Source organism: Monodelphis domestica, chromosome 3 (assembly GCF_027887165.1).
Source record: "Monodelphis domestica isolate mMonDom1 chromosome 3, mMonDom1.pri, whole genome shotgun sequence".
Classification (NCBI taxonomy): Eukaryota; Metazoa; Chordata; class Mammalia; order Didelphimorphia; family Didelphidae; genus Monodelphis; species Monodelphis domestica.
Genome location: NC_077229.1, coordinates 329,511,772 through 329,655,950, shown reverse-complemented (window position 1 = coordinate 329,655,950; position 144,179 = coordinate 329,511,772).

The following is a 144,179-nucleotide window of genomic DNA, read 5'->3' as shown; positions in this document are numbered from 1 at the left end:
GATATTCTGAGGCGACTTTTTATCATTTCTACTTTGTGTCTGTGCTACATTAAAGTCTCAAGATACATTTTTTCCAAGTTCTATGAAATCAAATTTAAGAGGCACAAAGGCATTATGTCAGTGGGTTTCTTTGACAGCCAGCACATTTTGATTGTCCACTGAAGAATGCCCACGCTGCTGAACAATCAGCTTCAGGTCTTCCAGCTGTGTATTCAAATAAAGGGAAGAGACAGACAAGAGAACAGAGCATGCACTGAAGACAATGCACAATGAAGTCAACTAATCCAAGGCCTGCTTGTTAACTTAAAATATGGCATTTACCCTTATTGCTGTCTGTTACTGTTCCATTAGTTCATGCAACTTATGTACAAACCAAAAACTTGTACAAATGTACATCAGAAATACTTCTCATAACTTGCGTTATCATGACCAGAAGTATTAACACCTTTAGACACCCAAATTCTTATTTTTTAGCATTTTGGTGCTTAAAATAAATTCTCTGGAGATGTTATAATATATAAACATCTCTTTCTCTCATTTGAATACATTTCCTCCTATGTGTTTTTCATTGAAAAATGTATATATTCAGGCTTTTTTAAATGATTTTTTTGCATTTTCAATTTCCATCACTCATTTCTGAATGTTTTTAAATATGTTTTTCAAATCCCTTTCTTTTGTGCAACTACTCTCTGTGGCAATCTCTTGTCTGCAAAGGTCATTTACTATCAGGTTTACTGTATACGCCTAATTTTATATTGTGTAATAAATCTTCAACAACCCCTATATGTGACAAGTCTGAAGGTTCAATCAGAGGTTGGATGTATCAATGTTTAATGCATCTCTCAATAAAAAATTAGCACGTGTCTTCAACGAAAATAAATGTTCTTGTTTTATGTGGTCTATTTTACAAGACTATTAAAATGATTTTTTATTATAGTTTTAGTATTCAGATAGGTATCTTAACAGTTAACCATTAGATTTAACAAAGTAATATAAACTATAAGCTATGATCATATTTCCTTTGAAAGGGGCTCAAATTCTTAAAATGCATAGAGCACACAAAACACACACACAAAAAACCAGTAATCAACTCAGGGTTATACTTTAAAGAGTCGCTGTAGCTTTATTTGTCTGAAATGATAACATTCACAGCATTTTTTAAAAGAAAACTTCCTTAGAAATACATTCTTTTGTTTTAGCTTTGTTTTTAAGGAGAACATTTCTCCCAAATATTTTACTCAAACTGGAAACAATGACATTGATGAAAATTGTAGAATTATTTGTCAAATCCCCAATTCCTTCATAACTTACACAATGTCTCAGCTCAGATCTTATAACGTTCATTTCTACTTTCTCTGATTGAATTGTGTCTTTCCAGCTTGAAAGCCTAAGACAAAAATTGAATTAAAGGATGTCATTCTACTTGTTCCGGCATGTTTAATAAAAGTGACTCTTTGTAGTTGATGCAAATATTTTGGAAATAAAACTCAAAAAAGTATCATTAAATGTTTTAATGGGCAGTAAGTCCAAATATTCTTTTAAATTAATTTTTAACCTCCATCTAAGGTATTTCAAGGCAAGATATTGTCAGATAGATGCTGAAAATGTACTAAATTGATACATTTGAAATCAAGACAAAAAGGAGAGCATATTAAAATGGACATAATTTTTAGATTGTGTATGGTCATTTAAAGGGAAAATGTAAGCTGGTCTCCTGATAAAATCAGATGGCTCTCATATTCAGCCATTTAAGCCAATGAAATTCCTAATGGTTTTACTTGTGCTGTGGTGAATTTACTATAAATCCCAGTAGTGTGACAGATTCAATCAGTCCATTTGTAGGAATGACAGGTCATATTTGCAGCAGAATGATCCAGCACCAAATATTTCAAAAATCACTAAAGATATTAAAAGTGACAAAGAATGCAAAGAGCAAGAAAATAGCGGCCAGCTTGTGGATTACAATTCCAGCAATAAAAGAAGTCATATAGATAACCACAAAATTACCTTTAAGTTGCTGCTAAGAAACAAACTGCTGTCAAAATTATAAATTAAGAAGAGTTTGTACTTTAATGAGATTCTACTAACTTTGACAACAGCCGCTTCAGGGAAACTCTTTTGTACTCACAGTCTGCATCATAATTTCTATTGGGTAGCAGTGTAGGATGTAGGGAAGAGCCTTCACTCACTGGACTAGGAGAAACCAGAATACCTGGCTTTTAACCACAGCATCTCTATGAACTTGAAAGAGTCGTCTCATTTCTTTATGCATAAAATGGGAATAATCGCATATGTTCTCCTTAGCTTACAGGAACTTTGGTGGTGGGAATCAAATGAAATAATGAGTTTGTAAACACTTGGAAAACATGAAGACATAGGACACATTTAAAATATGAATTTCTTTTCTTGGCTTTGAAAACTCTTTACAATTAAGCTCCAATTTATTTTTTAAAAATATTATAAATTACTCATAGGTACTTTCACTTATAACTAACCTGATTTATTTATTGTCCCTAACCTAGAATATCATTTATTCAGACTAACATATTGAGCTCCACTGCCACATTAGCAAGTATATAGTGAACATTTCCGTGCAGCTAGGTGGTTCAGTGGCTAGAGCTCTGTCAGTGTGTGGCTTTAACATAAATTGTATACCTTATTGACATGTCTGGACATGTCATCCACATGGACCCACAGCGAATACCAAGACAGGTATTCTATGGTGAACTGTCAGCTGGACTCAGGAAACAAGGTCGACCAAAGAAAAGATTCAAGGATCAGCTAAAGTCCAACTTGAAGTGGGCTGGCATTACACCAAAGCAACTAGAACTTGCTGCCTCTGACAGAAGCAGCTGGCAAACCCACATTAACCATGCCACCACCACCTTTGAAGATGAGCGACGTCGACGTCTTGCCGCTACACGTGAACACCGACACCAGGCCACAACCGCACCTCCCGTAACAACTGGCGTCCCAGGCCCCATGTGCCACAGACTCTGCGCCTCAGCCTTTGGACTCCAAAGCCACATGAGGGTACATCAATAGATGATAATGCACAAAGACAATCGTCATTCTCGGTTACTGAGAGACTACCATTATGTATACCTTATTCCACTCGAAAACCTATTTGGTCAGTATCAGTCCCACCCTTTGATTGGGAACACATGTATACTATGGGAGGACACCATGGATCTCCTGGCTCCCTGGCTCTGGGAAGAGTTTGATTTCTAGTCTCATGTAACTGCTGGAGTCTTGAAGACTGATCTCTCACACAGACTAAGGTCAACTAGATCCAACAAGAGATACACAGATGGAGGGACTCATCAACTGGTTAGAAAGGAGACTGAGGGGGCAGAGGTATCTTTTTGGGTGGGAGGGGGCTAGAGACTCTTGATAGCATAGCTGTTTTTGGCTAGCAATTGAAGGAAGCTTGGCAAACTGAAATTAATTAGGTTCAGCTAGGTAATCACATGATTTTTCTCTCTCACTTTTACTAATAAATAATTTTAAATTATTATACAGTTTTCAGAGAATTTTACCCATAACATCAGGAAGATCTGAGTTAAAATCTGGCCTTAAATATTTACTAGCAACATGATCCTGGGCAAATCATTAATTTTGTTTGTCTCAGTTTATGTAAAATGAGAAGGAGAAGGAAATGGCAAACCACTTCAGTATCTTTACCAAAAAAAAAAAAAATCTCCAAATAGGGTCACAATTGTTGATTTAAGAGCAACAAGTGTACATAGGCTGAATATTTTATCAAAATCTTCAAGTCAACTTATCTCTAACAGAATTTTCACATCTTTTACCAAAACCTCACATATTTCTTGAATTCTATAATTGTTGAGGGCACCACCATCCTTCCAATCATTTAGATTCAGCACCTAGAAGCCATCCACGTCCCCTCATACCCAACCCAAATATTGCCAGTTGCCAGATCTTGCTGTTTCTATCTACACATCATCTTATCTCCACTCACACAGAAAACACTAAAATTCAAGCTGTCATAATTTCTGACTTGAACTATTGGTCAAACATGCTACAGCTTCAAATGTCTCCCCATTTCAATTTGCACTCCCTCCAAATAGCTGCCAATGTGATTTTTCTGAAGCAGAAGAATGATCTTGTTAACCTTATGCAAATAATAACAGTGGTTTCCCATTATTATTAGGATCAAATGCAAACTTTTTGTTGGGCTCTTAAATTTCATCATAATCTGATGTCTTTTTCTCTTTCTATGCTTCTATTGCTATTATTCCCTCTGTACATCTAAGGTTGTGCCATACTGATGTACTTGCTTTTTCTCACACTTTTCTCTGTATTTTTCCATTTGCTATCCTCCATGGGCAGATTATTCTTCCTCCTCATCTCTATTTTAAATTATTTGATTTCCTCAAGACTCACTTTAGGTGTTACCATCTGTGGGAGGATTTCCCAGTTCCTTCCCCCTGTCCTCAACTCAGCTGCTTTCCCTCTGTATTTACCCTCTATCTACTTTACATTACATATAGTATGTACATTTATATATGCATGTCTCATTTAAAACTCAATATATCTAAACAACATTCATTATCTGGCCCCCCAAAATTCCTACTTCTCAACTTCTCTATTACTTTCAAGGGTGTTTATTGGGCATGAAGGGAAGACTAGTGATTCTGATATAAGGGCTTGCCAGGTCCTTTTTCAGGGCTACTTTCCTTTGTTAACTTGTTCTCCACCTCTCACCTGTGACTTGAAGAAGCTATAGCATGTGAAATGGCCATAACTAAGTAAAATTGTCCTGTTAAACAGGCTAAACCATGTTGAAAGCAACTTACAGACTTCAAACCCATTGGCGAATTAGAAAGATGTCTACCACTAGCATATGAAGACTTCCCATAATCAACTGAGCAAATGAGAACAATTTGTTTTAACCTCCATCAAGAAGGTGAACCTGATGCTGTGGAATGCTTTAGAGCTTAGTTCCACATTGAAGACCCTAAGGTCATCTGTGGTATCTTGAGCCATCATAAGTCATTTGGACCCTCATAACTTTGGAAAAGAGAATGATGACTTTATACAACTCTGCCTTGCTTAAGTCCAATTTATTTGTGAATCAAAAGACATCACCCATCCTATTTTACCATTTTACATTTTACTATATTACTATCGGGGTGTATAGGGTGCTCAGGGAGGGGTACTATCTCTGGTATAGAGGGCTTGTCGTGCCCTCTTAGGGCAGCTCTCCAGCCTCTGACCCTCACCTGACACCCAGCTCTTACTTGTGGCTCCCAGTAGCTGCTAGCACACGGCAGGCAGCGGCCACACCCCGGGGCAGCGGCTTCGACAGGCCAGCTAAACCTTGTGAGGGTAGCCATCGGGGCGTCAACCCCTGGTGAACCAGGGCTTTGCTCACCCAGCATGTGAAGACTGCTTCGGCCAAGTTCAACAGCTGAAAGGGCGATGCAGCAAAGGGCTATGGAGTGCTTAGGGCGTGTTGGAGCACAAAAGACAATACGGCCATCCAGTGCAGCTGAGGAAGTCTCCAGGTGTAACGCCCTTTTGTGCCACTGAACCCAGGCTTCCAACGCCAAGAGAGTGGGACTGTCTCTGTGCATCGACTTTTTCACTTAAATCTTCTTCACGCACAAGTGTTTTTGTGCACACTAATCTACATCACAGATGAAAGTGCACAAAGACAATTGTCATCCTCGGTTACCGAGAGACTACTACTATCTTACTATCTCATTATTTGATTTTTTATTCCTACTTCACAGATGATTATGCACTCAATGAAGCCTCTAAGATAGAGATTAAATATCATATGAATTGATTCTATGCCTCTTGTCCTAATTTTGGCCTCACAATTAACACCAAAAGAATGGAAGTTCACCCATCACCACCATGCCATCCCTAAGTCTAACCATCAATTACTGCAAAAGGAAAAAATGTGAATGTTATAGATGAGATCATTTACCTTCGCAGTAAATTTTTTCAGAGAAACATACATAGATGATGAAGCTGATTCACACATTACCAAAGCTAGCTCATATTTTGTGTGGCTCCTAAAGAATGAGTGGAAGAGAAAAAGTATTAGGTTATCTACCAAACTAAAGGTCCACAACATCATTGTGCTTACTTCATTATTGTATGCCTGTGGAAGCTGATATTTGTCTACCAGTGCCATCCCAGAAAATTGAATAGCTTCCATATGAATTGTCTTAGGAAAATAATGAAGATCACCTGACAAGACACTGAGATCCTTTCTTTTTTCTTTGTTGTTTTCTTTTGTTTTTTCTAAGGTTGATATAATTTTTCATAATCATTTCCTGACATTTCAAATCCATGTTGTCTCATTTCCTTTCTCCTTTCTCCCCATTCTCGAGACAGCAGGTAATATGATATAAGTTATGCATATGTTATCAGACAATGCATATTTTTATGGTCCTCATGTAGTAAAAGAAGACATATATCAATTATACAAGAAAAATTAAAGAATATACAGTAGAAAATGGTATGCTTCTGAACTCCAAAAGTTTTCTGTGTTTGTGTTAGTGGGTAGTTTTTCTTGTCATGAGTCTTGAAGTTATCTTGGATCCCTGCATTGTGAGTTATTCAGTTATTCTGCTCACTTCACTACTCATCACTTTATATGTCTTTCCAAGCTTTTTTTAAGTTCATCCTATTTGTTATTCCTTATGGCATAATAGTATTCCATTAAAATAAGATGCTACCACTTGTTCAAGCCATTCCCCAGTTGATGGACATCCCTCTAGTTTCCAATTCTTTGCCATTGCATAAAGAACTGCTATAAATATCTTTGTACAAGTAGATTCATTTTCCTCTATCTTTGATCATTTTTAGATACAGACCTAGTAATGGTATTGCTGGGTCAAAAGTTATTCCTATTTTTATGGCCCTTTAGGTATGGTTCCAAATTGATCTTCAGAACAGTTGGATCAATTCAAAGCTCCATCAAAGGTAAGTGTGTCCTGGTTTTCCCACATTCCATCCAACATTTACCATTTTCCTTTTTTATTATGTTAGCCATTTTTAGGTATGAGGTGGTACCCTAGAGTTATTTTAATTTGCATTTCCCTTGTAAATAGTGATTTGGAGCATTTTTATATGATAAATGATAGTTTTAATTTCTTCATCTGAGAACTATCTGCTCATATCTATTGATGCTCAATATAATGACTTGTATCCATAAAAATTTGATTTGGATATATACATATCAAATTTACATACATATATATAAGAAATGAGGCCTTTTGTCAGAAGAATTTTCTATGAAAATATTTTCCCAGTTTTGGGTTTATCTTACAATCTTGGTGGAATTGGTTTTCCTTATGCAAAAACTTTTAAGTTTAAAGAAGTCAAAGTTGTCTACTTTATATCTTGTAATGTCCTCCATGTCTTGTTTAATTATAAATTCTTCCCTTATCCATAGATAGGTCAGGTACATTATTTTCTGTTGCCCTAATTTTTATGGTAAGCTCTGTTATTTCTAAACCATGTATCCATTTGACTTTATCTCCTTGAGCAGTGTGTGATGTTGATCTATTCCTACTTTCTATCACACTATTTACCAATTTTTCAGGCACTTTTGTTGAAGAGTGGGTTCTTCTTCCAAGAATTTAGATCTTTGACTTTGTCAAACACTAAATTAGTATGGTCATTTACTATATTGAATGTTGAGTATTTATTCTATTTCATTGATCCACTATATTTTTCAGCTAGTTCCAGATTGTGTAGTTAGTTGCTGCTTTATAATATAGTTTGAGATCCAATACAAGTAGGTCTCCTTTCATTTTTGTCATTAATTCCCTTGATATTCTTGGCCTTTTGTTCTTCCAAAATAAAATTTGTTATTATTTTTATAGATGTATGAAATAAACTAAACGTTCAAGCATTCAAGCTTGACTGCAGAGAGCACAACTCTAATACACTGGTTACATTGTGTCAATATCTAAAAGACTTTTATAGAAAACTTAAACAAGGCAAGTGTTTACATGGAGATCAGAAGGAGTGAGAGAAGAATATTCTCAAGGTCAGGTCTCTATGAAGAAGTTTGGTATTAACTATGAGACATTAGAAACACTGGCACAGGACCATCCAATATGGTGTGTCTGCATCAAAGAAAGCATCATATTTTGTGAGCAAGGCAGAATTGCAGTAGTTCAAAAGAAATATGAGTCATAGGGGCTATTTGTGCCTGACCTGGGGTAGTGCTTTCCAAGCTCATAACTGGTTTGAGCAGTCACAGTAGGACACACTGTACATTGACCTTCTTGTATTGATATTATTTTGGTTTTGATAAAGTACAAAGGACAACAAGCACCATTACTGTTAATGACATCACCATCCTCCCAGTTACTTGGTTCCATAACGGCTATATTATCCTCAAATTTTCACTCCTACTAAATGTTCAGTCCCTTGACAAATCTTATTGTTTCTACCTTCACAACCTGTCTTCTACATGTCACCTTCTCTTCATTCACAAAATCCAAATATCATTGATCTTTTTATTACTTCATGGCTTGTTCTTTTGCATAGTTTTTTTTTTAATCCAATTTTCTTGTTATGTGACTTACCAACTTCTTTTTCATACTCCATTCAATTGCCATGTTAGTTTTTTTTTTCCTAAACATAGATGGGACTGTGTAAGCTGGCACTCCCTATCAGAAACCTACTTCTATACATTTATTGACAACTGTTTTCCCAGGAATATTGATGCCTAACAAGTAAGAATATCAAGAATAAAACAAAATACACTAAAAAATTAACCAATATTTATTTCTCTTGAGATATAAAATTTTTTCTGTGAATTCAGTTAACTTCAGAAGACTTTTTAAGGATTAATTCAGTTTTATAAATGATACAAATATTGTTTCAAATAGTGTTATTTTTTATTTCAATACTCCCCATTTTAAGTTTATTTAACATATTATTTTAATTAGTAGAAATTATAAGACATTAGTGTCATATAATTTCATTGTTTTTTCTATATATTTGGAGTAGGAGTCTTCAGTTAAGCATCTAGAGAAGTACTGTTATCTGAATTCATCAAATACATATAAAAGGACTATTGCTACACATAGTTTCTTGTCCCCCTCACCCATTAAATAAACTAGAAAGTCAGGACTGAAACAAACATTTGGGGACTCAAGAATTGATTGCCTCTGACCCCAGTTCACTTCATGCTTCACTTCGAAGTGGTGATCCACACCTCTTTAGTTCTTTTTGGAATTTTGACCCATTACAGCCTTCTTATGATTTGATACCTTTAGTTTGCCCAAATCAATTAGTTTATGGACTACTGTTATTTGGTGTCATATATCAGTTCATGACAATTAGTTTTCCCCCCTATTCATTGTAGAATTCCAAGCAGTTTTAGGCTTTTGAAGTTACATTTATAAGGGACCTTAGAAGTCATTGATTCTGCCCCCTCAATTTATATATGATGAAACCAAGGTCCCAAAAGATTAAGTCTCTTGGTAATATTATAGAGGCAGCACATGGCAAAGCTGGGATTGAAAACCATTTCTACTGTACCATGTATCATGCTGTGACTTAACTAAGACTCAACCCATCAGTAAAACTTACTACTTGAGTTTCTTTACAATAATACTTCTCCATTTGCCCTAAAATGAAAATTCCTTTCAGATATTTGAAATAATAATTTCTGCTAACTTTCAAAGTATTCATATTTGGCCCTTTCCAACTTAAATTTTCTGCATTCTTAGTCATTACTATTCAGATTCCAGTAGATAGAATGAATATAATTTATTTGCTTAAGATTTTCTTTTGAAAATTTCTTTACTTTGATGCTATAATGTTGGAAACTTTCTACATAATTATCTAGAATCGCAAAAACAATTTAACAAATGGCTTGCCTTCCATAGAATAAGGTTATTGTTAAATTTTGTGTCAGAAAACCTGAAAGAATATTTTTTTCAAAATATTTCTTTTGATTGCTTGAGCCCAATGAAATGAGCCTATTTACACATTATCAATCACTTTTTACCACTAATTTTACAAATCTTCAGACAAGGTCCATTGACTTTGATAAGTCACTTTTGTTGTTATCATTTTCCTAATTAAATGTTATTTTTTATATGTTGATACAATTTTAAAAATCTTTTTGACATATTTCAATTAATTTTGTCTCCCTTCTTTCCTCTCCTTGCCATTCTCTGAGACAGGAGATAATATAATGTAGGTGGTACATGTGTTATGCAGTATATATTTCCATTTTTATTATATTTTAAACACATTTAATTTTTTAATTATATATAGAAAAAAAGTTTGACAATTATTTTTGACAGTTTTTGTGATTCGGATTCTCTCCCTCTCTCCCTCTCCAAAGTGGTTAATGGTCTTATATCTTATACTTTTCCTTAATGCAATATGTTTTTACATATTCCCTATGATTGAAGACATATATCACATAAATATATTTTTTAAACTCATAAAGAAAATAAAGTGAAGAATGGTGTACCTTGATCTATAGTCAGATTCTAGATTCTCTAGCTGTGGGTGTTATCTTTTTTTTAATAATGAGTCAGTAGGAATTATCTTAGAAACTTGTTTTATTGACCATAATTTACTCCTTCACAGTTGATGATTATACAGTATTTCTGTTAATATATATGCAGTTCTGTTTCTACTCACTTCATTTTCTGCCAGTTCATATAAGTCTTTTCAATTTTTTTTCTGAACTCAACTTCCTCATCTTTTCTTATGGTGCAAAACTTTCCATTACAACCATATACAGCAGCTAGTTCTGCCATTCCCCAAATGATAGTCATCCTCTCAGTTTTCAAATCTTTGCTACTACAAAAAAGATCTGCTAAAAATATTTTTGTGCAAGTAGGTTCCTTTCCCCATACTTGATCTCTGTAGGATATATACCAGTATTGCTATTGCTCAGTCAAAAGGAATACATAATTTTATGGCCCTTTGTGTGTGGTTCCATATAGTTCCAGAATATTAATCAATTCACAGTTCCACCAAGAGTCCATTAGTGTCCCAATTTTTTCAAATCCCTTCCAACATTTAACATTTTATTTTTTGATTATGTTAGCCACTCTGATAGGTATCAGGTGTGATCTCAGTTGTTTTAATATGCATTTCTTTAATGCTTAATAAGTTGGAGCATTTCTTCATATGACTATAGGTAGTTTTAATTTCCTCATCTAAAAACAGGCTGTTCATATTCTTTGGTCATTTATCAATTGGAAAATGCTTTGTATTCTTATAAATTTGGCTCAGTTCTCTATGTATTTGAGAAATTAAGTTTTTGTCAGAGATAACTTGTTATACATTTTTTTTGAATTTGTTATTTCCCTTCCAATTTTGGTTACATTGATTTTTCTTCCTCTATTTTTTCCAAATAATAAATATAGCACTGGAGTTAATTGTTTTTCAAATGTTTGATAGAATTCACTTGCTAATCCATCTGGTCCTGAAATCCATTTTTAAGGTATTCTATGATGATTTGTTCAATTTCTTTTTCTGTAATAATGTTATGTATTTTATTTTGTCTTTTCATAATTTGGACAGCTGATGCTTTTGTAAATCTTTATCTATTTCACTTATATTGTCAGATTAATTTACATATAATTGGCAAGACAACTTCCAGTAATTGCTTTGATTTCTCCATCATGTATTGTGATTTTACCTTTTTCATATTTGAAATCAAATTAACCCATAATTTAATTTATTTGTTTCATAAAACCAGTTCCTTGTCTTATTATCAATTCAATGGTCTTACTTTCAATTTTATTTATATATCTTTTGATTTCCAAGATTTCCAATTTGCTTTTAATGGAGGAAAAAAAGAGAAATCCCATTCAAAATAATCTTAGACAAAATAAAATACCTAGGAATCTATCTCCCGAGACAAACACAGGAACTATATGAACACAACTACAAAACACTCTCCACACAACAAAAACTAGACTTGAGCAATTAGAAAAACATTAACTGCTCATGGGTAGGATGAGCCAATATAATAAAAAAGAACATCCTACCAAAACTTATTTATCTATTTAGTGCCATACCCATTGAACTTCCAAAAACTTTCTTTGCTGATTTAGAAAAAAAAAAACATAACAAAGTTCATTTGGAAGAACAAAGGATCAAGGATATCCAGGGAAATAATGAAAAAAAAAAAACAAAGGAAGGGGGTCTTGCAGGCCCAGATCTCAAACTATATTACAAAGCAGCAGTCATCAAAACAATTTGGTACTGGCTAAGAGACAGAAAGGAAGATCAGTGGAATATACTTGGGCAAGTGACCCAGCAAGACAGTATATGATAACCCCAAAAATCCCAACTTTTGGGACAAAAATCCACTATTCAATAAAAACTGCTGGGAAAATTGGAAGGCAGTGTGGGGGAGATTAGTTTTGGTTCAATACCTCACACACTACACCAAAATAAATTCAAAATGGGTGAATGACTTGAACATAAAGAAGGAAACCATAAGTAAATTAGGCAAACACAGAATAGTATACATGTCAGACCTTTGGGAAGGGAAAGGTTTTAAAACCAAGCAAGACTTAGAAAGAGTCACAAAATGTAAAATAAATAATTTTGACTACATCAAATTAAAAAGTTTTTGTACAAACAAAACCAATGTAACTAAAATCAGAAGGGAAGCAACAAATTGGGAAACAATCTTCATAAAAACCGCTGACAAAAGTTTAATCACTCAAATTTACAAAGAGCTAAATCAACTGTACAAAAAATCAAGCCATTCTCCAATTGATAAATGGGCAAGGGACATGAATAGGCAGTTTTCAGATAAAGAAATCAAAACTATTAATAAGCCTATGAAAAAGTGTTCTAAATCTCTTATAATCAGAGAGATGCAAATCAAAACAACTCTGAGGTATCACCTCACACCTAGCAGATTGGCTAACATGATAGCAAAGGAAAGTAGTGAATGTTGGAGGGGATGTGGCAAATTAGGGACATTAATTCATTGCTGGTGGGGTTGTAAATTGATCCAACTGTTATGGAGGGCAATTTGGAACTATGTCCAAAGGGCGACAAAAGACTGTCTGCCCTTTGATCCAGCCATAGCACTGCTGGGTTTGTACCCCAAAGAGATAATAAGGAAAAAGACTTGTACAAGAATATTCCTAGTTGCACTCTTTGTGGTGGCCAAAAAATGGAAAATGAGGGGATGCCCTTCAATTGGAGAATGGCTAAACAAATTGTGGTATATGTTCGTGATGGAATACTATTGTGCTAAAATGAATAATAAAGTAGAGAAATTCCATGGAGACTGGATCAACCTCCAGGAAGTGATGCAGAGTGAAAGGAGCAGAACCAGAAAACATTATACACAGAGACTGATACACTGTGGTACAATCGAACGTAATGGACTTCTCCATTAGTGTCAATGCAATGTCCCTGAACAATCTGCAGGGATCTAGGAGAAAAATCCCTATCTACAAGCAGAGGACAAACTGTGGGAGTAAAAACACCCGAGGAAAAGCAACTGCTTGACTACAGGGGTTAAGGGGACATGTCTGAGAAGAGACTCTAAATGAACACTCTAATGCAAATACCAATAACATGGAAATGGGTTCGAATCAAGAACACATGTGATACCCAGTGGAATTATGCATCGGCTATGGGTATAATATTTATTGGGAAAGGAAATAGGATGATTGGAAAAATGGGGATAAAGGGAGGTTTGTATGAGGTATGGAGGAGTTAAGGGGAGAGAAGGAATATTGCTTGGTGAGTCAAGGGAGGGAGATGCCCCCTGATGAGAGGAAATAGCAGGGGTCCAATGAGGTCTGTTTGTCTTTGAATGACTGAAACTGAAGTTCAGCTCCCTCTATGACCAGAAAAGATAGTCCACTTATCTGACTTCGAATTCAAAATATAACGTTTAATAACTAGTTGGGATTGGAGTTTTTTCTCAGCTTCAGACCTAAGGCCAGGCCCCAGAGGCTGGCAGAGAGTTTGTCCCACTCCCGTCTACTCTCGTTGTTCTAATTCAGAATCTTAGCAGTACACAGAAAGCAACAAGGTCTGGCCTTCAGAGATGAATGGGCCTGAATCTTCGGGCTGAACCAAGAAGAGCATGCCACTCAAGACAGACTGAACAAGCTCCTCTCTCCTCCAACACCAGGCAGCAAGTCCCTACATGGCAGGCAGTAAGTGCTAGTCACAAGACCCAACTGCCACTCCCAGTTGTCCCCTTCCCCCACAAACTGTCAGTCTTTTTTCCTTTGGTCACATATTTATATTATAGTTAGCAATTTAGTAAATCTAGTCTAAGGAATTCTTAGCAGGAAAGTTTGGATAAGGGTAGTTTTAGGGTTTTACAATAAATTTCAGTATAATAAATGTTGAACAAAACTATTACAAGAAATTTGAATCTTAGTGCTAATACTCTAAGTTAACTAAAACTAATATATTATTTATAGAAATTATTTACATATAATACAATATATACATTGTTCCACATCATGATGTCAGTCAAATACAAATATCTATTGATCTTTCTATTTGCCTTAGACCTTATGAAACTAACTATATACATATTTATATTTTGCATAAATATAATTTCAGACACTTGTTTATCTAAACAAGGTCTCTCAATATGTCAGTAATTTTTCTGTTTTGTGTCTAATAGTGTTGTGTTGAATTAATACTTATCAAGTTTCTTCAGATTTCCACTTCTCATGTTGACTGATGGATCTCTTCTTTCTTCCATGTTATGTAGTGATGCATGCTATTTTCCTAATATGTGAAATTACTTTTGTTTTATTATTTCAACACACTCATTATTACACATAAGTCCCATTTTCAATCTGTCCTCTTCTTATATAAACAAATTTACAAAGTTCAAAGTCTTAGCTATCCATATCAGCTTTTCCTCTTTATTTCTTGTCTCTAGCATCTTTTCTTGATGCTTTTCCTCTGGGCTGGTTTAAAATCTTTTCCTCTGGGATGCTTTTCCTCCAGGTTGCTTTTCCTCTGGGATGCTTTTCCTTTGGGTTGCTTTTCCTCTGGGATGTTTTCCTTTGGGTTGCTTTTCCTCTGGTTTGCTTTTCCTCTGGGCTAGAAAGTTGTCTCAAACATTATGTTTCACTATTATTTCTTTGTGGTGTGCTTTTTATGTTAATAAGTTTTTGTTTTCATTCCTCAGCCCTATCTGTTGTCTTATTATCTTCGATGTCTGTTACAGTGGTGTTGAACTTTTTCTGGTTTCAAGTGGGAACAGTGAAACCATGAGTCTTTCCCTGCAACTTTTATAGCTGTTGGGATAGTAAGCAATACTTCATGTGGTCCAGTCCATTTTATGTCTGTAGCCAATTTTCTATTGAATTTTTTAAGTATACTATGTCTCCTGGTTTGATGTTGTTCAAATTGTAATCCAGGGGTACCTTTTGTTGTATCAAGCCCATTTCATGCAATTCTGCTATTCTTGTCTGTAAAGCTTGTATATAGTTTGTTTAATTACAATCTAGTTTATGAGAAGTTCTGCATCAGAGAAAGGAAGATGTGATAGGAGCATTACATTGTTTGCTTCTTCTTCCTTTTGTTTTGGATCAGATATATGATTTTCTTGTACTGCAAATTTAGTGTCTCTAGCCACTTTAACCACTTCCACATACTTTTCACAAAGTTCTTCGCAATTCTTGACTCCAAATGCTGCCAGCATTTCTTCTAATGTGATTCTGTAGTTTATTTCCTTAACTAACTCTTCTGACTGGATTGTTTGTTCTTGATTTGCACTGCTAATGAAATCATCTGTTTCGCTCTTTTGTAAAGCTTTGTGATCTTGATTGTAAGGTTTGATATATTCATAAGGTTCTTGGTCTTCTTTATTTTCTGAATCAAACATTATTGAATATAGTGATTCTGTGTGATTCATGTCTTGCATTGACTCTTGCTTGGTGATTTCTATATTCCCCAAGTCTTTTGCAAGCTCTTTAACTTGGACATAACTTGTGATTTGTCTGTCTTCAGGAGATGTTTTTAAAACAGATTTAGTTGCTCCTGTATCAATAAGAGCTGGGTAGATCTCATTACCCACTTTTATCATGACCCTTGGTTCTGTGTTCTCATTTTGTTGGCACACTTGGACCATAGGTGCCTCTATTTCTATTTTGTTCAAATCCCAGTTTTGTTCTTCATCTACAGACTTTTCTTGTTGCTTTGAACATTCATTTTGTAATTCATCATCAGTTTACAATAGAATTGCATTATCATGGAGACTTAAGGATGGCAAAACAATGTTTGTGTTTGCTTTTTCTTGGGCATTTCCTATTGGTTGGAATTCTTCAGCATAAGGATTTAAAGTTGACTTTTCCATTATATCATTGGTATTTTCTTCTGTAATAGCATCTCTGCTTTCCCCATGCCATTGTCTCCAGGAGGCCTGCTAATTTGAATGTTTTCTGTTATTGCATTTTCCTCCCCATTAGAACCTTCTATTGTTAGCTCATATGCTTCAATTATTTCATTTACAGTTTGTGCATTATAAACTGTTGCCAGTTCTGTTTCTTCCTCTTTCTTTGTAGCTTGTTCCACTGTTCCAAAATTTTTCTCTTTAATTTCTGTTACATCATTATCTAATTGGATTTCTTCTTCTATCTGTTCTTTAGTTTTATTTTGTGCTTTTGGAACCTCAAGTTCTATTTGCATGCAGTCTCCTTCCTTTTCATTTTCCCCTTTTCCTTTCCCATTTTTCCTTTTTGATGTTACCCCCTGTACCTGGTTTCATAACTGACTTTGTTTGGCAGCACCTGAGACAACTGCGAATAACGTGGTTTCACTCCTTGTTGGATGTACCTCTACATGGTTTCTAAATTTGGTGCCTGCAATGATTTCTTGCAATTACAATCACAACATTTTGCATTTGTTTGTGTATTATTGCTGCTATACTTTACATTGCTTTTCCAAGACCTCTGTTTCTTATTAGCTTGGAATAATTGTGCCTTTAAATAACAGTCTCGAAACATGTGACCCATTTTTCCACAGAGGAAACATCTGGGTAAATTTCTCCTTTGATTTCTTTGTGTGTAATTTCTTGTGGGTTTGTATGATTTCAGAGTGGCTAGATTTTTTATTTCTTCAATTTCTTTATATTTACTTGTGTTATTTGCCTCCTTGAGCTTGGCTTTAAGCTCTTTTATTATTTCATCCTTTTCCTCTAGCATTTCTTTATGACCTGAAAATATGTAGGTTGCAGTTTTTCTTAAATCTTTCAGACTTAGTGTTTCCCAATCTGGGCACTGAAGTTTAAAATATGATCTAATAGGTGTATTATTGCTTTTCACAAATTGTCTCCTTATGTGTTGGAGATTTTGTTCAGTTAAATTTTCAAATCCAAGCACATCCTCTGCTACTTCTATCACTCTATCAAGAAACTTTGATGGATGTTCCCCACTTTCCTGTCTCAATTTCTCAAATTTTCCCCAAATATCTGGTCTTTTTGAAAAACTTTTCATTGCCTCTAATAAATCTTCTCTGGCCTTTCTTAGGTAACGCAGATTTTCATTATTAGATAACTCTTAAGTCTGTTCCTTCTTTTGGCCATGATGTTAAATTTGGATTGCTTCTTGTTTCATCAGTGAATTGTTGTTTTTCCCTTTTTGAAAATAATTCTGAGAGAAGAATTTCAGTGTCCTGGAAATCTGGATCATAAAGCCTAATTGCTCTTTTAAATTCTTTTAAACATCTCATCAGTTGTGAAAACCAGGAAGGCATCTGTCTTTTCAGACTTTCAAGGTCAGCTGTTGTAAATGGTTTATGTGTTTTAATATTAATTATGCCGCTATCTGGTTGTAGGCTTGTTTGATCTCTTAGTGGCAATATTGGTATTCCACCTTCAGAACCATCTGCATTTTCTTGCTGAACTACATTGTTATTTTTAGGTATGTCTTGTTGTTTGTTAATATCTTTGCAACATTGTTTCTCTTCAGTCAGTTGCTTCATCATTTCCTTTATTTGCATCATCTCCTCTTTTATGGCTAAAATCGTCATAGCCATTTCATTATCTTTTGCATTTTTTCCAAAAATTAGATGCACACCCTTTTTTAGGGCATAGTATAATTTGGTTACGAAGAATAATGCTCCGGCATATGTGGGAATGAATGAAATCAAGCGATACATACTTATATTCAGCCATTGCAATGTTTCATAGATGATAAGCAGAAAATAAATATAATCCGGAATTGTGACAAAAAGTAAATTGTAAAACATATACAAGAAATATCCAATCCAGGCTAGATAACCCATGGCAAGTAATAGTTTCTTTGCCGTCTTGTATCTTGAAAAGCCTTCTGTAACAGAAAAAATATTTTTTAAGTCTGGCCCTTTAAGAGTTGCCTCCTCCCTTCAGGAGGAGTGGTTTCTTTTGGGCGTGGTATCACTAGGCAGAGTAGTTGCACTCAGCACTGCTATCAAAATGGTTACTTTTCACAGTCACACAGGCTTTTAAAATGTATGCAGGGCCAACTTCTCTGACAACTCCAACTGACTTCTTTTTCCCAAATTCTTGACAAAATAGGTTGGAAAACCTACCTGGCTCACCAAAAACTGTAATATTTCTTGGGAAAGGAAATAGGATGATTGGAAAAATGGGGATAAATGGAGGTTTGTATGAGGTATGGAGGAGTTAAGGGGAGAGAGGGAATATTGCTTGGTGATACAACGAAGGGAGATGCCCCCTGGTGAGAGGAAATAGCAGGGGTCCAATGAGGTCTGTTTGTCTTTGAATGACTGAAACTGAAGTTCAGCTCCCTCTATGGCCAGAAAAGATATTCCACTTATCTGACTGCGAATTCAAAATATAACATTTAATAACTAGTTGGGATTGGAGTTTTTCTCAGCTTCAGACCTAAGGCCAGGCCCCAGAGGCTGGCGGAGAGTTTGTCCCACTCCTGTCTACTCTCGTTGTTCTAATTCAGAATCTTAGCAGTATACAGAAAGCAACAAGGTCTGACCTTCAGAGATGAATGGGCCTGAATCTTCGGGCTGAACCAAGAAGAGCATGCCACTCAAGACAGGCTGAACAAGCTCCTCTCTCCTCCAACACCAGGCAGCAAGTCCCTACATGGCAGGCATTAAGTGCTAGTCACAAGACCCAACTACCACACCTGGAAGGAAGAAAATACTAGTCACAAGACCCAACTGCCACTCCCAGTTGGTCCCTTCCCCCACAAACTGTCAGTCTTATTTCCTTTACACATGGGAGAGGTGGGGGGAGGGAGGAAAAGAAAATGATCTTTGTCTCCAACAAATAATATTTTGAAATGACCAAATAAAATATTGTTTAAAAATTTTTTTTAAAAAGAGGGCATGGAAGCTCAGGCTCCAACCTCTCCTCTACAGACTGCTCTGAGATGCCTTGCTAAGCTCCAAGGGTTAAGGTTGACAGAAAAGTCCAAACCCACAGATCCAGCATACAATGAGAGAAGCAAGAATGTAGGCAACTTTGGGGAGGAAAGAAGGGGCAAATATGAGCAAACAATAGAAAAAATAAAAAAGAATTTACGATTGACAGCATCTATCCAGGTAATGAACAAAGAACAAATGTAACAGAGGAGGATCAAAGAACACCAAGCCAAAACAAAGAAACTCCAGTGAATTGGACACAGGCTTTGGAAGAACTCAAAATACAATCCAAAACACAACTAAGAGAGGCTGAATACAACTGGGAAAAGAACTTAAAAGCAAGATAAGTCATCTGGAAACAGACATTGAAGTAACATGAGAAAATAGTGTCTTGAAAAAATCATCTTGAAAATGAGACAAAGGAGATGAAAGATCAGAAGGAGAAGGATGACCAAAAAGCGAAGGAAGAAATTAAGACATTAAAAACCAGAATACAACAATTAGAAAGAAGTGACTTCAAAAGGTAGCAGGAAACTATAAAACAAAATCAAAAGAACAAAAAAAATTGAGGAAAATATTAAACATCTCATTCACAAAACAGAAGATTTAGAAAATTGGTCCAGGAGAGACAACATAAGAATCATTGGTCTACATAGGAAAGAAGGGACATTCCTAAAAATAATAAACAGTATATATCTAAAGCCATCAGCAAATATATTAACAAATTAGGGAGTGTAGAGTTAAACGAATTGGACATGCAAATTAAAAAACTAGAAAGTGAATAAATTAAAAATTCTCAGATAAAGACTAAATTAGAGATCCTAAAAATCAATGGAGAAATTGATAAAATTAAAAGTCAAAAAACTATTGATTTAATAAATAAGACTCAAAGCCAGTACTTTGAAAAAAACAAATAAAATGGACAAAGTACTGATCAATCTAATAAAAAAGGAAAGAAAACCAAATTGGCAGTATCCAAGATGAAAACAGAGACCTCACTTCTAATGAAGAGGAAATTGAGGCAATCATTAAAAACTATTATGCCCAATTAGATGCAATAAATATGGCAATCTAGGTGATATGGATGAATATTTACAAAAATATGAATTGCCTAAACTAACAGAGGAAGAAATAGAATGCCTTAACAACCCAATATCAGAGAAAGAAACTGAAAGAGCCATCAAAGTACTTCCTTTGAAGTACTTTGTACCTAAGAAAAGTACCTAAGTACCTGAAGTACCTAAGAAAAAATCCACAGAGAAACAGATGGATTCACAAATGAATTCTATCAAACATTCAAAGAACAAGTAATCCCAGTTCTATACAAACTATTTGACAGAATAAGCAAAAAAGGAGTTCTACCAAATTCCTTTTATGACACAAATATGGTACTGATTTCAAAGCCAGGCAGGTCAAAAAGAGAGAAAGAAAACTACATACCATCCCTTAATGAACATAGATGTAATATCCTAAAGAGAATACTAGCAAAAAGACTCCTGCAAGTGATCACAAGGGTTATTCACTATGTCCAGGTAGGATTCATACCAGGAAGGCAAGGATGGTTCAATATTAGGAAAACCATCCACATAATTGACCATATTAACAAGAAAACCGACGAAAATCACATATCTCAATAGATGCAGAAATAAATTACAACACTCGTTCCTATTGAAAACACTAGCAAGCATAGGAATAGAATGGCCTTTCCTAAAAATAATAAACAGTATATATCTAAAACCATCAGCAAACATCATCTGCAATGGGGACAAACTATAAGCCTTCCCAATAAGATCAGGAGTGAAACATTGATACTCATTATCACCTCTATTATTTAACATTGTACTAGAAACACTAGCCATAGCAACTAAAGAAGCAAAAGAAATTGAAGGCATTAAAATGGGCAATGAGGACACCGAGCTATCACTCTTTGCAGATGATATAATGATCTACTTAAAGAATTCTAGAGAATCAACCAAAACACTAGTAGAAACAATCAATAACTTTAGCAATGTTGCAGGATACAAAATAAACCCACATAAGTCATCAGCATTTCTATATATTTCCAACACATCTCAGCAAGAAGAATTAGAAAGGGAAATTAAACTTAAAATCACCCTAGACAATATAAAATACTTAGGCATCTATCTGCCAAGACAAACCACCAAAAATAAATTTACCTATTTAGTGGCATACCCATCACACTACCAAAAAAACTTTTTTTACTCAATTAGAAAAAATATGTTAAAGTAAGAGTTAACACAAAAAGTACATTACTATAAAGGCATTCACTTAGAGAACATATATGGTCAAGATGACACACATATCTAATGTTTTGGAGTCCTGATATCCCTTTTTCTCACGATGTCATGTCACTCTCTCCCTCTCTCTGCAGCATTTCTGCTGGGCATATTTCTATACTCTGTTGCCAATACAGCTTCTTGTATCAGATAAGCAGTTCCACTATGAAGATACTATGGTCAGTGGTGGAAGGAGAAGAGAAGGAAACTTCCTTTTTTTCTTTTTCATAAAACAAGGTGAGATTCCCTTTCAAATACCAGGTTCTTCTTTCATCATCGCCTTCCTTCTCATCTGACAGAGGTCATAGTCTTCAGATTTGTCTCCTACCACAACTGATAGCCTAGAGGAAGTGCATTACTTTTTGAAGGTCATTAATTCTATCAAATGTGAATCAAGATTTTTTGACATGTTTTAAAGGGGAAACCAAATACAAATTTGTTTATACCTTAATAATATAGCACCTCATTTTTCTGTTATCAACTTTAAAAAAAAAACATTTTGGAATTTAATGACATAGGAGTGAAGGATAATGTTTTCACCAGGGAGAGTCTAGCATATCCTTACCTCCAACATGCATATAAAATGAAGGGATTGGATTATGAGGGCTTTTGAGGTTCTTCTAACTCTAAATTTTATAGTCATGAAACTAGAAGGGAAGGGTATTATTCAACTTTATTTTGCCTTGCTTTATTCTTGCTACTCTCCATATGAAGTATTATACTCATTTTTTGTTGATACATTTTAGAAGGAAACTGACAAATTATGAATTATTCAAAGTGGAGGAAACTATTATGGTAGAAATATGTTGAAGATCCTGGTGATATCTAGAGACTGGAGGACTTTGTTGGAGGATAGAATCAGTCCTCTAACAGTCGATGTCTCTTGTATAGAAAAGAATTAGACTGCTGTATGATGCAAAGTACAAAGTTGGAAGTTAAATGGAAGTAGAGATGATTATAATGCCATCACTCATGATAACTACCTGATTTTGAATAGATATGTTCTAAAATTTCCATGGATTTTATGATGGTACTGTCTAAACTAAGATGGTATTTTTAAAGGGAAGAACATTAACCAGTTCTCAGAATCCTCTACCCAACTGCTCCCCATCCTATAAAAAGGTATACCCTAAATATTTGTAATGTTTGCTAAAACTTTCACATATCAGGATTGATTACATTAAATATTTCTAGGTCCTCTGGAATAGGTCATTCAGGAAGGTCTCAGCAGTGAACAGAAACTGGTCATGACAGGTCATTGGGACATCAAAAGAATATGATCAAAAGAAATAGGTAAAGATTAAGGTAGACAAATGGTCTTTCAATGGGGATATCTACAAAAATATAGTGATTTTAATCACTAACTGAGTTAGCACCTGTCATGGATATTATAGATTGGATTCACTAATTGGTTAGACTAGAAAATGTCTTTTTATTATTTATTTGTTTATTATATTAAAATTCCAAGGTATATCCTACCCTCCCTCTTCTCCTTATATTAGAGAAAGTATCTTTTAATAAAAAGGTATATATCTGTATAAAACTATGTCTTGCTATGTATGTTACTCTTATATTACTTTTTCCCCCTCTGGAGATGAACATACACAAGTCTTTATTCAAATAATATTGTTATTGCTCTATATAGTATTTTCTTAGTTCTGTTCATTTCACTTTCATGTAGCTCTTTCCATATTTTTAATTAATGTGTTCATGGTTTCTTATGGAACATTAGTGTTTTATCAAAATTATATGCCCCGCATTGTTCACCCATTCCCCAACTGATGAGCATCCCATAAGTTTCAAATTCTTTGCCACCACAGAGAGATACTATAAATATCTTAGAATATATATGTTATTTTTCCTTTCTAATGACCACCTTAGAAAGTAAATCTAAGAGTGGTGTTGCTGGGTCAAAAGTTATACACAATTTTATAATTCTTTGGGCATAATTCCAGATTGCTCTCCAAAATAGTTAGATAACTTCACATTTTCAGCAACAGGGTATTAGTATTCCTGTTTTTCCACATCCCCTCCAAAATTTTTTATTTTTCCCTTTTATAATTTTAGCCAATCTAATAGGTATGAAATGAGATGGTGTCTTAGATTTTTGATTTGCATTTCTCTTATTCAATAATGATCTAGAGCACTTATATAGTTATATATAGCTTTGATTTCTTTCTCTAAAAACTGTCTGCTAATATCTTTTGACCAGTTGTCATTTGGAGAATGATTCCTATTCTTATAACAAAATTTTCCATATATTTTTGGTATGAGACCTTTATCTGAGAGACTCTATATGAAAAATTTCCCCCAATGTTCTGCTTTTCTTCTAATTCTGGTTACATGAGTTTTATTTGAACAAACCCTTTTTAATTTGTGTATTCAAAACTATCCATTTTATATCCCAAAATGCTTTCATCTCTTGTTTATTCACAAATTCTTCTCTGATCCATAACTCTGATAAATAATATGTTCCTTGTTGTATTTTGCTTATGATATTGCTCTTTGTATCTAGACTAAATAACCTCTTAAGCCTCTTGATAGCTCTAAGATTTTATAATTTTGAGCTCCTCAAGTCACTGTGGGACATTCAGGTAATAGATGAAAAAAAATCTAGGAAGACATAGATTACAATGAGAATCTTATTAGCAAATGACAAGGAGCTTGCCATGGGACCTAAAGTACTGCAGTTCCTAGAAAGTCTGACAATATCCAGTCAGGGCTTCCATTCTTAGTGAAACTAGGAAACCAGGCAGGACAGATATTCTTAGGCGCAGGAAAATGAGGCAGGTCCCATTATTGCAACCAGCATAAAATACATAAATTTAGTGATAGTGAATAAAGAAAGAGTTAATTTGCTAGAATTAGGGTACAAAAGATCGTAGCATTACTACCAGCAAAGCTAACTATAGGAAACAGCAACTAAGCTATGTATGTATCAATGGATTTTTATATCTCTCTTACCCAGGGCCTCAACCAAGAAATAGAACCAGTTCAGAGACGCAGTGAAGGAAACATCAAAAGCAGTCCTAGGCCCCAAACAACGTAACTACCAGGACTGGTTCAACGAGAACAACACTGCTATTGAAGACCAATTGAGCAAAAAGAACAAAGCCTTTATGGAATGGCAAAATAACCCAAACTCTGCTCCTAAAAAGGACAGATTCAAGTCTCTCCAAGCCACGGCGCAGTGTGAGATCAGGAAGATGCAAGACCAATGGTGGGAAAAAAAGGCAGAAGAAATCCAGCGTTTTGCTGATGTGAAAAACTACAATTTTTCAATGTGCTTAAGACTGTCTATGGGCCATTAAAACCCACCACCACTCCCTTGCTATCCTCTGACATTGACACTCTCATAAAAGATAAAAAAGCATCAGCAACAGGTGGAAAGAACACTTCAGTCAGCTTCTCAACCAACCCTCTTCAGTTGAAATAAGCGCCCTTGATCAGATCCCCCAAAACCGCACCACTGAACAACTTGACGTCCTTCCTCCAGTAGAAGAAGTCCAAAATGCCATTCAACAAATGAGTGCAGGCAAGGCACCCGGTAAAGACAGGATCCCAACCGAGGTGTACAAGGCCTTAAATGGAAAGGTGCTCCAGGCATTCCACATAGTACTGACCAGCATATGTGAAGAGGAAGACATGCCCCCAGAACTCAGAGATGCCTCCATCGTAGCCCTGTACAAGAACAAAGGCTCACGAGCAGCCTGTGACAACTACAGAGGCATCTGTGACATGGAAACCACATTAAAAAACTTATATATATATTAATTTAAGGTCGCCAAGGAATTCAGCTATGTAATTCCTAAATGAAAACTCAAGTCAGCAGTCAACCTTTTATGGAGTTTTTAATTACTAACAGGAGGAAGAAAGGTATTAGAGGGAGGGGGGGGGGAGAGAAAGGGGAGAGAAGGGAATAAGGCTTAAATGCCCCCTCTGCTTAAGTTGGGCCAAAGGCCCAAGGCCTTGGATCGCTGAGGCAAAGAAAAGAGATCAGTCCCTATCACTCACGTAACCAAAATGGAGAAACAGTCTCAGGTCCTCCACTCCAAGCACCCAGGCTCCAACAACCTCCTTTCCTCCACACAGGAAGTCCCCAGACTCCTCAGCTGTCCCCTACCTCACTTCCTGTGTCTCCCCTGTGCCAATGGTGGCTCTAGCTTAATCCAGGACTGCCCAGAGGTCTGTCCCCTTTGCACATGTCTGTTGAAGGTCATATTCTCAAATAATTAAATCTTGAGCTTTGCTGCAGCCCTTCCTAAATCCTGTTACCCTGGGTAGAGTGAAGACTGTAGTTTCCAAAACCTGATTCTGTCATTCCAAGTATCTCCATTGTTATTGATCAGGAAATAGCCAAATCCCATCCTCTAAAGAATGGTTTGAACAGGGTTGAGTAGTTTTGAAATTCACAATCCCCCCCCCCCGAGGCCCAAGGAAGGCTAACCTCTCCAATGGGTCTTGTAAACATACTAGCTATGAAATCACAATAGTTAGAGATAAGGAGAAAATAGGAGAGATAGAGAGAGACAGCAAAACCAATGTTTTGCTGGGCACGTTGACAAAAGCCAATTAGGGGGCAGTCCCCTTTGGCAGAAGAGTGTACATTCAAAATAAATTCAATCAACCTTCAGTTCAAACAACCACACCCTAAGGTTCATTCTTGATCTTGATGTAATGTAGGTTTTCTGGCATCTTTCTGCAACAGTTCATTCTCTGGATTTAGGAGTTAGCAAGCTTCTTCCTTGAAGATGTTTCTCAAACAAAAAAAAAAAACAACTTTTCAAAATCTTGGAATTTTGTTAAAATACAATCCCCCCTGAAGTGGGTGTTAAAAAAAATCCAGTTCAGCTCAGGATGCATTGTTGAATTATGGGGGTATATGAGTCAGTTATTAAAAGAATTCAAAAACAATAAAAACAAAACAAACAAAAAACAAAAATATATAAAGGGAAAATATGGAAGAAAGTTAAACTTTTGGGAGAAATGGAAGAAAAAAAATTCAAAATCAGAATCAAAATACCAAAATCTATGTATAAAATGTTGAGTAAAATAAGAATAACTTCATAATGGGCCCTTGTTAAGGTCCAATTTATAGTAATTTCTATCCCACAAGTCTGTAGGACAGAATGCAGTAATATTTCACTTACCCATTTGCAGCCAAGAATACAGGAAGTTGTCATATTATGAGAAGGAAAGGAACTAGAATTTTATTTTAATAGGGAAGAGTCATTCCCTGGTCTGACTTTTTTTCATTCTCAAGGATATAGGGAGCCAGCATGATAGTCAAATTTTTGTACTTGTACAAGTACTTCATAAAGAGTGTAGATACAAGCAAGTCCTACGACTTAATGTATGTCAAGAGTCACAACCTCAAGTCCGCATTAGTATTTCCTGTGTGCTCTTTTGGCACTATTCAGGTAAAGTCTGTGCTCCTTGTTTTTATCCCATTTCCTGGAATCAGACACAAACATTAATCATAGTCCCATAATATTTTATCAATAAATGGCAGGTTCCCACAGTCTAAAGCTGTTTGGGTGTGTATATTTAAACTTATATTACTGCAGAGAGAGAGAAAAAAATTAATTGTATGTACCTTTTGTACAAGAAATGAAGAAAGGGGAAAAATTCAAATTTTCAAAAGAAAAGCAATAATAAAAAATAAGGGAAAGAGAAAAAAATCAGGAATTCAATGTGTTTTTGAAAAAAAAGCATCCACTTGTCAATGGATTATTATCTTCAATGCATGTGATAGGATACAGTCAATCAGTCTCAGCAGAAAATTCTCTCTTTACATGTGAGCAATGAATACAAGAGTCCTTCTCTCCAACCTTTATAGATGTTGGAGTAGTTAACACTATTTGGAATGGTCCTTCCCACGAAGGCTGAGTTGCTCCAGTATGCTGGAAATTTTTAATATACACCTTGTCTCCTGGGTTCAGGTCGTGAAGTGAAAAGTCTAGTGGTCCGGCTTGTACTGCAGCTCCAGATTCATGGAGTTCATGGAGTTTATGCTGAAATTCCTGTATATAGGAAGCAATAGTAGTATCTCCCCCTAATACTGATGTATATGCCGGGGAGAAAGGCTTAGCCTGTATAGGTGGATGTCCAAAAAGCATCTCAAATGGTGAAATATGTAAGTCTCCTCTAGGCCTGCTTCTAAGGTAAAATAGGGCCAGAGGGAGAATTTCAGGCCATTTTAAATGGGTCTCAGTGCATAATTTGCCAATCATAGTTTTAAGTTCTTTATTCATCCTTTCAACTTGGCCTGAGCTCTGGGGATGATATGGAACATGTAATTTGGGAGTTATCCCCAAGCAAGAATATATTTGGTTTAAGACAGAATCAGTAAAATGACTTCCTCTATCTGAATCAATACGTGATGGCAGGCAAAAACGAGGAATAATTTATTTTAAAAGCACCTTAGCAACAAAAGCCTCCATGGCTCGGGTCGCAGGAAATGCTTCCGGCCATCTGGTCAGTTGATCTACTATGACTAGACAAAATTTATAATGTCCGGCCTTTGGCATTGTTATGAAATCTATCTGTAGGTGCTCAAAAGGTGTGTAAGCCAGAGGAAGCCCACCGAAAGCTTTGCCACAAAAGGCGTGTTGGTTATATGCCTGGCAGGTAGAGCAGGCTGAACACACTTTAGAGGCTATGGTAGTTATACTGGGGGCTATCAATACTCTCTTAACAGAGTCCATGATGCCCTGGGTAGCAAAGTGACCATTTTTATGAACAGATTGGCAAATTTGATGATAGAAACTTCTAGGGAGCAGGGGTTTCCCTTCAGACGATACCCACACTCCATTAATCTGTTTTGCTTTAAATTTTTGTTTCCGTTTTTCCACTTCCATTTCATTATAGGAAAGTGATAAATTTAAATCATCAGTGGTTGTTAATGTTAAAATTAATCCAGGTCCTTCTATGGCTGCTAGCTTTGCAGTGGCATATGTTCAGTCATTCCCTCTAGAGACAGGGTCAGAGCCACCTGTATGGGCAGAGCCATTGCTAGGGCTTCAGGCAGTTTGAGAGCAGAAAGAACTTCATTAATAATTTCTGCATTAGCTATGGATTTTCCAGCTGAGGTTAAAAATCCTCTCTGGAGCCATAGCATCCCGACTGAGTGACAAATGCCAAAAGCATATATAGAATCTGTATAAATTGTTGCCTTTTTCCCCTTGGCAATTATACAGGCATGTTTCAGAGCTATGAGTTCTGCTCCTTGAGCACTAATATTAGAGGGCAGCAAAGCTGACCACTCAGTGGCAAATTCTGTGACTATAGCAGCTCCAGTGTAGTGTATAGCCATCTCTCATAAAGGAAGAACCATCAGTAAATAAGACCAGATCTGAGTTGTTTAAGGGAGTGTCCAAGAGATCATCTCGAGGCTTTTCTGCCATGGACACTAGTGTTTCACAACTATGTAATGGTTCTCCAGAAGTTGGTAAATCTGGAAGCAAGGTGGCAAGGTTAAGAGTTGAACAGCTCTTCAAGGTAATGTTTTCATTGTTTAACAAGGTTATTTCATACCTTGTAATTCGCTGATCAGAAAATGCCTGTGTTCTATGTCTTAACAACAATGCTTCTACCTCATGTGGGCACATAATTAATTGTCAATGGGTATCCCAATACTAGATCAACAGTTTTTGTCACTAGTAAGGCTGTAGCAGCTACTCCTTTAAGACATGGTGGTGCTCCTGATGCTACTGGGTCCAGTTGGGCAGAATAATAGGCAATTGGGCGCTGAGATGGTCCCAAAGTCTGAGTTAAAACACCTGAAGCTACCCCTCTTCGCTCATGTACATAGAAAGTAAATGGCTTCTTGCAATCTGGGATGCCTAGTGCAGGGGCAGATAGGATAGCCTTTTTTAGATCTGATAGAGCTGACAGGTGTTCTGGTTCTAATTTGAGGGGTTCAGGGACCAAATCCCTTGTTAGTGCTATGAGGGGTTTAGTAATTTCCCCATAGCAAGGAATCCATTGTCTACAAAACCCTGTTGCTCCCAAAATTGCTCTTAACTCTTTCTTAGTGGTAAGAGCACTAAGGCAGGATGGGCGTGTTGCATTCAGATTTACAAGGGATTATTATTCCCTGTGCAATTAATAAATTAATTACTGGGGTAATTCCCTCAATTGCCTTTTTTGAGAGGGGATACTGAGGAATGGAAGGAGGTGGGCTAGATTTAGTTTTTATCTGCACAGGAACAGCTGACTTAAGTAAGCCTACATCAGAAGAAGATGTGGCCCAAAGAGACTCTGCTATATCTTCAGGTATTGCAAAGGTGGGATGCTCTTTTTTCTCCTGACTCTCTGAGAGAATTACAGGGAGTAAATTTAAAGATTCCTCTGGTACTTCCAATGATAAAGAACCATCTGGGGAGCAGGTTATTGTGGCTCTGAGTTTTCATAGAAGGTCCCTCCCCAGCAAATTTAAAGGGGAGTCAGGCATCAAAAGGAAGGAATGTTGTACCTCTAGGAGTCCTACAGACACCATTCTAGGAGGAAGTCTTTTAACTCTTTGGGTTATTCCTGATACTCCCATTACATTCTCTGAGCCAACAGAATAACATTTTAAATCAGGTGTTCTCTTTAATACAGACCAGGAAGCTCCAGATCCCATCCTCTAAAGAATGGTTTGAACAGGGTTGAGTAGTTTTGAAATTCACACATCTCACTACTCTCCACTGCTGGAAAGATCTTCGCCCGTGTTATACTCAACAGACTCCTGTCATCTGTTTCAGAGCAGAACCTGCCTGAATCACAATGTGGCAGAAAAGATCGCAACACCATCGACATGGTCTTCATGGTGAGGCAAATGCAGGAAAAATGCCTTGAGCAGAACCTGAGTCTCTACATTGTCTTCATAGACCTGATAAAGATGTTCGACACAGTGAACAAGGATGCATTGTGGGTGATCCTCAGCAAGCTCAGTTGCCCAGCAAAATCTGTCAAACTGATCCAGCTCTTTCATGTTGATGTGACAGGGGAAGTTCTATCTGGTGGGGAGACTTCCAATCACTTCAACATCTCCAATGGCATGAAACAAGGCTGTGTCCTCGCTCCGGTACTATTCAACCTATTTTTCACCCAAATACTACGACATGCTGTGATGGATCTAGACCTGGGTGTCTACATCAAATACCGACTGAATGGCTCACTATTCGACCTTTGCCGTCTGACTGCAAAAACAAAGACAACAGAGAGACTCATCCTGGAAGCTCTCTTTGCAGATGACTGTGCTCTCATGGCCCACCAAGCAAATCATCTTCAAACCATTGTGGACAGGTTCTCCACCGCAACAAAACTGTTTGGCCTGACTATCAGCCTCAGCAAAACAGAGGTGCTGTTCCAACCTGCACCAGGGAGGCCAACGAACCAGCCGTGCATTACAATCGACAGTACGCAGCTTTCCATTAACACTTTCAAGTACCTGGGCAGCACCATCGCCAATGACGGGTCCCTAGACCACGAGATGAGATTAATGCCAAAATAAGGCCAGCCAGGCACTCGGGCGGCTGCGCTGCAAAGTCCTCCAACACAGCAGTGTAAGCACTGCAACAAAGCTCAAAGTGTATAACTCAGTGGTCCTCAGCTCGCTCCTGTATGGTTGTGAGACATGGACACTGTACCGGAAGCACATGAAACAGCTGCAGCAATTCCACCAACGCTCCCTCCGGTCAATCATGAGGATCTGATGGCAGGACCGAATCACCAACCAGGAAGTCCTCGACAGAGCCAACTCCACCAGCATCGAAGTCCTGGTCCTCCAAACCCAGCTACGATGGTCTAGCCACATCATCCGCATGGACCCACAGTGAATACCAAGACAGGCATTCTATGGTGAACTGTCAGCTGGACTCAGGAAACAAGGCCAACCAAAGAAAAGATTCAAGGATCAGCTAAAGTCCAACTTGAAGTGGGCTGGCATGACACCAAAGCAGCTAGAACTCGCTGCCTCTGACAGAAGCAACTGGCGAGCCTGCATTAACCATGCCGCCACCACCTTTGAAGATGAGTGACATTGACGTCTTGCTGCTGCTTGTGAATGCCAACACCAGGCCACAACCGCACCTCCCGTAACAACTGGCATCCCATGCCCCGTGTGCCACAAACTGTGCGCCTCAGCCTTTGAACTCCAAAGCCACATGAGGGTACATCAATAGATGATAATGCACAAAGACAATAGTCATTCTCGGTCACCGAGAGACTACCACTACAACCCAGGGCCTGAATTGATATCAAACACTGGAGACATGTAGGTAAGTTATAGGGATGTATGAGGAGCAAAAGGAATCAGGTACATTTCTCATTCTTCCAGACTCCCAACTCAATTCTGTCTTATGGGTTCTTTTGCTGTTAGTTCCCTGGTTTGCTAACCTTGAAGTTCACACATTTTCCTAGCCTGACATTCTGCTAGGCAGAAATGGCTTTTGTAATTTAATCTGCTTCTTGAGAAATATTTCTCTTTTAAATAATATAACACATTTAAATAGGGCATAGCATCCCAGAAGGCAGTTCTTAATTCACTATGATTTCCTAAAAGAAAAATATAAATATTAGGAAAAAGTGAACAAGAGATCACTGTTTATAAGCAGATGATTATTTGGATTGCACTAAATGACTTTCTTAGCCTTGCCCTAATCAGTGGCAAGCAGATGGATACTTCATTAAGGGGCAATGGGAAAGAGCAAGATTCAGCTGAGAGAACTCTACTCGTCACAACATTCGAATTTTACAATAGTTTGTTTATTTTTTTCTAATTTAGAGGAGTTATTTAGTTAACTTCTTTTACATTTTGCTTCCTATCAAAATGGAGGAAAGAATGTGGATAAAGGGAAATACATTGGTAAATATGATGTTTCAGGCCTGATTTTTTATGGATATGCATCTCTTTTCCTATTATTCAACATCATTTATTTTAATCCTTGTAATCCTATCAGCATTAGGTTTACTTTTTACCATAATACATCTCTGAGTGCTCCTTTCACAAATGCAAATTGCAACCTCCTTGTCCTTCTTTACTATGCTTGATTCTTGCCCATGTATATCTAACCATTACTGAAGGTTTTCCTTATCATTAATATTGTCCTCATTTTTCTAATGGCTGTTGCGATCGTTTTTATGAAATTCAGTTAGAAATTATCTGAAGACAAGTTTTTATCTTCCTAGTATACCCTATAATCATGTTGTTGAACCTATGCCATGCCAGTGGGAGCATGGAGAGAGGCTGCTCCTTTCCCTCTCACTGATCCTGAGGACATGATCTGCCCCTCTGCCCAGTAGCCCAGTGGGGTCTCTTCCTCCCTCCCCTGTCTGGGGTAAGACTGGGGTGGGGGACCTCACATGTGGTGTGAGAGTTTCAGTTTCAGCACCTGGTCTCTAAAAGGTTCACCATCACTGTCCTATAAGTAATTCTCTGTGAGTAACTGCAAAAATGCTTGTTCCTTTATTAATTAAATAAGAGTATTAGGATGTTGGTTCATTATTCATGGGTTGACTTAAAATGGTTTCTCTACAATTCCAGTATCAGATGTTACAATTTGTATGATGTGTATACATTTCATTCTCATCCAACATGATTTAAAATTGTTCCTGTTAAGTCTCTAATATTTTGAGAGATTTTCAAGGCATGTAACTGAGAAATTAAATATGATATAAACTCTATTAAAAAGGTGTTCTTTAGTGTTTATGAACCAGGCTTTTATCCAGCTATATTTGAACAAGAACTCTACCTGTTCATGATGCTCTGGTTTCAGAAGAAAATATTTTCTGAATTCTTGGGAATATTTTGAGTTTTGTATCTGTAAAATGTAAATCTGTCATTTCTAAGTTTAAGTTTATGAAAGGTAATGACCTTATGATGTATAATTCCAACCAATCCTTTGTCTCTCTATGTATACAGAAGATAGAAAATATAACTCTCATTATTATTAATAGGATCATAACAATATTACATAAATGATAATAATAATAGGAATAAGAATAAGAATGATATGTTTCTACTTATATTTCATATTTTAAGTCTGTGATTTTTATTAATTTTTGAAATCCATTCACTGATATTTATGGTAACTATTGAATGTTAGTAGATTGTCCTTAATAGTTCCTTTGGCAAATCATTATTATGTGGTCAGTTTTCTGATCATGAATCCATCTGAACTTAACTTCATTGGTAAAAATGTGACATTGTAAACTTAATCATGAGACACATATAGAAAGTCTTCGAGTTTAGTAGGACCTCCCAGAGCCTGTGTTTCTCTGAAACTGCCTTTAAGAAACCAGATTCACTTTCATTATGAAATAAAGAATTTGTGATTATCTCAGTGAAATAAAGGCACATCAGCTAAGTGATACACATAGATAGAGCACTGGAATTAGGGAATTCTGAGTTCAATCCTGCCTCAAGTACCTACTAACTATATGATCTTGGAAGAGTTATTGCACCTCTCTTAGCCTCCGTTTCCTCATTTGTAAAAAAGGAGATTATAATAATAATAATACCTACATTCCAGGATTTTTGTTGGGGATAGAAACAATGAAATGATACTTGAAAAGTATTTTTGAACTCTAATGTGCTTTAAAAATTATAGCTATCATTCTTATCAGATATTGATGGCAACAACAATGGTGATGATGATGATAACTGCCTCAAATCTCAATTAATCCTCCATAACATTGGAAAACAGAAATCTACAATGGGGAGTAAAGGAATTCCATGCAGGGTAATGCACAGAAGTAACATTATATCCCTGGAGAACTCCTAGTAGATAGGAAGATCTTAGCAAAAAATCGAAAATTCTGGCCAATTGGGCTTCAGAAATACAAATGACTAGTTTTTCAATCCATCCAACATGATGAAGTTGCCACCTATGAAAAAGAAAAAGTTAGGATGACATAGTGTTGCAGCTGACTGTACATAAAAATGTTGCAATGATCTACTTTATATGGAGGACAACAGAATAAATGTAGTGTGCAGACGGTGCTGAACATTAAAAGCAAACCATGGATATGAATGAAATAGAATAAAAACAAGAATCCAGTGGTGTGAGAATTACTTGGGACAAGATATAATTTTGACGTGATTACATCTCATGACAGCAGTGGCCATGTATGTGTTTCTCTACTGACACTGGACTGTTTCAGAACATCTGACCTTGACCAGATGGAAATATATTGAAACTGATTTCCCAAATTTAGTCATGCATCATTCCCTACAGGTGATTATTGGATATTGTGCCATACATATGTGTTTCATTCTTCTCCTTTCTGTTTTTTTAAAAGAATAGTATTCCAAGGAAATGAGGACAAATTACAGCTCATAAAAAAAAACACTTCAATAACTATTAGACATATTACACTATCTATTGGTGTGATGATAACCAGAATTTTAAGAATCATCAAGGCCTACAATTAAACAGTATTAGTTGCACCAAAAAACAAAGGAAAACATGGCTGGAAGTGAAAAGGAGATAAACATGATTCTGTGGTGTCATAACTTACTGATTTAGTCCCCAGGAAAATCCTATACATTATAATTAAAGCAAGTCTTAGAAAAAGGGACTTTTCCTTAAAAATACAGAAACTATGTATTCTGATTACTAATTTCCTGATCAATAATTAAAGAATACATGTACAAAACTTGTGAATTTAGTGTCAAATGATGAATAACAAATGACTACAGCAAGAAGGGAATAATTGCAAAGATATCAAAATTTGTGAGTAGAAGCATATATTCATTGAACAAAATCGATTTTAAGTATTTAAAGGAAAGTCAGAGAAATAGACAGCAATATTATAATAATTAGGGATCTCAATAAGTCCAATTCTGATCTAGAAAAATCCAACAAAAATAAAAATAAGAAATAAGTTAATGAATAGAATAGCATAAATAATAATACAATAAACATTATAATAAACAAAAAAGGCATTTAATTGAAGGCGTGTGGTCTACTTAGTAAACCCTAGGGGAAAAAGTAATAAATTAATTGAGAAAATAGCTCTACTAAAGTAAGATAATATCAAATTGTTCCACCACACTGTTCAACCTGTGTCTACAATAACCAACAAAATACACTAGGGAGAGAGAAAAGAAATTCCATTGAAAATATCTATAGAATGTATTATAAGTTTACCTACCATGACACAGATAGTAATTAAGCTAATACAAATAATTCTTTACAGAATTAAAGGAAGCTTGAAATAATTATAGATAGATGATGCTACTGTAATAATTTAATCAATTTAATAATTTTATTAATTTAATTATTTTATAAGTTTAGTGTCATGCTAATCAACTTTAGACCCTTCGTAGTTTAGATAAAATAGTAGCAAAATTTTTTTGAAGAATCATAAGGTAAATACTATAAAGAGAAATAAATTTAGGGGGCAGTTGGATAGCTCAGTGGATTGAGAGCCAGGCCTAGAGACAAGATGGTCCTAGGTTCATATCTGGCTTCAGACACTTCCTAACTCTGTGACCCTGAGCAAGTCACTTAACTCCCATTGCCTAGCCCTTATCACTCTTCTGCCCTGGAACCAATACACAGTATTGATTCTAAGATGGAAGGTAAGGGTTTAAAAAAAAAGAAATAATTTTAGAAATAGGAAGAAAGAAAATCTAACTACCAATATTATAAAGAAGTTATCATTAACCAATTAGATAAAAAAAAACAAACAGCATTCACTTTTCTACAGAATCTGAGACTACTTATCACCTTCACTTTCTGCATGATATCTTTTCTCTGTATTTTCATGACCCTGTTCTCATGCTTCTCTTCCTGTTTGATCACTCCTCAGACTCTTTTGCTATCTATATGTTTATTTCTATAAAGACTGTTAAATATGGATATCTTCAAAGGGTTTGGCTTGTAACCTTCTATCTTTTCTATATATATATCTTATCAGTTTCCATGTATTTGTTTACCATTATCTTTGCAGATAAAAATCAAATTCATATATCAATCTCTAGTGTCTCTTCCAGTCTTTAGTCCTTTATCATCTATTGCCTAATTGGTACTTTGAACAAGATTTCTTATTGACAATTCAAACTAAATATATGCAAAAGAAGAACTAATTATTTTTCCTTAAAATCATCACTTTTCCCAACTTTCCTATTACTGTCAAGGTCATCATCATCCTAGTTGCCAAGATTTGAAATGTTGGCATCATATTTCCCCAAATATTCAATAGTTTCAGAAATCTCCAAGACATTAACAAATTTTGCTATTTTTATTTCTCGAGCACATATCATATGTCTGTCTTTGTCTATTCACTCAAGCCTAACCCTAATCCTTCACCACCTTTGGTCTGGACTATTATAGTAGTGTAGACCTAAATGCTCTCCCTCTGTCTCAAGTCTCTCCCCCACTCCAAACTATTCTCCACACAACTACTAAAGGAGATTCCAGGCCAAACCCTTTGGAGATGTCAAAAGTGATTTTCCTAAATCACAGACCTGCCCATAACTATTAAAAAATTCCAATGACTTTCTATTACCTTTAGTATTAAATAGAGATACCTTAGTTTGACTTAAAAAAAAAGTCTTTCTAACTTTACCCCATCTTACATTTCTAGTTTTCTTACATACACACACACTTAAAGGTCAAACCATCCTGGCCTTCTTTCTCTTCCTCATACACAATGCTCTCTGTCCCATCTCTGTGATTCTCCTCCTGACTAAACTATACATTTTTCTCACTTCTGCCTTTTAGAATTTCTGTTTCTTTTTATATTCAATTCTAATGCCACCTTCTGCAGACAACCTTTCTAATCATTTCCTCAATTATTATTGCCTTCTGCTATAAGATTACTTTTCTTATACTTCATATTTATATAGTATATGAAGTTTTAAAGACTTACTAGCTAGCTAAAGTGGCCCTGGGCTTAATTTCTAACTGCCCGAGTTTCCTTAACTATAAAATGATGATAATAATAGCACATGCCAACTTAGCAGGTGGTTTTAAGACCAAGTGAGATAATATTTGTAAAATGCTTAGTAAAGTGTCTGGCATTTAAGAAGTGGCCATTATGCCATTCACTCCTTCACCTTGCATATGTCTATTTGTCTACATCTTGTCTTCCCAATTAGAATGTCAGCTTCTTGAGGACAGTGACTGATTTTGCTTTTTCTTCATATAATTTAAGTTCAGTAGAGAATCTGGCATATCATAGGTTTTTGATAAATATTTGTTGACTGATTGATGTATTGCTCTTAATCTATCTCCTCTGTCAGATATAACCAGCTTATCGCTATTTTAAGTCATATTTGTCTTCATTATTGTCTCTGATAGACATCTTCTCATGTCTGTTGTTGGTTATCTAACACCTTTTCTTTTAAGTTATTTATAATTTTGATTCTTCTTAAATAGTGATCTTCTAAGAATAAAATTAGATTTGGAATCAACTGACTAGGGATCAAGTTCCACCTCTGTTATTACCTTTGCTAAATCTGAGCCTCAGTGTCTACAGAAGTAAAATGAAGGGTTTTCACTACTATGTTCTATTTCACCTTTAAATCTACATCCCTGTAATTTGTAGCTATATCATATTACCACAATGAGATTGTCAAAATGAGTTTTAGTAGGACTGAGTGGTTTGTGCTCTTGGAGAACAATAAAGATTTCCTTTAATGTTAGCCAGCCTAATATGCTTCTCACATTCATTTTGGACCCCAGCTCATTGTCCATCCTTAATGCCTGTCCAATATATAAAACCAATGGACTAATTCAATGGATTGTGTGTTATAATCCTCATATCATGTATTTATTAACAAGGTCATAAAATATGTGAAATGCCCACATAGTCGGGCTTTTTGTTATTTCTATTGATTTCTACTTTCAAATAATACATCTATATCTTCTAATTTGATATAATCAACGGCTTCTTCATTTTCTGTTTGGTAAATTCCCATTTTTCTTGCCACCACTTACTTACTAGCATTAATTTCAACCTCAGCTAATAGCTTTCTTCTGCAGTGGCCAGCCTCCAATATGTGGCATTTTGTACAATTTATTTAGCTGTCATTTCAAGGCATTTGGTGATAGATCACTCATGTATTTCTTACCCATATATTGTCATATTTAGTTATTTTCTAACTGGATGAGTTAAAAATGGGAGTATTTTGCTTTCTTATTCATTTTTTGTTTTCATTTAACACATTCTGGGAAATCCCATTCTAGTGGGTTGGCTGGCCTTATTTCAACCTCAGTATAATACTCTAAATACTATGTCACAATGTCCTTGGTTATTCATCTGGATTCTTATGATGTTTACTCATCATGTAGTGCCATTTTCCCAAATGTAAGAGTCCCCTATCCCAAACCCATATTCACTCAGCAAGAGCAACAAAAAGTGAACAACTTCATTATTGTCTCATATCTATCTTTCATCGTACTAATAATGAACTCTATGAAATGGATAATATTTTCATTGGATAAAGCAGCTACACTGCTTAACCAGATCACATTCCATCTTTTATTTTTTTACAAAATAGGGCACAAGATTAGATTTTGAAATAATTATGATTAACATTTTTATTTCTATTCATCAAATGCTAATTTTTCTTGGTGCTCATTGTAAAGGTTTGAGAGAGATTTTCTGGGCCATCAAAACAAGCAAAAAACACATGTGAGTAGAAGAAAAATCTCATGAGTTCTATCTAATTATTATAGTTCTTTTCAAAATCTCTTCTTTCGTATTCTTCCATACTCTTTAAATGAAATGTTTATTGAAGGATTGATGCTGAAAGGTTTCTCTGATCACAAAATTTTTAGAGAGGATTGAAAGAAGACGCTCCTTGATTCTGAGATAGGGAAACCATTATGAACATAAACGGAAGTACAGAAGCATGAACAAAACCTTACTAGAGGAAGGAAAGATGAGAATGATAAGATACAAGACCAGAGCTTGAAAACAGATGATGTAGACAAGTTTTATAGGTGGCATTCTGTAAAGATAAGCATAAGTCCTGAATTAACAATAAATACAAATGAATTAAACATTTTACATGAATCTAGTAAAAGGGATACTGTGAATAATTACAATTGGTTATGTTGGTATTTCAATTTCAGTCTTCATGATCAATAACAGTTCCATAAACTTGATTAATATCTACTAGCTTACTGTTTGAGCCTTAGATATTTAGACACAAATTCAAAGAATATGGGGAATAAACAGTATCAATTAATTATCTGAATACAACAATAAAAGTAAATATCAATAAGGTCATCAATAAGTACCAATAAGTCTTTTGACTGTAATACAGTCCTGAAAATGTAAAATGTACTTAAAGAAGCAAGATAGGTAAAAGGTAGAGCAGAGTAGCAGCATTTTATGTGTGGATGTGTATGTGTGTGTGCATATAATTTAATGTGGAAATCCAGGAAGTATAAGAAAACATAGTGAAAAATATTTAGAGAAAGTCAATGGAGGGTGAAATAAATCTACTAAACAAGAGCACTGAACTAGAAGACAGGTTTTGAAGAGTTAGGCTGAAGATTTTAGGTCTTTAATTTAAAAACAACTTGATGAAAAGAAAATTATCAACACAGCTTTTCAATAAATTATGCAGAAAATTTCCCCTAAAATATTGAAAGCAGATAAGTCATATAATTTTGGAAAGAGAAATGGATGAGCCTACAGAAGTCACTGAATCTAATGTACTCAATTTTTATAGAATGAAAGTGAGGCCCTGTGTAAAAATGGAGTCTTGAATCCAGGACTTCAATCCCCAGAAGTCCTTGCTCCACTCCCCCAGAATGTCTTGTAACCGCACCTGGGCCGAGAGCGAGATGGGGTATTTAACCTGGTTGTAAAAAGGCTATGCCCCCTTTTCTCCTACTTCCACTTAAGAGCAGACGCAGCTCTCCATCTAGCAGGCAAGATGTGAGTGGTCGTGAATAGGCTCTTTGGGCCTAGACATGTGCCTCTCTTACTTGTATTTTCTTTATATTTTAATCTTCAATAAACCTCTATAAATATAATACTCCTTGCAGAGAGAAACTAATTTCTACCTGCCCTCAGTTCCCCAAAATTTTAATCTTTACAATTTGGAGACCACTGTGGGAAAATGAAATATCTCAATCTTCTGATACTTTTCTCTACTTTAGTTCAGCCTTTAATAGCTACTGCCTAGAATTTTTTTAAGCAAGTTTCTCTGGTAAAGGTTTTTTTACCCTTGCAAAGTTGCTCCTTGTTCCAGCCATTAGATAGCCCACCCCAGCTGCCCACTCCGGCTCCCGGCCCTGCTGCTTGTCTGTGTTCCTGTCCCAGCCATGCCCACCCTGTGTTCTCTCTCACTCACCTGGCCCACCTGATTCAACCTAGATTGCAATCACCTGGTGACCTGCCTGCCCAACAAACTCTAGCCTTGGAGAAGATCCACTCATCACTCAAGACTCATTTCTACCAGCTGTGGGCGGATTGGGCTCCCTGTGGGCAGATCAGAGTGTAGGAGGTGAGAGACTAGAGGGAAAGAAGAAAGTTTTTTATTCAAGCAGGAACTTAAAAGCATGGCTATTTTACAAGGATATCTTTTAATTGCATTGATCCTTTTATTGACTTCACCTGCATGTCAGAGAAAATATCCAGCTCTGTACAACCTTTTAGCTAACTTTGGGGAGGCAGCTGGGTGTCTCAGTGGACTGAGAGCCAGGCCCAGAGACGGGAGGTCTCTGATTGAAATCTGGCCTGAGACACTTTGTGGCCATGTGGCCCTGAGCAGATCGCTTAGACCTCATTGCTTACCCCTTATCAATTTGCCTTTGGACAATAGACATTTAAATGGATAACTAAAAACAACAACACCAAAAAAAAAAAAACCATAGAGACTAGAGGTTATATAATTTTAAGGCATTTCAGACTCCAATGGTTTATAAAAATTCTCTGTATTCTATTGCATTTTACTGTTTGCTTTGTTTAAGGTTTAACTTTGTGATTTTAAATTCATATATTACTGCATTCAATAACAAATATCATTGTAATTAAGCCCATTATGAAAAAACAGCCTTTCTATTTTTGCCTTTGAAAATTGTCACATAAAGGATAGATGGACTTCATCAGAACTGGTTACAATTGCTATAACAACCTTTGGAAAATTTAATGTGCTAAATATCTCAAATTATTTGAAGGGTTTTTTAAACATAATTTTTGGAATTTTTTTTTTACAATCTCTGGTCATTTTTGCCTGCCCCTACCACAAGGTAAGGCCCATTCTAGTAGCTGAAGTGAAATATAATTTTAACCCCCCCAACCTTCCAACATTTCTAAATATGTGAATGGAAGTTGGGGCAGTTAATCTCAGGGCATTTGTACCCCTAAAAAGCCTCCAAAAAAGGAGAACCTCTCATTTACACTTTTCAGCTCACTACTTTACTTCCACCAGAATGAGATTTCTTGATTATGTTCTAAACCCAAAATGAGTTTTACTTTGTTTAAAAATATATTTATTCACCAAGGTTGAAAGATTGCTACGTTTGTAGAAATTGTGACAAATATCCATCAATTCATAGGCTTTTAAATGCCATACAGCAACTAGTGTAAAAATGATTGTGTATTTGTTTGCTATTGTAATTAATTGGGCTATTGAGAATTTTGGAGATATTGATAACTACATATTTGTACTACTGTTCTTTAAAAATAAAAAATGTTACCTTGTTCAATTCATTTGTTCATACATACAGTGGACCATGGCCAGATATGAAGAGGAAATGGATCTCATTTTTGTTGACAAAGCCTTTCATTCTATATTTTCTTAGCTGACACAAAGTGTCAATGATTATAAGCTATATTTTTGAATTTTTTAAGCTCTTTTATTATATTTTTCTTGCATGTGCAATATACTTTTTCAGTTTTTTTCTCTCCTTTTTATATTTGAAGCACATGTCACCAGCATTAAGATTTTCTTTAACTTTTTGACTTTTCAGTACTATAAGTTTAAAATACATTTGTCAATGCATGCCCAAAAAGCTAGAGACTATAAAAATGATGCCACTAATTATTTAAAAAATTATGGGACTTTGCTTAATGATTCTGTCTGATTCTAGGACAAGATATAAACAAAAGAACCATTGCACAGTGACAAAGAAGCACAAAGCTAAACTGCATAATGCCAATTGAGCATAAGGTCAAAGAGACCAACCAATCCTGGTGGGATTGATGTAATTTTGAGCCTAGACAAAGAGGACTTGAACATGTTTCGGATTCGAGGTTGAGGCTGTTTAACATGTGTTAAGCAGGTCCTCCTTGTTCCACATTCTACCAAGTATCTCAACCTTAGCTCCTATAATCTAGTCCCTTTTTTCTGTCTTGCATAGTGTGGTACCTTTCTGTAGTCCTGGCTACTGACTGGGTAAATGCACCATTGCTTAGATCATTTTTATTGGGCCCTGATTCAAGGACCTATTATAGATTTATTTTCCTTTACTTGTAATTTTTACACATAAGACTTTGATAGTCTATATTTTCATCCAGAGCTTTTTCTTTTTTATTTGGATTTTCTGATATCTTTTTAATTTCTCTTGCCAATTGATTCATATACCGCATACCTCAGCCATGCATCCCTAAGTGATCCTGTGTTTTTTTAATCACCGTCTTAATGGGGGGGGGATGTAAAAAATATCATTATTTTAAATTGCAAAGTTTAAATTCCTTTTGAGAAGAATTTTAGGTAAAGAAAGATGCTACTTCCCTGAATCCAGAAACTGAACTGTTGGAGAAGACACCATGAAGAAGCTTCCAGATCACAACCTTCACAAAAATGAACTTTGGGTATGGTTGATTGAACATTTATTTGCATGTGTACTTTCATGCCAAAGGGGCTGCCCCCTAACTGGCTTTTTGTCAATGAATCCAGCAATTATTGGTTTTGTTTTGTTTTTTTTTCTCTTATCCTCAAATTATTGTAATCTTTAAATTGATTATGGTTTTATGATCCTTTGGGGAAGTCCTTCTTCCCAGAGGATCAAACAGAGTAATATAAAATGGAGACTTGAAGCAGGACTTCAATCCTCAGAAGTCCTTGCTCCACTTCCCCAGAATGCCTCGTAACCTCACCTGGGCTGAGAGAGAGATGGGATATTTAACCTGGTTATAAAAAGGCTCTGCCCCCTTTTTTCCTACTTCCACTTGAGAGCAGACGCAGCTCTCAACCTAGCAGGCAAGATGTGAGTGGTCGTGAATAGGCTCTTTGGGCCTAGACACATGCCTCTTTTACTTGTATTTTCTTTATATTTTAAGCTTCAATAAACCTCTGAAATATAATACTCCTTGCAGAGAGAAACTAATTTCTACCTGCCCTCAGTTCCCCAAAATTTTAATCTTTACACCTGAAAGCTTCCCAGATTCATTTGCCCAAGGGCAATTTACAAGTGGTTGAGACAAGATTTGAACTGAAGTTCTCCTAATTCCAAATTCAGCATCATATCCAACCTATTATGCTGCCTTCCAGATGATGAAGCACAAATTGAGAATCTAAATAATATCAACAGATAGACTAAATTTAACTTATTCAGAAAAAATTGTGGTCAGATATCAGAAAAATAATAGTAAATAAATTTTGCAGTCAGCAAGGGGGAAAAAAATCCTTCAACATTCTAGTAGAATCAACTGGGATACTATGGTTTATACTATAAGACATCAAAGAAAAAATTGGAGTATCTTGATCCAGTCAATAAAAGAAATTATTATTGCCATATATACTGAAAAGCTAAATTTAAATATATAAAAATACTTAACCTTCAATAAAAAGAGAAAAAATTAGAATCTTTTGTCAAAAGAGCATTGAATTGAGAAGATGATTTAATGTATGAATTGACCAAGCAGAATAAAACTAAATACTTTTAAGGAGTAATGGAACTCTAACAAATTAAATATTTATTTTCTTGTAACTGGGTCTAGACAAGAACAAGATCATGGAGTGGGCTCTGTTTTGCTTTTTTATTAAAATTTCAAATGTCTGAGGGCTAAGACAAAGAAGAATACCATTGGATAAAAGATCTAAGGAGGAAATAGCATAACAAGAAAAACTATAAGAAAAGTTTGATTAAAAAGCTAATTAATCCTAGAGAAAAATCTCATCACTTGATAAATAAATTAATATTAAGAATAGCAAACTAATGAATTGAAACAAAAAAATAAAGCAGAAGCAAGATAACTGCATACAATATCTTTACTCATTTAATTAAGTAAAAAATCTCAAAATTGAAACTGAATTTTAAATAAATATCATGTTCAATTGAAGTAATCTCTGAGAAGCAGGATCATGAGAGTAAAATGGCACCTGTACTGGCATGGTTAATGAACAAGTTGTTTAGAATGCAATGGTGATAGATATCACAAAAACACACTCTTGCCATTAAGTTGTTCACTTTTTCAATTTTAGTGAGTAAGCACAAAAGAAGACAATTATTAAGCTGAACAAGAATTAATAAGTGTATCCTCTTAATATATTTTGCCAGACTGGCATTTACCAAACAATTTTATTTCTTCTATGGTTGTCCTTTACCTTAAATTCCTACATTAATGGATTTTCCTTCTAATTTTTCAATTTAATTTCTCCTTGACATTTTCTGATCTGAAACAGATTTCCTCCTAATTACACTGATTCTTGTTTAACCAGGCCCCAAGTTCCTGAATATCCACCTTGCCCAAATCCCTTGCTTCCAAAATCTCCTATAGTGCTACTAAATTAATATATGAATGTACTAAATATACTCAAAGTACTACAAATGATGTCTGAAGGATCAGAGCCAGTTGGTTTGAAAAAAATAAAAAGCAATATTTAGAAGTCAATTTAATTTAAAAAATTCAAATTTCTTAAAAATTGGGTTCACATCATTTCATAATGGTTGGTCACTGCTATTCTATTATATTCTAGTGCTAATTTTATTATGGCCCCCTGATAGTATTAAATATAAAAACTATCATATTTCATTTCTTGTTCCATATTTTCACTTCAAAGTTCTCTCCTTTTCCTTAAAATCTAGTAAAAAACAATTATGCCTTCAGGGTTGTGACTCAAAGGACCAATAAAAATGGTATTAATATTTTGTATCACATGTCAATTAATATGGAATTCAGGCAGGAGCTTGCTAGTGAATGTTTAACAAGCAGCTCAGTGTAAAAAAAATCTACACATAACACACTTTCAAGTTTAATCTATATTATTAACCTTTTCTCTATCACTTCCTTGGGTAGAGACAAGTAAGAAAAAAACTAAAGCCTTGATATGTGGCATTTACTAATTTCCAGTGTGCAAATGCTCACAGTAAAAATTTAACAATTGGCTCACATGAGCTTGGCTCCAGTACACTCCTAATTTTACCCAGATCATATTAGAAAGTTGGTCTTACAATATAATTATGCAGCATTGTGTATTCATGTCACTCACAGAAAGGTATTCCCTATAATAGGTTATTAAACCAAAACTGGTGCATAGAAATGTGCTTGGAAAATCTGAAAGTATGAGAATTCACCCCTGCCTTTAAGAACCTCATAACATCAAAGGGGAAAGAAGGCTTAATTTACATGAAACTTCTGGAGAGAACTCTAAGGCATTGTTAAATTTATGTGGTTCAAATGAATATATTAAATTGGTGGTTGCCAGGGATTTAATTTCTAAATCCCAAAATGAATTACTAAAGTAAATGGAATTTATGGTAGTTTATTTTACAATTGAGGGAAGATATTAATGAAGAGAGAAAAGGGGAGAGAGAGAAAGAGAGAGAGAGAGAGAGAGAGAGAGAGAGAGAGAGAGAGAGAGAGAGAGAGAGAGAGAGAGAGAGAGAGAGAGAGAGAGAGAGAGAGAGAGAGAGAGAGAGAGAGAGAGAGAGAGAGAGAGAGAGAGAGAGAGAGAGAGAGAGAGAGAGAATGGCTCTGGCTTCCTTCCTCTGGCCCAAATAGAATTTCTAAAGCACCAGTCAGGGGAAAGGAGTCTCAAGTTGATGGGCCTTTTTCGGAGGTTCAAACCTCCAGAAAGGGCAAGGAAAGAAGTTAGCCTTTACACTCACCATGGTGACCATCTAAAAGGAAATCAGTCTGAGGTCTTCTACACAAGCTCCTCCAGGGGTTCAGTTCTACAGCCAAGTGTCTTCACTCAAAGTCTGTTTTCCAGTCTCTCCTCAAGTGTCTGTCTTCCCTCCAGATCTGAGTGACTGTTCTTCACTCCAAGCCTGAGTGACTGTCCTCCAGTCCAACTCTGAGTGACTGAATGATCTTCAGTGTCTCCGTTTCCACTATTTAAAGACCTTCTTCACTTCTGGGTAAGCATGGTAGAAGTCTAGATGAGGGACTCTTTCTCTCCTCAGCACTCACTGATATAGACTACCTCAAAAGGCCAAAAAAAAAAACCCAACAAATTAATAAGAATGATATAGGATGCAGCATTGAAGGTATGTGGGATTTGGGCATCTCCACATGATAAGGGTGAAAAAGCTCCCCCTAAATGTGATCTGATCTACCCTACCCCACCCCACCTACAGAGCCAGAATCAGAGCTAGCATGTGCCAGAATCAGTGAGTGAGCAAGAGGCACGTATAGAGTGGGCAAGGGGCACCTCTAGGTCCTTAGGAGCTGAGTAAGACCACCAAAGACCTACCCCTGAGGGTAGCTATACCTGAAACCCCAGTGGGTTGGGGAGCACAAGCCTTGGGAGCTCTCAGGAAGGTGGCGCAGAGAAGGGCAGCTAAAAGTGTAGGCTGTGGGGATTTGAGAGCTTGCTTCAGGCAAAATCCTTGCTCCTTAAATCCATACACAGAGAGACTGCCCATCTCACTCAGATTTCTAAATAAAAAGGGAAGGAGCAACAAATACCCTCCAAGAAAAACAAAAGAAGGCATTTACCCTCAAAAATTTTTGCAGAGAAAAAACCCAGGTTACAGAGGAAATAGAGGAGGAAATTCAAACAAAGCCAAAACCTTCCCAAAAATGGAAATTGTCCACAAGCTCTTGAAGAATTTAAATTTGAGCTTATCAAAAAGATGGAAACCTCCTGGAAAGAAAAGTGGGAAATAGTTCAAAGAGAAAATAACAGTTTAAAGGACAAGAACTCCCAATTGGAAAAAACAGCTGGAAGTCACCAAAAGCAGGATAGACCAAACCAAAATGGAAATACAAAAGGTTATAGCAGAAAATCAAAAGATTAAAGCAGATAACCAAAGGATTATAAGAGAAAACCAGGCCTTAAGGACCAGAATTGGGCAACTAGAAACCAATGATCTTGCAAAACAGCAAGAATTAATAAAGCTAAGTCAAAAAACTGACGAAATAGCAGAAAACATATTCACTGACAAGATGACAGATCAGGAAAACAGTTCATGACGAGACAACTTGAGAATCATTAGTCTACCTTAAAAGCCATAAATAAACAGAAATCTTGACATCATACTATAAGGAATCATCTAAGAAAACTGCCCTGATGTTCTTGAACAAGGGGATCAAATGGACATTGAAAGAGTTCATAAAACAGCCTCTACATTAAATCCTCAAAAGACAACTCCCAGGAATGTAATTGCCAAATTCCAGAGCTTTCAAACTAAGGAGAAAATTCTACAAGAAGACAAAAAGAGACAATTCAGATACCAAGGAGCACCACTCAGGATCACACAAAACCTGGCAGCTTCCACACTAAAGGACCGCAAGGCCTGGAACATGATATTCAGAAAGGCATGTGAATTGGGTCTTCAACCAAGAATCACCTATCCATCAAAACTATGTACTTCCAGAAGAAAGTATGGGAATTCAATAAAATAGAAGATTTCCAAGTATTTGTAGAGAAAAGACCAGAATTAAATGGAAAGTCTGATATCAAAACACAAAGATCAAGAGGAACATGAAATGGTAAATAAGAAAGAGAGGGGAAAGGGGAAAATAGTTTTTTTTTTCTATTCAAACTCTCTTTTATAAGGGCTGCGATTAGATCAAATTATATATATTAATATATGGGGAAAATGTTATTTGTAACTCTCAAAAATAATATTCATTATTATAGTAATTAGAAGAACCATTAATAGGAAGAGATTGGGACATTAAGGGCTATAAGATGATATACAAAAAAAGAAAAAGGAAGGGGGGAATTGAAGATGGCACCAAGAGATACTTGAAGAAATAAAATAAATAGGATAATGTTTATTACACAAAGATATACACATAGTAAGGGGAGGGGAAAAATACTACAATAAGGAGAGAAAGAGAGTGCTAATAGGTAATAATTAAACCTTACTCTAACTTAAATCAATTCTTAGAGAGAAGAGCCTCCAGATCCATTGGGGTCTTGAATTCTATCTTATCCTACAGGGTAAGTGAGAAAAGAAAACTAAGGGGGTTAGGGGTGATGGAGTACAAAAAGGGAGGGAAAGAGAGTGAGGGAGGAACTTAACAGACCCACCAAAAAAAGAAGGGAACAAAAAGGGAGGGACCAGAAAGGGAAGTATATTAAGGGAAGGCATTAGGGGGATTGATTAAAAGTAAACCACTGGTTTAAAAGGATATAGCAAAAGAAGAAAGGGGAGAACTAGGAGAGAATATCAAAATGCTGGGGAATTCACAAGTGAAGATCATAACTTTGAAAGTGAATGGGATGAGCTCACCCATAAAACGAAAACAAATAGGAGAGTGGATTAGAATCCAAAATCTTACCATATGTTGTCTACAAGAAACACATCTGAGGAGGGTAGATACACACCAGGTTAGAATTAAAGGTTTGGGCAAAACTTATTGGGCCTCAAATGATAGAAAGAAGACAGGAGTTCTAATCACAATATTTGAAAAAGCCAAAGTAAAAAAAGATCTGATTAAAAGGGATAGGGAAATTAGATACATCCTGATAAAAGAGAGTATAGACAATGAGGAAATATCACTAATCAACATGTATGCACCAAATGGTATAGCATCCAAATTTCTAAAGGAGAAACTAGTGGAATTGAAGGAGGAAAGAGATAGTAAAATTATACTAGTGGGAGACCTGAACCTACCACTATAAAATTTAGATAAATCAAATAAAAATATAAATAAGAAAGAGGTAAGAGAAGTGAATGAACTCTTAGAACAATTAGAGTTAATATATATATATATTAATATATATATATATGGATAAAAATAAATAGGGACAAAAAGGTATATATCTTCTTTTCAGCAGCACATAGTACATTCAAAAAGATTGACCATGTACTAGGTCATAAAAACATAGCAAACAAATGCAGAAAAGCAGAAATAATAAATGCCAACTTTTCAGATCATAACTCAATAGAAAAAGGGTACATGGAGAGCCAAATAAAAAATTAATTGGAAATTAAATAATATGATTCTCTAAAACTGGTTAGAGAACAAATCATAGAAACAATAATTTCATTAAAGAAAATTACAATGATGAGATATCCTATCAAAATCTATGGGATGCAGCCAAAGAAGTACTCAGGGGAAAATTTATATCCTTGAGTTCAGATATTAACAAATTAGTGAGGCCATAGGTCAATGAATGGGACATTCCAGTCAAAAAACTTGAAAGCAAACAAATTAAAAATCTCCAGAAGAAAAATAAATTTGAGATCCTAAAAATTAAGAGAGAAATTAATAAAATCAAATGTAAAAGAACTATTGAACTAATAAATAAGTCTAGAAGCTGGTATTTTGAAAAAAATAGAAAAAGTACTAGTCAATCTAATTAAAAAAGGAAAGAAGAAAACCAAATTAACAGTATCATAGATGAAATGGGAGACCTCACCTCCAATGCAGAGGAAATTAAGGCAATCATTAAAAATTATTTTGCCCAATTACATGGCAATATATGCCAATCTAGGTAATATGGATAAATATTTATAAAAATATCAATTGTCTATATTAAGAGAAGAAGAAACAGAATTCTTAAATGATCCCATATGAGAAAAAGAAATTGAACAAGTCATTAAAAAACTCCCTAAGAAAAAATCCCCACAGCCTGATGAATTCACAAGTGAATTCTATAACATTCAAAGAAGAGGTAATCCCCATACTATACAAAGTATTTGGCAGAATAAGCAAAGAGGGAATTCTACCAACTTCCTTTTATGACACAATTATGGTACTGATTCCAAAGCCAAGCAGGTCAAAAATGGAGAAAGAAAACTACAGAACAATATTCTTAATGAACACAGATGTAAAAATCTTAAATAGGATGATTGCAAAAAGACTCCAGCAAGTCATCATGAGGGTTATTCACTATGATCATGTGGGATTTATACCAGTAATGCAAGGATGGTTCAATATTAGGAAATCCATCCACATAATTGACCATATCAACAAGCAAACCAACAAAAATCACATGATTATCTCAATAGATGCAGGAAAAGCCTTCGACAAAATACAACACACATTCCTATTGAAAACACCAGAAAGTATAGGAGTAGAAGGTTCTTTCCTAAAAGTAATAAACAATATTTATCTAAAACCATCAGCCAACATCATCTGCAATAGGGATAAACTATACTCATTCCCAATAAGATCAGGAGTGAAACAAGGATGCCCATTATCACTGCTCTTATTTAACATTGTACTAGAAACACTAGCAGTAGCAATTAGAGAAGAAAAAGAAATTGAAGGTATTAAAATTGGCAATGAAGAGATCAACCTATCACTCTTTGAGGATGATATGATGGTCTACTTAAAGAATCCTAGAGAATCAACTAAAAAGCCAGTGAAAATAATCAACAACTTTAGCAAAGTTGCAGGATACAAAATCAACCCACATAAGGTATCAGCATTTCTATAAATCTCCAACACATCTCAGCAGCAAGAATTAGAAAGAGAAATTCCATTTAAAATCATCCTATATAATATAAAATACTTAGGAATCTATCTGCCGAGACAAACACAGGAACTATATGAACACAACCACAAAACACTTTCCACAAAATAAAAAATAGATCTAAACAATTGGAGAAACATTAGACAAGGTAAAATAATAAAAATGAAAATCCTACCCAAACTTATTTACTATTTAGTGCCATACCCATTGAACAACCAAAAAACTTTTTTACTTAATTAGAAAAAAATCATAACAAGGTTAATTTGGAAGAACAAAAGATCAAGGATATCCAGGGAAATAATGGGAAAAAATGCAAAGAAAGGTGGCCTTGCAGTCCCAGATCTCAAACTATATTATAAAGCAGTTGTCATGAAAACAATATGGTACTGACTAAGAGACAGAATGGAGGATCAGTGGAATAGACTTGGGGTAAGTGACCTCAACAAGACAGTCTATGGCAAGCCCAAAGATCCCCAGCTTTTGGGACCAAAATGCATTATTTGATAAAAAAAAAAAAACTTCTGGGAAAATTGGAAGACTGTAAGGGAGAGATTAGGTTTGGATCAACACCTCATACCTTACACCAAGATAAACTCAGAATGGGTGAATGACATGAACATAAAGAAGGAAACTATAAGTAAATTAGGTGAACACAGAATAGTATACATGTCAGAACTTTGGGAAAGGAAAGATTTTAAAACCAAGCAAGACTTAGAAAGAGTCACAAAAAGTAAAATAAATAATTTTAATTACATCAAATTAAAAAGGTTTTGGACAAATAAAACCAATGTAACCAAAATTAGAAGGGATATAACAAACTGGGAAACAATCTTCATTACAAAAACCTCTGACAAAGGTCTAATTACTCAGATTTACAAAGAGCTAAATAAATCATACAAAAAAATCAAGTCATTCTCCAATTGATAAATGGGCAAGGGACATGAATAGGCAGTTTTCAGGTAAAGAAATCAAAATTATTAATAAGCACATGAAAAAGTGTTCTAAATCTCTTATAATCAGATAGATGCAAATAAAAACAACTTTGAGGTACCACTTCACACATAGCAGATTGGCTAACATGACAGCAATGGAAAGTAATGAATTTTGTAGGGGATGTGGCAAATTTGGTACATTAATTGATTGCTGGTGGAGTTGTGAATTGATCCAACGATTCTGGAGGTCAATTTGGAACTATGCTCAAAAGGGCACTAAAAGACTGTCTGCCCTTTGATTCAGCTATCACACTGCTGAATTTGTACCACAACAAGATAATAAGGAAAAAGACCTGTACAAGAATATTCCTAGTTGCACTCTTTGTGGTGGCACAAAATTGGAAAATAAGAGGATTCCCTTCAATTGGGGAATGGCTGAACAAATTGTGGTATATGTTGGTGATGGAATACTATTGTGCTCAAAGGAATAATAAAGTGGAAGAATTCCATGGAGACTGGAACAACCTCCAGGAAGTGATGAAGAGTGAGAGGAGCAGAACCAGGAGAATATTGTACACAAAGACTGATAAACTGTGGTACAATCAAATGTAATGGACTTCTCCATTAGTGGCAATGCACACGAACAACCTGGAGGGATCTATGAGAAAGAACACTATCCACATTCAGAGGAACAACTGTGGGAGTAAAAACCCAAAGAAAAACACCTGCCTGATTACATGGGTAGAGCGGATATGGCTGAGGAGGTAGACTCTAAATGAACATCCTAATGCAAACACCAAAAACATGGAAATGGGTTCTGATTAAGGACACACGTAATACCCAGTAGAATTGCATGTTGGCTATGGGAGGGGTGGGGGAAGGGAGGGAAGAATAGAATATGATTTTTTGTAACCAAGGAATAATGTTTGAAATTGACCATATTAAAAAAAAACTTAAAAAAATAAAATAAAATAAATACCTTTTACGCTTGTGTCACCTTCCCTGAATTTTACATCTACCAATCACAGCAGATGCTCCTCTCCAGGACTGACCACTCTTTCACACATAGATCACAGACCTCCCACTTAATGTTTGAAATGGGTGTTCATACCTTTTGTGGTTAGTTCACACCTTTTGTAGTTAGTTCATATCTTTTTTGTGGTTGGTTCATATATTTTTGTGGTTAAAATAGGTAGATCTACTTTAAGTACTGGGTTTATACTTTGGGGATTAAAATCTAAAATACACAGGGAATTACAATGTACCTTCATTGTTACAATCAGGGGAGAGCCAAATCCAATCTTCACAGCATTATGTAGTCAAGTATTAGATAATATGAATAGAATCTAGGATTTTTAGAAGTTCAGAGTTACAGAAGGCTCTCTAGCAAAAATAGAACTTTTGAGATGTTAAAAATGTTCATTTCTGATGAAGCACTAAGGAATAATAAAGTGAAGCAGTGATGGTTCTGTCATGATTAATATTGTTGATGAAGAGGACTGTGATTTGAATGACAATGATGGGAATGACTGATTTGGATCACTAAATGGGAAGGAGCATAATGGTGGTGGCTTTAATGGGGAAGACCACAAAGATCATTACTTTGAGCCATTGTTGTTGTTTTCACAAATTTAGGGAATTAAACTTCTTAATTTACAAAAAAAAATCATTTGAAGTATAGGATAGGCCAAATTTGGACGGGCAGAAAGAAGGATATTATAGCAGGAAGTAATGGGTTTTCATGAAATCTTAGATATCTAAATCACAAAATTAACTGACATAACACAAAAATTCAAATTCAACCAATCTTCTTTGAATACCTACACCATTTTTTCAGTTTTCTATTTCTTATTATGAGCATAAAAGAGACAAATGTCAAATTTAAAATATATATTTAATGTATTATTACTTGAAATATATATAAAGTTATGAATGTTAAATATATACTATTTATTATTATTTAAAAGTATATATGTGCATTTATTATATTTATATATTTAAATGTAATATAAAAATACTTGATATGTATTTTAATTTTGAGTTTTGTTTTTATAACCTCATAATAAGGAGTACAAAATTGGGCACATGGTAGGGGTTCAAAGATCTTTTGAATTTGAATTCTGGATATTGTGGTTTTACATATCTATATATGAAACACAGTCATTATCCTAAGTTTGGCCATTGAGATATCAATATAAACAATAGGCCCAATGGTCCATGCATCTATATTTCAGTAAACTTACATCAATTCTCTTAACTTAGTCCTAATTCTATCCCTTTGCATTTTCACTCTTGCTAATCAACTTCAGCAACTACTGACCTATCAAATGGTAAGGAATAGGTTTTAATGGCTGAATTCCTCATGAAACTAAGCAATCAATCAGGGAATAACTACAAAACAAGATTTAAAGTTGAAAGAGGTCTTAGAAGTAATCTAGTATACCTCATACTTCTATTTTGCAGATGAGGAAACCAGTACTTCAAGAGACATAGATTGGCCTTGGTCACCAAACTAATATTTTATATATAAAAGAAATAACAGAAACTCAGGTTGTTTGACTACAAATCCAAAGCTCTTTTCACCTCATTACATATCCTTGTGTACAAGAACAGTTATTAAATCATAGCTGAATTCTCCACTTTTATATAAAGAGCATGTTGGCTTTAAGCTTAGTACAAACACTTTGAGGTATCCTAGTGGCCCCTAAATTGTTCCTCCTCATTTCACTTTCAAACCACATCAGGGAGTTTGTGTGGGGAAAAAATGTCTAACCTCTGTACTATTATTATATAATTATTTCTATCTTTATTTTTAAATCAACTTATTTTTCTAGTTCTTTGCCACCACCAAAAAAGCTGCTATAAATATTTTCAAATAATGCTCTCCAAAATGGTTGGAGATCATTCTGGAGGGCAATTTGGAACTATTCCCAAAGGTCACTAAAAGACTGCCCTTTGATCCAGTCATAGAACTACTGGGTTTGTACCCCCAAAGGGATAATAAGGAAAAAGACAAGTACAAAAATATTCATAGCTGCACTCTTTGTGGTGGCAAAAAAATTGGAAAATGAGGGGATGTCCTTCAATTGAGGAATGGCTGAACAAATTGTGATATATATTGGTGATGGAATATTATTGTGCTCAAAGGAATAATAAAGCGGAGGAATTCCATGGGGACTGGAACAACCTCCAGGAGTTGATGCAGAGTGAGAGGAGCAGAACCAGAAAAACTTTGTATACAGAGACTGATACACTGTGGTACAATCGAATGTAATGGACTTCTCCATTAGTGGCAATGCAGTGATCCTGAATAACTTGGAGGAATCTAAGAGAAAAACCACTTTCCACATTCAACAGAAACAATGTGGGAGTAAAATCACTGAAGAAAAACAACTGCTTGAATACATGGATCGAAGGGATATGGTTGGGCATGTAGACTCTAAATGAACATCCTAGTGCAAACATCAACAACATAGAAATAGGTTCTGATCAAGGGCACAAGTAATACCAAATGAAATTGCCCATCAGCTGCATGAAGGGTGGGTAAAGGGGAGGGAGGGAAATAAAGTGAGTATTGTAACCAAAAAAAATAAAATAAAATAAACAAAAACAAAACAAAAAATGGTTGGATCTGTTTACAGTTCCACCAACAATCTATTATTGTCTCTATTTTCCCACATACACTCTAAAATTTATCATTTTCCCTTTTATCATTTTAGTCTATCTGATAGGTGTGAGATGTTATCTCAGAGTTGTCTTGACTTGCATTCATCTAATCAACAATTATTTAGATCATTTTTTCATACAGATGTATATAGCTTTGATTTGTTCATCTAAAAACTTATTCATATCTTTTGACCATTAATCAATTGGGAAATGGCTCATATTCTTATATATTTAATAAAGTTATTTGTATATATTTCGATATGAGACTTCAATCTGGAAACTATGGAATTTTTCCTTAACTTATTGATTTCCTTCTAATCTTGACTACATTAATTTTCTTTGTACAAAATATTTACAATTTAATGTATCAAAAATTATTCATTTTACATTTCACAATTCTTTCTATTGCTACTTCATTCATATTTTTCTCATACCCACAAATCTGATGGCCAATATATTCCCTGTTCTTCTACTTTGTTTATAATATCTCTCTTTATAACTAGATCATGCTTAAATTCTGATCTTATTTTGGTAAATTGTGTAATATATTGATGAGGGAGAGTGTGTATGTATTTCTGTCAAGCTGCTTTCCATTTTTCCCATTAAATTTTACCAAATATTAAATTATTATTCTTAAATTGAATTTTTACCTTTCTCACACAAGGTTACTATAATTTTTATGACTTCATTGTATGTCTATTTTGTTCTAATTATCAAGTTTTCTCTTTCTTTTTCTTATTTCTTTTCTCAGCAAATTCTATTCATTCTATTTCTTTGCCAGTACCAGATAGTTTTAATAATTACTACTTTATAATATAGTTTTAAATCTGGCACTGTTGGACTTCCTTACTTATTTTTTCCCATTATTTCCTTTTATATTCTTAACCTTTTTTTTCCAAATGAATTACATTTTTTTCAAGTTAAATAAAAATATTGGGAGATGCCTATCACTTGGGGAATAATTGAACAATTTGTGGTATATGATTGCAATGAAATACTATTATGCTATAAGACATAACCAACAAGATGATCACAAAAACAAAACAAAAAAAAAACAAAAAAAACAAACAAACCTGGAAACATTTACATGAAGAAAGGCAAAGTGCAGTGACCAGGACCAAGAAAACACTGTATACAGTAACAAAAATAGTGTATAATGGTCAACTGTGAATGACTTAACTGTTTTCAAAAAGACAAGGATCCAACACAACTCCAAAGCACTCATAACAAAAAAGGTCATCCACTGCCAAGAAACAGATGGAGTTTGAATGAAAATTGAAACATACACTTCTTCCCTTCATTTTCTTCATGAATTCTTCTCTAGTATGAACAAAATTTCTTGTTTCACAAAATGATGAACAGAGAAATACATGTTATATGATAATATATATACATATATGTACATATACATATATATATATAATCTATAACATATTACCTGCCTTCTTGAGGAGGTAGGAGGAATGGGAGAGAGGAAAAAACTGAGAGACAGATTTTTGGACAAAACTAATAGGAAAATTTGTTTCTTTTGGGTTAGCATATTTATTATAATTCATTATATATTTGTAACAAATTATATGTATCATGTTAGATATATTATATGTGAAAATAAGTAGATAAAAAATAAAATAAAATAATTTATTGCTAAAATATGTCATTAAAAGTTTTTGCAAGAAAACATCCCTTTATATTTTAAGCATTCATATATGAGCAAGAAGATATTTGTTTGCTCTTCTCAAAGTTAATATTTATAAAGACACAGACTGAAACCAGTAACAATTTTATTAGTTCTTTGGAAATGTAATATAAAATATAATAATTGTTCAGCAACATCCTGAGTTTTTAGCTGTAAATTGATAGTAGATAAAAGAAATTATGATAGTAATTATGTAAATGAATATGGGGAATTAGCTTACAGTACTTGTTTCAGAACCAATTTTAAAAGCAATAGGTACACAATGATATTTAGATACAATTAAAGATGAACTAGTTCAGAAGGAAGTTTAGCACTACTGGATTTTAAATGGTTTTATAAAGTGGTAATTTTCAAAACTATCTGGTACTGACCAAAAAAAATAAAAAGTTAGATCATCGAAAAAGAGCATACAGACAACAAACAGCAGTAAAAGATTATAGTAAACTTTTTTTTGACCAAGGTAAAGAACCAGGCTATTGGGGTAAGATCTCTATTTGGTAACAATTGTAGGGCAACTGGAAAGTCATTTGACAGAGATTAGGCATAGGTCAATATCTTAAACCATTCACTAAGATAAGATCAAAATGAATATATGATCACATAAAAGGGATATAAACAAATTAAAAGAAGAGAAACATATTACCTGTAAAAAGTATGGATAGGAGAAGAATTTATAATGAAAAACATTGTAAGATGTAAAATGGAAAACGTATAGCTCTACCAACTCAAACTGTTGTTTCAGAGTTTCAAGCATGCTTTGCAATAGCATTTTTTCTGAAAGACACTGAATGGCATTTGTTTAAAGAATAAACATAATGAAGAAAAAATTCTAGGGAAAACAATAGCGTATTTGCATATGAGAGAAAAAAATACTTCTCCTAGGTGTTTTGGGTCAAGGAAGAAGGGGAAAAAGCAGCCTTATTTCCCAAAACTGACTTTAAATCTTCTGGTTTGGAACTAATTGCCCTCCCTCTGAAAAACCTTTAGTAACAGCCTTCTAAACTAAGAGACCACGATCAACTTAAAAAAAAAAAATCTGCTTGAAAATTAGAAGGTGGGGTTCTTTTCTCCTCACTAAAAAATGGCTATGGCAGGCTAGAAACACACATGTGGAATGTGGAAAGGGATTTGGGCGGAAAGATTTTTATATGTCACCCACTGTGGAAAAAAAATGGCTGGGATTGGCAGGCTCTTGTGGCAGGTCTGGTCTCAGCAAGAGGAGGCTCCAAGCTGGGTGGAGAGTGGTGAGGAATGCTGGCAAAGCAGATGGATAGGAGAAACAGCAGGCAGTGGCAGGTGGTGGAAGGGGGAGCGGCTAGAGAGGGGAGAAAGTGCAGGCAAGCCCTACCACTGGACCCTCATGGTGGGCAGTGACCAGGGAAACTTACTATCTTTACTGTAAGGCTATCTGTTCAAAAATTTTTGAGAATTCGTAGACTCTTTGTGGTCACCAAAAATGTGGGTTTCAAAATTAATAATCATAACTACATATTATATTTTAAAAGTTTTATTAATATTAATTAGGGCAAAAGAACTGCCTGAATTCAGACTGGTCACAGATCCAAAAAGAGGAAGAGGGAGTAGTTATAGTCACTTAAATATAATCACGCAAAAGGAGGGACAGTAAAAAGGGAATTTGGGGAAATTCTAAGGGACTTCTGGGGGATGAAGTCCAAAGGCTCAAAATCTCCATTCATACAGTAAACAAGAAATGAAAAACATTCTAAGATGTAAAATGGAAAATTCTGAACATATGTAATTGAAAAGGTTTTTGTACAAATAAAACAATTGTTGCTATGATTAGAATGAATATACACCGTGGTATAATCGAATGTAATGAACTTCTCCATTAGTGGCAATGCAGTGATCCTGAACAACTTGGAGGAATCTAAGAGAAAAACCACTATCCACATTCAGAGGAAACAATGTGGGAGTAAAAACATTGAAGAAAAACAACTGCTTGAATACATGGGTCGAAGGGATATGGTTGGGGATGTAGACTCAAAATGAAGATCCCAGTGCAAACAACATGGAAATAGGTTCTGATCCAGGAAACAAGTAATACCCAATGAAATTGTACATTGGCTGGGGGAAGGGTGAGTGGAAGGGAGGGAAATAAAGTTATTATTTTAATCAAAAAAAATAAAGTAAAATAAAAAATAAAGAAACAACCACCTAATACAAAAAAAAATTAATGAATAAAATTGGAGGAAACTTCTCAGGTAGAGGTCTCACATATCTAAAATATATAAAGAACTTTTTGGACTTCTCTGAATATGAGCCATCCCCCATTTGACAAAAGGGCAAAATGCATAAACAATTTATGGGTGAAGAAATAAAATGCATATATAGGCACATGAAAAATGCTCTAGATCACTGCTGATTAGGAAAATGCAAACCAGAATAATTCTTAGGTACCATCTCATACCCATTAGATTGGCTAAAATGACAAAAGGACAAAGTGACAGATGTTGGAGGGGATGTTAAAGAAAAATGAGGATACTAATACACCATTGGTGGAACTGTGAATTGATCCAACCATTTTGGAAAGGAACTTGGAATTATATCCAGAGAATTCTAAAGAAATGTATATCTTTAGATGCAGTAATAGTATTGCTGGTTCTGTTTCCCAAATAGATTAGCAAAAAGCAAAAAAGATACTATATATTCCAAAAAAGATTACGTAAGTTTTCTTTTGTTGTGGCAAAAAATATATACTTAGGGGGTATTTATTATTGGAATATGGCTAAACAAATTGTGATATGTGATTGTGAGGAAATATTACTGTGCCATAAGAAGTATTACTTTTTTTTAATTGAAAGAACTCTATAAGATAACGAAGAATGAAATAAATAGAACCAAGAGAACATTGTATGCAATTACAGATTTAACACTTGAATATTACTTGAGAAAATTCACTACTGCAGAACAAACTAAAAATGTAAACACAAAAGACATGATCTATATATACATATCTCTTTGACAAATGATGCCTTCTATGGTAAGAGACATAATAGGAATGGATGAAATAACTGGAATAATTTCTGTTAATATGTTTTTAAAATATGAACCAGTTCAAAAGAAAAACAAATTTCCATTGAGATAAATGGTTCCTTTTCATTGGATCAGCTGAGAGAGTAGTGATTTTCATTAAGGAGGCAAAAATAGCAACCATTTATGTCTTTGCCTTAAACATCATTCATCACAATATTATGATCTTTGTGCTATTGGTCAAAGTTTTTTAAGACATAGAACTTCTCTATTTAATGAAAGAGAAAATTCAACTACTCACAAGCCCCCACCAATGTTTTCATTTCTCATTAGCCAGCCAGATGACACAATAAGCTCAAAGCAAAGGTATTTACTGAAGTGACTGAGTAAGAAAGGTAGCATCGAAGCATCTCTTCCTTAAGTCTGGGGCATTCAACGTGTTTACAAAGATATTAGTATTGAAATGTCTGAAATTTACTGCTTCTCTGGACCATAGAATATACTACAATGATAGATATTTATTTACTACTTAGCTATAATTACTTCCTGAGCTTAGCTGATATCCTGGACAAGGATGCTGGCATGGAGTTTCAGATAAAATTGGAGTCCATCACCTCAGAAAAGCAATGGTTTCAGCTCTGGGGCTAACTATAGCTTGAATGGGATGCCAATTCCAAGAACCAGTATTTCTATTCCTTTTTTCAATTTGAATCAACAGTCCTTGTCATGTGCTCCTTTTAAAAATAATAATAATGGAAATAGGTAGAAAGAAATCCCCTCCCCACAGCTGTAGTCTGCTAAAAGTACTCTTAACAGATGACTTCTGAAATCTCTCCAAGGATTCATTTTTTTTAACTTTTTCTTTCCTTCTATCTTAGAATCATTACTGTATATTGGTCCCAAGGCAAAAAAGCAGTAAGGGCTAGTCAATGAGAGTTAAGTGACTTGCCCAGGGTCACACAGATAGGAAGTGTCTGTGGCCACAATGAAACCCAGGATCTACTCTCTAAGCTTGAGTCTCAATTATTGAACCACCTACTGGCTATTACAAGGCTTTTTTTTTTTTAAGAAAAGGTCAACTATATTTTTTGTTGCAAAGTCATTTGTTAATATATATATATGCATATATATGTATATATGTACATATATATAGCATAATATAACATAAAATAACAGTAATATAATATCAAATAACTTATAAATATGTAATAAATTATAAAAATATGCTTATCCAAGAGAATCAAATTCAAATATTATTCATGTCCAAAAATGTCTCATTCTTTTTCCCTCTCACTTCCAATCCTCTTACCTCTCCCAAAAGGCAGAAAATATGACATGTATTCTACATATATTATCCTATGACACCTATTTCCCTGTTCATCATGTTGTAAAACAGAACACATATTGCTCACACAAGAGAAAAACTGATGTAGAAAATAAAGTGAAGAATGATCTGTATAAATCTGCATTTGTACTCCATTCCTTCTGTGGCAGTAGATAGCCTTGTTCATCATGAGTCCCTTGGAACTATCTTGTATCCTTGCCTTGTTGATAATATTTAAATAAATCATAGTTTATCATCATTATTGCTGTTACTATGTATAACATTTTCTTGGTTCTATTCTACCTTGTATCACTTCATATTAGTCTTTCCAGGTTGTGTGTGTGGGTATGTATGTGTGTGTGTATGTGAGAGAGAGAGAGAAAGAGAGATGAGAGAGAGATGAGAGATCATTTTGTTTGTCATTTCTTATAGCAGAATAGTATTCTATTACAAACATATATCAAAACTTATCCAGCTATTCCCCAGTTGATGGACATTCCTTCAGCATTCCCTTTCTTTACCAACACAAAAAAATCTGCTATAAATATTTTTGTACATATAGGTTCTTTTCCTTTTTCCTTTATCACCTTAGGAAATACACCTAAAATGGTTTTATTGGGTCAAAAGATATATTCAGTTTCCTCTACTCTTGAACTCTGTTTTTCTCATTTTCCACCTCAAAAAGTAGGTGGTACAAAGAGGTTTTTGGCAAAACCTTGCCATGGCCAAACCTCACTGGAGTGTCCTGACCCTTTCAAATATAGGATGTGGCATTCAAAGTCTAACAGTAGTACACCCATGAAAAATGCAAATGTGACCACAGCAAAGTCTGAAAGGAGCATGGCCTGACATCTTATAGTTACCTACCTTGTATTCTATAATTCCATCAATTGAATTGAGGGTAACTCAATAAATCAAGAATTCCTCGAGCATTTTCTCCTTTCCATGGTATTTAAAATTATATGTGTATATTTAATTATAATAATAATAAAAATAAATGAGTTTGATACTCATTACCTACCTACCTTATAGGGACCTTGTGAGAAAAGTATTCTATGGGTGTGAGGTACATAGTCCCACCACCAGTAAGCAGCATTTCCTGGAGAACTTCATGCACATGATACCATGCTAAATATGGTACAAAGCAAAACAAGGTCCCCAGTATGAAGCATAGAACAATAATATTTTATTAATGTTCAACTCTTTGTGGTTCCATTTAGATGTGTTTTCTTGGCAAAGATGGTAATGTTTTGCCATTTCCTTCTCTAGCTCATTTTCCAGATAAGGAAACAGAGGCAAACAAGATTAAGTGACTTTACCCAAGGTCACACAGCAAGGAAATATCTAAGGCCAGATTTGAATTCAGGTCTTCCTGACTCCAGGCCTGGTACTGTGCCTGTACCACCTAGCTCCCTTCATTTTGATGTGGTTGTTGTTCATTCATGTCTGACTTTTAGTGACCCTTTGGATCATATCACTCGATCCACTGGTTTTCTTGTCCAGGATCCTGGCAAGGTTTACCGTTTCCTTCCCCAAAGGCTGAGGTTAACAGGGTCTTATCCAGGGTCTCACAGCAATTATGTATCTGAAACTGGATTTGAATTCAGGTTTTCCTGACTCTCGACCCAAGGGTCTATCCCCTGAGCCGCAGAGCTGCTTCAAAAGATAGATAGATAGATAGATAGATAGATAGATAGATAGATAGATAGATAGATAGATAGATAGATAGATAGATAGATAATGTTAAAATGACAAGAGAGATCAGAGAAAGGGAAATCATTACCTAACAGCTAGAGGGAATAATATTAATAATAATAAATGGTTACCAAATAAATAGCACTTTAGTGTATGCAAAGTACTTTATTACTATTTCATCTTATCTTCACCATGACCATGGGTGATAAATCCTATTATTATGCTTATTTTGTAGATGAGGAAACTGTGCCAGACAGAAATTAAGAGATATGCCCAAGGTTTCATAATTAGTTGTCTGAGGTTGGATTTGAATTTTAGACCTCCTGACTTTAATATTTCATCTACTCTAGCACCTAGTTGTCTCTTGGGAAGGGGATTATTGAGAATTGAATGAATACTCAAGAGTAATAACATAGGACCTTTATCATCTTGGACATGTCACCACCACTGGGTCTCAGTTTCTTCATCTGCAATTAATTTCTTAGCCTGGATGACTCCTGAGATCTCTTACATCTTTGTATTTCTCCCTTCTCCTATAACAGAAGCCTATATGCAGGATCAGAGGTTCTGGACTTGAATATGGGCTCTTCTACTTCTTCTATATCCTTGGGAAAATCATTTTACATTTCTGGGAATCTGTTTCCTCATAAGTGAAACAAGTCAATTAGACTATATTACTTTAAAAGTGGCCATTAGGTGAGGCACTGGTTAGAGCAATTGGACTGGAAGTCAGAAAGACCTCAGACACTTATTAACTATGTGACCCAGGGCAAGTCACTTAATCCTGTTTGTCTCAGTTTCCTCAATTATAAAATAAACTGGAGAAGGAAATATCAAATCACTCCAGTATCTTTGCTAATAAAACCTCAGAATGGGGTCACAAAAATCAGAAACAACTGAAAAAATGACTAATCAACAAGAGATCCTTAAAAGCTCAGCTTTAAACCTAGGAATTTTGACCAAATCTGTCTCTGTCTCTGTCTCTGTCTCTGTCTCTGTCTCTGTCTCTGTCTCTGTATCTTTCTCTGTGTCTGTCTCTCTTTCTCTTTTTCTCTTTCCCTCTCTCTCTCTCTCCCTCTCTCCCTCTCTCCCTCCTCTTCTCTCTCTGAGTGAATTCAGATAACACGTTCTTTCAAGTCAAAAGAAGAAACAATGAACATAATATATTTTGGTAATAAGGTGATATCTATATAAATTATATCTTCTTGGAATGATTTTAAAGGTGCTGGGAGTAAAGTGATAATCTAGACTTGTGCTTTCAACAATATGGGAAACTTCTCCTGTGAGAAATCCTTCTATAACTGGAAACATGCCAAGTCTCATAGTCTTAAATAAAAGACTAGAGACACTTAGAAGTCAAGTGATTTGTGTTCGCATACCTAATATGAGTTAGGAACAGAATTTGATCCTAGAGCTTTCAGACTATAGAACCAGTACTCTATTAAGCCATGGTGTCTCTCTAATAGTTTTTCCAAATAGGCTATATCATGATATGTCATTATATATCATGACTTAAACAAGTAGTAAAGAACATTGATTAATTAATTTTCCTACAAAATTATATTCTTATTTAAAATGGAAATATATATTATTTATAATTCAGAGACAAATTTTAGAAGTAACCTGTTTTAAAGTAATGATTTATTTAGATATTTTACAGATTAATTTTACCATTTCATCAGAGAACTGAGTTAAGGTTTCTTATACTCAAACACATTTCATTTATCATCCTCAAAGCAGTTTCCCCCTGAGAAAAAGTATTTATTAAAACATCTCGTTGAGGTAACTAGGCCTTGGTTTTCTTTGTTGAGATGAATTTCTTTTTGCACATGAAAAGTCTTTCCCAGAGATGTCAAAACTTCATTAAAATTTTCCCAAATGGGTGCTGTTCTATGACCTGCTTCTATAACAGCTTTTCCTTTTTATACTGTCATTACTACCTTTAGTCTCAAATAATGGAGACTAATGTGCTCTAAAGTTTCTCTCTTGCATGTGCTTCTTCACATTTACCTTCAGACTTTTCTTTTTTACCCAACTCTAGGTAATCCTTCACTGATTTTCCTTCTAGATTCTTTGTAGTTTTAGAAAAAGGTAAGAGTGAGTGAATGAGAATTCAGAGGTAAATTGAAGATCATCAAATCTTTAATCTTTTATTTCCATTTATGGATAACTTAAGGGGCAAAATCAATCACTATTTTCTTTATTCTTGCCTCACACTGTATAATTTTTCTTTAATCTTTCAAAAATTAGTTTTATTTAACTTCTTGAAATTCCTTTGGAGTTTAACTTCTTTAAATTTAATTAATTTATTTAATCAAACACCTTTAGAAGAGTTTCTGAGAAGTCTATATAGCTGGTCCCTTTGAGAAGTGTACTGGGAGAGAGTGTCCAGCAAGCAGATACTCAGAAGCTAGAGAAAACAATTTCACCTGTTACTCTGAGTACAACTTGAAATGCTTTTCTTCATCAGTCTGCTCCAGCTTTATTCAAGACTAGGTTTAAATCTCACCAGAAAGAAGCCTTTTCTTCTGTTTCACACTACATAGACACCCCCTTCTTCTCTCTTCTTTCTCCTATTTACACACATACATACATACATATAATATATATATATGTGTGTGTGTATACATATGTAAATATTTGTATATATAATATCTTATTTGGACAATGTTAATTGCATATCATCTCTGTGTTTAGAAGAAAAGATCTTTGAAGGATTGTTTTGTCTCTTCATTTCCCACCAGCCTGAACTCCTCTGCACTTCTCCATTATCCTTCTACTACTTTTCAGTTTCTTTTTTAGATGTTTCCTTTCCCATTAGATTATAAACTCTTTGAGGATAGTATCTATCTTTCCTTTTTTGTATTTGTATTCCCAGAACTTAGCACAGCTCCAAGTAGAGAATAAGTGCTTAATTTATGATTGGTGATTGGTGCTGACTTGCTTCATATGCCAAGAGTCTAGCATAGTGCCTCACATATAAATGCTTATTGATTGCACAACTAAATCAAAGAATGGACAAATCTTAAGGATGAAACTGAAGATTTCAATTAATGGGTAAAGAATGAATGGTTTCAAGCATCTTGAAAGTACAACTATGTTTCATATATCTTGGTTCCCAACTGTCCCCAACTCTATGCTGGCCCAATAAGCAAATATCTGAGGAATAACTAAATATACAATGGAATGTAAAAGAAGTGAGACTCAGGGAAAGTCCCACTTAGAGGACAGGTCTGCTAAGCTCACTAAAATTAACAAAATAACTGCTAAGATGTAGTCATTGACAAGCCATATATTATCATAGGTCTAGATGTAGGAGTGGCCTTATAGATCTTCTAATCCAATACCCTCATTTTACACATGAGGAAACTGAGATCTAGAGGAGTGACTTGCTAAAAGTGAAGTGACCCCAAGAATACATAGCATTTTTCTAACTATTTCAATACAAATTAAAAATATATCTCTTCTTAGTAATGAGAAAACAGTCTAAAATTCATATCCATTATCAAGGAAAAAACCAATGGATTAAACATGTTATCATTATCTCTTAATTAGAAGAATAGTCAAAGAATGTAAATGAAAAATCTACCAAGAGACGCTCTCTCAGCAGCTTCACTAAAACAAAAAGAAAATAGTTCTGTGACTTATGAAGTAACAACCCAAAAATACATTCCAGTATTTTAGAAATGTCATGTCAGGAATATAAGGATAGATCAGCAAGGAAACTGTGACAAGTGTCCATGCACATAGAGATCTCAGTGGAAGCCAAAAGGTTTAATCTCCTGGTTATCTAATTTATCTCCTGATAACAGTAACCTCAGATCTTGATTCAGAATCAGAACACTGAGCATCATTTCAAGAAAGCAAATGCTTAGCTAGGGATCACAGAACAACTCTGCTTTGATGCTTAGGGTTTCAGTACTGGTGAGTTGGAAGCTTGAAGTTTCAGCATTGAAGGAAACAACTTTGATATAAGCCTTGGGGCTGAAACATCAAGAAAGTACTTCTAAGAAACAATTGAAGATAAAGGTTCCATACTATTTAACTTGATTTTTTTTTTTTTGGTGACAAGGTTGATAATGATACCAATTATTCAATTTACTGAACTGGTTTATTTTTCCTAGAGGGGAACAATAAATGTCCCAACCAAAGCAAGGATCTTCTCAATACCAGAGACTTCCACAATTTTATTAAATAAAAACTAAAGCATGAACAATGAATTCCATCTGATGTTTTTAGAAGAATATTTTGGTTCTAAGTCTATTTGAAATGGAAGATGGTAATAAATGCTCTCAATCCTCTTTTCTCGGTGAGGAAATTAAAATCAACATTGATAAAAACTATTATTATTAATTGATATAAAGTTTAATTGTATTTACAGATACTTCTTTCAAAGAAATTATATTATTATAATGCATTAGGCAAATTTTACACATGGGGAGGGAGGGATGATTTGTCTGTTAACTGAATAATCCTATTTAATTTTTATCTAATATTGTTCAGCCAAATGGGAAAAAGATAAAGCATGAATTAAAAATTTTGCATTTAGATATGTTTGATATCATCTTCTATTCTAAATAATATAGACAAGTTCAAATTAGTTAAAATCATACTTCATATAAATTGACCAAACCAAAGTCAATGTGCAATAACAGAATTTAAAATACTCTAATCCTCTTTTCAGTTTCTTTGAACTATAATATCTGGGTTAATGAAGAGCCCTCTGATGGGTGAAAAACAGTCACCGCACAAACTAAAAATGTTACTCAGACTCAGTGAAGGTATAACAAATCATCAGTTGCCTTATGTGGAGGATCTTCTGAATTGCAATACTTAGGACAATGATAGTCTATAAATAAAGGAAAGGTAGAAAAGTATAGATATGAGATGAAACTGTGGAAACCAGCACACCATTAATTTTTGCTCTTCTCCAACCACTCTCACTCTCTTAACATGGAGGAGTAATGTATGGACTACACAAGTGTTGCACAAATCTCTACAATATATAAAAAGTTGTAGAGGGAGATGTCCCAAATGTTAAATGGATCTACTATGGAAGAATAACAGCATCAGTTGAGAAGGCATAAATGAGTTGCAAAATATACTGATGGAGGGAATATCTACATAGATGACATCATTACTAATTAATGGATTTAAGTAGCATCATAGAACCAATTGTACCCTTCAGCATTTATTTTACTAAAAGTCATATTTTAGGGGTATTAGTTGAAGGAATATGGTGGTGTCCATATCATCAAGTACTGATCAGTTCCTTAAGACTGATTTATATTTTATATGTATGTTATATATGCTTATATATAAATTTTATTTCATTATTTAACTTTGGCCTATATACTAAAGTTAAAAAATACATATTCATTGGTAGTATTGAATCCTTTCATTACTGGGAACACATTTATAGAATTATTTTATTAAATGTGCAATTATCAAATTATATATCCTCAGTACTTAAGTGATAACTGGTAAATAATTTGATTGATGGGAGTAGATGAGCAATGTGATAAGCTTAGAATTAAGAGGAAAAAAGAAATACAATTACAGTTATTTTGTCTGTTAATGTATGCTTTCAATAGTCCTGAAGTGATTATATTTGCCTATGAATCCTGGAATACCAGCATCTCAGAAGAATTAAAATTAAAATAAGGATTTATGGAAAATTTAAATCATATGTATATTAAAAATTCACTAACACAGAAATGGCACAAAAGATTATGTATGACCAGAAAAAAAAGTAGGCCAGCAGTACAACAAAGCAACACAAAAAACACTTGCTATGTGCCAAGCACTGTTGAGGATACAAATACAAACAAAAGGAAATATAGTTTCTATCCTCAAGGAGTTTGCATTTGTGACAAGGAAATCACTTTAAAAGACTGATATATATTAATTTAAGGTCGCCAAGGAATTCAGCTATGTAATTCCTTAATGAAAACTCAGGTCTAAGAAATTTTAAGGTTTACACATTCCATTGAGGAAGACGACATACAAAAGGGAGCTTAAAAAAGAGGAGCATGTGCGGAAGATAACAATGCAATTGTCTGGTGCCAAGTCTAAAAAGTCAGAAGTAGTGTTAGGAGGGGGATGGAAGGCTGGCCAGGCTGGGGACATTCTCAAAATGGAAGCCCCAGAAGGTAATCACTAGTAGGAGAAGGGATCAACATGGTAGAGGGATGTTTTTGGATCAAGAGGTCATTGGAGCAAAGGGAAATTTCAGGCTAAAATGGCACCTGAGGCATGGCAGTAAAGTCCAAAAAGTCAGAAAGAGAGCCAGGGGTAGGGGTAGGAAAGGAATGAAAAGAAATGAGAGATGACAGGCAAAGCATTAAATTGGTATTTCTAAAGATATTTAAAGAACCAGATGAAGTTGCCCAGCATTTAATGTGGATCATCTAAAGCAGATATATAGAATTACATGAATGAGAATGATACAAGATTAGAAGAGGTCAGGGAGCAGGAGAGTTTAATTGGTACTAATGGGAAGATTCATAGTTAGAAATGTTGAATTAACCACACATAGATTCATCACTCTGAACCCTTTGAAAATCTATATTTGGACCTGCTAGAAAACTTTGCTACTTCAAAAGGAATGAAAGAACAGGTTCATCTGGATTCCAATAAATGTTACTAAAACATGAAAGCAAGGGCAGGTAAACAATGATTATCATGCACTCCATCTTTCCATAAATTCAATAGTGTGCTGGAGGCAACTCATATTGATGCATAAGAGCCAATTTTAAAATTCCCATTGTAAAGCATTTATGCCTCAGAAATTGTGAAATTCAGATTAAACTTTAAAGTGTATCATGTATGCTAAAGCAGAGATTCAATTGTTAAACATTTTCTGTTACACCCCTACAAAAATCTTTAAACATAAAAAGTTATAACTTTTAATGCACATAAAATATTCATCTTGAAAATAGTAATTATCTTTTAAAAGTTGACTTCACATAATTCCAAAATGATTGCAGTACTTTCAAATTATCAATACAAAAATTGTATCTATATATGGAACATACTTAAGAGGAAATTTGGCAAAAGATTTCTCCAGATAATTTTTATCACTCTGGTGTATAACAACTAAAGGTAGTACAATTATGTTACATTTTAATTGTTAAATTTTATGAGCTAATTCTCCTATAACTATGAAGCAAAATTATTGAAACTATAAATGTGTATTTCTGGACAATCAAATGTATATTTTAAAAAAGATTAAAGATTTTAGAAATTTAAAATAAATTCACAATTTTCTGGTCAAATTAGATCAAATGTAACAGTCTACCAGAAGAGTAGTAATATTTTATTGAGAGTCTTAAATTGTACTTTGTCTGACCAGACCTTTATCAGTAGTTGAAATGTAGTGCTCATTTCTTAGGATAAGATGGATTCTGGACTCTTACTAGCAAAAGGAGTTAAGTTCAGAACTACAGAGAAGACAGAACTACATTTATTATAAATGGGGGGAAAGCTTTATGTTTTCAGTGATCCTAAAGTGTTCCATTTAAAACCTAACACCCAGCTTATGATATGGTCACAAATCATAGTGGACAATGATCTCAGAAAAATCTAAATAAATTAAAGTATGAATGGCAGATATAAGAAGGCTGAAATTTACTTTTAATGATGACTTGTCAATGTGTAATTAGAAAATCTCGAACCCTTGGACCCCATCTCCCAGAATTCTTTTCTTATCTCAAAAATTCTTTTTCCTTCATTCATTTTAGCATCCTTGAGTTATTGTTTTTAAGCTTGTGTAACTCCTCCCTTACACTCTTTTTTCCCGCATGTGTGCCTAGGTGAGCTCTTTCTGTTTTTCTAGCCTTTTGTTCTCCTTTTTGCTTCAAGTTTTTATTAATAAATATTATTAAATATAATACTTAGAGTATTTTTTAAATTTTTATTATTTATTATTTTTAATCTACATACCAAGATGGCAGAGTAGAGGCATGGAAAGCTTAAACCCCTCAAAAATCCTCTCCAACCAATATTAAAATAATGCTTCAAAACAAATACTGACAGAGCCAATAAGGGGATGGAGTAAAGCAATTTTCCTGCAGAAAACAACTTGAAAGGTAAGCAGAGAGGGTCTGGTTCACTGGAGTGAGAGAGGAGAGCAGTCCACAGCAACGCTACACTAATGAGTACTTGTGCACATTAGTAGCAAACCCATCCCATCCTACATCTACTGCTCTAGGTTCTGAATGTGGGGTCAAGCCAACTTTGAGACTTTGAGACTCTGCCTAAGTCAATAACAAAGCAGCCCCATTCCTAACTCCTGAAATTCCAAGGCCTAGCAAAAACCTACAGTGAGAACCCAAGCCCTAGTACAAGGCAGTCCACAAGGTGCCTGGTTAGTATAGGCCCAGAGTGAGGTTTGGAGAATCTGCCTATGACCAAGGTGAGGTTCCAAACACCACCACAAGTCAGGGTGCAATATATCTAGCAGTGGAAGCCCAAGAAGAAACATAGAGCCTCTGCTCAAGTGCAGTAAGGACTTGAACCACAGGCAAGGCCATCTATGATGTGTCTGACCAATGCAAGTCCAGAGTGAGGCCTGGAGACCCTGTTACCAAGGTGAGCTCCAAGACCCAGTGCAAGACAGTCCTCAGAGTGCCTAACTGGTACAAACCACAAGGGAGACTATTAATTAAGCTCCTGCCAATTTCTGAAGAGAGAACAAGAATCCCAGCACTAGACAGTCCATGCACCTGACATGTAAGCCTAGAGTGAAACCCAGCACTCCTGCACAAGCTGGACATGAGGCCTTGAGCATCAGCACAAGGTAGCTAACAGCACTCTGAGCCCTGCAACCAAAAGTAGTACCAGGGGAGATTGAAACAGCAGTGAAAGCTGGTTATAATAACTCCAAGCCCAAAGGACATCATACCACTTGTTGGTATTTGGAGGGTATATTTGATGGATATTAGATAACTAATGGATCAAGTAGTTATCTTCTTTTGCCTACCCTCCGCCCTCTATGCTTCCTGTTTTCTTCCCTCTTCAGAAGTCTTTCAGCCTCCCCTTCCCCCTTCTTCAGTCTCTCTCAAGTCACTCAGTGAGCTGTGAGGTTTCAATCTTCTTTGTCAAACAAGGGGTTTATTTGGGGAAGACAGAACAAGGGTACAGGATGGAGGTAAGAGGGGTCGGATATGCCTATTATCTACAATGAGTATTAGGTTGGAGGATATTGTGAGAAATGGCAATTCAGTCACTAGCATGAAACAGAGCCAATCAGAAAGAGATATAAGGACTATTGTCCTTCTTCTTCTGCCTTCAAATCAGCCAGGTCACCTCCAACTTGATTATCCCAAGCCCCAGAGATAAACTCAGCTTTCTCCTTTAGTCACCACCAAAGACCAGAAAAAAGTCCAACTGGCTTGACTCCAAACTGCTTGTCCAGTAACATTTCAAATGGAATTTTCTTTTGATTGACAGCCGTTCCATCTCCAGCTCCTGTCCTTTGCATGCATGCCTCTTCCACACACTCTGGAAAAAACTGAAATATGCAGAAACCTATAAATAGAACTAAGGAAGAACTGAAGTTCAAGAGAGTGTCCCTATATTCTAAGAACAGAGTCTGCCCTCAAGAGAAAAGTAAAAGTCAAGAAAAAAGCTATGAAAATGAGCAAAAACAAAAAATATAATCAGAGAAAATTTTTATGAAGAGAAAGAAAAGCAAGTCATGCATTCCAATGGGGACAGTGAAAGCAAAGTAGCTACATAGAAAACTCAATGAAAAATATACATTGGTTTCTAGCTCTAGAAGAACTCAAAAGAGATTTCAAAAATCAATTAAGCAAGGCAGAGGAAAAATGGAGAAAAGAAATGAAAGAAATGCAAAGCAGAATTGGACAAATTGAAAAAAAGAGATTCAAAAATCCAATGTTTTAAAAATCCCATTAAAAAGTAGAATCAACCAAGGGGAAAAGGAAATTGAAAACATCAAGGAGGAAAATAACTCCCTAAAAATTAGAATTCGACAACTAGAAGCTAATATCTTCTTGAGAAATCCAATATGTAAATATATAAAGCAAGAAAGCAAAATAATGGAAAAAACAAACAAACACCCAGAATATCTCATTAAAAAACTGACCTGAAAAATAGGTCCAGGAGACAAGTTAAAAATTATTGGACTATCTGAAAGTTATTGTTAAAAACCTAGACTTCATATTAGAAGAAATTATCAAAGAAAACTACACTAATATTCTTGAAGAGGATAAAACAGATATAGAAAGAATTTACCAATCACTTCCTTAAATAAATCCCCAAACAGCAACTCCCAGGAATATTATAACCAAATTCAAGGTCAAGAAGAAAATACGGCAAATAGCCACAAAGAAACAATTTAAATATGATGGAGTTACAGTTAGGATAACACAGAACTTAGCAGTTTCCACATAAAAAGAATAATATACCGTATTAAAGAAGGCAAAGGGACTAGGTTTACAACATAGATTCACCTGCCCAGCAAAATTGCATAAATCTTTGCAAGGGAAAAAAATGGTCATTTAATATAATAGAAGATTCCCAAACATTCCTATTGAAAAGACCAGACCTAAAGAGAAAATTTAAAGTTTAAATGTAAGACATGAGAAACATAAAAAGGTAAACAAAGGAAATTTAAAGTATCCAATGAGGTCAAACTGTTTGCATTGCTGCATGGAAATATGTTATTTGTAATTTTTATCAGTCTTAGAACAGGTAGGATTACACTTAGAGGGAGTGGGAGTAAATTGCTTTATTTCTTTTTTGAAAATTTTATTTAATTAATCAATTTAGAACATTATTCCTTGGTTACAAGAATCATATTCTTTTCCTCCTCTCACCCCACCTCTTCCCATAGCCAAGGCTCAATTACACTTGGTTTAACATGTGTCCTTGATTGAAACCTATTTCCATGTTGATGTTTGCACTAGGATGATCATTTAGAGTCTATATCCCCAGTCATATCCCCCTTGACCAATGTAATCAAGCAGTAGTTTTTCTTCTGGGTTTCTACTACCACAGTTTTTCCTCTGAATGTAAATAGTGTTCTTTCTCATAGATTTCTCTGAGTTGTTCAAGATCAATGCATTGCCATTAATTAAGAAGTCCATTACATTTGATTGTATCACATTGTATCAGTCTCTGTATACAATGTTCTCCTGGTTCTGTTCCTCTCACTCTGTATCAATTCCTGGAGATCATTCCAGTTCACATGGAATTCCTCCACTTTATTATTCCTTTTAGCACAATACTATTCCATCAACAACATATACCACAATTTGTTCAGCCTTTCCCCAATTGAAGGGCATCCCCTCATTTTCCAATTTTTTTGCCACCGCAAAGAGTACAGCTAAGAATATTCTTGTATAAGTCTTTTTCCTTATTATCTCTATGGGATACAAACCCAGCAGTGCTATGGCTGGTTCAAAGGGCAGACAGTCTTTTAGTGCCCTTTGGGCATAGTTCCAAATTGCCTTCCAGAATGGTTGGCTCAATTCACAACTCCACCAGCAATGCATTAATGCCCCAACTTTGCTGCTTCCCCTCCAATATTCATTACTTTTCTCTGCTGTCATGTTAGCCAATCTGCTAGGTGTGAGGCAATATCTCAGAGTTGCTTTGATTTGTATCTCTCTGATCATAAGAGATTTAGAACACTTTTTCATGTGCTATTAATAGTTTTGATTTCTTTATCTGAAAATTGCCTATTCATGTCCCTTGCCCATTGATCAATTGGAGAATGGCTTGAACTTTTGTACAATTGGTTTAGCTCTTTATAAATTTGAGTAATTAGACTTTTGTCAGATATTTTTGTTATGAAGATTTTTTCAATTTGTTGCTTCCCTTATAATTTTTGTTGTATTGGTTTTGTTTGTATAGAACCTTTTTTATTTAATGTAATCAAAATTATTCATTTTACATTTTGTATTTTTTTCTAACTCTTGTTTGGTCTTAAAATCTTTCCTTTCCCAAAGATCTGACATATATATTATTCTGTGTTCACCTAATTTACTTATAATTGCCTTTTTTATATTCAAGTCATTAACCCATTCTGAGTTTATCTTGGTGTAGGGTGTGAGGTGTTGATCCAAACCCAATCTTTCCCATACTGTCTTCCAATTTTCCCAGCAGTTTTTATCAAAGAGTGGATTTTTGTCCCAAAAGCTGGGATCTTTGGGCTTATCATAGACTGTCTTGCTGAGGTCATTTACCCCACGTTTATTCCATTGGTCCTCCTTTCTGTCTCTTAGCCAGTAACATGTTGTTTTGATGACCACTGCTTTATAGTATAGTTTGAGATCTGGTACTGCAATTCCAGAGTCAGATGGATTCATAAGCAAATTCTAGCAAACTTTTAAAGAACAATAAATCCCAATACTATATAAACTATTGAGGAAAATAGGGAAAGAAGGTGTGCTACCAAATTATTTTTATGACATAAATATGGTCAGGATAGCTAAATCAAGAAGAGCAAAAACAAAAATAAAAGAAAATTATAGGCCAATTTCATTACTGAATATTGATGAAAACATTTCATATAAAACACTAGCAAGGAAACTACAGCAATATATCATAAGAATCATCACTTTCACCAGTTTGATTTATACTGGGAATGCAGGGCTACTTAAATATTAGAAAAAGCATCAGTATAATTAACCATATCAATAATAAAACTAACATAATTATTTCAATAAATGCAAAAAAGCCTTCAATAAAATATAGCACCCATTATTATTGAAAACACTTAAAAGTATATGAATAATTGGGCCATTCCTTAAAATAGTAAGTAGTATCTATCTAAAACCATAAGTTTTATCTCTAGTATCATCCCCAATAGGAATAAGTTAGAAGCCTTCTCAATAAGATCAGGGATGAAGCAAGGATGCCCATGATCACCATTATTGTTCAATATTGTACAGGAAATATGAGCTTTATTAATGAGAAAAGAAAAATCAATTGAAGGAATTAAAATAGAAAATGAAGAAATCAAATTATCACTCTTTGAAGATGACTGATAGTATACTTAATGAATCATAGAGAATCAACTAAAATACTAATTGAAATAATTATTTCAGCAAAGTTACAGGATATAAAACAAAGTTACATAAATCACCACCATTTATATTACCAACAAAGGCCAGCAACAAGAAAGAGATATACCATTTAAAATAAGTCCAACAATACCTTAAAATCTACTTGCCACAACACAGGAATTATATGAACACATTTATAAAAAACCTTTTCAAGCAAATAATGTCAGATCCAACAACTGGAAAAAATTAATTGCCCAGGAGTAGGCCTTGCTAATATAATATGTGAGATTTAAAATGGTTGAGGTCTTAAACTGTAGTGATTAAAATAGTGGAAGATATAAATTGTGATAGATATAAGAGAGGGTGAGTAAATTTTACTGCAGAAATATGTTTCACTACAGTGTCTTGGGTTTTAAAATCAAATATAAGGTGGTTGCCAGGGAAATATTCCCAATTGTTCAAATACCCAAGTCAATTGGGTTTTATAGAGATTTTAATTAACAATACAATGAGTAATCAAAGAAAGAGAGAGAGAGTAAGAAAGGAATAAGTATGAAGGACCTCAAGCCAATATGGCCTACACCTGAGTCTTAAAAGAGAAATCAGTCAGTTTTTTAACATTCACCACAAGGTCTGACTAAACAAGGATACTAGTGACACCAGGCCAGCGTCCTTCCTCAAAGAGTCTTCCAGCCAGAGATTGTTTCAAAGGGCCTCTCTCAAGAGCCTCCAGAGCTCCTATCCCAGAGGGACAGAGCCCCTCAGAGGAGCTCCTCAAGGAGCTCTCCTTCAGAATGAGATTTCCTCCAAGAGCACTTCTCCTCAAAGAGATCTATCTCCAAGGAAAGAGCCCTCAAGCATCAGTCCTCAAGGAAATGAGTCTCTCAGAATGAGATCCTTCAGAATGAGAGTCAGAAATCGAGATCCTCCTTCTCTTCTCTGAGCTCTTATTTTTAAGGGCAAAATCTCCTCTGTCACCTTCCCTAAGTCCTTACATCTACCAATCACTGTAGATGTTTCTAAAGGACCACCCATTTTGAATTCACAGCTGAGTAGTTTTAATCTCTTTAGTAAGTCAGGAAAAAATGCTGCTGTGTCTACAAATTTCATTAGAAAAAACCTCTGAATAAGTTATCACCCTTTTAGGTTTAAGTAGTTTACAAGTTGCCCCACCTTTATAGGTACTTAGTATCCCATTGTATCAATTCTAAAACAGTCATGACTCAAAGAACTTCCTGTCCCTTCCATAAGCATGGATCAAAGTACTTTCATTGTTTAGCAAGCAGTTTTCTGTCCTAAAGCAGTCTTAAGTAGGGTGGAACAGGGACACTCCCATAGCTAGGAGCCCCCACACTCAAGTAGAGTTCTCACCATCTGCTAGGGAATTTTTTTAAGTAGAAGATTCCCCAGTGGGGGAAACCCCTAACATTCATAAGTCTGAGAAATTTTAAGGTTTACAAATAAAAATGACAATTCTAATTAGATTAATTTAGTTATTCAGTGCCATACCAAACTATCAAATAATTAGTTCATAGAAATAGAAAAAAATCACAACAAAAATCATATGGAAGAATAAAAGGTCAAGAAAAGGAAAATAATTAATGAAAAAATGTGAAGAATGTGATCTAGTAGTACCAGATCTAAAACTGTAATAATCATCAAGTCAATCTAAAATTGGCTAATAAATAGAATGGTGGATCAATGGAATATATTAGATACACAATATACAATGGGAAATTACCTTAGCAATCTAATATTTTATATACCTAAAAACATGAGCTTTGGGGATAAGAACTCACTATTTGACAAAAACTGTTGGGAAAACTAGAAATCAGTGTGGTGGAAACTAGATATAGACCAATATCTGATGTGCTCTACCAAATTAAGTCAAAATGAGTGTATGATTTAACATAATGGGTGATACCATAAGTATATTAGGGTACCATAGAGTATTTTTCCTAGGAAATCTATGAAGAAAGAAGGAATTTATGACCAAATGAGAGAAAACAACATTGTAAAGTATAAAATGAATAATTTTGATTACATTAAATTAAAAAGGTTTTGAACAAATGCAACCAATGTAGCTAAGATTAGAATGGAAACAACAAAATGGGAAAATATTCTTATAGCAATTTTTCCTAGTAAATATCTTCTCTCAAATATAGTTGAATTTATAGGAATTTGTCATTTCAGAATTAACAAATATCAAAAGAAATGAACAAGCAGCTTTTAGGTGAAAAAATGTATACTATCAATAATTATATGAAAAATGTTCTACATCATTTTGATTAGAAAAATGCAAATTAAAACATCTCAGTCAACTTTTCACACCTATCAAATTGGCTTTTATGACAGTAAAGTCAAAAATGTTGGAAGGGATGTGGCAAAATTAGCATAGTAATACATTGTTGAAGAAGTTGTGAATATATCCAAACATTTCAGAGGGTGATTTGAAATTATTTCCTAAGGGCTTTAAAGCTGTGCATACACTTTGATCCTGTAGCCTGTAAGGAACTTATCTTGTACAAAAAATATTTATAGCGGCTCTTTTTGTGATGGCAAAGAATTGGAAATTGAGGGAATGTCAATCAGTTTGGGAATGGCTGAACAAATTGTGGCATGTGATGATGATATAATGCTACTGTGCTATAAAAATAATGATCAGTATAATTTCAGAAAAAGCTGAAAGGACCTACATGAATTGGTGTTGAATGAAATAAGCAGCACCAAGAAAACATTGTACACAGTAACAGGAATATTGTACAATGATGAACTATGAAAGACATATCTACTCTCAGCAATACGAGCCAAGACAATTCTGAAGGACTTATAACAAAGAATGCTATCCATCTCCAGAGAAGGAACTGTTGATGTCAGAATGTTTTAAAGTTTTAATTTAAAGTTTTTTAAACTTACTTTTTTCACATTAGTTTATTTATGTTTTTATTTTGTGTTTTTTGTTTTATATGAGTATTCTCTCAACAATGACGAATATAGAAGCAAAACAAAAAAAATAAACATATTATTATCAATTAAATTACTTCCATTTTAAGAAAGACATGGATTCACCTACATGAAATTATGAAGAGTAAAATTAATAGAACCAAAAAAAATTATACATAGCAACAGAAATATTGGTTAAATTATATTTCATATATGTTCACTTCCAAAGAAATAACTGATGCATAGAAATAAGAAAGATATGTTGTTTTTTTTTTCAAATGATGCCTTCTCTAATACAGGGAGGGAAGTAAAAGAGGGAAATATCTGGGAATTTTAATGTAACAAACAAAAAGATAAATTTTAAATAAATAAATGCATCAGTAAAAAAAAAAGATGACGCCCTTAAAAAATCGTGAAATGACTTAAATGATTGGAGTTTTCTCTGCAACATTTAAATCATCTAAAATTATACTTGGTTCTTCATGGTCTCTATATTTTAGAAGTTGTTGAAAAAACTGCTTCATATGAGATGAAGTTGTAAGAAATATTTGTCCTGAGATCCCTTGGTAATTAAGCAAAACAGGAAAAACACTAGATTTGGTATCAGAGGACATAAAATCAAAACACAACTCTGTTATTAATGATCTGAGGGATCTTCAAAGTAGGCTTTTAACTCTTTTGGACCTCATTTTCCTCAACATTAAAATGAGGTGGGGATGGTTTACTAAATTACATTTTAGTTACCCTTCAGTTTCTTTTTAAAAGGTCTATTTTTATTCTAATAAAAAATGAAGGGGGGCAGTTGGGTAGCTCAGTGGATTGAGAGCTAGCCCTAGAGACGGGAGGTCCTAGGTTCAAATCTGACCTCAGACATTTCCCAGCTGTGTGACCCTGGGCAAGTCACTTGACCCCCATTGCCTGAGCCTTACCACTCTTCTGCCTTGGAGCCAATACACAGTAATGACTCCAAGACAGAAGGTAAGGGTTTAAAAAAAAATGAAGACTTTTGATACATTTCAACGTGTCTATTTCAATGTAATTGGTTGTCTTTGGAATCCATTTTATTTTAGGAATTTAAAATCTGAGAAGATACAGTGGTTTCGCTAACTCAAAGAACTTTATGAAGCAAAAATGTTAAGAACTCCTGGCTCCAAATGATCTTTAAAGGATCATCTATTTCTTAATTTCTTGAAACCCATGTTATGATCTTTGGAATTCAAATGCTAGATATTGAGGAAATAACAGAGCATCTAGCACAGAAAGGGACATTTTCCTTTAAAAGTCGGAAGGGCTACATTTAACTCAGGTTAATTGATAGTACTGTACAAAGGCAACATAATTCTCCTGATCATAAAATGCATATGCTGTGTTCATATATATGACACTTTTATTTTCAAAAAGTTCTTGTAACTTTGCTCTAACATATTTGATCCTGATGCTATTACAATAAAAAATAAATTTACTATTAATAATAACAATAACTCATTTATATAGTACTTAAAAGCTGTAAAGTATTATTACAAATATCATTTCATTTGATCCTCACTACAACCCTATGAAGCAAGTGCTATTATTATTCCAATTTTACTGATGAGAAAACAGAGACAAAGGTTAAGTGACTTGCCCAGAGTTACACAAGTAAGTGTCTAAGAAAAGCTTCAAACTCTTCCTGATATCCACACCACCACCTAACTTTAACTCATTTTAGTCTTAAAAGTACCACCTGGTTGTTGTTCAGAATTTTCAGTTATTTGAGATTTTCCTGAAAAAGATATTCCCTTCCCCAACCAATTTCCAAATATGGAAACTGAGATAAACAGATTTAAGAGACTTACTCAGTGTTACACAGCCAGTAAATATCTGAGGCCAGATTTGAATTTAGGAAGATGTCTTCCTGTTTTCAAGCCCAGTACTCCCTACACTGTGCCACCTAGCTGACCTAAGAGTACCTGTCACTTTTAAAAAATAAAGTCTATTTTAATTTCAGTTATAAATTAAAAGCATCTTATATGAATGCTCTCAGATGTCTGCCTGATCTACCTGTCCTTTCATATTCAATAAATACTCGTTCATTTAAAAATGTCCAAAAGGGACAGCTTCCCCAAAATGCCAACCACTCAAAAATGATAGACTCAAAATAATATATCCATACCAATTTTAATACTTTTGTGCTCTGAAGTTTTCAAATAAAAATCAACTTTAATGAAAAAAATGCCAACTTGGGATACCATTGCATTAAGGTTTCTTAATTGTGGCAAATGACTTCTTCAACAGTCATCTTTGGCTCTTTTTACTCTGTGTTTTCCCTTCTCAAAAGCCTCTAATTACTCCCAGTAGCTAAAAATAACTTCTAAATTACTTAGTTTGTTATTTAATAAGCTCCAGTTATAGTACTGTAAAGTACTTTTGAAAAGCACTTTTTCTTTCAGTCTACAATTCACCTAGACAAAGTTAATATTTTTAAATAATATTAATTTTACATAAATTTCTAATCAGCTCTCTGTCTCCTAAGGTGCTTTGTACCTTCCAGATTTCAATTCTTTACTTCTACTGATGTGAATGTTCTCACCTCTTTGCTATATAAAGCCCTGCTCAAGCATTACCTTCCATCCAGCTGTCTCTGACCCTCCAATTCAGATTATTTTCCTCCTTTCAATATATATGATTCAAATCAATTAATATTTATTAAGAACTTACTCTGGGACCTGGAGATAGCTCAGTGGGTGGAGAACTAGACCTGGAGACAGGAGGTCCTGGGTTCAAATCTGACATCAGACATTTCCTAGTTGTTTGACTGAACAAGACACAACCCCAGTTTCTCGTCCTTTACTGCTCTTCTTCCTTGGAATTGATATTTAATATTTATTATAAAACAAATTAAGGATTAAAAATGCTGAATATAATGTGGGGCAAGGGTCAGGGCAGAAAGAGTAAATAACTATGTGCCTCTGAATACCAAAGCTGTATGCATTAGTTGTCAGGCTTCTGGGAAACAAGAGGAGATATGTGCAACGAGAATAGACAAGATTCAACAGTCAAGAGAGGGAGCAAGATCCAGCTCCAAAAGATGAAACACCAGATTAGGATTGCCTAATAATGAATTTTCTCCCCATGATCTTCAATGACTGAGCCACAGTAAAAACCAATTGCAAGCTGTCACAGTTAGCAACATTTGCCTCCCAGGAGTTCTAATAGGCAGAGAATTTTGGATCCATGCACCATGTGTGAGAAAGTTCAGGTCTCAAGTTCCTAATTTTTTAAAAACCACCCACATTGAATGAATAAGTCAGTTATCAGCTGTGAACTATGTTATACAATGTATGTATCCTCATTCATTTGTAGACTAACAAGATAACTGGCCATGGGGGTTCAGCAAGTTAAATTGCTAAAATTCCCAAGTTCAGAGAAACTTCTAGGCTGTGTGGCAACTGTTTGAATCTGGGAGAGGCTACAGAGGGCAAAGTGATGTGGCAGGTATATTATCATGTGTTATTTATTACTTTTATTCATACTTTGTCAATTAGGTGAAGGTCTATGAAACATAATGAAAAAAAAGGAAAACAGTTCCTGGCATCCTGATATGAATGATCTAGTGATCAGATTGATAGAATAAGATCATAGAACTTGAGATGACAGCATTTGGTACAGTTCCTGGCCTCTTGCCTATCTTCTACCTGTTTTCATTTTACAATGATGCATTTGAAATTCAAATATAAGGGATTTGCCCAAACCCATACAGCTATTATTTATCAGATAAGTGAGATGTAAGTTTTTATCATTAATTGACTTTATTGGGTATATGTCTTATATTCTTTTTTTTTTAAACCCTTACCTTCTGTCTTGGAGTCAATGCTGTCAATACTGTGTATTGACTCCAAGGCAGAAGAGTGGTAAAGGCTAGGCAATGGGGGTTAAGTGACTTGCCCAGAGTCACACATCTGGAAAGTGTCTGAGGCTGGATTTGAACCTAGAACCTCCCATCTCCAGGCCTAGCTCTCAATCCACTGAGCTACCCAGCAGCCCCCTTATATATTCTTAACAAATTATAAAATCTATGAGAGCAAAGATCATGTCTCCCACTTTGTTTCTTCTTCAGAGCCTGGCATACATAAGCAACTTAGGACCTTTTAAATCATGGGTACTAAATAAATTAATGTCAATCAATTAAAATCATTCAAGCAATGATTGTTTGATCTATACTATTCTAGAAAATATAGTGCTTCACTAGAGGATAATAGGAAATATGTGCTCCAATGAAATAGTAGAGAAGATCAGAGATAGGAATCCAATAGGCTTCCCTATACCTCAAACTTGATTTTATTTTTATATTCAAACCAATAGTTTACCAATGATATATTACCATCTTTCTGCTCCTATGAATTTCTACTCAGTGCTGAATTCCAAGTCTTCTTGTTATATGTTCAGTAAATAAATCAGTATTACCATCATTTTCTGGAAAATGCATCTCAGTTGACTACTCAATACACACTTGAAGACTTCTCAGACCAAAATTCCCATATTGGGTCACTGTTCACCTATATATGTATCTTCTATTAGAATATTATTTCCTTGAGGTCACAATGTCTCTCTTAAATGTCTTGAGCACTTAGAGATAGTCACATCATGTAAGGGGTTAACAATTTTTTTTCATGCATTCATTTTCATTGAGGTATCTTTACTAATGTTTATACTTTGACTTTCTATTCAATGAAAAACTATGTTTTTCTTTCAAATGAAAGAATTATTTCTTCTAGATTGGATTGATCAGAGAAGGAAATTTTATTCATGAGACATTAACAAGTAGGACTCCTTATAATGCATCTTTCCTTCTTCCTACACTGAACAGAAGATGATAGATTAATTAGTGTATTTCAAATGCTAAATTATATATTTGTGCAAATTTTAGCAATCTTGCTATAAGCTGGAAAAAATAATGTACTATATTAATATAATTTTAAATTATCCTCCAAAGCACCAATTGTTCTCTTTTTGTATCTAAGTATTAATGTATTATTTAACCTTATTAAAATGAAATAATACCCATAAATATAAAATATTCTTTTTTTAATTCAAAGCTTCAATATATCAATATTTCCATGATAAATTCATTTAAAATTTACAAAGAGAAACTGGAACCAATACATTAGGATATGTTTTAAAAATAAAATGCTCTAAATTGAAGTAAATTTTAAATAATAATTTTTAGAAATACAGATTCACTTTGTATGTGACTGATAATAAATGAATAAGCTTAAATGTTTACTGTTTTTAAATAAACCAAAATTGATTTGTAATTAAGGAAATCAAGCATTTACTTTAAACTTTAAATTGAAAATATTAAAAATTATTATAATAAACTGAAAACTTTTAAAAAGAAACTGCTTATAGTATGATTTCAAATAATGGCTATTGTAGTATGTTACAGTATGATTTCAAATAGTAAGATAAGTACAAAAAGCATAGCACAGAACATAGAAGTAAGCTCATTTTTTCTCAATAGTCACAGACAATGGTAGAACTAATTGAAAACCAATAAATTTAGTACAGTGCAGGACACAGGTCTCTATCTTGCTCTGCCAATACATCAATAGGTCATTCTCAGTTAATTAAGTGAAGACATAATCAGCTTAATTTATGTAGTTCAGGGAAGTTAATGATATCTTAGTACAGTACCTGACGTTTGGCCTGCCCATATAACTTGTGCTATATGCCCAAGTCTTTTCTGCCACTGTTCAGATTTAGCACATTATTTTTCTGCACAGATCTTATGTTCCAGTTTTCTTTCAAAAGCTTACAAATTAGACAATTTTTAATTTGTTGCTGAGATGAAATTCTGATAGTAATAAGTTATTTTTAAATGGCGTGATGTGGCATTGTGTTCTAGAATTATTATACCCCCATTAGCTAAGATTCTCCCAAGCCAATACAAATATTTAAATGGAACAACTATTCAAAAACAATAAATAAAGACAGAGTAAGAATTTAAACACACACTTAGGCACCCCTGAAATCACCCTTCTGACAGAAATAAGATGTTGAGAGATTTAAAAATTGCTTTATATACTATTAAAAGTTGTGTTGCATTTCAGCACCAGGTTTAGTACCTCAGCCAGCAGCTCATCTTCCTTTTTCTTGAAGGGAAAGAGTTGCTTTCTGCCGTCTCTGTAGCTCATCTTCTCTTTTCTGAAGCTGCAAGTTTACACACAAAGACAAACCACAATGTCAACCAATTGGACCTCACTTAAGGAACCTGGAAGATCGATTTGTAAAGCAAAGGATGAACAGGACCCCATTTCTGAAGTACGTTGCTCAAACTGCTCTTTCATTAAAAGATGCTCTTTCTTATTGATTTTGGCTTAAGTAATGAGAAAGCTTATCCAAAAATCTTTAGCATTTGGGCTCAAGTTAAGGAAATCAATATAGTCATTTCCCATTTGAACTGCATATGTGAGTTTTATGTACGAGAGACAAGACAAAGCCAAAATCGGATAAATCGATAGGCTTGTCAATAGAACATGAAGCTGACAAATGGTGTTTTTAAGCAATTAAAGTGAGCTGTAAACATACATAGGCTAATCAATTACAACATTTCTCTATTAACAATTTTTAATTTGTACAAATGGTGCATGAAAAAGTGATTCCTTAGGAATCATCAGAAGTAAGTCTGCTTTCTCATCCTATTCCAGCAATTTCAAGAAAGCATTTACAGAACACATACATATCTTTATATCTGTCAAAGCAAATTAAAGGTTTAATTAGTCAGGGTGTGCTTGAATATCACATAATTATCTCTATATAAACTACTGAAATAACTTATAAACATGCAAATTACAGACTGAATGGATGCACCTTTCTTTCTTAAAAAAAAAATGCTATTACAAACACTCCAGTACTTCAAAGAGTCGATAACAAAATATTCCATCATATTAATTGATAATGATTTTTAAATCAACATGAAACTACTGAAGAATGATCTTTTTCCTAAACTCAATTAATGTTCTTTCACAATTAAAATCTTTAAAGCCTACTATCACTAATAAAGAAGCTGTTCCGTCTTTCCTGTAATTTCTTGAAAACATTTTTCATTTTGGTAATGACCAGAAATGAAAATATCCAGTCATTACTTTCTCTGTCATTATCCTGAAATATTCAGGGAAATTGCTGTACAGATTGCTGAGTATAATTCATATTAAAGGAAGATATTCATATCATTAAAATGCAGATAAAACATTTGTTTTTAATAAAAAATGATATAGCAAAAGTAAAAGGTTAATTGAAAAGCAAAATAAACTACCAAGTTTAGCAAGGCACATTACCTAGATTAACAGAAATCAATGAAATCATTAAAACAATTAATAACTTAGAGCTCTATTCAGACTAAGACAAACTCTGTAGCTATTATAATGCGGATACAAAGCTACAGAGACTTATCTATCCTGACTGGGTAATTTCCTCTTTTCTGTAACAAATCCGTAATGCATGCAGTAGGCATTATCTTGCTACCCATTCCCTCCTGTGAAATGAAAGACCTTCCAAACCCTACTAGCATCTAGGCTAAGTGAATCAGATGAACCACAATCATAACTGAATGGAGAGAATCTTTCCCCCAGTGGCCATGATTTAAAATGGGCCATTAAAGAATAAATGGCATTAATCAAAGTCTCCTGGCTTTCATTATGGAACTCAGCCTGCTCCCTAGGTAGAAGATTTTCAATGTCCTGCACTTTCTGGAATGACAATCAGGAGAGTATAGACAGGAAAAGATAGAAACACAGGGCATATACCTACAGTAAGCATGAAGATTTTTAGGGTAGACTGATCTCTGGGATGAAACCCAAAATAAGCAAATACATACACTGTATTGGTTTCAGTCTGAAGAAAATCCAAGTGATACTTGTACATGAAGAAAAAAATTATATTTTTAGGTAATCCTTTATACACAAGAAATATCTGGGATAAAACTATAGGTATGATAATAAGGTGAATGAACACTATTGCTTATAAGTCAGAGGGGAGGAGACTCTTTATAACTTTTACTATAAAATCACATCCTGTTTTCAAGTGATTTTAATCATCTCAGTTTCTAAAATATAACAAAAAAATAAAAGAGGTATTCAAACCCATATCAAGGTTGTCATGATTCTCACACTTGATAACACTTGCCAAGCTCTTTTTTTGTTCTGTTTTGATCCCAAGACCAGCACAAAACAGGACAGCTGCTGTAGTTTCTTAGACTGTGCCCAATGACAGCTGAGAGACTTGAGTTCTAGTCTCATAATAATATTACTGTCCTAGTAGAATCCAATTATGATGAGGTTTAAAAAGGTTTGGGGACTTGGGAGGAAGAGAAAGACATGTATTTACTGTATTAGAAATGTATTACAAAGAATGAACTTTAATATCTAAAAATATTGCTGATTATTCATTATTGACAAATATTTAACCCATTAGCTATTGAACCACAACTAAATCAACTTACTTTTCAATGTGGAGGAAATGCTTTAAGATTCTAAATTTCAGGTGATTTGCCAATCTTCACCAATGGAGGCAGTCTCCAGTTAAGAAGTTCCTCAAATGGGATGAAATCAAACATCTAGACTTCTCTTCCCACACCTCCACTCAAACAAAATCCCATGGGAGGAGGATCAGGATCAGGAAGTACTTTTTTCTGATAGTGACCAACTTGCATTTAAATGAGTGTCCGTAACAAAAAAAAAAATATTTCCAAGATAACTAAGAAGCCTACAAAAGTTCAGCAAAGTGATGGAATACTACTGTGCTGTAAGAAAAAATGAACAGGATGATTTAAAAAATATAGAACAAGGGTCCAGTGTTATATTTTATCTTATTTTCTTAATTAAAATTTTATTTTATTTTCCTTCCACCTCCTTGCCCCATTTACTGAGGGCAGGGGGGAAATGTGGGGAAAATAAACAAAACCTTTATAATGAATATACCTAGTCAAGAAAAATAAATTCACATTTTGGCCACATACCAAAAAAATATCTCATTCTGCCTCCTGAATCCATCACCTCTCTGTGAGGAGATAAAGAACATTTTTCACCATTGGTCCTCTGAGATCCAGAGGTCATTGGAATGCTTGCTCATTGTGTTGATCAGAGTTTTTAAATCTTTCAAAGCTATCTGTCTTTACAATGTTGTTATTCCACAAATTGTTTCGCTTCTGCTCATTTTACTCTTCATCATTTCATGATCACACATGTTTCTATGAAACCATCCAAATAACTTCTTAAAAAAATAATGTTCTGCTATATTCAAATACATTTGTTCAGCCATTCCTCAGTGGCACCTCTTTACTTTCCAGTTCTTTGCCATATAAAAAGAGCTGCTATAAATATATTTGTACATATTACTCTTTATCGTTACCCTCTGTTCTTTACTCATTACTCTTCTTTGATCTCTTTGGATTATAGAGCTAGCAGTAATTTGTCTTAACAGTATTTTGCCGGTAATGCTCTTGTATTTTCATTTTCTATTCATAAAGAAAATATTTTAATTGGTCAAACTGAATTTTTTCTAGTACCCATTTTAAAGAATTCTAAAGTGGTATCATATTTAATTAAATAATTGTTTTTCAAAAAATGATTTTGTTTCTAACTGTATACTACTTCTCTTCCTTTCCCCCTTCTAATCTCTTTGCTCTGGATCTTTTCCCCACTTTTATTCTTAACATTTGTTAGTCCCATTCAATTTCTCTGTCTCAGTACTTGACTAGAATTTCTACTCAATTCCAACTTAATTCTCTTCCTTCTTTCTCATTAACCTTTAATAGATTCACTTGCTATCTCCTCTTTATTTCCCATCTATTTGATTCATCTCTCATTCTTCCCTTAATATGATACAAGTGAAAAAGACATCCCAATACTCTAGAAGTAAAAAGTAGAAAAATTATCTACTCAAAAATAGGGACCAATTACCTCTTAAGTACAAATATTATTTGATATTTCAAAGAAAAGATAAAGTATTATCCTGCTTAGGAATCTGGGGCATAGTCAGCTCAGAGGGGGCAGCTAGCAGTAGATGCTCTGTAGTTAATAGAAGTCAGGGTAAACAGCTGGTAACAACTTTTGGAGTGCAAAGTTTGAGACAAAAGAAGTAGGTAATCAGGTATAGATTTATGTTGAGGAGTCTAGTTCACTGGCCATGAGAACTTCACAAGTGTGTTTACTAGTTATGGCTCCATAGAAATCATTGCTATTTGAAATTCTAAGACCATCCTGGGGTCTTTTATCTTTTTAGCCACAATACTATCTATTTGTTCCCTTAATGGAATTCCAATTATAAAAAAGGGACCTCAGTTATGTACAGGAACATTAGTGCATATAGTGCCAGGGAATAACCTTCAACTCTGAGAGTATATTTTTCTTCTCTCTTTTGGATGGTAGGGACTCATCTTCTGGTTAGAGATGAATCTCTATGGGGATGTCCTTGCTACCTTGAGGGGCCTGTATTTTTATATATGTGAACCTCACATCAATCTTAAAAAGGAAAAAGAACAGTTATTATTAAGGCTTCTCTTTAGAGTAGATAGGTTAGGTTCAATTTCACTGAACTGAGATTGAGTGAAAATGGCTTGAACAAAGTCATATAGGAGGTTATAATGCTGAGACTAAATTCACCGATGTCCCATCAGTAACAACTAAACTTAGTCAAAACCAAATAATCATTACTCCGAGGCCTCATCTTCCTTCCAATATACCTTTTTTTATGTAGTCAATCTGTGTTCAATTTTCAGTCATCTTTGATTCTCTCCATTTTCTTACTTCTTATATCATTACTTGCCAAGACACTGTTCATTCTATCTCCATGATATGCAGTGCTCTCTGCATGAATTCGCTGCACCAATAAGCATACCTTAGTTCAGACCCTCATCACCTCTCACTTGAATTATCATATTAGCCTTCTAACTGCTCTCCCTGCTTCCAGTTTCTCTCCTCTCTAGTTAAACAACTAATAAGATAATCTTCCCTAATGCAAAGGATTGACATTGTCAGTATATCTCCCTTCAGGGCAAGAACTGTGTCATTTTCATTTAAATCTAGCTAGCATAGCATACTGAACATAGAAGGAAGCAAGCATCTAGGAAGCACCTATTTCTGGCAGAAACTGTGCTAAGCAACTAATAAATACTACCTCATTTGATATTCACAACAATCCTAGAAGGCAATGGCTATTATTGTTATTCCCATTTAGGGAAAGGATCTGTCACAGAGAGAGGCTTAGTGACTTCCTTAATATCACACAGTTAGTATCTCAAGTGAGATTTGAATTCAAGTCTTCATAACTCTAGGCCCAGTACTCTCATTCTATACACTATCTTACCTAGTTGCCCCTAAGAGGTACATAATAAATGTTGAATTTAATTTGCAGAGTTCTTGCTCCTATTCTAATATTATTCCTACCCCTTTCTCCTATACCTCACAGTTCAGGAGTCTCAAGTCCTCACCCTCCAATTTTTTAGTTTAATTAAATTTTATTTTACCACTCTTTCCCAGAGTTTGGCCCCATTGCTATAGTGTAACATATCTGTTTTCTTCACCCTTTAATCCTATTACTCTTAATTCTGCTGTTGTCTTCCCTATATTAATTCTGAACTCAATAATCTCCACATTCTATTTTTTACTTTCCTACTCCTGATTCCTAGGAAGAATTTCCTACTTTGGGTAGTCATGAAACAATGGTAATTGGATCCAAAACAAATTTTTCCTATTTAATTTTAATTAGACTCTCATTCTGCATGGTTGTTCCTTAAAAATATATAAAATATATATTATACCTATATTTATACCTATAAAATGGGAAATTTTACAATTGCAGTGCTGGCCTTATTGGGGTCTTTTGAGTAAATTATTTTTGTAAATCTTAACATGATATGTTTTTAGATATCAGTTATTACTTTTGAACCACAGAATTTCAGAACTACAAGATTCCTCCATCTAGCACTAACCTGAAAAAGAATTTCTTTTGTAATAACCTTAAAAAGTGATCATTCAACATTTTCTTAAATAAAAGGTAGCTAGATAGTGCCATAGATAGAATGCTAGACATAGAGTTTGGGAGACATGAGTTTAAATCCAGCCTCAACCACTTACTAGCTGTGTAATACTGGGCAAATCATTTAATTTCAGTCTACCTCAGTTTCCTCATCTGTATAGTATATCAGCAGCTACCTCCAAGGATTGTTGTTGTAAGGATAAAATGGGATAATATTTGTAAATTTCTTGTAAACCTTAAAGAACTACATGAATATAGCTATAGTATTGTTATTATTATAATCTCCAGTTAGAGAAACTTAATGTTTGGAGACCCCATTCTCCTTTTGGTTAGGTCTAATTGAAGGAAGACTTTTCTTACACCAATCTAAATTTGACTCTCTAACTTTTACTTATTGTTCCTATTGCTCTACTCTGGGACCAAATTGAACAGATTTGAATGCTCTTTCACATGAAAGCTCTTCCTTGACTTGAAAGCAGCTATCACATTCCCCCTCAATCTTCTCAAGTTAAACACCACCATTTTGGGGGCATTCTTCATAAGGCACAAACTCTAAACATTTTACCAAGTGAATTGTCTTGCTCTGTAGTTTATTTAGCTTATTTGTATGCTTCCTAAAATGTGGTACAAAGAATGACATAGTATTCTAAGTGTGATTTGACCAAAATCAAGTAATGTGACCCTCTTCACTTCCTTCCTAGAGCTATGGCTCTCGTGCAATTTAAAACTATTATTGTTAATATTTTATTAAGTGCTCTGTTCAGACTAGGGAATCAGGGCTACCTCTGGGCTCCATAGCTTGAGCTGGCATATGCTCCATTCATTTGAGGGAAACAAGTAGCCCCTGGCTATTTGACACTGATCTGGAACTTTGGTTTCCATCTTCTTTATCTCCCTGTGATATATATGCCGTTACTGATTTTTTTTTAAATTTCAATCATAAATTCATTTCTGCCCTCTCAATGATTTGCTGATCTTAACCTTCCACAGTTGTTACATTGCACGAACCAGTCCTTTACTTCTGGCTCCTGGGAATCTGTTTTATTAACTCAATATAGAATTTTTCACTATGCCTAGGAGAAGCCTATTGCTATTGCCTCTAAACATTTATCATTCTTCTGATACCTCTTCAGGAACCCTGTGTCATAATAAGCCTACACTCTTCTGATACTATGAGTATATGCTATCCACCTAAACCAGATGTTTACAGCCCATCTCATGACTCTCCAGTACCATGTAGGGTGCATATTATACTTTGCACTATATTCACTAATGCATTCTATGGTCCAAGTCACATAAAATGACATGGTGTAAAGTAGAGCAGAATGAAATGGAGTTATGTGGAATGGAAAGGGATGGAATGGAGGGGCAGAGAATAGGACTGAATGGAATGATGTGGAATGGAATAGAGTGAAGCAGAATGGAATGGAGTGAAGCATAATGAAATGGAATTGAGCGGAGGAGAATAAAAAGAAGGGGAAGGAGTGGTATGGAGTGAAATAAAATGGAAGGAAAGGGAGTAGAATAGATTTAAGCAGAATGGAATGGAGTGAAATAGAATGGATTGAAATGGAGTTAAGTGGAATAGAATGGAGGGGAAGGGAGAGGAATGAAATGGATTTGAACTGAATGTTTGAACTGAATGTAGTGAAGTGGCATGAAATGGAGTGGAATGGAATAGAATAGAGTAGAGGGGTAGCTAGGTAACATAGTGGGTAGAGCACCAGCCCTGGATTCAGGAAGACCTGGGTTCAAATGTGACCTCACACACTTCCTGGGCAAGTCATTTAAGCCCAGTTCCCTAACCTGTACTGTTCTTTTGTCTTAAGAGTGATACAAAGACTGAAGATTAGGACTTAAAAATAGAATGGATTGAAATGTATGGGAAAGGAGCAAAATGCAATGGGATGGAATTGAATGGAGTGGAGAAGAAAAAATTAGAATGGAATAGAAAGAACTGAAAGGAAATGGAGGGGAAGAAGTGGAATAGAATGATGGAAATTCTAGTAGAATGGAATGGAATAGGATGGAATGAAGTGGAAAGAATAGAATAATAGAGTAGAGTGGAGTGGAGTGGAGTAGAACTGACTAAAATGGGACAGCATTTATTGATTCCTCGCCTTTATTAATTATTCTCCATGTACCAACGAAGTGTTTGAAATACACACAGAAAAATGAGACTCTCTCTGTTCTCAAGGAACTCATACCCTAATTGTGGAAGATGATAGAAAAATGAAGGTTCAGTTCATGACAGATGGAAAGATCAGATGCTATGAGTTTCTGGCAGGTAAAGTCATTATGGCATATGGAAAATTATAAGAATCTTGGGAAGCTATGACAAAGAAGATGGTCCAATTGTAGAAAGGCGATGAGATGGATATCTATAGTCCAATAAGGATGGGGTACTCAGCATACAACTGAAAGTCTGTGTCTAGCAACTGGTAGAAACTGGGCAATGAGAACTGTTGGGAAAGGAGAAAGTTTGTGCCTTTAGAATATGGCATCTTGGGGTAGAACCATTCATTGCCATGATGGGGAAAATGGAAGAAAATGTGCCCTATTGTATACCTCTTGACCCTTGCATAAGCCCTGAAGGACTAACAATTTAGTCAAGGAGGCATGACATATGCCAAAACAAGTAACAATATGAGATAACTTATTTAAGTTGGTGAATAATATATAAAATATTTTTTCTGGAGATATAATGTGAATGGGTACCTAAACATGGGTTAGGGAGGAGAGGAGGGAAGCAATGCAAAGTTTAAAAAACATAAAAAAGAAGATCATTGTGGGGAGGGGAACATGTTATTGGACCTCAAAAATCCTCAGTTGTTCACTCCATTCCCACTATTTTCCAATATCTCTTCTGTCCTTTATGGCTAACCTTCTGGAAAAAAAAAATCTACAATAAGTGGCATTACCTCCTCTCTAACTCGCATACTAATCCCTAATAATCTGCCTTCCAGGATATCATTCTGCTGAAATTGCTCTCCCTAAAGTTACGGATGTTGACTCTTCAATTATGGAATCCAATAGTCTTATCTCAACCTTCATTCTCTTTGACCACTCTGCAACCTATGACACTGTTAAGACCCTATCCTCCTTGATACTCTCTTCTGTTTGGGTTTTTTCAAGAAACCACTTTCTTCTGCTTCTCTTCCTATCTATCTGACTGCTCCTTCTCAGTCTCTTTTGGTGGATCCATATCCAGATTATGCCATCTAATCAAAATTATTCTGTCCCAGGTCTTTTTCTCTCCTCCCTCTATACTAATTAATTTGGTGATCTCATCCACTCCACTGGATTTTATATGCTGATAATCATCTGATCTATCTATCCTCTCTCAAAGTCTGCTGACCTTCGATCTCACATTTCCAAGTATATTTCTGACTTTTTGAACTCAATGGTCAGTAAACATCTTAAACTCAGCGTATTCAAAAGGGAACTCATTATCTTTTCCCTAAACCCTCCTCCTTCCTACTTTCCCTATTACTGTAGAAGGTAATACTATCCTTCTAGTCCCTCCTTCTTACAACCTAATAGTCATGCTGGACTTCTTCCTATCTCCAAACAAAAATAATGTTTTGTGAACTTTTAAATCTTAAAAGATCTGAACTTCCAATTTAATTACCAGAACAGTGTTCCAGGAGCAACAGTGACCCAAAGAAAACTACACACCTTGAGAAAAAATAGCTTTAGACAGTGAAATCTCAAGATAGATGGAAATGTAACTATGGATTCTATAAAACCACTGACACTGAAAGCCCAGCAGAGATTTATGTCTATGGGGATTTAATAATCAGCCAGCTACAACCACTCATTAAGCTCTTATGTGAAAGGCAATATTCTAAGCCCTGTGAATACACATTAAAAGTAAAAAGATAGTCTCTGCCCTCAAATATCTGATATTCCAATACAAAAGACAACATATAAAAGGAAGCTAAAAAAGGAAAAAGGGGAACATATCATGAACAAAAAATACACAAGAAGAGCAGCATAGATCTGGAAGGAGCCATCCAATCAGAGGGAAAGGTCACAGATACAGCATACTTCTAATATGTATCTATTCCTCATTTAGAATGTGGATTCAATATGAAGTTTCAGGGGAACAGTAGAAGTCCAGAGGGTAGCCTAGAGAGGAAGGAGTCATGAAGACTCCACAAAGTGATGAAAGGACCTCCATCCAACAAGGAACAATGTTACTCTTTTTGTCATATGTGTTCTCCATATGTGAGCTCATTCTCCTGAGATATTTAATGTGAACAAAGTTAAAGTGTTGTCTTAGATTTAGGGAGTGTATTTTGTACTCACTGTTTATACTCTATCACATTAGTAAATACAACTGGAGGCAAATTAGTTCTGGTTAATTGATCACAGTGAATAAAGTGCTAGGATGGAGTAAAGAAGATTCCTCTTACTGGCTTCAAATTTGGCCTCAGATATTTAGTAACTATGCTACCCTTGACAAGTCATGTAAATTTGTTTGCCTCAGTTTCCTCATCTTTTAAATAAGCTGGACAAGGAAGTGACAAAACACTCTAATATGTTTGCCAAGAAAACCCCAAATAGGTTAAAGAAAAGTGGGACATAATCGAAATGAAACCACACTATTGATAATTAGATGGGGGCTTATAGATGAGAGTAGTAAGAATCTTCCAACTTTGTAGGGTTACTCTTTGAAACCTGAGGGGGAAAGCAGTGACTTATTTTCTGAAGATGTAAGTGGTGTGGTAGAGGCATGGAAAGGACTTGTAAACCAAGATGCAAGAAACTGGGGCCCTAACCTGACTGTCAAACAAGAAGGAGTTTCCAAAACAGAATATTCCCAGGAGTTGGCAGTAGGGATAGGGTAGGCAGGCAGGCAGGGAGGGAAGAAATATTTTTTAAAGTGTTTGCTATTTGTCAGGCACTATGCTAAGTACTGAAGATATAAATACTATTTTTTTAAAAGTCCCTACCCTAAGGGAGTTTACACCCTAGTAATGGTGGGAATGAAAGAAAAGATTCAAAGTGGTGAAGAATGAATAAAATTTCCATGTAGATGTAGTATAGTAAAATCTAAGAAGTCAGAAATATACAAAGATGGGAATGAAATATGGCTTACTTAGGCCTATATCCAAAAATGGAGGCCTTCAATAAAGAATGCCCAAATTGGAGAAAGGAACCCAGTTGTCAGAGGGAAAATATGAGTTAAAGAGACTTCAGATATTGAGGGAATTTCTAAAATAAGAATTATGGTGGCAAGGCCTAAAGAGTCAGAAGTATAGTTGAGATTTGGGAAATTTAGAGCTAAAGTAAGTACTACACATAAAATATTTGTCTCTAAATTTCTGTATGTAAGATATTTTATGAGTTTCAAATTTTAAAATACTTTAAGAATTTACAAAAAACAAACAATTTAATCACTGAAATTTAGATAGTCGTTTTACATTGAATTTGCTTTAAAAGAGAATTTCTTACCCATTTGGGCATATAAATCTATAAAAACTGCATTAAAATTGAACTCAATTGAGTACTTTGGGAACTATATTTTATATTGCATTATGTAAAAATAAAATATGGTTCAAAGTTATCAAAATCCATTCATTATAATCAGTGAGGGTCTTTATTGGATCCCATCCAATGACTACATTAAAACTCTGTCCTATCTTCAAGTTAATTCTATGGAAAGATACCTAAACACAGCATTTTAGCATGGGATTTCAGTATCCAAAGGCAAATGTGTATTAGTACATCTTATATTGTTTTCATTCTTGTATTTCTCATAATGTAAAAAAGTTTTACACAAGCATGAAAAATTACTGATCTCTTTCTCTAATGATAAGAATAATTTAAATATCAATTATTTTATTTATTTTATAACTGTACACAAGAGGTGTATACTTGACATTTATATTATTTGCTAAATATTTTGCAGCACTTTTGTTTTCTTATCCTTGGGTAGGTAGTAGATAAATAAAAATTACATTGAATATAAATAATTTTTAAATTAAAAAAAAATATATAGAACAGAGAGTGTATTATCTCTTATTTGAGATCTGATATGCTTCTATTATAAACCCAGATTTCAGAGGTTTTATATCTTGGTCATTTTGAGCTGCATGAGAATAAAATTTCACATACATATTTTCAGTGTAGATGTAAAATGTTATTTTTTGTAAATAATATGAATTTAATAAGTCTTTTGGTAGGGGTTGATGGAATGTGGTAAAGTGAAGGAATAAATTACAAACTACTTAAAGAATTTTTTCCACTAACTTTAGGCCCTGTAAAATTTACAAAATGAATCTTTGGCAGATAGTTAATGTGCATTTGGAGAAGCCTTTTCATATTCTGAAATAATACTGTTCAAATCCTTCTGTGAAGTTTGGATTTAGCTCTCCCCTGATTGTAACAATGAAGATATTTAGCTCTTTCTCAATTGTGAAGATTAAATTGTAATCAGCTGTTCATTTTTAGATTTTAATCTCCAAAAGTGTAAACCCAGTACTTAAAGTAGATCTACCCATTTTAACCACAAAAAAAGGTGTGAACTAACCACAAAAAGGTATGAACACCCATTTCATACATTGAGTGGGAGGTCTGTGACCCATGTGTGTAAAAGTGGGCAGTCCTGGAGAGGAGTGTCTTCTGTGATTGGTAGATCACACATTTAGGGGAGGTGACACAAGAGAAAAAGGCCTTTAAGTAGTGGGAACAGAGACACATAGAGAATTCATCATTCAGTCACTCAGGGTGAACTGGAGAACAGCACTCCGAGTTGGACTGGAACAGTCACTTGGAGTTGGAGTGAAGACACTTAGCTGTGGAATTGGACCCCTAGAGGAGCTCATGCAGGAGACCGCAGACTGCTTTCTTTTTAGATGATCGCCATGGTGAGTGTAAAGGTCTCTCTCTCTCTCTCTCTCTCTCTCTCTCTCTCTCTCTCTCTCTCTCTCTCTCTCTCTCTCTCTCTCTCTCTCTCTCTCTCTCTCTCTCTCTCCCCTTTTCTCTCTTCTTTAATATCTTCTCTCTATTGTAAAAATAAACTACCATAAATTACATAATAACATTTTACTTTATTAATTCATTTTGGGATTTAGTAATTAAATCCCTGGCCACCACCAATTAAATATTCAGATCCAATCACAATAAATTTTAACACTTCCTCCATCCATTCTACAACATGTAAAGGATAAGGTTGGCAGCTTTCAGGAGCCATATATCTGAAGGGCAGAACAACTCTCTCTGCATAAGGTTTAAATGGTTGAACTTCAGGGAAGAAGGAGAGAGGGTTGAACATTAAATATTAGCTATCTGTTAACCAATTCTTAATTATGAAATAGCAAAACCTTTACAAGACACTATATTTTTTTTTACTACTGCCACCTTATTTCATTCTCTTTTCAATGCACATCTGTCACACTGCAAAGACTCCTAACAAGATACTAAACCACTGGCTTCTTCTGACATCTGAACCACCTTGCATCTTTCTAAAAAATAACTATATTCCTTTACATCACTTATATCTTGTCCCTTTTCTTCTTAAAAAACCTCTGACTTCCTATTGTCTATAGAATAAAGTGAACCTGCCATTAACATCTCTTCCCAAGTTGACCCCAACCTAGTCTTTTTGCTTTATATTCAGCAGAATCTAACAATTTAACAAACATTCCCTATGTACTGACCTTGGATAAATCACAATGCAAAGCTCTGGGGTAAACAAAGACAAAAAAAAATCACACAGTCCCTCTCCTCATTGAGTTCATATTCTAATGAAAGTACTATGACAATTTAAAACAAGGATTTGAATGTGAAAATCTTTTAAAGAGTAATGAAAAAATGTGATAAAAAGTTCACCCTTTTCATCAGGAAAATCTAAGGACGGTGTTGTAATAGTAGGTGGAGGTAGCAATTCTGAACGGAGTTAAAATAAAGAGAAGAGTTTCAAAGATTGAAAATGTGGAGACTGTGCCTTCCAAAGTGGGATAGGGTCTATATGAAATGAAGTAAGGAATGCAGATTACAAAAAAATAGAGTGGAAAATAGGGACAGAGGACTGGTAATAAGATTGTGAACTGATCTGACCATTTAGGAGAACAAGCTAAAATTATGCCAAGAGAATTACAAACCTATATATATATATATACCCTTAGGTCCAGAAATATGACTATTGGGTCTTACCCCAAGGTAATTATGGAAAAGAGAAAAGAACTTATATATTCCAAAATATTTGTAGCAGCTTTATTTGAGGTACCAAAGAATTAGAAGTTGTTGTGGAATGTCTGAACAAATTATGGCAAATCACTGTGGCATATCATTGGAATGATACCACACCATAAGAAATGATGAGGTCAATTATAAAAAAATGGAAAGTTCTACATTAAATTATGAAAAATAAAATTGAAAGAGTCAAGAAAGCATTATGTCTATATAACTATAGAATTAAAAAAAAATAATGTGAATATGCCATCTCCAAGAAAGAACTGATAATTAGAAACATGAAATACTCAGTTTATATGTGTGTGTGTGTGTGTGTGTGTATATATATATATATATATATATATATATATATATATATATATATAGTGTGTGTGTGTGTGTGTATGTGTGTGAAGAGATGCCTTCTTTAGTATGGGCAGAGGAAAAAAAGGAAAGGAGATACCTGGGAATTTTAATGTAACCAAAAATAAATTAATTACTTTTAGAAGAGAAAGAGTGCTATGAAAGGAAACCAGAAAGGCATGTTATAACCAAATTATGGAGAGAGAATTTTAAATAAAAAAACAGGTATGGGATTTGTATTTAATCTTTCAGTCTACCAGAAGACATTGAAGGTATTTGAGTAGATTTTTATATTGGGAAAGTAGTTTGATTTGGAGAAGAAAGAAAGAAAGCTTCCCATAGTTTTTGAACCTGTACTTTAGGGATAAGAGAGACAGAAATATGGGTTCTCAAAATTTTGTCTTCGTTATATCTACCTCAACTTTCTCATTGAAAACAACAACTGAACTACGGCAAAAACAAGACAGGTGCTAGAAGTTATTGGTATCTGCCCTAAAGTAATCTAATTGGGGATATGAATACAACATAGACACAGTGATTTGGGAACAGAAAAAGTCAATATAGAATAAAAAACAAAATTCTGTGTATATATACTATGATTGATATAGTTGCAAGAAGGGAAAAATCAAAATGGGTCAGAAGAGTCAGAAAAGTGACAAGAACAAAAATAATAACATTAGTATAACACTTTAAGATTTACAAAGAACTTTTTTTGTATGTTGACTTCACCTTCACAAATGCTATATTATTATTATCCCCATTTTACATATGAGGAAACAAAGGCACAGAAATATTAAGTGAATTTCCCAGGATCACATAGTTAATACGTTTCTGATGCAGGAATTTATGTTTAAGCATTCCTGATTCCAAGTCCTATATTCTATCTGTTGTAACACTTAGCAAAAGAAAAATAATAGCATGGGGAATGAAGTGATAGAAAAAAATCCAAGTGGCATTTCAAAAGAAGAAATAGAAGATTTTGGAAACAGATGAATGAGAAGTTTGTTAAAAAATCAAAACAACTATTATGAAGAGAGCCTTTGGAATCATTCAAAAATGAAAAAGGCCTCAATCTCAAATTAAGTATTTCAAGTGAGTATACAAATTATGAACTCTTTAACATCCACCACAGAGTCAGAGGATTTCAGCTCACATACCATCTTTGTGGTTGTAAAACTGTTGAGTCACTTCTCTTTTATAGACATCAGTTTTCTGAAATATAAAATGAGATATTGGGGCTACAAATGGCTTCTGATGTTCCTTCTACTCTAAATCTTAGTATGAAAGATCTAAGTCCATATTTTTTAAAACTACAATGTAGGATTGTAGGCATGCAGGGGGCTAAAATGGCAAAGTAAAGGATGCTATACTCTCCCCAAACCTTCTATACCCACAAAAAAAATTATCTCAAAATTGGAAGGATGGAAAAATATGTCTCACTGAGGTAAGGGGAGAGAATAGCCAAGGCGACAGAGAAACTGCGAAAACTGGCAAAATTTGGAGCAGCCCAACATGTAGCAACCCAAAAAGAAGCAACTAAGCTGCAGAATGGAAATGAGCCCAGTCTGAGTCAATCCACACAGGTATAGAAAGAAGAAAAGGCAGGGAACATACAAACTCTCATTTGGCAGTAGAGCCCTGAGGCTATCAGAGTGCAGAAAAGGGAACCTAGAACCTCAAGTCCTTACTCACTCACATGGCAGCACAGTACTGAGGCTACAAGGAAGTGGAGAGGGGGAACTGTCTGAGGCAGAAAAGCAGGGGTTATGACAAGTCCAGGTCATGTGATAGGTGAAAAGAAGCAGCAGAGTAGGGACCAGACAAGTCCATGAAACACAGGGGAACCAGTAGCATGGGGTGCTGAAAATAACTTGACAAAACAGTTTCAAACCTCCCCAGAACAAGCCAGCAAGACCACATTCTCAACAGAAGTATATATATATAAGTAGCTTGGGGCCACACCAAGTACCAGAGAAGAGTATTTTGTAAGCTTTGAACAGTGTGCCCTCTAACACAGAAACAGAGAATAGCTTCAACAGATGCATAAAGCAACAGAAAAAATACTAGAAAAATAAGCAAAAGTAAAAAAAAAATCACCTTAGAAAGTTACTATAGTCACAGGGAAGATCAAAATATGAAATAAGAAGAAGACAAAGAATGCCAAAAAAGAAAACATGTGAAGACTCAAAGGAAAGAATGAAAGAGTGTTAGGCTTCAAAAGAACTCCTGGAAGAACTTCAAAAGAAGTTTTAAAAAAAACAAGTAAGAGACTTGACAGAAAAACTCAACTGCTGAAGGAAAAATTCACTGAAGAAACCAACTCCTTAAAAACTAGCATAGGTCAAAAGGAAAGTGAGGCACAAAACTATTGATAAGAAAACATTCTCTAAGGAATGGAATGGACCAAATGAAAATAGAGGCAGTACTATGAGGGGGGTGATATTTAATGAAATAGGGGAATTTCAAACTTTCCTGACCAAAAAACAGATATCTGGATACAATGATAAAATCTAACACTCTAGAAAAGCATAAGAGGATAACATAAAAACTTAATGGTTTAGATAAGATTGAATTTAATACATTCATACCTGGGAAGGTGGTAATTAAAATATTTAAGATATCTCTGATACTTGAAAAAGGTAAGGTACTTAAAATATACAAGAATGATAAAGCAACTAAGCTATTTAAGAACTTTATCACTATTAGAGCAATGAAAAGGAGTACATATAGAAAGAAGAAAGGAAACTAAATAAGATAGGCTGATATTAAAAAGGAATGGAAAAGAAGAACACAGAGGGAGAAGTGAAATAAAGAGATTTAAGGAGTAAACAACCTCTCATTAAGAGGTACATAAGAGACAAATACAGTAGAGCAAAAGATAGGGAGTGGCTGAGTGCCTATAATTGAATCCTACTCTCATCAGAATTAGCTAAAATTGGGAATAACACCCACACTAAATTAACTATAGAAATCTACCTTACCATATAGAGAAGTAGGAGGGTAGGAAGAATGAGGGGGGGGGTGGTGGACAAAAAGGAGGGTGAATTGAGGAGAGGTGGTCATTGAAAACAAAACATCTGTGAACAGGTAAAGGCTAAAAGGAGAGAGAGAAAATAAATAAAAGGGGGGAAATAAGATGGAGGTAAATACAAAAAAAATTTAAGTTGTAAAAAAAAAATTGACCATATAATAAGGTATAAAAATCTTATTCTCAAGTGTAAATAAGCAGAAATATTATTAAATGCACATTTTTCAGGCCAAAATTCAATTAAAATTACATTCAGCAAAGGATAGCATAAAAATACTAAAAATTAACTGAAAACGAAATAATCTTATCCTAAAGAACCATTGGGTCAAGAAACATAGAAATAATCAGCAAATTCATTAAAGAAAACACGGAAACAAAATATGAAAATTAATGAGATGCATCCAAAGTGGTACTTAAGGTAAAATTTTATTTAAAATGTTCCCATAAATAAAGTAGAAATCAGTGAATTTGGTATGTAGCTAAAAAATGGAAAAAAGAATAAATTTTAAATCCTCAAACACCAAATTGGATAACCTGAAAATCAAGGGAGAGATTAATAAAATTGAAAGTAAGAAAACCATTTAACTAATAAACAAGAGAAGGATTTAGTTTTATGGAAAAAATAAATAAATAAAAGAAAAACAATTGTTTAATTTGACTTTTTAAAAGGAAGAAAATCAAATTACCAATATAAAAAATGAATAAGGTAAAATCACTACTATCAATAAATAAGAAGTTAAAGCAATTATTGGTAGTGATTTTACCCAACTGTCCAACTATATACTAATAAATTTTGACAATCTAAATTAAAAAGATGAATGCATATAAAAATATAAACTACCAAGATTAACAAAAGAGGAAATAGAACTCTTAAATCACCCCATCACAGAAAAAGAAATTAAACAAACCAACAAAGAATTCCCTAAGAAAAAGACATTGGGGGGATGGCTTCATAAATGAATTCTGTCAAACATTCAAAGAAAACTTACCTATGTAAGCTATTTAGAAAATAGGAGATGGAATCCTTTCAAACTCTTTTAATGATATAAATATTATATCAATTCCTAAACCAGAAAGAGCTAAAACAGAGGAAGAAAACTATACGCCAATCTCCCTAATGAATATTAATGCAAAAATTTTAAATAAAATACCATCAAGGATATTACACCATTAATCATACACCATGATAAGGTGGGTTTTATACTAGAAATTCAGGGATGTTTAATATTAGGAAAACCACCTGCATAGTTGATCATATCAATACCAAAACCAACAGAAACCACATTATCTATATCCTAAAGAGATCAGAAATTAGGGGAAAGGATCTATTTGTTCCAAAATATTTTAGCATCTCTTTTTATAAAAACAAAGAATCAGAAAAGGTGTCCTTCAGTTGGGGAATGGCTGAACTAGTTGTGGTATATTATTGTAATGGTATTCTATTGTGTCATGAGGAAAAATGAATAGACTGAGTTAAAAAAAACCTGAAAAAACATATAAACTGGCGAAAAGTGAAGTGAACAGAACCAGAAGAACAATGTATACAATAACAGAAATATTATAGGATGATCAAATGTGAAAGACTAAATGATTAACAGCAAAGCAAGTCTCCAGGATAACCACAAGGGACTCATGATGAAAATGCTATCCACAGCCAAAGAAGGAACTATTGGAAATTGAGTGCAAATCAAAGCATACCATCTTCCACTATAATTCCTTTATGAGATTGCTATTGTATATGTGACATGTGTCTTGTAACATGACAGAAGCAATACAGAAATATGTATTAGATGAAAGTATGGACAGAACCTATATTAGCCTATTTACCACATGGGCAGGGATTGGAGAGAGGAAGAAAATCTGAATTTTAAGATGTAAAAAGCAGTTATCAAAAAGTGTCTCTACCTATAACAAGAAAAAATTAATTAAAACAAAAATCTATAATGTAATCACATTATTTTTATGAAATTCTCTTCATGTTTTTCTCTATTTGACTATTTTGATTTTAGATTATAATCCTTGTGACCAGTATTTTGTGTTAATTTGATCAGGTTCCTTAATAAAATTCAATGATTATTTCATGAAAGATCCCTCTAATGGCCTTCTCAGCTTTGATATTCTATGACTGTATTCTTGGATCATAGATTTAGAGATGAATTATATAGTTTTCTATTATTGTTGAGTAATGTCCTACCTTCCAAGACCCAAGTTGGGGTATTCTTGGCACAGATATCAGAGTGGTTTACCATTTCCTTCTCCAGATCATTTTAAAGATGAGGAAACTGAAGCAAACAGAGTTAAGTGACTTTCCCAGGGTCACAAACCTAAGTAAGTGTCTGAAGTTGGATTTTAACTTGGGTCTTCCTGTTTTGAGACCTAATGCTCTAAACCACCTAATTACTGTCAGCTGAAAGATATCATAGTGGTAAAAGGTTTCAATCATTTTATTTTTGAGGAAACTAAAACATAATGAGATCAAGTGATTTACCCAGGGTCACACAATTACTAAGTATCTGAACCCATATCACCCTTACTCTTTCAATATTCTACTACATAAACACATGCATACATATTCATATATATGTGTGTGTGTGTGTTTATATGTATGGAGAGAGACAGATATGCTATAAAAAAGTTTCATGTAACTAATTTCAAGATTCTCGATAAAATTTAAACAAGTTTAAATAACTGACTCAATTTTTCAAACTTAGAGACATACCTGAGTCTCTTTATTCCTATCACAATTAATCTATATCACAATTAATCTATAATCCCTGATTTTCTCTATGTTAGTCAAAGTTGAGAACAAAAGAAGGTTAGAAAGGCAAAATTTGGGCATTAATAAATTGCTGGTGGAGTTGTGAATTGATCCAACCATTCTGGAGGGCAATTTGGAACTATGCCCAAAGGGAACTAAAAGACTTACCTGCCCTTTTATCCAGCCAGGGCATTGCTGGATAATAATAATAATAATAATAATAATAATAATAATAATAATAAACCCCATAGAGATAATTGGGGAAAAGACTTGTACAAAAACATTTGTAGCCATGCTCTTTGTGGTGGCAAAAAAATTAGAAAATGAAGGGATGCCCTCCAATTGGGGAATGGCTGAACAAATTGTGGTATCTGTTGGTGATGGAATACTATTGTGCCCAAAGGAATAATGAACTGGAAGAATTCCATGTGCATTGGAATGACCTCCAGGAATTGATGCAGAGTGAAAGGAGCAGAACCAGGAGAACATTGTACACAGAGACTAATAAACTGTGATACAATAGAATGTAATGGTCTTCTCTACTAGGAGAAATGTAATGATCCAGGACAATTCTGAGGGACTTATGATAAAGAACACTATCCAAAATCAGAGAAAGAACTGTGGGGGAAAAAAACACAGAAGAAAAACAATTGCTTAATCAAATGGGTTGATGGGGATATGATTGGGAATATAGACTCTAAATGATCTCCCTAGTGCAAATATCAATAATATAGAAATAAGTCTTGACCAATGACACATGTAGAACCCAGTGGAATTGCACTTCAACTATGGGAAGGGGGTTGGAGGATGGCAGGGGAAGAACATGAATCTTGTAACGTTAAAAAAATATTCTTCATTAATTAATTTAATTAAATTAAATTTTTCAAAAAAAGTTAGAAGATTTGGGGAAAATTCAAAGCATTCAAGAGTAACTGTAATCCTAGAAGTCTATATTGTTTTAAAGGCCATGAATAACTTCTAAGTGGGAGAGGTCATAGACATCATTCTATATGAAGCTGTATAATTCTAGAATCTATACACAAGCAAATCCCCATCCTCCTGAGAGAAAGAAGTTATTTGGGGTTGTGAAGAGAGTGGAGTTTGAAGGGAGCACTTTACCACTTGAAGTTTTTAGGAGCTGATAGGCATATATTTCAAAAATGGCCAAAGAAACAAATAATACACATTTACTCAACCTTCCTAGATTTGTTAACTAATGTATAGAAATCCACAATTATAGCCATATGTTGGTGGATGCTATAAGGATAATTTTATAGTCGTGACTTAAAATCTAAATTAATTATTGGTCACCACGGGATATCCCAAATAATAAAATACCCAAGTCAGTTGGAAATTATGGTGATTTTAATTAATAGAGAGAGAAGGAATTAAGGAGAAGAGAGAGAGAGAAGAAAGAGTTAATTTAAACTGCTCTGGCTCAGGAGTTAAAGGTCATGGCCAAGGGGGCCTCCCTTGAGAGCCAAAGGAAAGGGAAGACAGTCTTATTACTCACCACAAGACCATCTCAAGAAAGCTGTCTGAGGGAGCTCCTCAAGGCTCGAGTTCCTGGATCAAACTGGCACCCAGGCTGCTCACAAGAAGTGATCAGCCAGATCCACCTCTCCAGGAAAAGAGCCCGAAGAGAGGAAGTGGCATGCCCTATATAGATGGTTTTACGTCACTTTCCTGCATCTTATCTGTACCGATGGTAGTTTAGCTTGACTTAGGACAGCCTAGGGGTCTGTCAGCTGTTTCTGCACATGTCTATCAAAGACCATGCTCCTAAATACTTAATCCTTAAGTATGGGTGCAGACATTCCTGACCTTGTTAGACTAAGTAGGGTGGAGCAATGTAGAGTTCACAAGACATTCCTGATTCTGTTAGACCATGAACGTCCATTGTTATAATCGGGAAATAGATAAATCAAATCTTCTAAAGTATGGTCTGAGTAGGGTGGAGTAGTTTTAAAGGTCACAATGCCCAGGGCAGGCATCTCTCCCAGGCTCTTCCAACTGGTTTTCAAGGTTCTTAACAAAGAAGACAATAATTAATTAGCACATGGTGTGTAAGGATTAAAGAACCAGATGTAGAGGCCAAGATTAAAAGAGATATAGTCTTTGACCAGCAAATTTTCTACCCATTTACATAGAGGTTCCCCTCTGGATGTACTCAAATATCCAGTTATTAGTCCATTTACAAATGTTCCAAGTGAGAGTCCATAAATTGTTCAAGGTTGGTGTCATTACTGATGCTTTCCAATCAGTCAAACTCAGAATACAGTCATTTACATGTTGAAAATTAAAAGATAGGAAGAAAATATATAGGTTGTTACTTTCCTAAATCATTACTTCAGATATAAAGCATGAAATGTGGCAAATATATGTACAGCTCCTTTTTTTCTTCAAATTCTCCTGCTCCACCTTGCCAGTTAACACTTCATTTTATACCCTCAGCAAATGCACAAAGCTCTACTTCAGAGTAGTAGCCTTATATCTTCTAAGAACTCCATCGCATTTGTATAGCTTTTTGTTTTTTTCCAAATGAAAAATAGTGAGGTATATTGGAAATAAAGATACCCTGGTTTCAAATTCCACCTCAGAGACTGTGTGACATTGAACAAGTCAATTAACCTTTCTGCACCCTAAGTCCCTTACCTGTAAAATGAGAATAACATTAGAGCAGCTAAGTGGCACAATGGATAAAATGACAGCCCTGGAGTCAGGAGGACCTGAGGTCAAATTTGGCCTCAGACACTTCCTAGCTGCATGATCCTGGGTAAGTCACTTAACTCTGTTTTGTTTTGTTTTTTAGTTTCCTCGTCTGGAAAATGAGGTGGAGAAGGAAATGGAAAATCACTCCAGTATTTTTGCCAAGAAAACCCAGAATGGAGTCACAAAGAGTCTAAGAGCTGAAAATGTCTAAACAAACAAAAAATGAGAATAACATTACCTATGTTGTTTATTTCACATGGTTGTGTGAGGATATAAGGTACACAGAATACTCTGCATACTATAAAGTACTATATAAAAGTCAGTTATTATTTGTGTTTTCCTATAAGCATCACTCAAAATAACTCCATACACTTCTTACTCGGTCTTTGACTTTTATATTCAATACTCACTTTAAGTCTCATATTTAAAATAATTAAAGTTTTCTTTTAAAAACCTGTTACCATAGTTACAGATTTCTATGTTTATACGCACATAACATAAACATGCATACAAACACAGTGTGAAAGATGGAGCTGATAAAGAGATAACCTTAAAGCCAAGAAGACTTATAACACCTCAGAAACATACTAACTGTGGGACCTTGGGAAAACTTAGACTCTCGTTGTTTTAAACAACTTTCTTTGACTAAATAGTAATAATAACTAATAACAACTAACATTCACATAGCACCTACAATGTGCCAGGAACTATGCTAAGAGCTTTATAATCCCTTTTTATCCTAACAACAACCCTAGAAAATAGGTTTTATTATTATCCCTATTTTACCAATGAGGAAAATGAGACAAATGGAGATGTTGAATCATTTTTCCAGGATTACACAGATAGTTAAGTATCTGAGGTCATCTTTGAACTCAGGTCTTTCTGATTATGGGTGTAGCATTCTATCCACTGAATGACCTAGACCTATAAATCTCAGAGCAATCACCAATTTATGTTTATAGAAGTACTCTACCAGGATATCCCCATATTTATAGAATTATAGTAAGATAGATGTATAGATATAGATAGATATGCCCAATGTGGCCTATAGTCATTTTTCTCTTCTTCACCTTACAATAATTTCCTCAGTATTGTACCTTTTCCATCACTGTAGAGGACAAGGTCCTCAAACCACAGTAGACTTACATGAGATTCTCTGGCCAAAAAATGAAGGAAACATTTATGACCAATTTTTTCAAAGTAATATGAAGTTTGATGCTAAATAAGATTGCCTGAAAGCAGCATTTTGCCACCAGGCCCACACCTTTCCAGGCTGTCCAAACCTTCTGGGATTGTACTATGTAGTCATAGCCTTCAAGTGCCAATTTATTGTTGCAGTTCAGTCATTTTCAGTCATATTGAACTCTTTGTGACTCTTTGGGGGTTTTTTTGGTAGAGATACTGGAGTAGTTTACTATTTCCTTTTCCAGTTCTTTTTTCAGATGTGGTAATTGAGGTAAACAGGGTTAAAATACTTGCCCCTAGTCACACAGCCAGTAAGAGTGTAAAGCTGGAATTGAAACCACAGAAATGAGTCTTCCTAAGTCCAGACCTGGTAATCTATATTATATGCCACCTAGTTGTCCCAAGAACCAAGGACCAAATCAATAAAGCAATGAAAAAGGACTTTTCTCCATTTAGAATATAAACTCTGTGAGCACCAGGATTGGTCTTTGCCTTTCTTTGAATTGCCAACTTAATAATACAATACCAAGCCCACGGTAAAAGCTTGACTAAATATTGATTGATTGATTGATTGATTGATTGACAGACTGGATTACATTAGCCAAGACATCCCACTAATATTTTATCATTTTCTTCATCCCCAAAATGAAAAAACTAAGGAATTCAACCCTGATTCAGTAGGCAACAGTGAACCATTTGAAGCAGCATTGCTGTATCAGGAAGATTAAACTTGTAGTGTTGTGAAGGATATATAGATGAAGATGTCAAGACTTGTTCATACTCATTATGAAAACACTCTTTGCAACAAACAAATGCTTGCCAATTGAATTTGGTCCCCCTTCTCTAAAGTCAAGCAGCAGGATGCGGTTCTGGATTTGGAGTCTCAGAAGAGTAGGTTCAAATCTTGTCTTCCATTTAATAGATGTGTGATCTTGAGTCACAACCAGTCAACAGGTATTTATAAGGGACTTGTGATGTGCCAGATATTGTATGAGGTGTTGGGGATAGAAATACAAATAATCAAACAATCGCCATTCTCAAGGAGCTTCCATTCTGCTGGGAAAAGGCTCTTAACCCTTCTGAGCTTCAATGACTTCATCAATAAAAGGATGATGTTAGACTCCATGATCTGTAAGGTACCTTCCAACTTTAAATCAAAGATCTTATGATTTTATGAATGGGAACCATATAGTATTACAGAAAAAAAAACACAGAATGAAGATTCAGGAGGTATGGATTTAAGACCTGGATTTTCTACTATCTTCATTTTGTGACCTTGAAAAAGAGGCATCTTTGGGCCACAATTCTCATACGAAATATAAGAAGGTTGGATTAGAAATTTTCTAAGAAATTGAACTCAGACAATAGGTTGGTAGATCCTTTATAAACTGCCTGCCCCAACATATTTTTGACCTTTATGCAGGCAGATTTATAATTAAATTGACACATCTTGTTTTTTTCACATTCTTTCTTCAAAAAGATTTAGGAAATTTTAAAATATAAACATTAAGAATTCAAATATTATACACATAAAAAACAATACCTAAAAATAATTGTACTGGATTAAGTAAAGGTATATAGAACCATACCATATGATAGTATAATATTTATATATGATATCACAAATTAATGACAATTGGTTCTTCTGGATGTGAAAGGGGCAAAGAGTTGAAGGAAGAGAGGGAGGCAATTTTCATTTAGATGAAAAGAAACCAAACTCACTAGCAGTTATGGCTAACCAAACATGTAATGAGTTTCTCCCCAAAGTGGCTTATTTCCTATAACTTCAGGCAGGGAAAAGTCTGAGAGTCACAAAGCTGAAAAGACCTTAAAAGTTATCTCTTACATTCACCCTCATCTTACAGACAAGGAAGTCAAGTCTTTAACTAAAGACTAGATAGCTACTTCTGGGTAATGTTGTGAAGAGGACTCAGTTAGTGATTAAAGAGCAACCATGATTTAGCAGAAGGAATTCTGGACTTTAAGTCAGAAGACTTAAGTTAGGTTTGAGTTCTAGTTACATTTCTTATGAATCTTAATGAATCTGGGAAAATCACTTTGATCACCTCTCTAAGTTTGTTCCTTTATCTGCAAAATGAACATAAGACTTGGGCCATGAATTTCATAGATCTATTGGAACCAAAGTACTTTGCCATAGAAATGTGAATTATCATCGTCGATGTTGGCATCATCATCATCATCATCATCATCATCTGTAGTTTAGATAAGTCATATACATCATTTATTCATTAATGCCAAACATGCAGCATTAAATTTTTAGAAATTATATTTACATATTTTATATTAAGTTAACTTTTTTAACTCATGCATTGTATTTCCTGTGTTCCAGATAATATCAACAAGGAAAACTGAAGTTCCATATTTATATATTTATGTATTTTTGTATGTATCTATATGCTTGCTGTCTCCTCCTTTAAACTGTGAGCTCCTTTAGGCCAGGGACTGTCTTTTGCTACTTTTTCTATCCTCAGAATGTTGCATAATATCAACCATATAGTAGATGCTTAATAAATATTTATTGATTAGCTGATTTTTGTGTATTTCAAGAGAAGAAAGGAAACCATTTTGAGAAGAGAGAAGCCAATATTGGGGAAAATAACATTTTCTTGAAATAGAAGTGTGCAAATTGCAAAGGAATACAATTTGCTTCATCATTATGAAATTAGTCATAAAGAAGTATGGGAATCTGGAAAGACAAGGAAGGGAAGATAAATAAAGTCTGTTCAAGTTGGGCTAATGAATACAACAAAGTACCAAATCAATCAATCAAATGACATCAAGGTTAAAAGACACTTCCTTTTGCTGAAGATTGTTGTGGAAAGGTAAAAACCATTTATAAATACTGGTTTCAGAAGATTTTCATAAAGATCTGAAATTTATTACGCTGAAGATTTTTTTGTAAGGAATGTTATTTTGGATCACAAATGAATACAATGGAGAGAGCATAATGTAGTAGAGTTCTAGACTTGGATTCAGTGAAAGCTGGGTTATAACCTGACTAATATTAATTGTATTATCCAGAACAAGTTATTTAACATCACTATACCTCAGTTATACATCTCTAAAATGTAGGCATTAAATCTGACAACTTCTATGGTCAGTTTCAGATATGTCTATGACCTTATGATCCTGAATGATTTATGTCAATGAATAGGCTATAGAATTGCCTTTTTTATATAAAATCAAATAGACTTTTTTTTAAATCAAACATTTTATAGGGTTTTTCATGACACAGATATAATTAAGAGAGCACAGATGAATGCAATTCAGATGTTGATGATGGTGATAGCTATTGTTTAAATTCAGATGTAACTGAGAAATTGGAATTAGTAAAATAAAAAATTGAAATTAATTCATTTTTAGGTAAAACAGGCACTAAAGAAGTGTTTTATCTACTGAAATGTAATCATTTGTTGAAAAATACTTGTTTTATTCATTTTCATTTAGTGGCAAAAGACAAAAATCCACACTTTGGTTCCTTTCTTAAAATTTTATCTTCTGTCTCAGAAGTGATCATTTCTGAGGCAGAAGAATGGAAGGAACTGGCCATTAGAATTAAATGACCTGCCCAAGATCACATAGCTAGTAAGTGTCTGAAGTCACATTTGAACTGAGAACCCGTCTCCAGGTCTGACTCTCTATACACTGAGCCAATTATCTGCCACATTTTTTCATTTAAAAGAATAGTTTGGCAGTGTGTAACTATATAAAAATTATTTTCACAATCTAAAACAAGAACTTAAAAGATATAAATTTATAAGATATAGTGACAATGTCCAACATTTCACTCCAATAATAATGAAGCACAAAATAGAATAATTCAAAGGATCCATGTTCTCATTGATATGAGTATTCCCTTTATTGATAAAAATCACAATATATTTTCTCATTCTAGACAACTCCTACCCATCCATAGCTTTCCACTAATCATCCCTCAGAGGGTCTACTCAATATGCTGGAGATTCATCTTTAAATATTTTTTAATCTGGTATTAGGGAAATCCTTGGATTATGTCTCTGTTATCCTTGAAATTTCTATAACCCTATAAATGATATATTAATAGAATGAGAATATTAATAAGAATATTCCTAGAAATGAGAATACCAATAGAAAAAATTATCACTACTCATGTCCTAGGACAGGATTTATTCTAACTTGAAACAAGCATATTTAGTAGACTATATTTTATTTTCTATCTCAAATTTAAACTGTGGATTTCAACCTAGCATAGAACCTCCTATCCTGTTCTTCATATCTTTATCCACTTCCTTTTTCAGAAACATATTTCCAAAATCATATCACTATCAAAAAGTACAAATTTTCTAGCTAATCTAAGATAAACTAAAATGTTTGTTTTCATTTTTTAAAAGTATATGAAAAGTTATTCTTCATGAAAATCCTGGTTTAGGGGGACAAAGCCAAGATGGCAGATTAGTAGCAACAAAACCTGGAACCACTCCAAGAACCCTTCCAAAGCAACCTTTAAAATGATTGAAATCATAGAACCAATGAGGAGATGTAATAAGGGGGCTTTCCTGCTTAAAACAACTTTGAAAGGTACCAGAGAGAGTTGATTTTCATGACATAAGAGGGGACCAGAAGCAAAACTGTAATTGGAAGAAAGTCAGCCTACCACCCCCTACCTACTGCACCAGGGTTCAAGTCTGGACATAGGCCAAATTTGGGATCCCAGGAAGCTGCCTAAGTCAACAGCAGAGCACCCCACACCCACTCGGGGAGTTCCAGGCCCTGGCACCAGTCCTCAGTGAGGCCCCTAAATCCATAGAGCTTGACCCTTTCAAGCCTATGGTGAAGGACCTGACTCCAGGGCAAAAAAGATCACAGTACTAAGTCCTGAAAGCTATTGTCAGAGACAGAATCATCAGTTTTCAGACTCCCAGTCCACAGGCAAAAATAAGGTTAGGGAAATAAAAGTCCTAGTTGATTGACTCACCATGGAGTGGTAGTGGTCCTAAGGTTCTGAAAGTCATGCCAAGAAAGTCCAAGCTCTGACAGATCTTAGCAAGCTGGAAAGATTTCAAATTCTGACCTGATGAGAAATGACATCTGTAATCTAAGGACCAATTTAACTGCACTGGGAGAGATCTTCTGTTAAATTGGCTCTAGGTAATGATTTTTCTGACCATCATAATTCTCTCATTAGTTCCTCAAGTGCCTACCATAATATGTCTTTAATAAATATTTAGTGGTCAGAAGTGAACTGTAAAGTGGATGACATTTGCATCAGTGGAGGGAATCTCTGCAAGAACAAAGCCTGGATTATTGAATTATTTTAGTTTGCTTCTTCAAATAACCAATTGACAAGAATTTATTAAGCATTACCAATGCTCTAGGTCCTCTATTAGGCACTGGAGAAATAAAGGCAACAATGAAACAGTCCCTTTTCTCAGGAAGCATATTTTCTAATAATGGCAAATAACTAATGCAAATAAATAAATATAAAGTACATATAAGCTAACATGGTTTTAGTGTAGGGCTAATATCTGGAGGGATTAAGAAAGATCTCATGTAGAAAGTAACACTAGAGATGAGCTTTGAAGGAAATACTTATGTATTCTCTCCAAACTAATTTTGCTGTTTAGCCATGTCCAACTCTGATGCCATGATGGTGTTTTCCTAGCAAATATGCTGAAGTGGTTGGCCAGTGACTTAAGACAAGCAGAGGTCAAGTGACTTGCTTAGGGTCATACAGGTAGTAAATTGTTTGTGGCTGGATTCGAACTGAGATCTCCCTGATTCAAGGCCCAGGACTCTATGCATGGAGCCACTTGACTGACTCCAAATCTAACAGCTTTTTCATGATCCCCATCCTTTTTTTTACTTTCCTGTAGCATTTGATACTATCTTCTACCTTCTCCTGGATTCTTTGTCACCTCTAAGTTTTCTGATTGCTATACTCTTAAATCTCTTCATACATATAAAGAACTTCTTTATTATCTTTACTTGAGCCTTGTCTTTATTATGCTTACTAACTATGGGTGTCCCTAAAGGCTCTGCTGGGAGCCCTCTTTTCTCTCTTCATTTGGTGATTTTATCAGCCTTCAAGAGTTCATTTCTTAATGATAACAGGTCAATAGTATCATATCTTTACACCAAGGACATATTATAATTTTGAAATAAGACAGAAAGAAAACACTTTTTTGACACATGAACTATTAAACATATCTCTACATTAGCTATTTAATTTTCATTTGACTTATGAAAAACTAGAATTAATACTATCTATATTTCTTTGGGGATTTTTATTTTTAATTAGACCTGACTTGAGATCACTATTTTGCCTCCACTGAAAGAACATACAGAACTGTGCATATACACAGAGGATAGGTCTCACTATTTTATAAATTATGTATACTTATACATACCTTAATAAATGTTAAAAAAAAACACAATGAACTAGAACAAAACAAACAGCAGTAAAAAGTGACTTCATGTAAATCTCATTTCTGTTTCCAAGAGTCCTTTGGCAATTTTATTTTCATGACATTAAATATTCTTTTGACACTAAGGTAAGCTACTTTTCCTGAAGGGAAAAAAAGAAAAGAAAGAACTCACAGGTGATGATCTCAGGAACATTCAAGGTTTCTAAATTGAAGCTAAGGTACTTCAGTGAGAATCATTTGAGAAAAGATTGTTTATTATAATGGCACCCTGTAGTGATGTTATAAATGTCTGTCAGAATTTCTGTTACCAACTAGACATAAAGATATTGAAATGCAGTCACCAAAAATTATTTCACTGAAATTAAAATGAGATCTCAACCAAATTATTAAAAAATTAGTACTTTTAAAACACTTTTTCTTTTACTAGTTTGATTAAAATTAAAATTAGATGATTGCTCATAACCAACACTATTGATTCCTACTTGCCCTTAGTCAGAAATATCTGGCAGTTTCACAAATTAATTGAGGTCCTCTGTAGCTATGACTGATGTCAACAATTTTTGCCATTGACTCCCCCAAATGTAGACCCTCTCCTTCCTCATTCATACCTTCCCAACACCCTTTCTTCAAGTTTCAACTCAAATCTTACCATTTTCAAGGAGTTATTTCTATAGTCTCTCTACTCCTCCTACTCCCCCAGGCTCTAGTGTTTTACAATATATATTAATTCAATGCAGTAAATATTCATAAATGCATACCACATACCAGGAACTATGCTAAACTCTGGAAATACAAATAAGAAAAAGAAAAAGTAGTCCCTGCCATCAAAGAATGTACAAATCAAATGAGGGGAAAACTCAAAAAGCAGCTGAAAAGGGATTAAGAAGCTACCTGGTATGAGTAGAGTTCAAGGTATGATAAGGGTGGAATCCAGTTCAAGATATGCAGGTAATAAAAATGCTTTCCCTCTGAAATTACCTTCCATTTAGGCAACATAAAGCTTTTACTTACAGAGTTATTCTCATATCATCTTCTACCTGAGAATATAAGAACCTAAGGGACAGGGATCAATTGTTTGGGTTTTGCCATGGTCAGGGTCCAGATACACAAAATCAAAGAGAGATAATTGGAAAAGTGATACATCAACTTTTAACAAATCACTTGATTAGCATTCTATATTTTTGTATTGTGATTACAGACAGAATAAAGGTTGCACACAAGATAAATGATTTCATCACAGGTGGCTTAATTTTCTCATTTTGAGCTTACAAACAATCAAGGAAAACTACGTATTGCTTTTAATAAAATGGAATAATTAATCAGCAGTTCTTAGAAGACAATTCAACAATCATACAATAGGGGCTGAGGGGTCTGGGAACACAATTCAAATTTAGACTGGTGGCTTCTAGGGAGTTCCTGAGTCACTGAGGCATACTGAAGCTTGATGTACCTGTACATATTGTATGGGCCTCTATGATTGATTTGTGTGCTGGCTTCATGAGAAAGTTCTGGGCTTGGCCTGTAGCTGTGGTTTCACTGAAGATTATGTACCTAAGTAAAAGTTAACCCATGATAGTCTTTTGGGATTGGGTTTGAGGGTCTGATCTTTTGGTGATGTTTTGGGGAATTAAGAGTATAGGTGTTTTGCTCTTGCATTATTTCTTTTGAGACTAGGGGGAATAATAATCATGTCAATTCATAGGTAAGGGGCATTGATGAAAGAAGTCATGCAAGGGGGATAGAGTGGGCAGTCACATCTCACCAAGGACCACTCTGTGGTCTGCCCAGCTACCACGGGCGACTCTGTCAAGGCATTGTGGACTGATGGCCCCAGCAGAGTTTTTTTTTTTGGGGGGGGGTTGCCTTTCTTTGTATATCACTTGTTAATGGTCAGCTAAGAAACAACGTGGAGAGATTCAGGTCTGGTTTAAGAGGATCTGGGTATAAATTTGGTCCCAGACACCTCCTAGTTATGTGACCCTGGACAAGTCATTCAATCCTGATTGCCTATCCCTTATTGTTTTTCTGTCTTTAAACTGATACAAAGACAGACAGAAAGGTTTTTTAAAAATAAATAAATACTTGTTGACTGACTGATTCAAACAAAGGAATATATAGTTTTCTCTGAATTAACATTTATCAAGATTTTAGATGGAATAAAAGCCTACTATGAAACAGGAGGGAGATATTTTTAAAAGATAGATCTGCAATAAAACTTGTTTTAAAATGTGAAATTGTTCCAATGGATTGATATATTAGAGAATATTTTCAGTATACTTCAAATTTTGAGTTTGCCTTTGTGTGATCTCTTCCACAAGAAACAGCAAAAATGCAGAAAACTGTACCACTTCACAGCAACTCACAAACTGCATATCATTCACAAGCAAACTTCAGGTCTTTCTCAAACAGAGTACTATTATTGTACTATTATTAGTGTATACTTCTAGTGCTATAGGAGCTCTGGGAAGAGGAGGGCTCATCTGCATTGCTCACTGTCCCCCCCATCAACCTTCCATCATGGTCTCCTAACTTGGAGGCTTTGCCAGCCTAGGGCAATAGAACCCAAAGCCTCAGATAGTCACTATTTATTGTTAAATTTCTGCATTTTTTCTATTAGCCCTATTTTTTAATTGCATAAAAGCTGGTGCTTTTTTGGAAAGCACATATCACTTATGGAAGAGCCCACTATATATGGTGGATTGGGAAATTCCCTTCCAAATCTAATTTTCCTTGAACTGATTGTTGGATTCTTAATAATGTTAACCCCAAGAGAAATATGGATGGTTTGTGATGATAGGAATGGGGAAATCAGGTACTATATCCTAGATTTGGTCAAAGTGAATTTTAAAGTGTTTGTAGGAAATATACAGAATTCCACGCACTAAAATACAGCAAAGAAAATCAGATCCAAAGAGGTGTCATGAAACTGGAGAAGGCTAAGTGTTGCCTCAATGCTCTAAAACTAGAAAAAATAATCTGTTAATGATAAGTCAGAAACAATGACTTCAATTACTTGGGCAATTCTGGAATGAATCATTAAAAAGGTGGTCTATGGATGTCTAAAAAGAGAATTTTTTGGCTACAAAGAGTCAAAATTGCTTTAACAAGAACATCCCAGTCTAACTTCATTTCCATTTATGACAGAATTCTTAAACTAGCAAGTAAGGGAAATTCTATGGATATAATTTATTTAGTAAAACTATAATATAAAGTATCTCATACTATTCTTGCAGAGAAGATAGCAAGATACAAGCTATATAATCATACAGTATATGGATTCAGAAGTACGGATGGATTCCAAGATTGTTTATTAATAGTTCAATATCAGTTTAGTAGGAGGTCTCCAGTGTTCTCTAATGATCTGTGCATGACCCAGTGCTACAACCATTTTTATCAATAACTTAAAAGTATTGATGAAATGCCTATCAAATTTAAATGACACAAATTTAGGAGGGTTGTATAACATTCTGGATGACAGAAAGGATCTTGAATGGATAGAACACTGGTCTGGATCTAAGATGAAATTCATTATGGATAATTGCAAAGTTGTCTACTTGGTTTCAAAAAAAAAACAAAAAACAACCAAACATATATAAGTTTGAGAAGATATAGTTAGAAAGCAGTTTGCATGGAAAAAATATTCAATATCTTAGGTGATGGCGAGCTCAATATGATATGGCAGCCCCCAAAGCTAATGCAAACTTTTATTCCATTGAGAGAAGCATAGTATCCAAGACCAAAGAGTTCTACCTACTTCTGCAATAGAAGATCTAGGCTTAAATCTCACCTCAAGTATTTGATTATTCTGAGACCATCAAAAGTCAATTAATCTATTTGTTCTTGAATTTCCACATCTATGAAATGAGGGTATTGGATTCAATGGCCTCCAAGGTTTCTACCAGCTCTAAATCTATGATCCTATGATCCTGTGTAAATTCAGCTTCATCCCAAATGGTATTAATTCTACGAATATGGAAAGGCTTTAAATACTAGTACAGGGATGGCTTCTATGTCTATCTCTTATCCAAGTAATGACCACATTGTTAGTTCATTCATCAGTTTGACAGCAGAATAATGAATTTTTTCAGCTACATTTCTTGAAAATCATTCAATCCTGAAGAGATGGTAATCTACATTGGTGGAGCAACCAACCATACCAATGCTATCATAAGATCTTGAGTCACTGAAGAAATGATTCCTCTATCATCTGGAATTCACATAGGGTGTATTAGAGGGTTGGTTTGGGTATAATGGAGAAAGATGATCCCAGAAAGTAGGAGGATGAGATGGATTTCCCCCTTCAGTATTCTTCAAATATGTCTCTCCACTAACCCTGCCTTTGCTCCCCTCTAATGACTGATTAATGGGTGAACCTTTGCCCTTGGGGAAGGAGAGAGAAATCAGCTCTCTCCCCCTTCAATATGACAAGGAAGTCAATTTAAGATAACTGACAACTTTATTCTAACAAATGGTGGTTAGGGGTAAGACAAGCAAGATGTCTTCAGATTGGAATTTATAGGAAAGAGGGTAAGGAAAGTCCCTGTCTGTCTAAAAATATCTTTCTCCCTTCCTTCAAAGTTGAGAGACCCAAGCTTGTCAGTCTGGTCTCTAATAGGCTCAGGGTCTGGTGACCCCTGGTTTAGCACAGCAGAGCCAGGGTGTCACAGGAGCTGTATGAGATCTTCTGATGCTCTTCTTCTTCTTCATGTCTTTGCCACAACTCTTGGTGTCTTTGGGGGTGGGAGGAATGGTGATTGGATCAATGAGGGATTTTGTATGGCTCAGGAGATAAATCTCTGATCAGCCTGTCAACCTTGGCTTTCTCAGGCAAGAGAGAAATTCAACTGTCTCCCCCTGGAATCTCTTCTTCCCTCAAGATTCCAAGCCTCCTTCGCCATCCCCTGCTGTGGATGCAAACCTCAGCATGTCCTCCAGGCTCTGCCCTTCAAAGTCTCTGGATCATTCCTCTATCAGAAGGGGCACTTGGAGAGTTAGTCAATGCTGCAGCAAGTACCTCCAAATAATTATGTTTCTCATTACAAAAGAACTTTCTGTATCCTAATTTAATATTTCTACCAATTGTGTTTTTTTTTAATATCCAAACACTAACAATAAAATTAATTAAAACTTACCACTCCTGGGGGCAGCTGGGTAGCTCAGTAGATTGAGAGCCAGGCCTAGAGACAGGAGGTTTTCTAGGTTAAAATTTGGTCTCAGACACTTCCCAGATGTGTGACCCTGGGCAAGTCACTTGACCCCCATTGCCTAGCCCTTACCATTCTTCTGCCTTGGAACCAATAAACAGAATTGACTCCAAGACAGAAGGAAGGTGTTTATATTAAAAAAATAAAATAAATAAAAAACTTACCACTCCTAACTTAGAAACAAGTTGTAACTCAAACTCACAAAAAAGTTTCCCCATAAGTTCCCCATAAGTCGAAAGGACCATATGTGTACCTTCCTTAAAAAATCAAATATACTGAGAACATAATTTTTACTAATCTCATTATATTGTCTCTGGGATAAGTCTGGGTCTCATAATTTCATTTCAGATTGCTGCTAAGGTTATCATCTTGGGTAAGGGGCAGACAAGCATGACCAGTTTTACTTTACATACAAGCATTAAGCTAAAGCCAATGGTCTTAGACAAGATATAATAAAGTTCTTATAATTCAAGAAAATTGGACAATGATCTCTCCTTGCAAAGTATTCCTGAAATCTCACTTCTGCTATGAATTTCACCAATAAATCTGAAGAAAGGAAACATTATCCCACTACTTGATCTCATAAACACATGCATTTTCTACTTCATTAACCACTGCTCTAAATGAATTTATTTACATGAGCTAACTTTAAAATCATCTAACACTCTTTCAAAGTTTGTTCAGTTGCCTATGTCCTTACAATTGCTATGTTGACTACCAGTCCAGTGTGAATTACAAATTACTAGTTGCTGACTCAAATTGGTATAGCACATTACAATTATGAAAAGGTTTTCAGATACAGTTTTTCTTTACTTTGTACAATTCTATGAAATAAGCAGGGCAGGCACTGTCATCCCTATTTTGTGGATCAGGAAACTAATATTTAATGGAGGAAAATCATTCAAATTTGTGTGACTTTTAAGTGACAATAATCTGGACTAAATTCCAGATCTCCTAATAGTTGGTCTAATGTTGACTTCATAATATTTTTATGGAACCTGAAAATAAGGCTAATAATATTTGTACTACATATCTCACAGTGCTGTTGTGAGAAAAATATTTTGTAAACTGTAATGGTCTCTAAAAATATAAGCATCTTTTGGATGCTAGACAGAATAAGCTAGCATTCTAGTTCTTCGAGGGCAAGCAAGGTTTTAGTTTTGCTTTTGAATCTTCAAGCCCTTTCACTGTGCTTTACATATTATGAGTTCTTGTGGAGGTTTAGTTGTCCTACCTAATCAATTTGAACTTCAAAAATTTAATGATATACCCAAAAAAAATCCTAATTACCTTAAGAGCTTTAGACTAAGTGTCAAGTGGTCTGTATCCTAAGTCAAGCTCCCCTTCTTATTAGCCATTCCAAGAAAAGTTGTTAAATTTCATAAAGCCTTAAGTCTCTTCTTTTGGAAAATATGGATAATAATCTTTGCCCTGCTAAATCACCATTGTAGGGATCTAAGAGAATGAATGGTCTGTGGGAAGATGTTTTGAAAAGGATATAATGCCATCTATACAGCTGTGTAATTTTCCTGTCCTTATTAAGAACTCTCTGTCTCTTTCTGTCTGTCTTTATCGGTCTGTCTGTCTCTCCCTCTCTCTATATATATATATCTATATCTATATCTATATCTATATGCATACATATATCAATTTATTAGTCTATTTATAAGCTTGTCTTGTGTCATTTCTTTGACATGATGTGTTTTATAGCCATTATGTAAAATAGTACTTCTTTTATTTCTCCTTTACCTTAAATCTGAATGCTTTACTTTTAATGTTTACAAATAATGCCATGCTGTAACCTCTTAGAGGAGAGAGGTTATGTTCCTTTTCATACTATATAATGTCTAGACAATTTGCCTAAGTAAATGATAAAAGAGGGCCAGTCTAAGAGCCTGGAGGGTTTAGTTTTAAGTTTTGCCTCTTATATATATATATATACTTGGCATATGATCATGAGTAACTCAATTTACTTCGTTAAAGGTGAGTTTTGCATTGGTGTAGTGCAATTCTACAAGAGTTCTGTACCCTGATGAAGGCACAGGTCTAGACCACCATCAACAATACAAAAGCCAAAATTCAGGATTATGTGATTCTTCACTATTTAATATACTGCTTCTTAAATGCTTTTAATGATTCTGATGATGAAATAAAAACAGTAAATCTCATGTGGAAGAATGGCATATCACTCTTCCAAAGACAGAATATATATAATGATATGTAAAAACACATTACTTAAAAAAGAAGTTTTTTTTTTTTTAGTTAAAGTGGCAATTCCTAATGTGTATTTTTTTTTCTTGGATTTCAATCAGGCATTAGGGAATTCATTCATTCTTTATTCCCGAACATAACTCCGAAGGACATTGGGAGTTATGTATATGGCTGGGGTTGAATATGCTATCCTTCAACATTATTTTAATAGCTATTAGGATACAGTGTTGAGAGATGTAATTTAAATATTTCACTAATTTCCTAGATATGATTGTTCCTTTTATTTCCAAAGAATTTTTTTCTGCAGATTCCACTTTAACAGGTTCTATCAAAAGAATGTTGTTTATTTTCAAGAGTTCAAGTACTGCTTTAAATGCATAGAGTTCACCACCAAAATGAGATTAGCAGCTTCAGCACTGCAGTGTAGCAATATTATACAATTATTACAGAAATCAATAATGCTTTCATTTCCAGAACTAATCTGATGGTAAGATCTTGTTTATAAAGATATTAAACAAATGCATTATTCACGTTTTGTAATGATTTTCCAGAAAAAAAGACATTTTTTTAATTATCATATAGAAGTGGCATTATAAATGAGTGTAATTTTTATTAACAGAAGTTAATTTACATAAAACAAATGCTCATTGAATTATTGAATATGATAATATCTACATGCCTAGTCCTGTTTGTCATATTTTGTGCCTTTAGGCGACATCAGAATTATAACAACCTGATTTATGGCCTAAATTTAATGCATAATATGACAACATACAGATATGTATGCCTTATCATGTATAATTTAAACATGATTGCTATATATTTCACCCATTCTTTAGTGCCTTTACAATGATTTCTCATACAGCCAGAAATTGCGATTGTAATGCAGGTTGCCAGATATGAATGTCTGTTTGAATTAATGAATATTTTCATAAAAATACTCCAACTATGAATGTTTTAAAAACCTTGTCATAACATTCACCAAACTTACACATGACAGCTAGCATGTGTTACTGCATTTTCATCTTAAATATTTGATGATTGCCTCTTTAAATCTAAGATTCATAACCCATAGGCTTTCATTTTCTTACAGCATGTGTAATTCAAGAGACATTTCTTAGTATAGTCTTCTTTTCTGAACTGATTCTGATTCAATAGAATATTTCTGGGGTACAAAAGACCATATAGAAATGTCCAAGCTTTTTCACATTTGTTTTAAATTTTACTATAATAGACTTATTTTTGCTATAATACTTATATGCATATAATTTGAAGTATTTCCCCTTTGCCACACCCCCTCTCCCTGGAGATTAAAGACAGAATTTGTCATAAAGAAGATCCTATATTAAAATGAAAAACTACAATGTAAGAGGAATCACTTTCAGATTGCATTAAAAATTTTAAACCTTAGTAACATTTTTTTGTAACTGTACACATTGTCAGGAAAGTGTTATAAAATATACTTCCAGCAGATATTCCTTTACTGACTTTCTTGTGCAATAACTGAAATGCAGAAAATTACTCATTTAAATTTCACATGTAGATTTTGGCAAATACAGGAGAATAATAACAGAAGGGGTAACAGGTATATATTATCATCATTGTCATCATCCACATCATGATTATTTAAGAAAGAAACTATCCAGCTATTGTTGGAGCAATGTATTAGTATGTTAAAACTAAAGGTTGTCCATCGGTGGGTCACTCTCACTTGACCTTGTATGCACAGAAAGGTAGTTCACCATGGTAACCTTGGTCTTGTTGCTTTCCATACAGTAAATCATTTCAGTCCTCTTCATGTAATTCTTTTATTGGCTGTGCAATTGAAATGTCATGCTTCACCAACAGAGAAGCTAGTAATTTCTTATGGGTGATTAAACCACCTTTCTAATGTATAAGCATGGATGGGATTGTATGTAACACGATTAAACATGTGCCTTGTACTTTTAAATTTTCCTGTTTTTCAGATGTTTGGTAAACTTGTGGTTTGCTGTAGATGGTTTACTTGCTCTTTAAATGGATCCACCCTTATAATAATATAGTAGGTCACTTCTCAGGACTCTATAGTAACATGGAGTCTGCCACTTTCAGAAATTAAATGCATGTTTCCTTAAATGCAAGCAATTTCCAGATAATACTGAAATTTCTAAAAGCCAGGCAAGTTTAAAAAGGACATTTTTGGCCCTAAGCAAAAGCTGACATTCCTTCTTTAATTACATGGAAATCAAATGTATATTTTATAGCAAATTATTTTTAACTGAAATATATTCTTAAAAATCAGATTGGCAAACTGCTTTCACCTTATCAGCTGATGGTTATAATGTTTGAGCTCAGTAATAATCTTGCAAGACAGCTTACTATGTCTACTAGACATTCCTCTTGAGACATAGTACTAACAGTTTCATCAGTAATAACCAACTCAAAATAATCTAAAGCCTTTTTATTTGAATTACAAATGTAGTACATCTCTAGAAGAATTTGTGATTTGGTAAACTTGTTTTCAAAAAAATCTTTATATGAAAGTCAGAATGGATTTTAAAAACAGTTCTAGCAAAGAACATTTGCCTAATTCAACTGATATATATTTACTAACACATGTTCATATTCTAGTTTCTTTAAATATTGACCACATTTCTTTTTTACTAGATAAAAGAATAATCAGCTGATTATTTATCCACTCAGTGTATTTTTGCTACCACAAATGCAAAACATGAACACTTTTATTCAAGGGTGAAATAATTCAGTTTGTGGATTATCCAGATTCCATGGTTAGACCTTTTCCTTTTGCTCTGCTGGAGGTTTTGACCATTTCATTAATCATTAGTGTTGTCAGCAGAATTCAGGCAGATGAAGAAAAAATAGCAAAAAAAAAAACACATATCATTGGTCCTATAGGTGCACCAGAACTCAAACATCAGCCTCCCAGTTCAGATAGAGGATGGCAGATAGAGGGGAACAGCATACCAGAATGGAAATCTTAGAGGTAACATTGACAGAGACTCGGGAATTAGGGAAACTGAGCAAAAAGCAATGTCTAAAAATGGAGAGAAGATTAGAAAAAAAAAACTATTGTGGCATTAACTCTCTTTTGTATAAAATACATGAAGTTCACAATTTGACTTTTATACAAGATTTTTATTGTTCTTATTTATTGAAATATTTATATCAATAAATAAATTCATGATAACAAAGAAAATTTCATTCATTAAGAAGAAACAGTTATAGTTGAACATCTTGGTAGGCTATAAATTTAGATGTACATGATTTTAATAATTCTGAATAATTTTATAATTCTTTACCATGTGGAGCTAAAGGAGATGCAGGAAAGGATATTATATTTCAACAGCAAATTTAGTGACTTTGATTTCATTCTAAGAGTATATGAAGCATCTCCTAGGAGAGGTAAATGTTGAGAGTACTTTGGGGAATTAAAAGAAAGAAATGGTCCAGAATATGGAGCACAGGCTTTTCTAAAGCAGAGGGAAGCTTGAATTCTCTGGGTGTAATGGTCCAGGAGAAGGGATTGTAAGAATCATGGGGGTGGGAAGAGCTACAAATTATATGTGCCTAACAATTTTATTTAGGCTGCCTGTGGTTGATAGTGGATGGGAAGATCATAAGGAGAGAGATTTTGGAGGATGGGGTGAATAGAGGGACAGCAGGAGAAGATCAGCCCTGCTCCTTTTATATTTTCCATACTTCAGTCATAGCCTTAGCCCCATTCAATCCAACAACCTTGAATTTACACAGTCCTTCAAAATATAGGAGAGTCACACTCATTATATTTCATTTTTCACCAACACTCCATGAAGTATTGAAAAACTGACTATAATATCTGATTCAATAATCAAGAGAAGAGGAAGCAATTTTCAACAAAGACAACCTCCATGGGAAAAGAAACACACTTGAGAGAATATAAGAAGGTTTTCAACTCAGTGGGAAAGGAATGCGAAAGCACTTCATTGAAGCTCATTGTAGCCTATGCACAGTTTGCCTGCCAAGAAATACTTATTCAATATAGAAAAATAAATTCCCATTCACAAATAAACATTATGAAATGCAAACTAGCTTTCAATGGTGGGTGAGTTGATACTCCTCTAAAATTGTTTTCTATTACAAATATATTTAGATATCCGGATCTTTTCATTTATTATAATTGTTAATGCTACACTCACATACTCTTTAATTTGGTCAAACTACCACATTATAGTATGAAAATTCCAGTCTTTGGAACCAAAGAATGTGTGAACACTGAAATTTTAAAATTTTACATCTATTGCCAGGCAAGGGGACCAACAGTAGTCTCAACTAGGATTATCCTGTGACAGGAATATAAACACAATAGTCAGAAAAATAACCCATGTTTTTATTTCCCAATAATGCCCTATAGGCATTTGAAAGTTAACCTCCAAATAGTAAAATAGTTCTTGTTTGGAAGAAAAATAAGAAAGGATTTGTTGTTGCTATTCTTTTTCTGACTCTTCATGTTTGCATTTGGGGTTTTTTGGCAGAGATACATAAGGAATTTGCCATTTCTTTCTCCAGCTCATTTTAGAGATCAGGAAAGAGGCGAACGGGGTTAAATGGCTTACCCAGAATCGCATAGCTAATAAGTACTTGAAGCTGGATTTGAACTCAGGAAACTGAATCTTCCTAATTCCAGATCTGGAATTCTATCCACAGTGGAATCAAGAATCAGAAAGACTCATTTTCCTTATTTCAAATATGGCTTCAGACATTTACTAATTGTGTGTCCCTGGACAAGTCACTTAAGCCTGTTTGCCTCAATTTCCTCACCTATAAAATGAGCTGGAAAAGAAAATGGCAAACCACTCTGGTATATGAGCCAAGAAAACCCCAAATGCAATCATGAGGAGTCAGAAATGACACAACAAAAGCAACAACAAAGAATTAAAAACTTTGAAATTCATGAGTAAAAGATGTTTCAATAACTTCCTAGAAAAGAATATTTTCTTCTTTTTCTATTTACCTAACTACCCAACCCTCCCCACTTCCATAGATTTCCTGATAAGAGAAGAGAGAGAGGGAGAATCTTTGGCAATATGTTGTAGAGTTTTGGAAAGTGTAAATATTTCTCATCTACATAATTTACTTAGAAATAAAATTTACTAATAAAATGGCAGTACTACATATGTGTACGTATAATTAAGTGTGTACCTATATATACATATGTCAGGGAATTCTGAATAGGTTTGCTTTCCCTACTTTACATTATTAACATCATGTACCTTTGGAGTTCCCATAGTTTTAATGGCATAGTAATGTTTGGAGTGTGATTTCGCCCAGAATATTGCCCTAACAAAGACAAAGAATACTCATGTGAAGATATTTTGTAGGTGCCTCTTCTAAGGAAATAACTAAATATGGCCTTCACAATAGAACCACTGTAAACTCTGAATTTTAAAAATAGATCTTTTGTCAGTATGTTGAGACCTTTGCTATCAGGTAGCTCCTAATTCTGGGATTCATATTTAGAGCAATTCCTCTACTATCTTGACACAAACAAAATAAAGGGATCTCAAAGGCAATCTAGTTCAATTCATATGTGCATAAGCATCTCCTTAAAATGTCTTGCAAGTACAAACTGGGAAAAACATTTTATAACAAAATCCTCTGACAAAGGTCTAATTTCTTAAAACTACAAAGAACTAAGTCAAATTTTTACAAAATGAAATCATTCTCCAACTGACAAATCGTCAAGGGATATGAATAGGCAGTTTTCAGATAAAAAAATCAAAACTATCAACAATCATATGAAAAAAATGTTCTAAATCCCTCCTGGTTAAAGAAATACAAATCAAAACAACTCATCTCATACCTAGCAGATTGGCAAATATGACAGTAAAAGAAAATAATAAATGTTAGAGAGGATGTAGCAAAATTGGGACACTAATGCATTGCTGGTGGAATTGCAAATTGCTGAACCATTCTGTAAGTCACTTTGGAATTATGCCCAAAAGGCTTTTAAAGAATGTATGTGCTTTGATCCAGCAATATCCAAAGAGACTTAAAAATGTGAAAGGGTTTGTTTATCCAAAAGTATTAATAATTGTAGTTTTTGTGGTGGCAAAAAAAATTAGAAAATGAGGGGATGTCACTCAATTGGGAAATGGCAGAACAAATTGTGGCATATGATAGTGATGGAATACTATTGTGCTATAAGGAATGATAAATTCATAGAAGTCTATAAAAAGTGGAAAGACTTACATGAACTGATGTGGAGTTAAATGAGAAGAACATTATACATAGGAACTGAGACATTGTGGGTTGGTCAAATGTGATTGAGTTTGCTACCAAAATCAGTGCAATGATCCAGGACAACCCTGAGGGATTTATGAAAAAGAATGCTATCCACTTCTAGAGAAAGAAATCTGGGGGCAGAAATTCAGAAGAAAGCATATGATTTATCACTTGTTCATATGGGTATAAATTTGGGGGTTTTGGTTTTAAAAGATTAGTCTATTACAAAAATGAATAATATGGACATCTATGTGATAATATGTATACAACCCAGTGAAATTGCTTGTCAACTCTGGGAGGGGGAGGGAAGAGGGAAAGGAGACAATAAGAATAATATAACCATGGGAAAATTTTTAAAAAATAAAATTTAAAATAAATGTCTTGCAAGTGGTTACATAGACCCTATTTGAGGACTCCTGGAAGATTTATACCTGGAATACATGGAATTAGGGAAATATATTGGGTACTCCTGAATTTACCATAGACATGGGAAGAGTGCAGTCAGCTAACTACAGATATGTTTCTCTATCAACTGATTAATTGGATCAATATAATTATATAATTACATTTACCATCACAGTCCATTTTGCATTTGCATGAATCTAATGGTTAGGATATTTTACCTTATTTAAGACCCCAAATCTTCCTTCTGCCCTGTGGATTCAAGTAAAAGAATTCCAGTCTCATTTTCTCATGGCATCTCTTTGAAACTTATAGACATTTATTATGTCCTTTCATGTCTAATGTATCCTTTGTTTTTGCAAAATTTGGGGCTAAATTACCCTCTAAATAATATTATGCCATTACAAGTATGGGAATACCAAAGGTACATAATATTAATATCTTAAAGTAAAGAAATCAAAATGTATCTGTCCTTCTCCTCACTAAAAAAATACCAGTTCAGTTAGCTAATAATAATAGTAGTTAATAATTATATAGCTCTTACTCTATTCCAGGTACTGTACTAAGTACTTTACAAATATTCTCTCATTTGGTCCTCACAAGAACCCTGGGAGATAGATACTCTTATTTTTGTCATTTTACATTTAAGGGCATTGAGGTAAACCAATGTTAAGTCATTTTCCCAGGATCACATATCTAGTAAATGCCCAAGGTCATATTTGAACTCGGGACTTTTTGACTCTAGATCCAGGGATCTATCCATTATACTACCTACCTGCCTCAAGTTTATCTTCTCATAGGATAATCTCAAGGACTAACTTCCTCTTCATGCTGTCCTATTTAGCAATATGCTGCCCGATATGTATTGTCTAAAAGAACAATATATAAGGTCTAAAAGAATAGAAATTTAAAAAAATATTAAAATAAAACTGCATGTTATATACTTAGATTGACCAATCTTGGCCATAGGAAAGAATTGAGGAAATGCACATACTTCCTTTGGTTGGAGAGATAGTAAAACTATGTTTGTGGAGTGTTGCAAATCTAGTTAGATATAATTAATGAATCAGCCAGTTTTATTGAACATTTTTCGTTCTTTCTTATAAGAGAAGGCATGTTGGAGGAAGGAGTTTGAACATTATATCCAGAAAGGACTGTGTTGTAAAACAAAAAGTATCAATTAAATAATGTTTTAAAATAAATAAAACATGGTACTCAGAACTGAATGTAATATTTCAGATGTCATCTGAAAAGGATAGAGTAAAGCAGGACTGTTATCTCCCTAAAATGTACATTATGCCTCCCTCCATAAAGCACAAATTTACATTAGAATTCTTGGTTATCATACTATGTTTGACTCATATTGAGTTTGCAATCCTCAAAATAAATACATGAAGACTTTTTTCCAGATAAACAACTGTCTGGCCTAACTCTTTCATCTGGGTTTATAAAAGTTGATTTTTAATCTAAATTTTATCTTCTGGCATACTTTGATCATATTATTAATTCTTTAAAAAAGAAACCTTACCTTCTGTCTTAGAATAAATATGGTGTATTAGTTCTAAGGCAGAAGAGCAGCAAAGGCTAGGTGATGGGAATTAAATAATTTGCCCAGAGCCACACAACTAGGAAGTGTCTGAGGACAGATTTGAATCCAGGACCTCCCATCTCTAGGTTTGGCTCTCAATCCACTGAACCACCTAGCTACCTCCATATTATTACTTCTGTTTATTTCAGTTGTCCATCATCCAAATATTCTCTTCCAAGTCCTGTTGTTTCTACTTCTTAACATCTTTCACATATGTCTCATTCTCTCCTCTAACACTCTTGCCACATTTGTACAGACTCTCAGCTCCTCATGTTTGACTATTGAAAATAATTTTCTGGTTGGTCTCTCTTCCTCAATTTTCTTCTCAATCCAGTTTATACTCCACTCAACTGTCATTGATCTTACTAAAGTGTAGGTCTGACCCTATTATTTTCTTAATTCAAAAAGTACCAATCACTCCTTGTTACCTCGAGGACCAAATATAAAAGTCTTTGGCTTCATAACCTTGGCCCTTCCTACTCTTCCAGTCTCACCCACCTCACCATTCTGTGGTCCAGTGACCACTGGTGTCCTCCATGTTGTTCACATAAAATACCCCCACCCCTAATTCTGAGAATTTCCTCTGCTTATCTTTCATGCTTAGGATTCTCTCCCTCCTCATCTATGTCTTCTGCTTTCCACAAGTTTTAGCTAGTCATCTTCTTCAAGAAGCTTTTCCTAGTTCTCCTTAATCTTAGTACCTTCTCTCTAAGATTATCTCCAATTTGTGCTGCATATAATTTGTTGATATATAATCATTTGCATGTTTTCTTCCCCCATTAAGTATAATGACCTTAAAAATTAAGGACTAATTTTTGTCTTTCTCTACCTCCCTATTATTTAGCACAATGTTTTGTGTACAGTAGGTGCTTAATAAATTCTTGTCAGCAGACAGAACCATATCTTGGTAATATAAATTCAATTTGAACATCAGGAATGACTTCTTAGGAACATCCATATGGTATCTTTAACAGGATTTCATTTTAAAATTTTGAAGTGATATTTATTTTTTTAAACACTTACCTTCCATCTTAGAATCAATATTGTATGTTTGTTGTAAGGCAATGTGAGTTAAGTGTCTTGGCCAAGGTCACATAAATAGGAGGTATCTGAAGTAAGATTTGAATACAGGACCACCCATCCATTTCTGGACCTGGCTCTTAATCTAATGAACCACCTAGTCACCCCCCCCCCCATAGAGATTTAAAATTTTCAGAGAGCTTCAGATAGGTATCTCATTTTATCCCCATTAACAACTTGCAAAGTAAAACACAGTAAGAGTTTGATATTCAGATTTGGAGATGCAAACATTAAGGTTCAGAGTTAAACTTACTTAGATGTCTATATATTTGAATGTGTCTTGTCTAAATGTGTGAATATCAATGTATCAGAAATCAATTTGAATTTGAGAAAAAAAATTGCATTCTTCTACTTGGAATTTTTCAAGTAAAGATCATAACATTTATGTGAGGGAAAAAGTAAAAGCTGACAGTTGGGGGGGAAGAGCAGTAAGAGAGGGAGAAGATCAAAAGGAGAAGAGAAAAAGAGAAAAGAGGGAAGAAATAGGGAGAGAGAGAGGGAGGAAGAAGAAAAAGAATGAGAGGAGAATAAGAACATAACATAAAAGACAGAGTCAGGGACAGAAACAGAAAAAGAAACAGAGGCAGAGATAGAAACAAATGATTAAGATCCTAAATGGGTTTGAGTGAAAAAAAAACTATATATTTGAATTGTGAATAAACTGATCCTCAGAATTTGGTACCTAAGTAATTGACTGTGAGATACAAGGTTTTACATGGAATGGAAAATTTTAGCAACCAATGAAGTTTTCAATTTTATTTATCAGTATAAATTTGCATATGTAACTTCCCCATAAGATGTGGAAACAAATTTTATCTAACTTCTGATTTTGCATCAGAGTGTTGATTGACATTAATTATGATTCTTTGCAAACTTTTTCCACATTTTGAATTTTTATTTTTATTCATTGAAATTCTTTAGAGGAACAATTTGGTCAAAAATTAATTCAGTAGATTGTAGATCATCAACCACAATGGGAAAGACATGGAATCTTGGTGGTATTAGAATTGGGACTATTCACTTGGGGACAAAATTATTAATGGCATACTAGACTAAGCCAGTGTAGTAGACAAATAGGGGGCTTTGTATTTAGTAACCTCAATTTTCAAGTCCAACTTTTGATATATAAACTTTATGACTTTAAGACACTTAACATCTTAGTGCCCCAGACAATTCCATAAGATGATAAGTTACAGTCTAGTTGTAAAGGTGTAGTGAAGAGATTTTATAAAATGACAGCTCCTTACATTTATGAAATTATAGGTCAAGATATACTTCCCTTTGAAAAAATGGAGTAACTATCATTGACAAGACAAATATTCCTAATTATGAAGAGCTAGAGCACATTTCATTTAGTTATTCTTTGTGGGGGTTCCCTGGATGGATTCTTCATAGCATAGAGTATATATGAGAATACATACATAGCCACTCTAGGAAAATGTATTATTCACTTACACCTGGAGTACAGGGAATTGAAGGAATATAGTGCATACTCCCAACATGACCATAGATTCAAAGATGGCGTGGGAATACTGGGGAATCAGCTATTTCTATCAATTGGCTGATTGGAATAGTCCAAGGACAAGTGATAAAACTGAAAGTGATGGTAATATAGGAATTGTGTTTTCAAATGACAAATATATATATAAACATTTTCTCACATGCCAAGGAGAACATGTCAGATCACTTCTGACAAGTGTTGGACCTATGCTAAAAGCAATATTCTGGGAATATAGCCACTTCAGAAGGAAATGTTCTACATTTAAAATCGATGTGTATGGTGGAATAATGCTACAGATGATGTGATTATATATTAGATCATGACAATAAAGGTTTCAGAAAGCATGGCAGAACTAGTTTGGATGCTGGCCAGGTGACAGATGAAACAGCACAAGATGTACCTTGCCTCTAGCTAAGAAACATTATCCTATAGGTACCACATTGAATGGGGCAATAGTTGATGCATACTGAACTGTTCCATATGGCCAATTATAAATTCTCAAATAAAGGAGGTAGCCTTAGGTAGTTAAATAGGTCTAAAGAAATGAATAAAGAAAAGATAGAAAGCATTGTGAAATGTGAAATGAATAATTTTGAATACATTAAATTTAAAAGGTTTTATACAAATTAAACTAATGTAGCTCAACTTAGAAGGAAAGCAAAAAATCAGGGGGGACATTTTATGCACAGTTTCTCAGATAGAGGTCTCATTTCTTAAATATATAGAGAACTTTGTTGAATTTATAAGAATATGAGCCATTCCCCAATCGATAAATGGTCAAAAGATATGAATAGACAAATTTTTGGATGAGGAAATAAATATATATATATATATATATATAACTACATGAAAAATGATCTACATCATTATTCATTAGAGAAATGCAAATCAAAACAACTCTGAAATATCATCTTACATCTATTAGGTTGGCTAAAATGATAAAAGGGGGAAATGACAAATGTTGGAGATGTGTGAAAATAAGGACACATACTGTTGGTAGAACTGTGAACTGATCCAATCATTCTGGAGAGTAATCTGGACTTATGCCCAAAGAGTTATAAAACTGTGTAAAATTTTGGCTCAGAAATAACAATATTAGCTTTATTTCTAAGGTGATCAAGAAAAAACGAAAACCTATATGTTTCAAAATATTTATAGCAATTCTCTTTGAGGTGGTAAAGGACTAGAAATTGAAGAGGTATCCATCAATTGGGAAATGGCTAAACAAGTTGTGGTGTATGAGTGTGACAGAAGACCACTATGCCATAAGAAATTATAAGCAAATTAATTTTTAAAAATATGTAAAGACATATGAAATGATGAAGAGTGAAATGAGCAGAACCAAGAGAGCATTATATACAGCAACAGAAATATTGCTTGAAGAATGACTTGTATGTATCCACCTTCATAGAAAAAAACCTGACAGATAAAAATAAACAAGACATGGTTTTATATATACATGTCAAATAATGCCTTTTCTTGTGTGAGAAGGGCAGTGTAATATTTATTGGGAAAGGAAATAAGATTGGGAAAAATGGGGATAAATGGGAGATTTCTATGGGGTAAGGAGGAGTTAAAGGGAGAGAGGGAATATTGCTTGGTGAGTTAAGGAAGGGAGATGCCCCCTGCTGAGAGGAAACAGCAGGGGTCCAATAAGGATGGTTTGTCTTTGAATGACTGAAACTGAAGTTCAGCTCCCTCTATGACCAGAAAGATAGCCCACTTATCTGACTGCGAATTCAAATAACATAAAGTTTAATAACTAGTTTGGATTGGAGTTTTTCTCAGTTTCAGACCTGAGGCCAGGCCCCAGAGGCTGGCGGAGAGTTTGTCCCACTCCCATCTACTCTCGTTGTTCTAATTCAGAATCTTAGCAGTACACAGAAAGCAAACAAGAACAATTCTAACCTTCAGAATCCTGGGCCTGAATCTTCCAGCTGAACCAAGAAGAGTGTGCCGCTCCAGACTGGGCTGAACAAGCTCCTCTCTCCTCCGACACCCCATAGAAACCTCCCATTTATCCCCATTTTTCCCAATCCTATTTCCTTTCCCAATAAATATTACAGTTTTTGGTGAGCCAGGTAGGTTTTCCAACCTATTTTTGTTAAGAATTTGGGAAAAGGAAGCAACTGGAGGTTTCAGAGAAGTTGGGCCTGCATACATTTCAAAAGCCTGTGTGACTGTGAAAAGTAACCATTTTGAGAGCAGTGCTGAGTGCAACTAATCTGCCTAGTGATACCACGCCCAAAAGTAACCACTCCCCCTGAAGGGAGGAGGCAACTCTTAAAGGGCCAGACTTAAAAACATTTTTTCTGTTGCAAAAGGCTTTTCAAGATACAAGACAGCAAAGAAACTATTACTTGCCATGGGTACTCTAGCCTGGATTGCACATTTCTTTTATATGCTTTTTGACTTATTGTTTGTCACGATTCCGGATTTTATTTATTTTCTGCTTAGCATCTATGAAACTTTGCAATGGCTGAATATAAGTATTTTTCGCTTGATTTCATTCATTCCCACATATGCTGGAGCATTATTCGTAGTAACCAAATTATACTATGCCCTAAAAATAGGTGTGCATCTAATTTTTGGGAAAAAAGCAAAAGATAATGAAATGACTGTGACGATTTTAGCCATAAAAGAGGAGATGATGCAAATAAAGGAAATGATTAAGCAACTGAGTAAAGAGAAACAATGTGGCAAAGGTATTAACACACAACAAGACATACCTAAAAATAACAATGTAGTTCAGCAAGAAAATATAGATGGGGCTGAAGGTGGAATACCAATATTGCCACTAAGAGATCAAACAAGCCTACAACCAGATAGCTGCATAATTCATATTAAAACACATAAACCATTTACAACAGCTGACCCTGACAGTCTGAAAAGACGGATGCCTTCCTGGTTTTCAGAACCAATGAGATGTTTAAAAAAATTTAAAAGAGCAATTAGGCTTTATGATCAAGATTTCCAAGACACTGAAATTCTTCTCTCAGAATTATTTTCAAAAAGGGAAAAACAACAATTCATTGATGAAACAAGAAAAAATCCAAATTTAACATCATGGCCAGAGGAAGGAACAGACTTAGAGTTATCTAATAATGAAAATCTACGTTACCTAAGAAAGGCCAGAGAAGATCTATTAGAGGCAATGAAAAGCTTTTCAAAAAGACCAGATATTTGGGGAAAATTTGAGAGATTGAGACAGGAGAGTGGGGAACATTCATAAAAGTTCCTCAATAGAGTGATTGAAATAGCAGAGGATGTGCTTGGATTTAAAAATTTAACTGAACAAAATCTCCAACACATAAGGAGACAATTTGTGAAAGACAGTAACACACCTATTAGATCATATTTCAAACTTCAATGCCCAGATTGGGAAATACTAAGTCTGGAAGATTTAAGAAAAATTGCAACTTACATATTTTCAGGTCATAAAGAAATGCTAGAGGAAAAGGATGAAATAATAAAAGAGCTTAAAGCCAAGCTCAAGGAGGCAAATAGCTCAAGTAAATATAAAGAAATTGAAGAAATAAAAAATCTAGCCACTCTGCAATTGTACAAACCCACAAGAAATTACACTCAAAGCAATCAAAGGAGAAATTTACCCAGATGTTTCCTCTGTGGAAAAATAGGTCACATGGTTCGAGACTGTTATTTAAAGGCACAATTATTCCAAGCTAATAACAAACAAAGGTCTTGGAAAAGCAACATAAAGTATAGCAGCAATAATACACAAACAAATGCAAAATGTTATGATTGTAATTACAAGAATTCATTGCAAGCACCAAATTTAGAAACCATGGAGAGGTACATCCAACAAGGAGTGAAGCCACGTTATTCTCAAGTAGTCTCAGGTGCTGCCAAACAAAGTCAGTTATGAAGCCAGGTACATAGGGTAACATCAAAAGGTGAAAATGGGAAAGGAAAAAGGAAAAATGAAAAGGAAGGAGAATCCATGCAGATAGAATGTGGGGTGCCAAAAGCACAAAATAAAACTAAATAACAGATAGAAGAAGAAATCCAATTAGATAATGATGTAACAGAAATTAAAGAGAAAAATTTTGGAACAGTGGAACAAGCTACAAAGAAAGAGGAAGAAACAGAACTGGCAACAGTCTATAATGCACAAACTGTAAATGAATTAATTGAAGCATATGAGCTAACAATAGAAGGTTCTAATGGGGAGGAAAATGCAATAAAAGAAAACATTCAAATTAGCAGGCCTCCTGGAGACAATGGCATGGAAAGCAGGGATGCTATTACAGAAGAAAATACCAATGATATAATGGAAAAGTCAACTTTAAATCCTTATGCAGAAGAATTTCAACCAATAGTAAATGCACAAGAAAAAGAAAACACAAACATTGTCATGCCAACCTTAAGTCTCCATGATAATGCAATTCCATTGCAAACTGAAGATGAATGGCAAAATGAATGTTCAAAGCAACAAGAAAAGTCTGTAGAAGAAGAACAAAACTGTGATTTGAACAAAATAGAAATAGAGGCACCTATGGTCCAAGTGTGCCAACAAAATGAGAACACAGAACCAAGGGTCATGATAAAAGTGGGTAATGAGATCTACCCAGCTCTAATTGATACAGGAGCAACTAAATCTGTTTTAAAAACATCTCCCGAAGACAGCCAAATCGCAAGTTACAACCAAGTTAAAGAGCTTGCAAAAGACTTGGAGAATATAGAGATCACCAAGCAAGAGTCAATGCAAGACACGAATCACATAGAATCACTATATTCAATAATGTTTGATTCAGAAAATAAAGAAGACCAAGAACCTTATGAATATATCAAACCTTACAATCAAGATCACAAAGCTTTACAAAAGAGCGAAACAGATGATTTCATTAGCAGTGCAAATCAAGAACAAACAATCCAGTCAGAAGAGTTAGTTAAGGAAATAAACTACACAATCACATTAGAAGAAATTCTGGCAGCATTGGGAGTCAAGAATTATGAAGAACTTTGTGAAAAGAATGTGGAAGTGGATAAAGTAGATAGAGACACTAAATTTGCAGTACAAGAAAATCATATACCTGATCCAAAACAAAAGGAAGAAGAAGAAGAAAACAATGTAATGCTCCTATCACATCTTCCTTTCTCTGACGTAGAACTTCTCACAAACTAGACTGTCAATTAACAAAATGTATACAAGCTTTACAGACAAGAATAGCAGAATTGCATGAAATGGGCTTGATACAACAAACAGTACCCCTGGATTACAATTTGCACAACATCAAACCAGGTTAGTATACTTTAAAAATTTCAATAGAAAATTGGCTACAGACATAAAATGGACTGGACCACATGAAGTATTGCTTACTACCCCAACAGCTATAAAAGTTGCAGGGAAAGACTCATGGTTTGACTGTTCCCACGTGAAACCAGAAAAAGTTCAACACCACTGTAATAGACATCGAAGATAATTAGACAACAGATAGGGCTGAGAAATGGAAACAAAAGCTGATTAACATAAGAAGTACAACACAAAGAAATGATAGTGACATGTAATGTTTGAGACAACTTTCCAGCCCAGAGGAGAAGCAACCCAGAGGAAAAGATTTTAAACCAGCCCAGAGGAAAAGCATCAAGAAAAGATGCTAGAGACAAGAAACAAAGAAGAAAAGCTGAAATGGACAGCTAAGACTTTGAAATTTGTAAATATGTTTATATAAGAAGAGGACATATTGAACATGAGATTTATATGTAAGACTGAGTGTGTTGAAATAATAAAACAAAAGTAATTTCACATATTAGGGAAATAGCATGCATCACTACATAACATGGAAGAAAGAAGAGATCCATCAGTCAACATGAAAAGTGGAAATCTGAAGAAACTTGATAAGTATTAATTCAACACAACACTATTAGACACAAAACACAAAATCACTAACATATTGAGAGACCTTGTTTATATAAACAAGTGTCTGAAATTGTATTTATGCAAAATGTAAACATGTATATAGTTAGTTCCATAAGGTCTTAGGCAAATAGAAAGATCAATAGATATTTCTATTTGACTGACATTATGATGTGGAACAATGTATATTGTTGTATTATATGTAAATAATTTCTGTAAATAAGTTATTAGTTTTAGTTAACATAGAGTAAGTAGTATTAGCACTAAGATTCAAATTTCTTGTAATAGTTTTGTTCAACATTTATTGTACTGAATTTATTGTAAAAACCCCAAAACTACCCTTGCCCAAACTTCCTGCTAAGATTTCCTTAGAGTAGATTTAGTAAATTGGTAACTATAATATAAATATGTGACCTTGGGAAGGTCACAACAAAAAAAGGGGACAATTGTGGAAAGGAAACAAGACTGACAGTTTGTGTGGGGGAAGGGCCAACTGGGAGTAGCAGTGGGGTCTGGTGACGAGTCCTTCCTTCCGGCCAGGGGGGACGGGGGTCCTGGTGTTGGAAGAGAGGAGCTTGTTCAGCCCTGTCTGGAGTGGCATGCTCTTCTTGGTTCAGCCGGAAGACACAGGCTTGTGAAGGTTAGACTGGTTCTTGTTTGCTTTCTGTCTACTGCTAAGATTCTGTATTAGACAAAGACGGACTCATATAGAGTAGACAGGAGTGGGAGAACCCTCTGCCAGCCTCTGGGCCCTGGCCTTAGGTCTGAAGCTGAGGAAAAACTCCAATCCCAACTAGTTATTAAACTTTATATTATTAGAATACACAGTCAGATAAGTGTACTATCATTTCTGGTCATAGAGGGAGCTGAACTTCAGTTTCAGTCATTCAAAGACAAACCATACTTATTGGACCCCTGCTGTTTCCTCTCAGCAGGGGGCATTTCCCTCCCTTGCCTCACCAAGCAATATTCCCTCTCTCCCCTCAACTACTCCATACCCAAACAAACCTCCTTTTATCTCCCTTTTCCCAATCCCATTTCCTTTCCCAATAAATATTACAGCAGGGAGGGAGTTAGCTGGGAATTAAGTAACCAAAAAACAAATAAATAAATTTTAAATAAAAAAATAAAATGAGCCTTCCTTCAGAAGAGCCCAGATTCTGTAGAATATGAAAATGCATATGCTAAATACCTTGATTTGCTTGAGGAGCCCCCACTCCCCTAACTATCCAGGTACCAAAGGGAAACTGTAGAGCTGACTTGACCAAACAGGATACCAAATGGCTTGACAGAACAACAATCCTTTGTAGTACCTGAGTTTGTAGAGCAAATCCAGTGATCATAAAACTATCTTAGCTCAGTTATTTGCTAAATTCTGGATTTTCTGAAACATCTTACTCAAGCTATTATCATTTTGACTTGGAATTCTGTAGTCATCCTGCTTATCTTATTGTTTGTATACAAGATTTGGACTCTGATCTCATCCTTACTTATCTTGTTGACTGTCCTCAATGTACCAAAAAAAAAAAAAAAAGAAAAGAAAAGGATCAAGAATGTACCAGCTCTAGGTACATGCTACACATCCCCACACCAAAACCCCAGGTTCCTCAAACTCTCTGCTCATAACACATCTCAGGCTCCTACCCTAGATCAGCCACTGCCCACCCCACTTTGTTAGAAAAATATAAACAACTGCTTTTTGTCTTCAAGCAGAGCTGTTTAGCACTAGACTAGTTGCTCCACATGGACATGTACCTCCCTACTTAATAAAGGTCACTCTTTATTTAACGGGCACTATATCTCTCAGGTATCCTCCCCTACAGGAAAGCAAGACTAATATCTCATAGGGCTCCTGCTTTGGACTGTGCCTTTTGGGGGATCTTTCTCTTGGAAACAAAGGGACTTGGGTCCAATAGGGATCCATACTTGGCACAGTACTTCTTGGGACTGTTCCCCCTTGGGGGAAGAAGAACCTAAATTCCATTGAGGCCATGCCTCACTTTATAAGTACCTACACAATATAAAATTCTTCATTTCCAAAAATTAGTTTGCAGAATCAATAAAATGTTTTTATGTGGCCATATTTGAGGACATCATTATTTGAGGTGTTCCAGACATTCCAAGTTTGAGGTGTTCAAACTTCCAAATTCATTTGGACACTTGAGCAGGCAACAGAATGTCAAGCTCAGAACTAATCTCAAATATAATATATCGGTCTATTCCCCTTTGCCTAGAGAAAGAAACTATTCCTACTGATGGTATCAAAGGCACAATCTTACTTCCATCATCATATTGGTGGTCTCACTTTCACTGCAAAGCCTATAGAAGAACTTCAAAATCCTGGAATCCCACTGAATTTCTGATGACCTACAGCTCACTATCTTCTTGGCAACTTGAGAACATAACTTGAAGGATGACTTTTGAAGGTGAGTAGATTATGGAATGGGAAATAATTAGTACCTGGAGAGATAAGATAATGCTCAGAAAAAAGGACCCACACCTGGTAAAATCATTCCCTAACTATGCCATTCCAATATTTTGAAATAGTGAATAATTGTCTCAGACATATCCTTTCTTATGTGTCTAAGGAGATAATACACATGTAGAGTTAAATCAATCAATAAATAAACATTTATTAAGCATCTTCCATGTGTAAATGTATAGTGTTTAAGGACATGAGGTAAGGTAATATCATTTATACATGTTAAATTTTTTAAAAGGACACACTCTGTGGAAAGCTGAGAGAATTAACTTCTTTCTCTAGTGCCCATACTATTGTATATGGAACATGTGTTCTTGACTTATTCTCCCAACTCTAACTTCTACTGGAAGACTAGGTCTCCAAGGTCAGTGACTCCATCTCCTCTCAGAGTTCTAGGGGGTAGTCCTGAGTGGTTGGGTTGGTTTTTCTTGTACTATAGCTCATAATTACCTTTTTAGGAAGTAGTACATGCTGAGCTTTTAAAATGATAGTAAGAATAATTGGTACAAAACATCCCCCATATGTCTCTGATATACTATCTCAAAAGTAAATAGAAAAGTTGGAGAAAGAATGGTCTCAATCTGAGAGAATATATGTTGCAAAGAATAAACATAAAGTCCTCATTGCTGCGGGTTCTTTTCTCCCCTTTCAGGATACTCTTAAGTAATGGGTAGCTTTTCTCTAGGGTCTTGGAGGAATCTTGAATCTGCCTTTCCTCATTGTGTCTAGTTTGTAATTGACTCCTTATATAAATAATGAAATTCAATGTTACTCATGGATTACTGCTAGGACACCAATGAGAAGGCAAAATTCTCTGGTCCTCCAATGTTCACAATGCCCTCCTCTGTTCAAGTGAAGGTTCAGGGAGGCGGCAGAAGTACTATATCCTCAGAGCCTTGCCTAGAAGGCTTCTATCATTAAGTTGTCAGACACTGAAATTATGCTGGAATACAAACTAGCTTGCTAGTTTTATACAAGACCCCTAGATGTAACCAAGTTTCCACAATCTGAATATACTTTTTATGCAGTCACCCCATTTCATCCAATGATCTTCAAAACTATCTAAATCATCACAGATTTTATACATCTAGTTTAAAATATTTTATTGATTGATTCAGTAGAAGTAGTTGGAGACCTCTTGATGTCACAATGAATAAAGCATAGTCAGGAGAACCCAAGCTCAAAT